Below are 144,179 nucleotides of genomic sequence, written 5' to 3'. Positions count from 1 at the left end.
AGACATGTACCTATCACAATGCTAACTATTTTTATGTACGTTGTATCGTGATCCTTTTGTTAGTTTTTCTCCTTAGGTCTTTTTAGACTTCAGGCTCTTTGGGGCAGAAGCTGCCCTGTGGCATGTTCATAGAACACCTAATATAATGCATAGCGGGATTTGGGGTGAGGTCTGGAAAGAAACCATGGGTGGAGTGTAGATCACATGTGAAAAAAGCTTGAGAGCCACTGCACTAGAGTATGGTAGCTACAGGGAAAGTAGCTATGGCGGTATCTACTCCCACCAATACCACGTATGCAAGCTAATTGAACTGAATGAAGATTTAGACATTTGAGTCTATTGAAAGTTGTGGCACAGTGCAAGGCACGTTAGAGACCTGCCAGCATACATTAATATTCAGATATACAGCGGTGTTTACAAACACTTTCACCTGGCACACCGATTAAAGCCAAATTGTCATCCAAAAACTCAAAGGGGCATTCCTCCAGGAGAGCTTTGTTGGGGGGAAAAAAGGTTTCAAGATTTTTTTTTTTGTCTATAATGGTAATTACTTATCACTCTCCTTGTTCTCAAGCAGCTGAACTATTTGTTATACAAACTTTAAAAAAAAATCCTTGTAGGCAAATGCCAAATCTAGGAAACTTCTCCCTGATAAGTGAACATTTCGGAAAACCGAGAGAAACTCAAAAAGGGATTAAGAATAATGGAAACACTCATGCAACCTTAACTATGAGAGTCATTAACACGCCCCTTATTTCTGTTATTTAATATCAAAGATTGTATACAAATGAGAGGAGTGTTCTGAAACTAGGATCTGTAATTGCAAGATGGACTTATTTTCCAGAGGGAGAGAGGACAAATCTTGCAGACAGCCTCTTCAGGTCCTGATGCTCTGCAGAATTCAGTCTTCAGGGATAATCTTCTAGGGCTCCATCGGCAGCCAGAAGATCTTGTATACTAATAAAGACTCCTTTCAATGCAGCACAGTCTCCATCATAAATAGGCTTGGCAGAATCCAATGTTTATGTTTTTATCATTTTGACGGGTAATATCAATGTTTATTTTTAAGCTATTTTATTTTTATCTATTTAAATGGCCAGTTGTAGAAAATCATGCGAGGGATCAGACAATAATTATGTAATGACAGTAGCCTTTGAGATTCAAAAAGTTAAAGCTTGATAACCATTAAAATACAAATTGTCAGCATCGCATATCAAAATATACAAAGTAAATATCCTTCAGTGAAACTCTACTAAGTTCTCAAGCAGCATTTTTCTTACTTTGTCTCCCTGAAATTTTTGATTATCATAGATGGAAATATTTTTTTGTTGGGGGTGGTGTGTATTTGGTGAAATTGACATTTACTGACAAAAATCTAATCTTTCCAAGCCTAATAATAAAGACAAGCTGTGGGAGGACGGGAGAGAACACTGGAATCCTTCTCGGCACAATCTGTTGCCAACCTGTGTTTTAAGATGGCTGGCCCAAGCTCTATGACATATTGGTAATCCCTTATTGAACGGAAGGGATAGTTTCATAGTTAAATCATCAGGTCAAGTGGAATAATGCCACAGTAATTAGTAGCCAGAAGTGCCAATATACAAGCACTGAAAAAGCAATTCAATATGCTCTGTTTCAGCTAATTGCATGAGTTCTAAGTGTCAGTGGATGAAACAAACAGCAATAGGCAGCTGTGTTGCATTTCTGTGCAAAAGAAATGTATTTTACAGTTATTTTATTTAGCATGTGCATCATCATCTAGCCAAGCAATGGCATCTTCAGTGGCGTGATGCAGTTCTTCTAGGCCACCGGTGAACGTAGTCAGCAGCTGCACAAAGGGAGGTCACAAAGGCCTCAGAGATACCGGTTGGCTGCACAGAGACCGTATCCGGTCCGGAACCTGTTCAACAGGGACCATTGGCGACGGGGCAGGTCAAAACTAGGCGGGCAGATTGTGGGGTCGGCGACGAGGGACTGGTTGGGGATTATAATGGATTCCATTCCTCTCGCCAGAGGGTTTCCACCCTAACATCCTCGCGTGGTGGATGAGACCATAATGGGTGACAGCAAACGTGCAGCTGGTGGTTTTAAAAGGTCATTGTGCAGCGGCAGGCTTGAGTTGGCGCGTACTTTCTCCAGTAACTCGCCAGTGACAACCTCTCATCTGATATGAGGAGGAGCAATATTGGTCAGACCTGGGAGCCATGGGAGTAGAGTCGGATGCAGGGTGCCAGAGATGATGTGCATGGCAGCATGTAACTGCGTATGCACCAGTTTGCTGTGTGACGATTGGCTCCATGTTTTACAGTGCACAGTTTGAAATCAAATTGTCTGGAATAAAACCTTTCATTATGGGCTTATTTGACCTTTCCTGTAAATATTTTAAAAGTACGGTAGGTGGTTTAATTTGATTATACAGAGGAGATTTAAACACCTTTCTTGTAACTTCAATGCTTTCTGTTTCTTAAAATTCATATTTAATGAGTAATGCCATTTTCAGGTTACTATAGCAGCAAGTTCCATTGCCTAGGTGACAGAGCACTTATGATGTCAACTCTATCCCATCCCCGACAGTATGCACATTATTTAATTTAAATTTCATAATTGATTGTCTTCAGAAGCAGATGTGTAGTTACAGATCATGGACAATCTCAATCAAAAGTGAACTTTCCTGATATCACGCAGTTTAATATGTTTAGAAAGGATATTTTTAGTACAGTACCTATTAAAAGTCTGGACATTTTGGATATCTTTAGCCAATTTGGTACTAATCACAGCAGCAATTAGTAGAAAATTCAAATAGCAATGAGGCAAAGATCCCAATGACTAAAGAGAATGCTTTAAAGGGTGGAGATGTGTCTCAAGATATCTTATCTGGTTGTGGCACCTTCGGCTTCTTGTTATGCATCCCAAATCTGTTCCAAACACTGCAGACCTTCCTTTGGGAAAAGGCTTGGTTAGAGACTGAAGTCCCATGATCTCTCTCCAAACGGTACAATTTACAAAAGCTGCAGACTTTTCAGCATGCAGCTCCCATGGTCAACATGATAAACTTTTAAGTTACTATAGTGTGTCCCTGTGATATGGATTGTTGTACGGCGTGAACTAGTCCTAACCAAACCTTTGACTTTTACTAGCAGTATTTTCAGGGTTCTCAGTGACATATACTGTGCAGTTTATTATATAAGCTGTACCACTACTTTCACGTTTGTGTATCAGAATAAAGATGCCCATGCTGACCTATAAATCCTTTTACAATCTTGATCCAGGCAGCTCACCCTCTGATTTGGTTGTTTTTAATGCTCACCTACAAGAGCCAGTCAAGATCTGGTGCAGCTTGTTTAACATTTGCCAAAGGGAGAATCTTTTTGGTAATCTTCTCCTCCAACAATCTCACAGGAGTTGCCACTTACATGCTTTTAAAGTGCCCTGTAAATTAAAATTTAAAAATGTATTTGTACTCTTTCCTTTATTAAACGTGTTTACGGAAAGTTTTGGTTTTCTGAAGTTTTATTAAAATTAGAAATTCAGGCCTATTCTGCTTTCCCTGGAAGATTCTGTGGATGATCAAAGAACCTATAGTCTGATAACTGACAGGCCATCTAAATGAAACCTAAGTGATTTTAATAATGGTTTTAGCCAGACTCAGTATTTTAGTCAGACTAATATTTTTTGGACAGACTGTTTACAAATTTTTGTAATTTTTGCTAATGCCTATATAACTCAAATGTCTGAAAAGCACTTGGGAGAAAAGGTGTCTTTGTAAAAAAATATAACATCCCACCTCTTAGATTAAAGGCTTATGTCTGAGATTCCCAACGAAGTCCTTCACCAAAAGCAAGGAAAACAGTAATGACTTTCCTGATATTTTCCATTGATTTGGGGTTGGGAGGCTTTTTGTTGTTTTTAAGGGCAGAAAAAAACATTTTGGTTAATGAAAAATATTCCAGCTGCTCTTTTATGCCATAAAGAAGCTAAAAAGAGCACAAATCCATTCCTCCTCATTAAAATAAAAAGCAATGGCTCATTTATTTTCCATTTTGCTTTAAACACCTAGCCAGCATTGCAGTTTTCACTCTTATTCTACCTCTTCTGTGCCGCACCTGATGAGGAGACATAGGAGCTGAAATTTCTCTGTTAAATGTTTCCTTTACCCTTTCAATACAGCCCTCTTATTCAGACTCAGGAGAGCACTCTGACCTTTAAACACCACTTCTTCCTCTTGCCATGCATGCATACTTGAAGTCCTGGTCTCTCCTTGATTATTCTCTTCTAAATGGTAAGGGATTTTTGACTTATATTATCTAGGCAGAAATGCAAAAATGCCTAGGTTCTCTTTGAGCAAATTCTCTACTCTTTGACTGTACACCCAGGTTACAGACTGGTCAAGATCCGGAGCCAGTGTAAATTGTCTTAGCTTCATTGACATCAATGGCTGTCTCTCCCATTTGCAAACGAAAGTGGTGTTTATTGCCAAGTCTTTGTTCTGAGATTTCCCACAAAGAGAAATAAATATATATATGACAGGTTTCAGAGTAGCAGCCATGTTAGTCTGTATCTGTAAAAAGAAAAGGAGTACTTGTGGCACATTGGAGACTAACAAATTTATTAGAGCATAAGCTTTCGTGAGCTACAGCTCACTTCATCGGATGCATACAGTGGCTGTATACTGTAGCTCACGAAAGCTTATGCTCTAATAAATTTGTTAGTCTCTAAGGTGCCACAAGTCCTCCTTTTCTTTTTACAAATATATATATATATATTTCCCTTTGTGGGAAATATACACACACACAGCATAGCTTTGTCTATATATAGATCAATATATGGCAAATGGTCATTTTGAATTTTTCCAGTGGATTGAACCAAAGAGAACAGGATGAGTGTGTCTCTGTAACTAATAGGCCAAGGAACCCTCTGCATTTTGCGTGAAAGAATGTCTGTAATCAGTAACTGTAACATTCCTCTTAAGCCAGAAGATTTCATACCCAAGATCAGCATGTTCTTCTAGGGAACAGACTGACTTTAATTAATTTAACTGAATTTTAAACCACAAGTGTAATTAAAATGTGTAACTTTGTTAGGTGAAACATTCAGAACTTGTGAGGCTAAGCAATGCTGCACTCAGTGCAAAGATAAACAAGATAACTCTTTGCACTTGGATCGCCCCCTGGATTAAAATTATTTTAATTCTCTGCTAGTTTTATTAAATATTTAGAAGTCAATCGAAACCTTGATTTACAGTTCATCTTAACCAGAAATTCAAGAACCTGTAAAAGCTGTAGCAATACAAATCTAGACATTTTGTTTTATTGGTATCATGTCTGGGGCCTTAACCCTTAGGTGCTACTGAAATATGATAGGAATATTCAACAGCAACAAAAATACTACCAGCCAAGTTCTCAGCAAGTATTCCCGGAGGAACACTGCTGGACAAAACAGGCTCCCTCTATCCTATATCTAAGCTCTGTGGAAGCTTTAAAATTGAATTTGCAACAGAGGGCAGCATTTCAGAAACAAAATTGCATTAATTCCATTTGGTTTGTCTTCGATATGGCCCCTGCCTAACGACTCAATCTGCAAGGTACTGAGTGCTTTCAACGCCTGAACTATGGGAGTTGAGACTACTCAGCCCTTCACAGGATTGCACCCTAATCAAGTACATGTTGTTTCAACTTTCATTCTTATCCTCCTCCACAGTAAGATTGGACAGCAGCTCATCTACTGAAAACTAAATGAATTGGAAGTATACCTTTAAGACAGAGTAAGCCAAGAAGAATCTATTTGTAGTCTGAAAGGTCAAGGTCCAGTCATGATAAAGTCCAATAGACAGGGATAGAACCTTCATATTTCATGGAATGACAAACAAGAGGAGGAATTTTATTCAGCTGCTATTTTGGTGCTGAAGAGTTGTAGCACAAAAAACTCCACAGAACATAACATAATTCCTCAAATACAGCATCAAAGGTGACCCATAAAGGAAGAGAAACAAAAACTTGGACTTGTGCCATTTTTGCTTCTTTGTGATTTATACAGCGGGCACAAAAGGTTTTTCTTTCCAAAAAGTCTCTTTCCCCCCATCTTCTTGTCTTTCATCTTCGAAATGCAAACAATGTCTACAACGGAAAACTCTAGCTAAGGCAAGAGTGTCAAACACACAGCAAAAGCTGAGATTGAGAATGTGTGCCACCACTCTGTATAGATCAAGGCTGCTGCGTGTCGTTGTAGCAAATTGTATATTGTACTCGCAGGGCTGTCAATTTAAAATATTAGTACATTGGGACATTTTAATCCACAAAACACTGGGGAGCGGGTTATTGAAGACAAATGTGGCAAAAATGTAACATCTTTAGAGTAATGTGCTCTAATAAAAGAAATGATGCCCTCCAGAAATTCATATTCATCCTTTGGCAAAGGCTTGCAACCCTCTGGGTTTGGGATAAAGCTACAAATAAATAAAAATCTCCTTTCCATTGCCTCTTACAATGGCATTACACTAATTTACACTGGCTGATAGTCTGATCCATAGTCAGACATTCATTGTGGTCTGGCTTGTGAATAATACTTCCAGGCCTGCCTAGTGGAAATGGTCCGTCTCTCTCTCTCTCTCTCTCTCTCTCTCTCTCTCTCAAGGAAATAAAGAATTATTTTCTTATCCATTAGTAGCTCCTAGACTATTGGAGGAAACAAATTGCCAGAGTGGGAGGACTGTTTACAGACAATCCAAAGTTAACATCATGGAAAAAATATCAAATATGTATGAAGCAAAATAAAGTAGAAACAGCAATAAGGTTTTCATGTGTATATTTATCTGCTGAAAACACTGCACCTGTAAAGTTTCTTTGAATACTAATAGGTATGACAGGTTTTTTAATGCGCTAATGTGGGTTAAGTCAGACTTGTCTGAGTTTTCAGTGGAAGATCTAGAAGCATGGAGCTCTAGGTTGCATAGGGAATTGCATCCTGTAATTATTGTTAGCCTGAAATATACCTGTAACTGGAGACTGTGCACTGAGTTATATGTTTCCCTAAATGAAAATGACAAGTTTACGTTTGTAGGGCCAGATCCTCAGCTGCAAAACTGCTGTAAAAGTCAATGAAACAACACTGATATACCCCATCTTCCACAGCAGCTGAGGGGATTGGGTCACAAGGGCCCAGCATGGGGCCCTGGGAAGAGCATTGTGTTAAAAACAGCTGTTGTACATGAAAGACTGATGTTTACATCATGGGCCTCTCTGCTCTTTCTGCACCTGCCAGCACTCTGAAATGGTGTCAGGACTGGCTGGTTCCCCTTTGCAGAGAGTGGAGAGGGAAGGAAGAGAGAGAAAGGAAACTCCTTGTCCCTGAGAGAGGGCTTGTTTCCTCATTCCAAATGCTGGAGCAGACCACAGGATAGTCTGGCCTGAGAGGGTATGTCTACACTGCAATTAGACACCCATGACTGGCCTATGCCAGCTGACTCGGGCTCACAGAGTGCAGGCAAGGGGCTGTTTAATTGCGGCGTAGACAGCTAAATTTCTGAATTGTTTTTACTTTTTCACTGCAAAAAAATAGCTATGTTAAAGGACTGTTAAAGTTGCACAAGCAAAACACTCAAAAGTTAGGAAATGCCAGAATCAAGGTTCCCTGTGCAACTTTAGCACCCACCCACACATCTATGCATGATGATGACAGATTTCACCCAGCATAACATAGGAAGCCTGTGGCAGAGCCAGGAATAGAACTGTGCTTCCCTGGGAGCCCAGGCAGTGCCTTAACATACGAGAACATCCTTTCTCTTCATGTATTGCTCTCCCTCACTGGCTGCCTGCGCTAGCCAGTCTGTGGAATGATGCAATGGAGGAAAAGCTAGGGGGACAGAAGGGAGGAACAGACTAAAAGAATAGTGGCTCAATGGAAGACTAATTGGGATGAGGAAAGAAGGGTGGACACTTATCTGTTGCCTTTTTATCCCCATTCTTTTCCCCCTTGATATCCTTTTCCTCCACGGAGATTGACAGGTCACAGGCCAGTTTCAATTTGATCAGACCGGTGGGAAAACTTAACACAGACTACACCCCCAAACATACTGCCATGGCTCTTGCCTCCAAGTGTTTTCCTCAGATTGTTAGGTGAGTCTCCCTGAGTAAATTTTTCTTTCTTAGTTTAATGAGATATTCAGTCTCAATTAATAATTACTTTTAGGCACTTTGGGCAAAACTTAGCTAGGAAGATACAAACAAGAAATTCACAGACATAACTAAAGGACATACTTTCTGAGTATTTAAATTAATATAACCTAGTTGTCACTGTGACAGGATGGAAATACACATATAAGAGAGCTCTTGTTACTTTACAATGAAAGCTGATGTCGAGGTGGATGCTTTCAATTCTTTTTAACAATTTGCAATGACTTCCCTACCCTAGTCTAGATAGAAAAAAAAAGGTGTTTTTTAAAATCAAGTTAATTAGCAGGACATGAAACATTGCTTTGCATCTAATCCATCTTAATACACTTTAAAATGAAATTAAGCAAAATCACAAAACAGATGAGAAGTGGGGCAGTCCTCAGAGCTTCAGTTATTATTCGTGGCTGCTTGTTGGGTCTCCCACCCCACCCCCCAACACTGTTGGGTAAAGCCCAATCCTTACTCACCCAAGCCACACTCACAAATTGTTTGACCTGGTAGTGGTCAAGTGGGTGCAGATGAGGCCTCTCAGCTCGACTGCTGTTGACAGTTCTGATGTGTTTCTGCCAAATCTGTTCTGGCCTGCCAATTACTGTTGCGGACTGCTCTGTCCACTGATGTTAGCTGTATCTGATCTGTTACTATCTGACTAGGTCTTCCCTGGCCCACAGTGGAAGCTTATACAGGGTAAACTCAAATTCTTCACCCTCTATAACACTGATAGAGAGATATGCACAGCTGTGTGCCCACCCTGCCCCCCGGTATTAATACATACTCTGGGTTAATTAATAAGTAAAAAGTGATTTTATTAAACACAGAAATTAGGATTTAAGTGGTTCCAAGTAGTAACAGAACAAAGCGAATTACCAAGCAAAATAAAATGAAACACACAAGTTTAAGTCTAGTACAGTAAGAAAACTGAATACAGATAAAATCTCACCTTCAGATGTTTCAATAAGCTTCCTTTTAGAGACTAGTCTCCTTCTAGTCTGGGTCCAGCAATCACTCACACCCCATGTAATTATTGTCCTTTGTTCCAGTTTCTTTCAGGTATACATGGGGGTGAAGAGGCTCTCTCTTGAGCCAGCTGATGACAAAATGGAAGGGTCTCCCAGGGGTTTAAATAGACTTTCTCTTGTGGGTGGAGAACCCCTCCTCTCTCCTATGCAAAGTCCAGCTCCAAGATGGAGTTTTGGAGTCACATGGGCAAGTCACATGTTCATGCATGACTCAGTTTTTATAGGCAGCAGCCATTGTCCACATGCTACCTTGAATGTCCTCATGTAGACTTCTTATGTGGATTGGAGCTTTCCAATATCCATTGTGCATTGATTGCTTCTTGATTGGGCACTTAACTTGCAAATTCCATTCTAAAGAAGCTGATCAAATGCCTTACTAAGGTTATTTAAAAGCAAGCAACTATACAGCCAATATTCATAACTTTGAATACAACAATGACACATGCATACAAATAGGATGAATATATTCAGTAGATCATAACCTTTACATAGATGTGTTACATGGCATATGTAGCATCAAACATATTCCAGTTATGTCACATATACATTCATAAGCATATTTCCATAAAGCCTTATGGGGTGCACCGTCACAACCCCATTCTCCCCAACCTAAATGTGAGCCCTGTACTCCCCCTGCCTCAACACTTCCCACCTTATTGAGTCATACCCCCCACCTGCAGAAAACACTGAAGTGGAGGCTGTTGGGTTGGCTTCAAGGGGCTCTTGACCCTCTTCTGCTCCTTCCCAGGCACAGGAAGAGTGGAAAGGAGCGAAACTGCTCCCTCTCCACTTATGAGAAGAGCACCCCTGAGCAGCTAGGCTCATTAGCTCCCTCTGAGCCCCACCCTCTAATTGACAGAAGGGGGTCAGAGAGCTGGAGGAGCATGACCTGGGGCAGGGAACTCCATCCATCCCTTCGGGGGATGCCTGGGCCTGGGGCCAGGATAGCCCTGTGCAGAGGTGTGAGGGCGGAGCTGACCCTGGCCACCACATCTCTTCCTGCACGGAACCAGGCCATCCCCTGCTGTCCCAGCATAGCCACCCACCCCACCTCTTCCTTCAGGACTAGGCCATCCCATGCTAGCCCAGCCCGCCTCTACTTTCAAGGGCCGGGCCATCACCCATTGTGCCCCAACACTGAGCCCATCCTGCATCTTCCTTCAGGGCCATGCCATTCCCTGCTGTGCCCCACTGCTTCCTTAATTGCAGTCCTTGATTCGTCTGGACAATGATGATGATGATGGATTCTGGAGATTGTCCTTTGCTGGCTGTCCTTGGGGGTCAAGCGTTACAGCTGTTGTAACTGTGCCCTGAAAAATCAAAAAGCTAAGTGCTGTAGCCAAGGATAAAAGGTATCAAGTGTAGTTAGGGTATAGAGGTAAAATATAAGAATTAATGTTTTAACACAGGGCCTACAGGGCTCAGGCTTGTAAAATATTTACCATAGCCAAATTAGCATTTCCGATAAATTAGCTTTATTGCAAAGATAAATTAACATAAGTAAGTTAATAATTAAACCTGCTGAGCTGGTGTCTATGTCCGTGATATGCTGATGTTTTGAAAATATCAGCTAAGTTTGGATAATAATGTCTATTAGAGATCAGTAGACACCACAACATGACTAGCTGGGGTGAACTGTCAGAGACTTTCTTATCTGTTACTGTGGTGATAAGGTGACATAATCGTTAATGAGTAGAAGAGAAATAACAAGTTAGCCTATGAAAAATGGGGCACCCAAAAAGGAGTGAGGTGTGGAGGTTCAAATAAGGAAAAGAAATTAAAACTTCATAAATATGGATGAGCCCCAGCTAGTGTCAGTGTAACACATTATAAAAGCTGTATCCTGGCCTGCATGCCTTGGTGGGGGAGACACCATGATGATGACCACTGGCGGTGCTGACCATGGTGAGGATAATGATGAACACATCAGGTTTTTCCACAAGGCATGCAGTAAATAATGCAAACACAGGGGAACTCGGTTTATCTCATGCAACTGGGACCGGGGCCAGATTGGATAATCAAAAATTCAGATAATCAGCAGAATGGGCAGAGAGGTTATTTTAAGTTGTGGAGTTGCTTTGAAACTAGCTGACCCTCCCAGGCAGCAGGGCTCGGGCTGCAGCTTGTAACTTCGCTTCACGGCTCCCTGTGGCTTGGGGTCCTGGGCAATTGCAACAAAAAGGATGAGAAACACTGTTCCTGTTTGTGCACTGGTGGTTCGGTTACTACAGAGAGCCGAATAACGGAGGCTCGGATAAGCGGGGTTCTACTGTACTAAAATAAAAGGGATAACTGGTGCAAACACACAGGTGGGGCTACAATTACACATCACAGATGAAATCATAATTACACTTTCACCTCAAATTTCAAGTAAGGGCATGGAAAAGGGGTCTTTTCCCTTCTCCTCTCCAAATATACATTATGGGCTAAATTTTGTCTTGGCCTCCATCAATAAAGAGAAGAAAGTTGCTCCAGAATTAGCACATCTCCAGAAACATGGGCCAGTGGAGACTCGTTTCTATTTACAATAGTATAGGACACAGCTGAAGCCCATCTGCACCTGTTCTTCACCAGTGCTGAGCAGCAGAGAGAGAAAGGGAAAGCCCTGGCAAAAATATATATATTACCCCTACCAGGCTCCTTCAGCACAAACCCTGCACGACTTAATCCATCTAGAAGGTCGAATATGTCAGTCCAGAAAACCAAAGCTGCTTCTTTTCCTCTCCATCCTCCCTGCCAACTTGTAAGATCCTGGCTAATTTGGAGCAGTTTATTGGACTAAGCATCCCATCGTACCGATAGGGGCTGATCCAGCTCTTCTTGAAGTCAATGGAAAGACCTGGATCTTACCTTCAAATTGTGTTACAAGAATGTGAAGCACTTCCAGGAATTAACATTATACCTTAAAACTTAATGGTATTTCTGCTGTATTTGTATGAGAGAGGATTTTCAAATGTTCACTGGTCTGTCACCGCAGTACTATTTTTCTTAAAATGTACCAGAACAGATACTGCACGTTAAGTACTAGTCACATGCCAAATTCCATGTTTCAAGATTCAGTTGTTTTGAGAAAAGGAGGACTTGTGGCACCTTAGAGACTAACCCATTTATCTGAGCATGAGCTTTCGTGAGCTACAGCTCACTTCATCGGATGCATTCAGTTGTTTGGAGTGATTCCAAACATATACAAGTCACAATAATGAACAGGAAATGTATTTTCTCCTTTTCATAACTAAAAGGTCAAAATGTCTTTTTGCTCAAACTTTCCAAAATATTCACCTCTGTACAAAGATCAAATATCGAAAATGTATGCCCCAAAGGTAAATATTTTAGTAAGTTATGGCCTTTGAAAATGCTGTGTTAGCAAGGAAATGATTTGCAACCTTAACTATGACATTTACTTGCTTTTGTTTTTTAAAAAGTAATATGCACCCCAGTTCTTAGGAACACTCATACCTGTATCTGTTTAGGGATGGGCCTGGGCCACAAAGTTTAGATCTGGATCTGAACTTGTTTGGGTTGTTCCAATTCAGGATTTTGGGTCAGTATCCATCTCTAATTTCAGTATGTGAATGAGTCTGTTCTCTTTCAGGAAGTGATGCCATTTTGATGATACTGCAAAGAAAGGATTCTATGTAACTGAAAGTAAAGTAGGATTGAGATACCACAGCGCCATTAGAAAGTAATTTAAATCAATTCTAAATCATTTGTTTAAGTTAGCATTTGATTTAATCATTATCAAATCATCCATTTTCCCTTCCATTATAGATCTTCACTTATAACTCTGAAGCTTCCTAATGTCCAGTGTCTTCACAGTTTTCTTTACATTTGTATATTTATACTGTTTGCAAGGTAGCATGACAAGCATCAGACAGGACATAACATTTTCAAAAGTTGAAGCCAATTCTTTCAATTCAACTGTGTAGGAAACAGACACCTTCCAAACTGATTGGTAATGATTCATTTTTATTTTATTTGGACACCTTTAAAAGCATTTTTCATGATTTACTCTTCTCTGTAGTTAGACACAGAAATTAGGAACCTGTTTCTGCTGCTATTGCCTTCAATGGGAGCAGGATGTGGATCCTAGAATATTTTTGATATTACACTAGAGATTTCATTTATTCTGAAATTGTTAGTTATCATGGAGGTAACTTCCTTTCTTTCTGCTTTACTATTACTAGTTAGGTATTTTAACATTCTTACAAAAGGACTCATCCCTTGCAAACTGGTGGAAACAGTAAGACTCAGGTAACCTGAGAAAGCTCTTAATAGGAAATCTGAGAAGGTGCATAGCCACAGTTCATCAGGAAGTTGCCACCACACTGAGTGGTCCATCTCACCTTTATGATCCTAAAAACAAATCAAAGCAACATGCAATTACAAGGAATGCTTACCAAATACAATGCAGTCTCTAGTGGACAGCTAATTCCTGTCCATGCCAAACAGTAAAATAAATAAATCAGATTCAGGTAAGAACATTTTTTTTTGTTTGTTTCACTGGCAGGCAAATTGAGAAGAGACTTTAATGCAAGGGGACAGTCTATTTCTCCTCTTCTATTTCTAATATGAGAAATCAGAATCAGGTATTTCTTAATTTTAACCACCTAGATTTTGGGTTAGTTAGCCACAAGATCTGGGGCTTAGCCTGCTGGTCAGAAGGAATGATGATCTAGCATTCTGATCAGCCACACCCTTACTAGTCGGCCTCACTTTATCCAGTCCAACTCTCAGAATAACAATAACAATAATAATAATTCCAGATCTGAAATATTTTGATTCTACTGAGCTCTCCAAGATGGAAGCACAGCCCTGAACACACTGAAGCCACTTTTGGGACACATGAAGAAAGTGACCAACTACCCCTAATTTTTTTAAGTGCTTCCTATGGTTTGCAGACATAAGACTAGATTGTCCTCTACACTGGAAAAGTACAGGAGACAGGAAAACTCACAGAATGAAATCTTATGACATTTGCACAGCTTTGCCCTGTATGGGAAGAAATTTGGCTCCACACACCTACAAATCCCCTGCACAACAATGCTTTCTGGTATCACAGCCTTATGAATGACACAGTGCCCGAAGAACAAGTTTTTCCCTTAGAAATATGCTAGACTTCACTGTGTTACTTATATTTTATAAAGCTTCCTCAGAGTTGTCATTCAAGATATCCATAGATAGGCCTCATTCCCTGTTTCTTCCACAAATTTCTGTCTAAAGACTAATAAGAATAAGTTCTTTTGTGGGCATAATAGAGTGTTTTTTCATTACCTATCAACTTAATTTTTAAAATAATCTCATAAGAGCTCTCTGTGACGTTGTACTTCATATGATTTATGAAAATATGCTAATAAGTGTGAATATAATGTAACTGGAATATGCTTCATGCAAAAGGCCTCTTGTAAGGTATCATTACAAAGCTTATAATCTACTGAGTGTGTTCATCCTATTTGTATGAATGTATCATTCTTGTATCTGAAACTAGAAATATGAAATATAACTCTGAGGTCCTATTGTAATTATGCAAAGTGTGGGCTATTAATGGTGGTTTGGAATCTTGATGGCTCCGATTAACCAGGACAATTAACTGTAGATGGCTCTGTTTACTTGCAAGCCTTCTTGTGCGTCAGGCCAGGAAGAATGGAGGCTTGGGATCTCACAAGACATGTCACCTGGTACTGAAATCCATTTTAAACCTGGTGCTTTTCCATTTAGAAGGAGGGGTGGGGACCCAGAGAGACAAAGGATTCCTGCCTTGTGCCAAAGCTATAAAAGGGGGTGGAACAGAACAAAGGGGCTGCAGCCATAAGACTATCCTAGTTACCACCTGAGTTGGAACAAGGACTTTAACAGGGGAAAGGACTGGGCCCAGACTAGAAAGGAGTCTAGTCTGTGAAAGAAGTTTAGTGGAACATCTCTGAGGGTGAGATTTTATCTGTATTCAGTTTCTTAATGTATTAGGCTTACACTTATGTGTTTTTGTTTTATTTTGCTTGGTAACTTACTTTGTTCTGTCTGTTATTACTTGGAACCACTTAAATCCTACTTTTTATATTTAATAAAATCACTTTTGCTTATTATTGAACCCAGAGTTAGTGACTAATACCTGGGGGAGCAAACAGCTGTGCATCTCTCTCTACCAGTGTTATAGAGGGCGAACAATTTATGAGTTCGCCCTGTATAAGCTTTATACAAAGTAAAACAGATTTATATGGGATTTGGATCCCACTGGGAACTGGGTATTTGGGTGCTGGAGACAGGAATACCTGCTAAGTGGTTTTCAGTTAAAGCATTAAGTTTTGGGGGAAGTGGTTCAGACCTGAATCTGTGTTGGCAGCAGGCTAGCGTGTCTGGCTCAACAAGGCAGGGTTCTGGAGTCCCAAGCTGGCAGGGAAAACAGGCTCAGAGGTAGTCTCAGCATATCAGGTGACAGTCCCAAGGGGGTTTCTGTGACCCAACCCATCACACTCCCCAGGTCTCTCTCTTCATAGAAATTTTTCATAAAAATATAGATATGAAAGTATCGTTTTGCTATTCATATGGCAGATACATCAATAGAAAATTTTTTCAAATTAGAAAATAGAGATTCAAATGACCAGATTGAAGCACTACAAACTTTACTAAAAAAGTAAATAAAAACATAGAGCAATTATTGCCTTGATGAATTTGATTAAATATTTTGCGCTGACAAGATCCTTTATTTATAAAGACTGGATCTGTGGTCAGTATAAAAAGAGATTTCAAATTTCTGCAACACCAGCATATTTAATATGCAGCTAAGTAGCTGATGCAGTCACTTACCCAATTTACTGTTTCCTCAAAACCTTGTGTTGTTGGAGTCAAACTCTGAGTGAGAGAGAGATTATTCTGGAATGCCAGAGCTACATAAAAGTCTGTTTGTTTGGTAGTAGAGAGAAATATATGAGGAAAAAAATGAAGCAACATTTCCATTTGGCCAAACTATTAATAATCAGAATTACAGAAATTAGAGACGACGAAGAGCTGTTAATGTGTTTAGTTTACCTCTGGCCAGGGCAGGATTCTTCCCAATTGCCTTTAACGTAAAACAAACACACACAAGCAGCAGTAGCATACAGAAAAATGTATTTGGGGGTTCTAGGTATCAGTATCTTGTGATAGTGCCAGATTTGCAAAAGCTGGTCTCCCTTTTTATGATGGCAAATATGGGGGTACTGTGTTGCAGACCTAATTTGTACCATAATTGTGTGTGTGCGCGTGCGTGTAATTATTTGGGCACAATCATTGTCCCATGGATGGCTGGCTACCTGACCTGCAGGAGCAATTAGATATTTACACCTGCATTTACGTTAGCTGGATGTCTAAATAACTATGCCGACAATTTTACAGGTAAAAAAAAAAAAGAGAGGCTGGTAAAAGCCAGGAAGAAAATGCTGGTGCTTACTCTTTAAAACTAATTTAAATGCAGCACTAGAAAATAATAGCCCCATATTAGTAGGAGGATAGATTACATGGCTTTAACAGGTCTTTTCCATCTCTAATATATCAGACACTCCAGCTGCACAGCATCATTGTGGCAAATACTCATTCAAATTGTATTCTGTCTTGGTCAGGGGTGCAATTATTAGTTGAATTATATTCCTTTTTTTCTGTCACTACAGCTGCTAACAGACCAACTGAATTATACTTACTGTACATTTAAAAAAAAAAAATCAAACATTTGTCAGTCCAAAGGCCACACATGAGAAAGCCTTTAAAACTCTGAAATGTCAGACACCATCCTAAATACATTGTCAGTTCTTTTGGAAAATGAAAAATGCCAAATTTCTAATGCCACTGCTGGAACAGACACACATTTATCTTTGTACATGGAAGACAATATCGTCAGATAGAGATTCAGATGGACCATAATTTCAAGTACTCATTACAGGAGAATATTAAGAGTGCAAGTGTCCACTATATTTCCATTATAGACACAACTTATGTAAGCAGTTATGTAATCAACCAACATATAAATAGCAGTGTGTCCTAGCTCCTAGGGAGCACCTTAATTCAAGGCACTGATGCTCAATCGTGAGTTGCAAGACAGAGCTGTATTGATCACATCTACACTAATTGAGCATGCACATGACACTGAATACATTCCCAAACTCTTGTCCCATCATTCACTGGGCTCAATGTAACTCCTGGAATAGATTTTTCTGAGGGCAGACTCTTCTTTGGCTGGTCAGGAACTGGAAGGAGCTACCCCCAAGGCATTATGAGTAGACAAAACAGATTTGATTTATTCAGATGTTCTCATCTGGCTGAAAATCAAACTAAAATACTTCACTAAAACCAGTCCTTATAATCATCTGCACCAATTATTGCTGTTTGGTAAATAATGCTCACAGCAGAAAGAACAGTCACCAAAACATGCCATTTTCTCTGCTACTTTGGATGAGCACAGGAAACTCTTACTTTCAATTTTTCAATCAGAATCTGTGGAACCAGAAATATCCCCAGCATATTTCTGTTAAGTTTGCATGTAACTTACCCTTGTATAGTTTTATGGATCTCTTGACTGACCTATTTACATTTCACTGGCCTTCAATTGAGGTCCACAGAAAAACATTTTAATATTTATTCTAATGGTTTTTTTAAAGAAACATTTTAAAAGATGTTTATTAAAGCCACTGTCTTGGAATAGGTCTCTGAAGAGTGACCACTTATTTTTAAAGAAAGGTGACCTGTTTCTCCACAGCAAGACATTGATTTCTACCTTGAATTTCAAAAATTGTTTTGTTCATTTAGGATTGATCTTGTTAGATCTTACATGGTAGAGTCAGGGCTATCAATATTTATTGGAGGCCTCCAAGGAAAGCCAAAGTTGTTGCAGGACATGGTAATGGCAATTTAGAAAGTGTCATTCCCCTTCTAAATCAGGACTGTCCCAATGTCCAAGCACACTATAAAGAAGCATTGTGATGCTAGAAGTGATGTCTTGCAAATGAGATGCAAACCCACAGTCCTGACTATTTCTGGTCTTTAAAGAGTTTAGCATTTTCATGAGAGGGCCTACAATGAGAATCAAGGGCTCCCAGCACCTCTCTAAAGTTGTTTGGTACCTTCCAGAATCAGTCCTCACACTAGATTTTATCAGAGAAAATACCCATATTACATAAGACAAACGAAAACTGAGGAAGTAATGGGCTTAGAAATAACATTTGATTTTATTTTTAAGTTTGTTTTTATCTTTCTGTTCTTCCCTACTGTTGTCTGAATTTATATTATCTTCAGATTCTCTAATCTGTATTGTTATAGTTTATTGATACTTCAGGCTACTGTTTCTTTTTAACTCTCAGGTCAGCATCTGTTGATTATCACTCAATTTTAGTTCCCAGGACAGAGAAAGCACATGGAAAATGCAAAAAAGATAGGTAGGTAAATGGGAAGGAAGCTCAAGTGATTAATAGGAACATACTGAGTAAGTGAAAATAAAAATACACAAAAAAGTGTACATGATTCCTATTGCATATCCTAATAAAAATGCTATGGACTATTAATATGCTTAACACATGTGCGCACAGATTTTTACATACAAGCATTAGTGGTTTTCACAAAAGCTACTGATGTGGCTTGATAATTAGGTGGCTTCTGCTGAGCTTTTGCAGATGTGGTAGGTTTGGGGTGAGGATGTGCTTTCATCTGTCTGGAATTGATACAGCCGACAGAAAGAAGGAAGTTTTGATAATATTATGGAAGTTAGAGGTATAAATTAACTATTAGATCATCAAATCCACCATCTTACAGCTGATGCTACAGCTACAGGGCAAAATTCTCTGGTGGAACTCCCTGCGATAGATATGGCAATTTCCTGCAATATCCTTGAAAAACCTTATTGAATTAAGTTTAAGTATCTTTGGAGTCTATTGTATTAAATGCAAAGGTTATGTGTTAGTGTGGTACTGGATCAAAGGACTATACTGTACAATGTGGTATAAAAGATCTTTTGGGACAATACATGTAAAGTGGATTTCCCGGGAAAAATCTAGGAGGTGGTGAATGCAAATTCTCCACCCCAGGTTATGCAAAAACCCAGCCTTTTAAAGCTATGCTCTGAGGAGTGGGCCTTTGTCTGCTGATGACCTGTCACATGAGGTCAAGATCAAAGGCTCAAACTGCATAAAGAAAAGACTGATCTATTAATGTGTGTGTGTGCTTGTTCTCAGCTAAGACTGTATGAATGGGTAACCACAGAAAAAACCCCTATATGAGGTTTGAAGGACTGACTCCCACCAGAGCCTTTGTGATCTCTGGTAAGTTGTAGGTTCTTTATTGTTTCAACATTTTTGCTGTAATGCTTTCACCTTAAGAATAAATGTGCTTGCTTTTAACAAGCCGTGTGGTAACTCATAACCATTGGCAACTACATTGTTTGTAGCCTTCTGAAGAGAAAGCAAAGTGAAGACCTGGCCTGTTTAGGCAGTCTGACTTGCTGAGAATATCACAGTACAGGCAGGGATCTGTGCAGAAGGGAAAGAGACATTGGTCTCTGCCCAAGAGAGATGACAGCTGAGGAGCTGGGAACCTTGGGGGGAAAACAGTTGCAGTTGTCCTGAACTGTGACACTCCCTACCACCAGAAATGAGGATGAGCCCATGCCTCAATTCCCTTAGACCAGGGGTTCTGATACTTCATTGCACCGTGATCCCCTTCTGACAAAAATTACTACACAACCCCAGGAGTGAGGACCAAAGCCCGAGTCTGCCCGAGCCCCGCTGCCCTAGGTGGGGGGACCAAAACCCAAGCCGAAGAGCTTCGGCCCCGGGTGGGGGGCCTGTAACCTGAGCCCCATCAGTCACAGCTGAAGCCCTTGGGCTTTGGCCCTGGATAGTTGGACTTAGGTTCTGGATTTGGCTTCAGCCCCAGGCCTCAGCAAGTATAATGCCAGCCCTGGCCACCCCATTAAAACAGGGTTGCAACCCACTTTGCGACCCACAGTTTGAGAACCATTATGTTGGACCTTAATTAAGCAAGGTACTTAAACACATGCCTAATTTTAAGGAAACAAGTAGTCCTACTGAATTGAACCACACTGACTAAAGACCTTATATCACAATGCAAAGCACACCTCTTTACACAGACCATCCCCCATTAAAATAGCCTCAACGTGGCCAGAGAACTTTCTTCACCCAAAGATCCCTTCCCCTAAAGCATTCAAAAAGATGCAAACTAATGGAAGGAGCGGAGACAAATAATCAGCTATGCTTTCTCTCCCCAACTAGGTTCTCAGTTGTACCCATCCTCATAGTGTCTGAGTGCCTGACTAGAGAGTAACTGTCTCTAGTCTTTGCTGGTTAAAAATATCTAGGTGATAGGCACAGTAGAAATACATAGCTAGACAGCTACTAAAAATAGGATGTGGGGAAATGGCAAACAAATATGAGACCTTTGGATCCCAAACTTGTCAACTTACTCGTCTTTCACCTTAACTAAATGAGAGAGTTATTAATACATTGTACATTTTAGGATTAGGATTTGCTAGGAAAGGAAGACGCCAAATTTAAAGATCAGCCGCAAGAAATATATGTTAAGAATAGCACCACATGAAACCATATACTACAGCCAAAAACAACATAGAGGAACTAGGAGAAATACAGTGAAATGTTAGGTCTCAGAAAATCTGTAAGTTCCTTACAGAAAGGAACACTGCTGTAGTTCTTTATGAAACTGCTATTACTGAATCACTCTATGATGAGCTAAATAAGGCAAGATTGCAACTGATTGCATTTCTTGAGCATTCATCCTGTAATGACCCTGCAACATTTCTACTAGGGATATATTCAGAGTAAACACAGAGGTCTATTGAGAAATGGGCTGGGTGAGCAATTTTAGCATATCGCTAGCATATTTGCATTGTTAATGTGGGATGGATTTCTGGCACCATACCAGGTTATGTACTTATCTAAAGTGAAAGTCTAATTTGTGCGCTCATCATTAGGCTATGCACTCTGTGTCCAAAAGCAAACTTTATGCAGGTATCTACTGATAGGAACATGTCTATCATAATCAGCTTTCTTGCAGACCAAAAGCCAAGCAAGCAGAACAACAGGAAAGAAGTTTAACATGTAAATCCGGACATTATTATCTTAGTGAAGTCTTTCACTGAGTTATTGAGAAAACAAGAATTGATAGAAGGCTCGTGACTGGAGGAATGCTAATGTGCCAATATTTAAAAAGGGAAAATGAGCTGACCTGGGTTATAGGCCTGTCATTCTGACATCAATCTGGGCAAGATAATAGAACAGCTGATACAGGACTCGATAATTGATTAATGCCAATCAACATGGGTTGATGGAAACCAGATCCTGTCAAACTAACGATATCTTTTTTTTGATGGGAGTACAAGTTTGTGCGATAAAGGGAATTTTGTTGATGTAATATATTTAGACTTCTGTAAAGCATTTGACTTGGTACTGCATTACACTTTGATTAAAAAAAACTAGAAAGATATAAAATTAACATTGCACATTAACTGGATTAAAAGCTGGCTAACTGATAGGCCACAAACTGTAATTGTAAACAAGGACTCCTCATCTATCAGATTTGTTTCCAATGGGGTCCTGCAAGGATCAGTTCTTGACCCTAACATTTTTATTAATGATCTGGAAGAAACCATAAAAAAAATTATGGCTAAAGGTTGCAGATGACTCAATAACTGGGGAAGTGATAAATCATGAAAGGGACAGGTCACCTATAAAAGTGATCTGGAATGCTTGGTACGCTGAGTGCAAACAAACAAACAATATGCATTTTAATAGGGCTAAATGTAAACGTATACATCTAGGAAGAAAGAACATAGGCCATACTTACAGGATGGGGGACTCTATTCTGGGAAGCAAGATCTCTGAAAAAGATTTGGAGGTGTGGTAGATAATCAGCTGAGCATGAGCTCCCAGTACGATTCTGTGGCCAAAAGGGCTAATGTGACCTTTGGATGCATTAGCAGGCGAACCTTGAATAGGAGAGAGGTTATTTTACCTCTGTACTTGGCACTGGTGCAACAACCGCTGGAATACTATGTCTAGTTCTGGTGTCCACAATTCAAGAAGGATATTGATAAATTGGAAAGGATTCAGAGAACACCACCACAAAGACTAAATGATTAGAAAACATGCCTTATAGTGACAAACTCAGGGAGCTCAATCTATTTAGCTTAATAAAGAGAAGGTTAGGGAGTTAACTTCATTACAGTTTATAAGTACCTACACGGGGAACAAACGTTTAATAACGGGCTATTCAATCTAGCAGAGAAACATGTAACAGTCAAATGGCTGGCCATTGAAGCTAGACAAATTCAGATTGGAAATAAGGTGTACATTTTTAAAAGAGAGAGTAATTAACTATTAGAACAATTTACCAGGGGTAGTGATGGATTCTCCATCACTGACCATTTTTAGATAAAGATCGGATATTTTTTTGAAAAGATCTGCTTTAGGAATTATCGTGGGTAAGTTCTATCGCCTATATTGTACAGGCGATCAGACTAGATGATCACAATAGTCCCTCTTCTGGCCTTGCGATATATGAACCTAAGAAAGAGCAGGAAGCAGCTGGAAGAAGTTGGGGGAGAGGAGCACTGTCTTGCTGACCAGAAGGGGGGGGTATTAATACCCCATCCAGCCCCAAAAAACCCTCTCTTACCTTGACTGGGCTTGCACCTGTCAAATATAAAGGGAAGGGTAACAACCTTCCTGTACACAGTACTATAAAATCCCTCCTGGCCAGAGGCACAATATCCTTTTACCTGTAAAGGGTTAAGAAGCTCAGGTAACCTGGCTGGCACCTGACCAAAAGGACCAATAAGGGGACAAGATACTTTCAAATCTAGTGGGGGGGCCGAGAAAGGGTTTTGTCTGTCTGTTCTGTGTTCTTGCCGGAGAGAGATCAAGAAAGCAAGCAATCCAACTCCATTAGAATTATTAAGTACTAGCAAGGAAATGCATTAGTTTACTTTTGTTTCGGCTTGTGATTTTCTCTGTGCTGAGAGGAAGGTGTATTCCAGGTTTTCTTTTTGTAACTTTAAAGTTTTTGCCCAGAGGGAAATCCTCTGTGTTTTAAATCTGATTGCCCTGTGAGATTAGCTTCCCTTTCTTTTACCATTTTTCTTTCTAAAAAAGTTCTGTTTCTTTTAAGAGCCTGACTGATTTCTCTATTGTCCTAAGACCCAGGGGTTTGGGACTGTGATTGCTTTGTAACCAATTGGTTAGGATATTATTCTCAAGCCTCCCCAGGAAAGGGGGTGTAAGGGCTTGGGGGGATATTTTGGGGGAATAGGAACTCCAAGCAGTCCTTTCCCTAATTCTTTGTTAAATCACTTGGTGATGGCAGCGTACCCTCCAAGGGCAAAGAGTTTGTGCCTTGGGGAAGTTTTACCCTAGGCTGGCAGAAATAAGTTTAGGGGGTCTTTCATGCAGGTCCCCACATCTGTACCCTAGAGTTCAGAATGGGGAGGGAACTCTGTTAGCACTCATGAAATTTTCAAAAGGACCAGTTTTCCTCATGACCCACTGTGGGCATTACCCTAGTCACCCTTTTTTCCTGAGGGTCCAGTAAGGATATTTTCCCCCTACAGTCAGATTGGTGGAGGCCAGTGTGGATAGGAAGGTTCACTTTCCCCACAGAACATCTGGGACTCAGGAGTTAGGTTCTAACATTGTAACTTAGTATTTAAAACCCATGGCAGATGTCCAGTACAGGTACTCCTTACGGAAGGGATTCAGTTATCAGAGAAAATGGATCAAAAGAAGATTTGAATGAAAGCATCTTTTACGGGAGCTGAGGGAGGTTGAGGGCCCTACATCTGGTACAGTGGAAAGCTGACTGCCTCCTTTTAGAGCCCCCTTTTAGCTCAGACAAAGGAAGGGCAGCGGAGCACCAGCATTGGGATGGCTGGGACCAGGTTGCAGATTATGTAGAAATGATTAAGGAATGATGATGCCCTGCACTGTTAAATTCATTGCCAGGTTCTTCCAGATATTTTAAGAGAATAAACTTGCAGCCTAATTAAACCACATCCATCGCCTACTCTCTTTCTTCCAGAGTGGTCAGACAAGGCTCTAGTTTTTCTTCTTTGTTCATTTGTGCTCGTCTCAGTGATGCACAGGGATAAAATCCTTGTGCTGAGTGATCTCGCTGAAATAGGGATAAGAATAATAATTTTGTTATGTGAAATCTACAAACCAAAAAGCATAAACAAATCATAGCTCATTCATGATAGGGCCTTTAGCAAGATAATATGGTATATACCAATGCAGGTGTCTCCAAGAAGATGGACGAGGTGCGGAAGGGGGGAGAATGAATGCATAGATGACACACAAGGTAGTAAATAAGTTATCCATATTTTTAATTGCCTCCAAAATTTTCTTCTAAGGTAAAACTCCCCACATCTAGTGTGGGGCCATGGAAAGCCCTGTGTGAGTGATCCCAAAAGAAAAAATAAGCAGTTGGGTTCTACATATGGTCATGGATATATCAAAACTGCTCAAAATATCCAGAATCTGCAAGCCCCCTGCATACCATGGAGCCAAGCTCCGTGGTGGCTCACCCTATAGACATGTAGAGGGTAAATTATTGTAGGGCAATTGGGTAAGTGGTAGGGGTCAGTGGATCCATTAACTCTGCAGACCCACTGACCACAAATCCTGCACAGTGCGTGTGTAGAAAGCTATGTCTGCTACTAGACCACAGGATATAGTAATGGACACAGGCTGGCTAGGCAAGTGCTTCAAGTCCAGCCTCTGGGTGGGAGAAAGGAGGATTCCATCTTTCTCAGTCCCAATATTTGTCCACCCTGTGCAAAGCCTGTTTACCTGGGCTTTGGGGAGAGTCGTGGTGGGTACCAGAATTTCAGCCCTATTGACTATTATCCATCTAACACATCACTTTTCTCACAAGGAAGAGGAGAAGATGACAAAGAAAAAGGAAATGGCAGGGGAGCTCATTAAATCCCCATAATAGCAGCCCATTTCTCCTTTTATTAAAGTCACACTTTTCATCTCTGTTTTTAATTAAAATATACAAAATTCGAAATAGATTTGATCCCTTAGAATAGTTACATAGGCTATTTCAGAAGAAAGTTCAGATTCTGGAGTCTAGCTAAACTTCGCCTCCCATTCCACTATCAAAAGTTACATGCTATACATGCATCAAACTGATAGTACATATTTTCATGATATTTAAAATATTTATTTACTTGGCATATCGTAGATCTATCTTCCCTGTAGAATCTGCAGTACCTTTAGTCTGAGAGATACAGTCATTTTCTTTATTGGTTATTGATTCATACCTGAAGCTGAATATTTTGAGATATCTAGACCATCTTCTTGCCCACATCAGCTGAGATTGGTCTTTGTACACAGTGTGATCTAGATCAGGCAAACAAAAATTGTTGGAATAGTATATTTCTTTATTTCCACTTACCCGTACTCAGAGGCTAATAATATGTGTTTTAATACTATGGACTGACAAATGTAGTGCACAGGTTTGTCGTTACAGCACCCGGTAAATGGAAGACAAACATGTAACCGAAATCATACCAATGATGTTTTATTAAACTTTTTAGACATTTATTTAAATATATAATGTACTATATATTTGGAGACAATAGACATTCGATGAGCTGCAGAGCCATATCAAAGAACATTGAACCATGGTGATAGCCCTGTGATAACTGTTATGAACCAATTAAAAAGTTTGCAAAGCCTATTACATATATACAAGGAAGATTCTAAAACATTCTTTCAGTTAGCTTCTCTGGGTTTAGAAATTTTGTAGTGGCTTTTAAAAAGAACTGTACACAGATTCCTCCCACTAAAGTATTATTAGAGAATATCTGAATTCTGTCATGTGTGGAATCATCCCTTTCATTATCAGACATTTACATTGCAAATTATTAGTCAGATAACTTCCAACAACAACACTTTCCTTTGGGTAATTTGGCAAATGAAGGCAGACAGCTTGATTCCGATGTTCACACCTCCTGTGTGTGCACGTAAACTCAGATAACAGCCTTATTTCAAGAGGAGACTATTATTTCTCATTACATTACTGTAGAGCAAATTAACACATATACATGGAATTATACTACAAGTGTTTATTGAATCTTTATTCCTTCAATGTTAGTATAAATTATTACTGCTTGTCCCTGTTAATGAACTGGGGAAAAATACAGAGAGCCACACTATATAAATAGATTTGTTTTAAAGCATCAATATTCATTTAGAAGTCAATTAGGAAATTGAAACACACATATTAAAATGCAGATTTTAATAAAGCATTTGATATACTCTCTCATGAGAGGTTATACACAAAGTTCATTCAAATTTGGGATTAGAGAACAGTTACATGGAATGAAAAGAGACTGAAGGAACAAAAACAAAGGGTAAAGATAAACACCAAACTATTGAATGGAGGAATGCATCAAGTGGGATACAGCAGGGATGCAGTACTTTGTCCTGTCATATTTAAAATGTTCTCTGATGATCCAGAAAGGGGAGTAAACTGACATTAGTAAAATTTGTAGGTAAGATTACATTTGGAGACATTGGCAACATCAGTTAGGACAGAGGAATAATACCTAGTTCTCATGAAGGTTTAAAATGTGCCAAAAAATAATAATAAATAAATACAAAAAGATTCAACTTAGAAGGATTCGTATCATTTTACCCAGTATATTAATTTGTAACGTATGTTGAATGGGAGAGAGCAATATCAAAGAAAGTAATGCGCAGTAATATAGGATTTAGAATTTTTTTGTTTTAAGTCTTGTGACAAGATGGCCTATGCACGTATGGTGGGTGCTGAGCTTTTCTTGGGGGGGGGGGGAGAAGGGGAGAGGGAGGTAAGACATCACCCCTTACCCCTGCTCTTGAGTGCCAAGAGCCCCGCTAGTGGCCCGGGAAGGTGGTGGAGGGAAATGGGGAGGGGGTCTAGGTTTGCTCCTTGCTCTGAATCCCAGTCCCTCTCAACCCTTGCGGGTTTCTTACCCTCGGTCCTTAAACGCTGGGGGAGGGAGTCTCCATGCCCTGCCGGGGCAGGATCTCTGTTACTTCGGTTCTCTGGTCTTTCAAATCTCACAACACACCTCCAAGCTCCAGTCCTCTCTCCCTCCTCCTACCCTGACTGCCTGAAGCAGGGGGATTTATTAGGTTCCTGACAGGGCTTTAATTGACTACAGATGCTCCAATTAACCTGTAGCAACCCTCCCTAGTCTACAGGGAACCATGCCTTAATTATGCTAGGGCTTATATATTTCCCCTCTATCGCTGCTCCCTTACCCTCCTGTATCACAGTCTGCAATATGACATGGCAGCACAAAAAGATCAAGGCAATTTTGAGCTGCCTACACAGAGGCAGAGTATGAAAACAGAACCAACTCTCTCTCAGTATTATTCTGGCAAGACCACACCTGGAGCACACACTTGGTATCACGATACCAGAAAGATATAGAATTCAAAGACTGCATGGCAGGAAATTCAGAAAAGATTAACCAGAATTAATAGGGGCCAGGAGGTGCTGATTTATAAGTAAGGCTGGATTTTAAACGTCACTATCAACCAAACAATCCTTTATAAGGTACTAGACATATTTTCATTGCACACTTGAAGAGACAAAGAACTTCTACTCACAATATTAGCTTGTAGGAACTTTACTTTGAACTATTTCAAAAGGCTACGTATAATTTGTGAATAACTTGCTCTTATTAAAATTGGTTGTATTTTGGAACCAGTTAAATGTTCTGGAATGGCTTCTTCAGGGAAGTTTTTGTTCACTTGGAAGTTCATTCAGTTCTAGCAATCTTCATAGACACAAATTGCCTGGTTTTACATTCCTGCAGTTATCATTTAGCAATACAGAACAACATGAGAAGAATATTCTTGCACTATGGACTACCTATGCATAGACACACTTATATGCAATACATTTCCAATCTGGACAATATTGAGCAAGAACCTGAGAAAATAATGTTTCTCTTTTCACTGAGTCCAGCTGAGCCATTTCTTGAATTTCTTGCATATAGATTCTAAGGTATGCTTTCCACTGGACACTGTCCTGAAAGGTTGACATACTAGAAAAGATCTGATCCTCCAACTCTAAGTATATGCAGCCTGGGCAGGGTTAAAATCTCACTGCTTCAAATAACTTTGCAGTTGGCAGATAAAAACAACCATTCTGCTCCTGACCAAAGCTTCTGGGCACAAATTACAAGGGTATTTTCTGGCTCTCTACTTAGAATCCTTCCCTGCGATGGTTAGTAAAGCAGCAAAACTCAGTATCCTGTCATTCACAAGCTGAGCTTTACCTTGGTTTTCCTCATACTTCAGATGTACACTGTGCTAACTTATTAATGATGTTTGATGTTTTATGAAAGGAACAATGTCACGTTGTTAGATGCAGGTCTCTTGGCAAGAGATGTAGTCAACATTGGGGGTACGGAGAAACGTTCGGAGGGGTGCAGTGGGGCCCAAGCCAGCCCCCACTGGGGCAGGAAGCACCGGCCAGCCTGACTCTTCCCCCAGCCACAGTGCCGGCCCCAGATCCCAGCCCCAGCTGTGCTCCCTCTTCCCGCTGCAGCTCTGCTCTCAGCCCAGGCTCCGGCCCCGGCTCCTGACCACGTCTCCGCTCCCAGCTGCCGACCCTGGCTCCTAGGGGGGCATGAACAGATTCCATTAAGGGAAAGGAGAGACCAGACTGCAGCTGGAAGCTGAGCCATGGCTGGGAGCAGAGCCGGGCCCGGAAGCAGAGCCGGGGCAGAGCTGGGAGCATAGCAGGACTGGGTGATGCTCCTTCTCTGCCACCTGTGGGGGCTGCCCTGGGCCCTGTCACGCCCTCCCCCCACCCCCCGGATGTTCCTCTGCACTCCCTGTGGGGGGCGCACCCCCAGTTTGGGTTCCACTCATCTACAATAAAAGGACAACTCAGAGAAAACAGAATGTGGCCTTGGCTGTGAGTCAGAATAGCAGCAGGAGAAAGTCCAGATGAATCTCCATGCTGGAGCTCTTTCACAGGCTGCGATTCAGAACAAATGTACATAATGAAAAGGCTTTGGTCACTGAGGCAGTGGGAGTCGGTGGCACATACTGACCACTGAGGGAGAGAAGACTTGCCATTTGGCTACCACTACTACTGCTATAGAACTTTAATAAAAATAATGAACAGCTAAGGACCGGAAAGCAGGAGACTAGAACAAAAATCCTGAGTCTAACTAGGCCTTCGTTGAAAGGGCCTTTGTTCCCCAATGAAGTAGTAAATACTGAAGTTTGGCTGAGGCTATGTATGACAAATGCACAAAACCACAATGTATCCAAAAGCTTGGGTGACATCCATAATAGAAAGTTTCTTACCTATGAAAGAATCAGAAACAAGCTTCACATTTGTGATGTGTTCCATGCAAATTTTATTCTGATTCTTAGCAATTCCAATCCATAAGGCAATTCATTCAGTAAAAATCTGTGGAGAACACACATTTTAAAGTTAATACAAAAACCTCAATCTCCCGTCCTCTCCCACCCCCCCTTAGCTATCTCATCCAAATACTTACATGGAAATTTTCATCCAGGCACCTAAGAGGACACCTGTCCATTTTTAAATGTCATTCCTTTAATTTGTGATCTTAGTCTATAAAGTATTATAATATACTGCATTTTAAGGGAAAAGATCTATCCTAAAATTGAACCAATATAACCTAAAAGGATCAAGTGTGTGTAGATTATTGATCGAGAGTTATAACATGTTGAATAATTCTTTTAATGTGACATGAATATGCTGCACATGGAAAAAAAACAATGTAAAAATAGATTTTCCAATAATTAAAGAGAATAGCTATATATATCTGCATCAAAAACCCTGCAGTTTTTATTTGTATTGCATTGATTCAGTAGACTGGCAAGTCAGCCTCCTCTAGCTGGTAGTGGTAGGCATGAAAAATGGACATAATCAAAGGCAAAAAATGTTTAAGTATAGAGACTACAAAAACCAAAGAACCAACTAAGAATAAGAAGTGATGAGGTCAGTGGAAATAAACCCTAAATTGTCACAAGGCAATCCCCAAATATGTCGTATAATTGTTAACTCAATGCTGAAAGAAACACTAAAGGCCTGGTTCAAAGCCTGAGACCCCCATTGACTTCAGTGGGCTTTAGATCAGGCCCTAAAATTGAAACAAACAAACAAAGTAACAGAGAAACCAGGCCACCATTTGCTAATGCGAAGCAGTTATTGTGTTTTTTGTGCAGCACTCCTTTGCACCTTTCTCAAGAGTGGCTTTGAAAGTGCCATTTAGGATCATTCTTTTATAAGAACGGATCATAAAAACGGCCATATTGGGTCAGACCAATGGTCTAACTAGCCCAGTATCTTGTCTTTAGACAGTGCAAACTGCCAGATGCTTCAAAGGGATTGCGCAAAACAGGGCAATTTTCAAGTGATCCATCCTCTCTCTCTCTGTCCAGCCCCAGCATCTGGCAATCAGAGGCTCAGGGGCACCCAGATCATGGGGTTACCTCCCTGACCATCTTAGGTAACAGCCTTTGATGGACCTATCCTCCATGAACTTAACTTGGATTCAAAAGGATTAGAGACAGTTTTAGCCTTCACAACATCCCCTGGTAACGAGTTCAACTCGTTGTCTGTGCATTTTGTGAAGTATACTTCCTGCTGTTTGTTTTAAGTTTATTAAATTCATTGGGTGATGCCTGGTTCTTGTGCTATGAGAAGGAGTAAATAACACTTCCTTATTCACTTTTTCCACACCAGTCATGATTTTGTAGACCTCTGTCATATCCTCCCTTAGTTGTCTCTTTTCCAAGCTGAATTGTACCAGTCTTTTTAATCTCTCCTCATATGGAAGCTGTTCCATACCCCCTTCTCTGTACCTTTTACATTTCATATATATATATTTTGAGATGGGGTAACCAACATGGCAGACAGTAATCAAGGTGTGGGCGTACCATAGCTTTATATTGTGACATTAGATATCTTCTGTCTTATTATCTCTTTCCTAATGGTTCATAACATTTTGTTAGCTTTTTTGACTGACACTGCACACAGAGAGCACATTTTCAGAGAACTATCCACAATGACTCCAAAATCTTTCTTGAGTGGTAATAGCTAATTTAGACCCCCTCATTTTGTATGTATAGTTGAGATGATGTTTTTCAATGTGCATTACTTTGCATTTATCAACACTGAATTTCATCTGCCATTTTGTTGCCCAGTCATCTAGTTTTTTGAGATCTGTTTGCAACTCTTCACAGTCTGCTTTGGATTTAACTACCTTCAGTAATTCTATTTCATTTGCAAACTTATGATTCAGAAGTGATGCAGCATGTACTCCTTTAAGGCACTACAGAGGTGAGTATTCAGATCCACATGAAACTTGACATTTTCAAACACAATAAAGCACATAATGGATTTTCTTCAAAATTTTATTTCAATTTAAATTATGGGGCCAGCCAGATTTTCTGGTAAGAAATGCATTTTTTCCTCAGGAGAAATGAAATACTTTCATGGAAGTAGAATTACAACTGTATACATCAATATTTAAAAAAAACAACAACCTCACATTAAATAACTTTTAGTAATATCTTTAAGCCTTCACGCAGATGAGAAGAAATTACTTCCAGTACAGTAGAATTTAATATGAATAGCATGTCAAAATGATCTTAAATTTAAATACAACTTTTTCTTGAACGCCAACATTCAAATGCTTTCATATGTTAAAAAACTTATCATATCCACTGTTCCCCAGTCAGAGAGAGAAAAACCAATACCCCAATCCAAATTTCTTCACTTCTTTACATATATAAATTTTAGCATTTCTATATTTTTCTAAAGTGGAAGCCTTGTGTGTTATGGAGAATAATTTGGCAAATAATGTTTTCTTCCACTCAACTACGATAAACCAAAATATAAGACTGTTAGTGCTGAACTATACCACCATCTAATGGCCAATTTTGCCTGCCTACAGAAATGATTTTAAAAATAGAGATCTCTCATTTTCAGTAAGATTAATTTGCTATTTTCCAAGAGACAATATAAATCAGTTTTCTATGGACAGATTAAGAACCTTAAATAGATCAATGACAATGTTAAGAGCCATTTTATATTACGAGAGTGAAAACACCCAATTTTCTGGAGCTATTATCTGATTTCCCTCACAATGGCTTCAAAATTAGCTAAAATGTCAATCAGGGTTTTCATCTTGCTAATTGAAAATAATTGTAATTAGTAAGAGGAAAGGAAGCAATGAGAAGTTTTATGGCATTCTCAATCAGGTTCAGCCATGCAGAATTTGAACATTCAAACTCCAACTCATACGTTGGTTGTGATTTTAGCATAATTATAAGATGAATAGATATAATTTTAATAACATTGTTTAGATATATTTAGTAGATGTTTTTTGTTATGGTCACAGTAACGAAAGACAACATGGTGCAAAATCAGTTTGTTTGTTTTTTTATAAATACTGACAGTTTGCAGCATTAAAGAACAGGATTTGACAAAATTAAATCATTTTGTTACAAGTAGGCCACCTATGAAATTATTTTTCTTGAAGTCAAGGGGAAATTATTCACTTTCACAACTACTGTACTGAGATATCTACTCCAAGAAAGGAAAGGTGGTCTCTATAGACTCCCCAGAAGAAAAAGGAATCAATATTAGTTTATCATAATCTTGACCATTTGCAGAACACAGCGCTAATTTAAGTGAATAAGGCCAATATTAACCAGTAAGAATACAGATTAAAGGATTCCAGTTCTATATTTTAGCCTAACCTAATTGATGGCACCCCATTAGATAAGTGAATACAAATAAATTGTTTTTTTCCTTTTGATGCTGCAGTATTTAAGAAATGTTAAATCAGCATTCTCAGATGATCTGAAGTATTCAGCTACATATGAGCATTCATTTTGCAGAACTCAATATTAAGTAATAGTTACAGACTAATACAATAACATTCCTCTGCTGTACAAATTAAATCATATTTTTAAAGAAATGAGCAGCCTAGGAGTTATATACAAAAGAAACCAGCAAGCATTGTTGAAATGAAATGCGAAGTGTCACTGCTAGCTCTACTGTTTGAAATATCTTCAAAGTAAAATTAACAAAACCCTTAGAACATATTTCCAAGTTTACAACTCAATTCTCAGAAAATCATGTCAAAAAAAAAAATCTATAAAGCAGTGAAAGGCATATTATATACATTTTCCTTATGAACCTTAAGATTTCACTCTTTTAAAAGTTGCTAAGTTGAGTTTATTTGCAAGACAACTGTTTATCCCAATAAGCTCACATCTTAGATACATTTCCCCTTTGATTACAAGTAAAGCACTGCACTTTTTTTTTTTTTTTAATCAAGGCATACAATTTTATACTATGGTGCCATGTATGCACAGGTCACATTGTGCTCATATCTCAAACAAGGTAAGTGCAAACATACGATTTAATCAGATTTGCAAGCATGCAACCTGTTGCTTAACTACATTAATACCTTCTTTCCTAAACCAAACTATCATCTATGTTTGCTTTCATGAATCTAGTATCTCTTTCTCTAGGACTCCTAAACCAAGCAGTGTCTTTGAATTCTGAAATGACACAAATATCAAGAAAGTCCACATTGTGCAAGAAAGCAGCAGCTATGTTTTTCAACTTGGACTAAAAAAGGAGAGAAAAAACAAAAACCGTTCACTGAACAGCAGATTAGCAGTAATGTTCCTCATGAATTGATAAGAGTGCCTGATGCTGAATATCTAACCGCAAATGCTGAATTTGGGTTTAATATTTTAGGGGTTTGTTGGAGATTAAGCTTCTTGCTGTGCTGGTCTCTTCAAATCCCTGATCTGTTTAACTAAATAGGTCTTCTCATCATTAAATTGTTCATCCTCGGTCCTGTCATTCTGAAACTTGCTGAGGAACTCAATAAGTTTGGTCTGGTTCTTTAAGAGGATATCTAATATAGGCTGTGTCTTGTTAGGATTGGCTACAAACACCTGCAACAAAAGAAGAGGGATTTTAGCATAGGTACAGGAAACAGAAGGATCAGTTAAAATTACACTTAGCTAATAAAAAGTGAGATGATAATGGTTTAAAATAGGGCTGTCAAACGACTAAAAAACTAATTGCAATTAGTCACGAGATTAAAAAATAGTCACAATCACAGTTTTAATCTCACTGTTAAACAATAATAGAATACCAATTTAAATTTATTATAAATATTTTTGAATATTTTTCTACATTTTCAAATATATTGATTTCAATTACAACACAAAATACAAAGTGTACAGCACTCACTTTATATTATTTTTATTACAAATATTTGTACTGTAAAAAGATAAGGAGGACTTGTGGCACCTTAGAGACTAACCAATTTATTAGAGCATAAGCTTTCGTGAGCTACAGCTCACTTCTTCAGATGCATATCGTGCATCTGAAGAAGTGAGCTGTAGCTCACGAAAGCTTATGCTCTAATAAATTGGTTAGTCTCTAAGGTGCCACAAGTCCTCCTTTTCTTTTTGCGAATACAGACTAACACGGCTGTTACTCTGAAACCTGTAAAAAGATAGTTATTTTTGAATTTACCTCAGACAAGTACTGTAGTACAATCTTTATTGTGAAGGTGCAACTTACAAATGTAAAATTATTATTGTTTACATAATAATACATAATATAATTATATAATAATTAATATAATAATAATATAATATTATTGTTTACATAACTGCACTCAAAAACAAAACTATGTAAAACTTTAGACCCTACAAGTCAAAGCATGAAGGAGCGTGTGAATGTTTAGCATATCTGGAACATAAATGCCTTGTAATGCCAGCTACAACAATGCCATGCAAACGGCTGTTTTCACTTTCAGGTGACATTGTAAATAAGTAGGCAGCAGTATCTCCCATAAACAAACAAACTTGTTTGTCTTAGCGATTGGCTGAACAAGAAGTAGGACTGAGTGGACTTGTAGGCTGTAAAGCTTTATATAGTTTTATTTTTTAATGCAATTATGTAAAAAAAAGTCTACATTTTTAAGTTGCACCTTCATGATAAAACAATTGTACTACAGTACTTATACGAGTTGAACTGAAAAATACTAGACTTTGTTCACCTTTTTTACAGTGCAAATGTAATAAAAACAAAGGGAGCACAGTTCACTTTGTATTTGTGTTGTAATTGAAATCAATATGTTTAAAATGTAGAACATCCAAAAATATTTATAATAAATTTAAATTGTTATTCTATTATTGTTTAACAGTGCGATTAAAACTGATTGTGACTTTTTAAAATCTAGTTAATTTGTTTTGCACTAATCACTTGAGTTAACTGCAATTAATTGACAGCCCAAGTTTAAAATTATGAATGTTTTCTCTCCTAAATATCTGCACATGAAAAAACAAATGGAATATTTGAGAAGATTAATCTGAAATGAAAACCAGTTTTATATGTTACTGAGGTAGACTCTGAGGGCCCAATTCTGATGTCAATGGGAGCTGCCTGGACATCCTGCTGCAGGCACTCAGTACCTCATAGGATTGAGTTCTGTAGCAAGTGCATGATTTTATATATCTAGCATCATAGTTAGAGAGACTAGAGATGGTTTAAAACCTTTCTGCAGGGTTACTCCTGAATGGAGCTAACTCCTCAACCCATTACTAATCATTAGTTTATGTCTACTATTAATCAAAAAGGCAACTTGTTTTAACAGACAACCCGTGATTTAGATTTTTCAAAACTGATTAGTTGATTAGAAATACTACATGTACCCTCCATAGTATCATGTAGCAGGACACAGACCTGTTTAAAATCCTCAGAATGATTCTGAGTTATGCTCACAAATCATAGCATGCATTCATCCCCTTCATCATGCTCAATTCATACAGAATTTAAGAGGAAGGTTATGCTAACAATAACCATACAAAACCATTTAGCATTTCCTGAATAAGTACTTTTCAGCAAAAGAAACAATCGAGTAATTTTTCAGAGCAGACAGATCTGAGGTTTGCCATCATTATTGACTAACCTTACTACCTGTGTAAATGAGGCATACTACAGAAGCTATTCAATGAGTTTTATGATTTTTGATACCATACCTTAAAGACATGAAAGGCCTCAAACTGAATGTTGCGACTCTTGTCTCGTAGAAGATTCATCATTAGTTTCAGATTTTCAGGTTTACTGATGTATTTTGTCATAATTGTAAAGTTGTGTCTGTCCAATAGCAATTCACCAAGCAACTAAGGGTGGAAAAATGTGACAGAACAATGAAGTATTACTGAAATCTTATGAGTTCAAATACAATTTTTTCATAGGAGTTGTGAAGAACATTGAGTAATTGACGTCTGTCAAAAAAAGAGGTGTAACCAACTCTTGGGTCTCCTGATTCCCAGTCCAGTGTATTTTGATGTGGTGTTTTTTCCATTCTCTCTCTCTCAGCATGGCTGAAAAACTGCCTACTTTTCTGTCTCCCCTTAGCCTGTGACTACACTACCACTTTTGTCGGTAAAACCTTTGTAGGTCAGAGGAATGAAAAAACACACCCTCTGGCCGGCATAAATTTCACTGACAATTGCTGATGTGGACAGTGCTATGTCAGCAGAAGGGGCTCTCAGTACCCCTGTAACGAATGTCATTGCTAGGTGATAACTAGCTACTGTACCATATCTATGCTCAGCAGTCTGGTATCTGAAATGGATAATTCGATGTCATAAGTCAGCTATCCACAATCAAGGTGGCATCCTTCCTCCCAATTTTATAGATGAGGTAAAAGAGGATCTGAGAGGTTGCACAAGATCATTTCTACCAGAGCTGGTAATAAAAGCTCGGTCTCTACTATAACTATAGTTATAGTAACGATCTCTACTATAACAGCTATAAAGAAGAGTCATCCATGTAGCCATGCTGCTTTGCATAAAGATCAGGCCAAATCTGTGTTCCTGGCTCTGGCATCTGTAAAACAGGATTATCCTTACATGGCCATCTCTACAAAGCACTGACACAGACATAACAGTCTTTAATTATAAAATCTGATACAGTACAACACGGTTTTGTGGTTAAGGTACTGAGACTGGTATATAGGAGGAACCAGGCTCTATCCATGGCTCTACCATTCCTGCATGATGTTGGGTAGGTACTTTTCAGGTGGTGGTCACTAATGATTACAGTCTTTGCTTATTTTTGCATCATCTTAATTTAAAAAGTTACATTTTCTTTTTAAAAAAGCAAACTTTAACCTAAAATAAAAAGAAAATTAAACAATATAAACAGTAATTAGCACTATGACAATTATATTAGTTTGTGGTTAAATGGACCAACTCCGCTTTTTAGTCCTTTGTTGCACTTTTGAGGTTCCCAATGAATACTTAATCTTCGGAAATTGATCTTTTCTACTACATCTGTTTTTTTTACCACTCTGAAAAATGTTAAAAATTGTCTAGTAAATGATTACAAAATGAAAACACTGACTTGACCTTCTACACATGTTCCAAGTCTGAAATTACCACCCAACCATGCAAACATACATAACATTATTGTGGGGGAAAAGGAACCTGTCTCTTATAATCTACTAACACCATACACAGTTAAAAAATAACAAAAGAAAAGAAAATTCCAAAAGAGAAAAAATAAACAGTTATGGTTGCTTAACAGGAAACCACCCTAATCACAGTGGTACTGGAACACATAATAGTTGGGGTGCTGAAAGAAGTTTTTACTTTTTACCTCATGCCCCCACTTATCCCTGTCCATGACGCCCCACCCTCCAGAATTGAGGCTGGGAGCAGGGACGTGTCTCCAGGAACAGGGGACCTGGGCAGGACTAAAGGGCCAAGGCTGGGGCCACCAGGGAGCAGCCGGGACCCTGCGTCCGGGACCAGAAGCGGAGCCCTGGGCACGGGCGGGCAGCTGGGGCCCCAAGACCAGAGCCCAAGCCACAGGGCCGGGAGCAGGAGCCTGGGAGTGGAGCCACCAGATGGGGCCCCAGGAACAGAGACAGGGATTCCAGCCCCGGGTGCAGGGCCCCAGGAGGGTGGCCAGGGAGTAAAGTCCCGGGTGCAGGGCCAGCAGCTGGGGCCCCACATAAAACTTGCAGCACACCCGGCACTCCTAGTTCCTGTGCCTATGCTGACTCAAACACTTAGAAGCAAGCACGTGTGTCCAGTTAATGTGTCTTTCTTTAACATATCAATGCCCACACACTGCACTCGCCTATCTATAAATAAGTCCCATACACCTTCAACATGCACTGTAACTGATTCCTGACAACTGTGCAATACCTTCACTCCAACCTCATACTTCCCTATGGAAGATTAACATATCACACAGCTGACCAGCACGGATGTTCAATAGATATCTATGCTGATGTTGCTGTGGTTAGTGATTATATCTATTTAAGTGTATTTTTGCAGAAATAAGTCTAAAACTAATCAGTGCTTATGCTGGTAAATCTATTCTCTCACAGAAAAGGGGATAAACTGTACCAGTATAAGGAACGTTCACATCAGTGTAATGGCATCACATTGCTTTACTTGTACTACTTTATCTATATCTTATAAAATCACATCCCTGATGATATATATTATACCAGAGTAAAAACTGTGTACAGACCAGTCTAAATCATTCCTTGGACAGTTCCACCCAAAAGCCTGACTGTAAGCTCTTTGGTGAATGTGCTGTCTTCATGTGTGTTTGTACAGTGTTTTATCACAATGGGCCCTCATCTCATTTAGGCCTGTGGGAGTTTCTACAATATAAGAAGATTGAATAATAGCCAGGCTTCATAAAAAACAATGAAAGATCCTCAAACTGGAGAACTGTGGTTGAAGACACCTGGCTGACAGTCAACATCAAGTAGTCTCTAGCTACAAAATTTTCAGTCAAGAAATATCACTCACACAGATACATTCATCCCTATTTGTGGGGTAAGTACTGGGGGAGCCCTGCTGCTATCAAATCTGTGCCTCTGGGATAGGTAAGGGAGCCCCAACTGACACATCTGTGGGGAAATGGGGGCCCCTACCGCTGCTCCAGAGTCTTTGGTTCTGCCTGCTGTCCATGCTTCCCTTGGGCTCCACCCCTGCAGCCCTAACCCTGCCGCCATCACTCCAAGTGGAAGATAGGGCTATGCTGCAAGGATGTGGCCACAGGGGCCCCTGTGTTGTTGTGCACCTCAGATTGCTTTGATTCAACCATGCTAACAAGTGATGAAAATAAACTCTTTGGCAAGTCCACAAATAAAATCTTATTAAAACAGCTATTTAAATCAACTATTTTTACTCTTTTAAATTGGGATTCAAACCAGTTATTTAAGCCATTGTGATTTAAATCGATTCACCATGAAACTGAAGTAATTGTCCTGGGGAAAAAAAAGGGCACTCAAAGTAAAACTACCTTACCTTAAGTGACTGCCTTTTTGTCACATAATTTTCTGAATGAAGTAACTTCTCATACTCACTGAAGAACTAAATGGAGAGAAAAATCAGGAACTTTACAAGTGGCACAAGCTCTGCTTCTGAATGAATTTATTAAACTGGGGGGATCCCTAATAGGTATGTAAATAAAAACTTAGAATTCTACTGAAACCAGGTTTGCAATATTACATTACAGGTGTTTAAAATTCTAACAAGCTTTTTTGAAGCTTAATTTCTTTGCTATTTTGGGAACTTTAAACATTTGGACTACCATATAATGAAGGTATAATAAATTGCTTCTTTAAGCAATACAATTTTGTAGACTATGAAACGATTTAAGCTTTTATTAATATCAGAATTGGCCAGCAGATGGAGCAAAACTATCACATACCTTTGTGAAAAAAGCTTTCATACAGACAACAGAGAAAATGGGAAAGGGCTCCCTCTAGTGGAAAACACAGTTTCACAAAGCGAGATCTACTCAAAATCTGAGTTTAAGTTTTTGATGTTGAAATGCTGAGAATTTTAAAACAAATTTCTATTTTAAAAACACTATGGCACAAAAAAATGCAAACCGAATTTGATGAATGCAATATGTAAAAACTGTCATTGGTAATTCTTAACTAAGAACCCAAGCAATACGACACAAAAAATGAAAAAAAGTATCAACTTTTTCAGTCAAATTAAAATTATTCTGTATCAAACATCAAAAAGTTATGAGGAATTAAATATATGTACTCACCCTATCATAATGCTGTTCCAAAAATTCTGCACTCAGCAACTTGTGTCTCGTAAGTAAATCCTGAAAAAGTATGTTATGTTTAAGCAATATTTTTGGATTTTAAAAGAAATATTTATTCAAATAATAAATATTCATTCTGGATGCCTCTGAAGAGTTTGTCTAATTAATCCAATGAAGGATTTTGATATACTATGGAAATAAAGAAAAAAAGTTGGAATATAGGTGTAGATCCTTGGTTGGGTTGTGAAAACTCATAGCACAACTTAGAAAGGGGTCGGCTATATGCTGTTCTGGTTCTCATAGAGAAATCAGAGCAACTTGAAGGTCTTAACTTGTGCTGGCTTCCAACAGCTCCAAGGGCTGATACAGCTGCTTGGATCACTGGGGCACAGGGAAACCCAGGCCTACTCCTGCAACAGGGATGACACATAAGCCACTATACTACCAGAGGAGCTCTACAACACCAAAGGGTCCACTTATGCTATTCATTATTTGTATAGTGTTAGCACCTAGAGGTCCCAAATCATGCAAGGACCCTATACAATAAGACAGTCCCTCCCCGCCCTGAAGAGTTTACAACCTAAGTAAAATTATTAAATTTTAATTCTGGAATAAATGTTACCCTGAACATTGCACATGTATCTGAAGCAATATCTTATCGCCATGTGCTTAGAAGGAAGAAATGTTCAATTGATCCAGCCCCTTTACAGAGAATGTCACAAACTTTGTTCTCTCTCTCCATATGTGACTTATACCTGACATTTGGGATTATATATTTGAGATGCTGGAGAAATGTATGCTATTGTAACTATTTAGATATGGTATGCAAGTTACCTTGAACGTGGCGAACGCATCTGAAGCAATGTCAAACGTTGACATTTCCACATATCTGAAGAAATCATAGAATTGTTCTGACCACAAGATTATTTTAGCAAGTGGTTCATGTCTAATGCATTCTCTTAACATTATTCCACAATTTAGAGCAATTTCTGGAGATTCGTACCTGCAAAATGAGAAGTCTATATAAATACCTTTAAAATGTGGTATTGTAGTACTGCAACTTTATATATAATTAACAATATGCTATATGATGTTATCAAGTCAACTTAAACATTTCAATATTAAATTCCACTTTCAGATGTTCTACAAAACACTACCAAAATCAGATGATCAATCCATTGCTCGTATGAATCACTTGTATAAAATGGGACAGCATAACAAACATAACTTTATGTTCAGACTCAAAATCAACACCCTCGTCTCATAACTGCAGGTGGAACTTGACTCATAGCAGGCTTTTCTAAATGTGCAGTAGGTGCTCTGTAGGTTGGGACAGCAGAAGTTTGCCCTCTAGTGGTATGGACAATTCACAACTCCCAGTATACTGCCAAACTTCATTTTATATGGAATACCAAGTATGACTTTTTAAGAGGTGAACTTCATAAGTGAACAAACAGACCGTTCCACGTGGTCAAAAGAATAAGCATTTGCACTGCAAGTACAATCTGTCAAAATTTGAAAGTAAAGTCACCTGAAATCTATGGGTCTCTTGTACCTCCACATATTTAAATCAACAGGATTCTGGCAGATCATATACCTTTCACACTTTTCAAAGCCTAGTTCCTTCTGCTAATGGTTGGTTCACATTCATCATAATATCTTAAAATTATGTAAATGTGGCTATACCAGATGTATCATATGTAAGACTTACAAGAGATCAGTAAGTACCTCTATAAATCATAAACACCTGTTTCAAACATTTTTACTCATGCACACATAAAAATGTTTCATGGTTGCGGTTCTAGGTTATGCTGTCCTAAAAATCAGCAGTGTGGTCCACTGAACACGATTCTGGACTTGAAGTTAGGAGAAGATTCTGCAACTGAACAGTCTGACAGTTTGGGCAAGTCATTTCACCTCTCTGTGCCTCAGTTTCTATGCCTTCCTTTGTAAAGCACTTTGAGAAAGCATGTATAAGAATTTAATATAATTAATTTGTTCTTACTATTATACTACAGTTAATAATACTAATCTTGCCCTTTGATTCTTTAAGATATCTTGGGTTCTGTCAAAAGGAGACTGAAGCATAGGAAAAGTTAAAAGTTCACTGTGGAACACTGGATTTCTTTACAATTGCAAAGATACAAAAGCACACATTTTGTTGCTCCTCTAAACTGTTAGGGGGTTCTTAGTGTTCATAAGGAAGACAGGGATTAAAATGTGCAAAGTTCCTGCTCTCGTTGTAAAACAATGATTTTGTATGTATTTTGTACTCTGCTGGCTCAGACAAGTAGCACAGATAAAGAGAATGAAGAGACAATGTGACAAACATGACATCACACATTTCGTAGGTTTCAGACTTGGCAGCATCTCTAATTACTATGTAATGCAAAAACTTTAAGGAAAAACTAAAGAGCAGATTTTTTGTTTAAACATCCAGAAAACAAAACCTGTTATTTTAACATCTCATTGCTGTCAACATGATGTGGCAAACTACTATTCCAAGGGATTAACTATTTAATCTAATTCTTTATCTTTTCTATAGATTCTTATACCATGCCAATCACTGTAGTATTTGAGTACAGCTACAGTATACCCCCATTTACCCAAACCTCCATGTTATCCAAATCCCTTTCTTGTCCCCCGAGCATGCTGGGGGACAAGGAAGGGATCCAGATAACGTGGAGGTTTGTAAAATAGAGCAGTACTGTGAAGAGCAAGACAAGCCCCCAGTTGTGGAGGAGCTCCCAGTTGTAGGGGAGGGCACCCCACTGCTCAATGGCTGAATGGGTCCTGCTCTCCTGATTATCCGAACTCACAATTATCCAAATAAAATCAGTGTCCCTCAGTCTATCTGGATAATCAGGAGTATACTGTACATCATGATGTACGAGAGCTTACTTGAACAATATCCATCAGTATACATGCTACAGCTACCAATACAAAATTAGTGTTTGAAATGTTAACATTTTAAAAATGGTTTTATTTAAGTCATTAGTGAACTTTCCTACCCCAAAATGATAAAATGGGATTGCAACCTCTAATATTTTCTGTTATTCATGCCACAGAATAACAGAAATGTAAATAGTCCATTTTGAGGTGGGGGGGGATGTTTGTTCCCTAATTTAAGAAACAAGGCTTTTACTTAAATTTCTGTTTTCAAGAGCACCTCTATTTTGGTATGCAGCTGCAGACTTGCTAGAGCATAGCTGATGTGGCATGATTCTATGATGTAACAATGCAGGTAATACAAGAATAGAGGTGGAAACAGCAATCTGGCATATAGTAATCTAGACAAGTTGGAGCTGGTTGATATCTCTGTAGTTGTATTACCCAATAGCTATGAAGCAGGAGCCACACAGTAACTCAGAGGATGGGACAGCAAGTTCATTTAGCCAGAGGTTAGAACAATCATTCAAACAATTGGTAAATAACTAAGATCAGGAATAACAGCTTAAACTTTGGACAATGAAGTAATTTCAGTGAAGAGGAACAGATTTTATTGTTACATTACCCCAACAAGAATGTTTTTAGCGCAGTTTTAGTTCTCAATTCTCACCCTGCCACCCTTCACATTAAAGGATTCATATTTTGATATTCTATTGCTTAAATTAGCCATTTAACTTAAGTTACTTCAAGGGAAGTTACAGGCCCTGTGGCAAAATTATTTAAATAAATTGCAAAGGAAGAAGGGACATTTCACCACTCACTATCCTACTTTTACCTGAAAAAAACACTCCAATACTTCGTATAAAACTATTTACACCAAATACTGTACATACCCTTTTAATAACATGAACAATATATTTTGCTGAGTGCAGATGTATTCCACTGTGGGAGTTCTTGTACCAATTTGCCTTCTGAGAATGTTGTTGAAAATTTGAGCAACATCTTTTTTTCCCTGTCAAAAAAGTAACCAATTAAGCATATAACATTTAGTACAAGAATGTATCGCAAGAGTTAATACATACATTAATATACATAAACATAAACATGACCATTTAACAAAAAAGTTCCCCAAATTCTTCGTTTTTCTACACCTATTTCAAATGTGTCACAGCATTCAGTACATCATTGTATCAACTTACATTCGGATAGCTTGAATAACCTACTGATAATATTTAAAACAATAAAAACCCTTTTATATTTCATCTGATATTCCTTGAGTTTTTCTGGATTCATTTTGTACCAAAATTTTGTGAATACTATGGCCATTTTTAACAATGCCATAGCCCTGAGTAAGATGGAATTCTTCCATGTTCCACTCTGTCACCTCTGATTTTCAATGTGTATGTGTGCAGGTCCTTCTACTAGGGAAGACTGAGACACATCTTGGGCTGCAATACCAACAACATGCAGACTGCACTACAATGTACAATTTTTTATTGTGTGTTTTCATTTTATGATGGAAAACAATAGCAATTATAATTAAAGTCAAAGGTAAGCATAACATAAAGGCATATTCCTCATATCGTACGATCTAGGATATCACAGGGTTCCCCCACCCCCCACAGTTTTCTCAATACTTGATAAACGTTTGGATATGGGTAAGAGCAAAATGCTCAAATTCAACCTAGATTAGATTAAATGAAGCTGGTTGGTAGCAGCAAGCACTGGAAAGAATGACAGGAGCTCTGCATGCAACCTATATTGGATCCACATATCAACCATTTGCCAGTATTGTTTGTATCTTTGGAATCATATTCAGTTCATCGTTACTTTGGGCCAGTTAGCAGGAGTGCCTAACAGTGTGTGTAAACACTACTTCGAATTACCCTTGAAGAGGACTTGGAGTTATTTGTTTCTATATGCCGCTCAAGGAGCTGGTTACCATCTTGGGCAGAACAGGATCTAGCTACAGGTCCTGACCGGGCAGTAAAGATCTGTTAAGTAACTCTTAATCATGGTTACTTGAATTTTATAATCTGAGACCAGAAGCAAACCATTATTGATGATCTTTGTTTGCAGAATGAACTTATCCTGGCAACATCTGAATCAGTGTGTAGCAAGCTTTAAGCTAAAGAAACACACCTTACACTTTATGGAGGCTTCCAACAGATATGACAGAACTATAGCTTATTATTTTAGATTTGTTTTAATTATAGTATTGGACTCCTGATGCTGTGGCCATGGATGCTCCATGAGTAGAAAATAAATCCATTTTTTAGAAAAACCCAGGAAGATCACAGTCTTTAAAAAATGACATTTTTGTTTGTTAATTAGCATGGAGAGTTTGCTGCAGTATTGTTGTCAGGATATAAGTGTTAGTTTGTTTTGTAAATGCTTGTTTTCGGATTTATAATTCTATTGAAAGCCTGCCCAAAGCAGCATCAGAACCCTTTGTTCTGGTAATGAGTAGAGCAGTGTTTTGAGAAATATAGCCATCAAGTCTCATCCACTAACACTGACAATTTTGCCCAGAATCTCATTATTCCCCCTATTTACCACCAGCAACAGCTCCCCCTCTTTATTCATATAATTGAGCTGGTGACGGTACACAGTAAATCCAAATTGAGTTATTGTTAGAAGCATCTATTACGTCCAAGTGATGTAAGGGTCTATTTAACAAGGACACATACGAATTCTCATGCCAACAGTCATGATTCCCAGAGGTGAAGAGTAAAAGTGTGCCAGGACTGTTGGATTCTATCTCCCTGATGCCAACAGGTTTTGTTTTGTTTTTCTGTCTTTTTAAAAAAACTTTTCAAAGGATGCAATTACTCCCACCGACAGATACTTTAATACAAGTCAGCAGGAAACTGACTGACATATTATTGCTCTTTGAACAGTTTTGTTGATTGCCTTACGTGAAAAAACATTTCTACATATAGACATAATTCCAAACAAATGTTAATATTAGCATAAGGATTGGATGTTTCAGGGGAATTTCTTAATGAGGACCTAAAATAATTTTATTTACGTTATGGGTCCCACCACCGTGGTATTTAGAGTCAAATACAATGTAGACAGAGCGCAACAGTCAAAAAAAAATCCCTCTCTATCATCCCAATTTATAAAGGTAACTCCCCCAGGAACAAGCCACAGTCAAACAAATACTTAGTCAAAAATGTGCACTAATGCATGCACAAACGACTTCAGGTTCTGTCATACCACCAGAAGGAGCAAAGAAACATCAGCAAAAAATTTCTCATCTGTTTTCAGCTCTGGATATAGTTGTCTCAAAAAATAGTAAGGTCCAAGCCGCGCACAGCTTAAGAGACTAAAACCAAGATCTTGAATTGTGCTCAGTAATTGATGGAAAGTTAGTGCAGGTGGTGAAGCACAGGTGTGCTGACATCAGCCCACAACATTAGGTAAGCATATTGCCACATTCTGCATTAAAGAGCATTGCTATAGTCCAGGGATTCTCAAACTGGGGGTCAGGACCTCTCAGGGGGTCTAAAGGTTATTACATGGGGGGTTGTGAGCTGTCAGCCTCCACCCCAAACTCCACTTTGCCTCCTGCATTTATAATGGTGTTAAATATATTTTAAAGTGTTTTAATTGAAAGGGAGGTCACACTCAGGGGTTTGCTATGTGGAAGGGGTCACCAATACAAAAGTTTGAGAACCACAGCTGTAGTCCAACATGAGTGGCTCTTAACATGACCTGAAAAAGAGCTCTGGAAAGCTTGCGTCTCTCTCACCAACAAAAGTTGGTCCAATAAAAAAATATCACTTCACCCACCTTGTCTCTCTAATATTTATCTCAGCAAGGAAAAGCTACATCCTTCTCAAGTAACAGAACAGTTGGGAGTCCAAAAATAGGAGGCTATTACCAACAATCAGCAGCCCCCGCAGACTGAAACATATAGCTACCTCTAATACAGAACAATCCTACGCAATCCCATGCCATTACAGATCTAATAAAAACAATTTGTACACAACCATTGTCCATCACCAGAAGACTGCTTTCCGAATTACCAGAACGACCAAAAACTGGACTGGTAAAGATCTTAAAAGTCAGCAGAATCTAGATGGGATTTCTCAAGATCTTTCCCTCAATAACCAGGGACCACCTCAATTGCTTTCACTCTGAATTTCCTTGGGTTTTTGTTATCTAGAGACATGTATGGATGAATCTACTCTGGAATGTACTTTATAGGAAATTCAGCGTATGTCAGATTTAAAGGACCAAACGGTAACAGAATCAAACAATATTCTGGGGTTTGGGGAAGAAAGTAAACTTAATTCTGGAATGTAACACTACAACATCGCTTTAGACTGTTGTGTTTGCTTCCTGGCCAACTTTTTTTCTCAACAGTACAATTTTATAGCAATTTTAATGAGCAGGATAGCCTAGTCAAGACACTAGAGTTCTGGGCTCTGTTGCTAGCTCTGCCATAGACGTCTTAATCAACTTGTAGGAAAGTTACTATGAGCTTGTCTACATAGCAGAGGGGTGTCGGTGTGTCGCCAGAATGGTCTACACGGAGCAGTCAGAGCACAACAAATTAGTGCACTCTACAATTCAGATCTCATAGTCCACACTGCGCTACCACATAGACAAGCCCTAAATTGGACTGTGCCTCAGTTCCCCAGCCATAAAATGAGGATGATGATACTACTTCCACACCTCAGAGTGGTGTTGTGAAGGGACATTAATTATTGTGTATGAAGTGCTCAAATATATAGTGCTGAGCAACAAATAAAAACTTACAGAAAGATAAAATTAATGTTTATATTTTGGAGTGATCAATAAAATCTGACTTTCCTGTCTCAACAGAAAAATGATTAGGGAGAATGTAAAAAAATATGCTTTTGTTTCCTATAGGGAGAGGAGTATTAAAGATTTTAAAAATGGCTAATTAGTGACAGCATTAATGGAAACTTTTTAATGAAAGGATAAAGAAGAATAGTCATGTGACTCGGTATTATATTGTAAAAACTCAAAAGAGATTTAAATAAGACTATGGGCATTATGGCATTAATACTATCTAGGATTTTAATCTCTCTCTCACACAGCAATTAAATTACATTAAAGATTAAGAAACACCTCTATTAGAGTTTTGAGATAAAGATTTGAGCTATTCATCTACTTTTCATTTTTATGTGATCTATCCTTCCAAACTCATAGAAAGTTAATCTCATGCATCTGGTTAATTTACCAGATTAACATAGCAATGTTTCCTAATTAAATCTTAAAATACAATTGCGATCATTAACAGTATTGAAAAAATAAAATTGCGTAGATAGGAAGTGAACCTCTTACTCAAATTAAATAGGAATTCCGATGGTCAGAATGCAACTTACCATGTGTGTGGCTCATGAAGTTTTGTAACTATTTTCTTACCTCAAAATCAATGAGTTGTAAGTCAGCTACTAGGGTGCTAAGAAGACCACTGTTGTACAGTTCTTGAGCAAGCTGTGCCACAGCTTCTGTTTGTGGCTCTTTTTCATTTGTGCCATATAATATTTCCTTCATGGCAACCAGATTTTTCGAAACCTCTTCAGTGGCCTGAAGAAACAAAATAAAGAGTAGATACAGTGACTTTCAAAGCTAAAAGAATTCTGCTTGTCTTTGTAAACCTCACAGTGTTTTGTTCTGATCAACTGCAAACTTTCATTTAAAAGAAAAAAATCACAACATCACCTGTAAAAAATCCTGAGACTCTGGGGATTAAAACTATTATTTGGTACACATATAACTAATCTGACCTAGAGGCAAGATGCAAGAGACTCAGTTGACAATACAGTAAATTATGAAAACATCTTCCCTTTTCTCATCCTCTCAATCTTGCACTTACAGAAACCATTTCAGTAATAATAAAGAGAAGATAAAGAGCCGCCAAATTGTTCCCAATCTGTAAAATGGATTCGTGCATGTGATCAACCCAGAAAACATTACCTGGAAACACTCTCATCACTAACAAATTGCTCAGGTAAATATATTTCTACAAACTGTGTGCCTATCGAGTCTCTTTTATGCTGTTAGGCTTCCATATCAGTCAATATGAAAAGAACTTTTCCATTTCAGTTGATACAAGTCTGAAGAAGCAGAGTGTGCTTTCCTTCCAGTAGATTTCTTGCACTAGCAAATCTCATCACTAATATTCAGGTAACAGAGATGTCTTCAATTGCCGGGACATATGTCAGCTTGTGTCTTTGTAGTGCAACATGCCAGATTACATCTCCAAGGTCTACAGGGATGGTTTTGAATGGTTTACAAACCAAGCAAAAGTAGGATAGGCAGGTTACTGTCTGTTCTACAGTGGGTTATACAGTCACTCAAGTGGTGGACGGACCTGACCAAAATGCATCAGGTATTGTTCAAGAAGGGTTCTCGACCCCAATCCCTAGAAGTTGCTTTTCTCATCTCCTGGATGAAGGGTCTTTTGTATGTGTATCCACTGACACCATTACTGTTAAAGGTTCTCAACAAGATCAAACAAGAGTTGGACAGAGTACTATTGATTGCACCAACATGGCCAAGACGAGTTTGGTATCCCTATCTAATCAGATTCTCTTCTTGCCCTCTGTGGTGTCTTCTGATCAGTCCTCTTTTACTGATTCAAGATGCCAGTCGAACAGGTCACCCCAACCTACATATTCTAAGGCTCCAAGCGTGGTTCCTCAACAGTTGTCAGGACTATAGATATCTTGTTTGTCAGAGGTACAACACATTTTATGAAATAATAGAAAAGAATCTACAAGAAATATCTCCAGAAATGGAAACAATATTATCTTTGGTGTAGCAGTCATCAGATTTCGCTGACTCACTCTCCTCTTCCTATGGTATTGGATTACTTGTTGGAATTGAAAACATTGGGTCTTTCTACGAATTTCATTAGGGTTCACTTAGTGGCCATAACAGCTCTTCACACACCCATACGAGGTTTTTCCACTCTTCCCTCACACAACTATGGCAAGATTCCGAAGAGGTTTGTCAAATCGCTTCCCACAGATCAGAGATCCTACTCCTAGCTGGGACATGAACCTAGTCCTTAATTGCCTTATGATACTTCCTTTTGAGCCACTAGCTACATGGCCTTTAATAGATTTATCAGTGCAGACAGCCTTCTGGATAGGTATCACTTCTACCCAAAGGGTTTGAGAATTGGAGGCTAGAAGTGGAGAACTGGGGACTTTAATGTCAGACCCCTGCATTTGTAGTATTCACCACAGAGTAAGTGTGGCTGTGGGCCTATCCAAGATTTTTAGCTAAGGTGTCCTGAGAATTTCATGTAAATCAAACCATTCATCTCTTCTTTGCCACCCTCTCCAAAAAACCACAATGTACTAGTCAAGAAGCCATATTCCATTTCCTAGGTGTCAAGAGGGCATTAGCCTTTTGCCTAGATCGGAACAACCAATTTAGAAGCTCTCCTACACTATTTGTATCCATTGCAGACAGAAACAAGGGTTCAGTAATTTTGAAACAAAAATTAGAGGACATCTCCAGTTGTATTTAGATCTGTTACAACGGAACTCAGGGTTTGAGAGTAACAGCATTCTACAATAGCACTGTCTGCATCTATAACCTTACTTAAGGGTATATCAATAGCACACATCTGTAGAGTGCCAATTTGGTTCTCTGTTCATGCTTTTGCTAGTTATGTATTGGTAGCTGTGGCAAGATCAGATGCTGCTGCAAGTAATGCAGTTCTCTCTTCCATATTGAACGCTGCTCCGAATCTTCCGCCTCCTGAGGTGGGTACTTTTCAGGAGTCACCTAATGTGAAGCACCCACAGTGACACTACTCAAAGGAGTGGTTACTCACCTCTGCAGTAACTTGACTTCTTTGATATTCATGTCTTTGTAGGTGCTCCACTGCCTGCCCTCCTGCTGTGCTTCAATGTGTCCCTTATGGGACTTTGCAGTGGAGAAGGAGCTGAGGCCAGTTCACCTGCGCAGCCCTATATAGCCTTGGTGCAGTGCATAAAGATGTGTGGAGCACATGTGTGGGCCGAACAGACGCTGCTACCAAAAATCTCTGATCAAAGGTGCAGGCGCATCTGAAGTGGAGCATGCACAGGGGGACACATCTTGAACTCCAGTTACTGCACAAGGTAAGTTACCTCTTCATCAATGTACTACAGTCAACTGTAGTTCTCAGTGTTCGAAGGAGAGCCTTCTCTAGGTTACAGCATATTTAATGATGATCTTGAGTCAAACAGTCAGACCAACAAATTCCAGACCTTGCTGCTCACCAGTCAGAGGGAAAACACGATTGCATTTGCTTGCAGACTGGAGCTGTTTTAGGGAGTGAGGGAAAATTCGGGACAGTCTTACACACAGCTCTTGTATCACCAGAATTATATCTATAGAGAAATAGACATATTTAAAGCAGTACAACTCTCTAGTAAACTGATCTTTTCAGACACAGGAAATGCAGTAGATATAATCTACCTGGATTTCAATAAGGCATCTGATACAGATCCACATGGGAAATTATTAGTTAAATTGGAGAAGATGGGGATTAATATAAGAACTGAAAGGTGCATAAAAAAGTGGTTAGAAGGGTGTCATAAATATAAAGGGAAGGGTAAACCCCTTTAAAATCCCTCCTGGCCAGAGGAAAAATCCTCTCACCTGTAAAGGGTTAAGAAGCTAAAGGTAACCTCACTGGCACCTGACCAAAATGACCAATGAGGAGACAAGATACTTTCAAAAGCTGGGAGGAGGGAGAGAAACAAAGGGTCTGTGTCTGTCGGTATGCTGCTTTTGCCGGGGATAGACCAGGAATGGAGTCTTAGAACTTTTAGTAAGTAATCTAGCTAGGTATGTGTTAGATTATGATTTCTTTAAATGGCTGAGAAAGGAACTGTGCTGAATAGAATGACTATTCCTGTCTGTGTGTCTTTTTTGTAACTTAAGGTTCTGCCTAGAGGGATTCTCTACATTTTGAATCTAATTACCCTGTAAGGTATCTACCATCCTGATTTTACAGAGGGGATTTCTTTACTTCTATTTAAAAAGTCTTCTTGTAAGAAAACTGAATGCTTTTTCATTGTTCTCAGATCCAAGGGTTTGGGTCTGTGGTCACCTATGCAAATTGGTGAGGATTTTTACCAAACCTTTCGCAGGAAGTGAGGTGCAAGGGTTGGGAGGATTTTGGGGGGAAAGACGTGTCCAAACAACATTTCCCAGTAAACCCAGTTAGAGTTTGGTGGTGGCAGTGGAGATCCAGGGACAAAGGATAAAATTAATTTGTACCTTGGGGAAGTTTTAACGTAAGCTGGTGAAAGTAAGCTTAGGAGGTTTTCATGCACGTCCCCACATCTGTACCCTAAAGTTCAGAGTGGGGGAGGAACCTTGACAAGGGGAGACTACAACAGGTCATACTGAGAGGTGAACTGTAGGCTGCAGGGCGGTTACTAGTGGAGTTACTCAGGGATCAGTCTTGAGACCAATCTTATTTAACGTTTTTATTACTGAACTTGGCACAAAATTTGGGAGCATGCTAATAAAATTTGTGGAGGACACAAAGTTGGGAAGTATTCCCAATATGGAGGAGGACTAGAATATCATACAAGATGATCTGCAAGACCTTCTAAACTGGAGTAATAGAAATGGGATGAAATTTAGTAGTCTCTACCCTGCATGACCTTTCTATTTTCACTAATAAGAATTTCTGCTATAAGCTTGGGACTCGTCCGCTGGAAGTGACAGTGCACGTGAAAGACCTGGGTATATTGGTGTTCATCACAGGATGACTGAATTGCCATGTGATGTGGCTATGAAAAAGGCTAATGCAGTCCGAGGATGCATTAGGGGAGGTATTTCCAGTAGAGACAGAAAAGTGTTAGTACCATTATACAAGGCACTGGTGAGACCCCATCTAGAATACAGTGAGCAGTTCTGGTCTCCCACGTTTAAGAAAGATGAACTCAAACTGGAACAGGTGCAGAGAAGGGCTACTAGGAAAAACCTACCTTATGGGAGACGACTTCGAGCTTGTCTTGTTCTAACTAACTAAAGTTCTAACTAAAAGAAGGCTGAGGGAGATATGATTGACTCTATAAATACATCAGAGGGATAAATACCAGGGAGGGAGAGGAGTTATTTAAGTTAAGTGCCAATTTGGACACAAGAACAAATGATGGCCAGTTTATATCCAACAAGTTTTGGCTTGAAATTAGGTGAAGGTTTCTAACCATCAAATGAGTGAAGTTCTGGAACAGCTTTCCAAAGGGAACAGTGAGGGCAAAAAACCTAACTGGCTTCAAGACTGAGCTTGATAAATTTATGAAGGGGATGGTATGATGAGACTGCCTACAATGGCATGTAGTCAATCTGTGACTGCTAGCAGTATGTATCTCGAATGGCTGGTGATGGGACACTAGATGGGGAAGTCTCTAAGTTACTACAGAGAATTTTTGCATAGGTGTGTGGCTGGTGGGACTTGACCACATGCTCAGGGTCACTCTAACTGATCTCTATATTTGCGGTCAAGAAGGAATTTCCCCCGGATCAGATTGGCAGAGATCCTGGGTGTTTTTCACCTTCCTTTGCTGCATGGGGCACAAGTCACTTGTAGGTTTAAACTAGTGTAAATGGTGGATTCTCTGTAACTTGAAGCATTTAAACCGTGATTTGAGGACTTCAGTAACTCAGCCAGAGGTTAGGGGTCTATTACAGGAGTGGATAGGTGAAGTTCTGTGGCCTGCAATTTGCAGGTGGTCCGACTAGATCAGCGGTTCCCAAACTGTGGGTCAGGACCTCAGAGTGGGTCACGACTCTGTTGTAATAAGGTCGCCAGGGCTGGCATTAGACTTGCTGGGACCCGGGGCTAAAGCTGAAGCCCAAGCCCCACCACCTGGGGCTGAAGCCTAAGGACTTCAGCTCTGGGTTGTGTAGCTCAGGTTACAGGACCGGCCCACCCACCTGCTGCCTGGGGCTGAAGCCCTTGGGCTTCAGCTTTGGCCTCCTCGCCTAGGGCAGCAGGGCTTGGGCAAGCTCAGGCTTCGGTCCCCCCTCCTGGGGTTGTGTAATAATTTTTATTGTCAGAAGAGGGTCACACAGTGCAATGATGTTTGAGAGCCCCTAGACTAGATGATCATGATGGTCCCTTCTGACCTTAAAGTCTATTTAGACTAATGTGGATGCAGTTATGCTGGTATAAAGGTGATTATATTGATATACCTTATTTTGCTAAGGGTAATTAACGTTTCTAAACTAGAGCTGCTAGTATGGTTGTACCAAAACTGTGCAGTGTAGACAAGCCCTTAAAAGTTGATGTCTTTACTCTGTCTATGGGATGTCTAAAAGTTGTAGTGGAGTCAAATAGACTTTTCAAGATTGATATGAAGGCCCAGGTTGTGAAACAGACCACACACCACCATTACTGACATCAACACTTCCTGATACGATCTACCCCAATCAACCAATTATACAGATATGGGAAACTGATTATATCCAAAAGACCTAGGAGGGCAGCAACTACCGCCAGAATCGATGAGAATACCCTCGGGCAGAATGATAGTGTTCATCGTTCATTAGAAAACTAAGAAACCTCTTGAGTGAAGGGTGAATAGTGACATAAAAATATGCATCTTGTAGCTTGAGGGTCACACACCAACCTCCTAATTCTAAAGAGGAAATTATCGCTGCATGGGTCACCATCCTGAATTTCCTCTATTTTACATATCTGTTTAGTGACTTGAGGTCCAAAATTGTCCTCCACCCTCTATTCTTTCTGAGGGAGAATGGGCAGAAGGGACAGATTTGAAATAGACAGCATAACCAGATGTTATGCCTTCCCAAACCTATTTGTCCAATGTTATGTTCTTCCATGCAGCCTAAAAATAAGAGAGGTGGCATCCAAAAGGTGGAAGGGAGGTAAGGTAAGGTGTTGCAGCTGTAAAATCTTATTGACTGGATGATTGAGACTCTTTACCAAGCCATCAAAACTGTGGCTTGGAGGACACAGATGGCTGAGAAGATGTAGATGTAGCTGAAGGGTTTTTTTGTTTTGAGTATTTTGTGCCATTTGTGTTAGGGCTCCTATGTTAATCTATCTGCCTGCTGCAGACACAAACCTTTAGCATAGTCTATCATAAGCCCAAGACATAGCAACTCAAGTTTGATACAGCTTGCTCAGGATCATATCAGTATGCACTATTGGTGTTTGTGACAAATTAGCAAAACAGAAACTGAAGACTGGGACTGACTAAAGTCTGGATAAAGGATACTAAAGGATCCCTGAATAGAAGCTGTCACGCTGTCTGGAGTGGCTCACTACTATGATGAGTGCCTATCTCAGGGCTGACTGTCAGAAAAAAAAAGAATAGACACCATAAACTGATGGTATGTTCTGTAATTAAATTTCACCAAGCCAGTAACCAATGTGAACTCCTAAATCACTATACCACTCAAAGTCACAGACAGTCCTCCAGTCCCTTTTGCCACCCAGACAAACTGAACTTTGTGATAAAAGGTTATTAAAACAAAAAAAGCACACCACATCAGATTTCTCCCAGTCCCAAGGGATTAGTCATTTATCCCAGATCTTACACCAAAGACAATGCTGGCAACCAAATCTATAATAGACTAATTTAAAATTTATTAGCAAAGAAAAGAGAGTTAACGAGAGGTTAAAGCAGCTAAAATATAACAGATAAATCACAGTTTGTAACTCCATATGATGGCGCAGATGTAAAACTGCCACCCAGAATAATTCTGGGAATCTCCATCTTCTCGTTCCGTTATTCGGCCCTGTTAGAATCCAAACAGTCCAGATACAAAGGATCTTTCTTTGAATCCATATTTACAGTATCTTCACACAGAAAGCAAACTGACAGTGTCTCTACCCACATGGGCTTTTCTTTGATGAGTGTGGAATGCACTTTGAGTCTTTGACCTCAGGTCCCCACCACAATGCCCACTTATTCTGAAATTTGCACCTTTTCTGATAAAGTCCTTCATTAGCGTTCCCCAATGCTTCTTTGATGTCTATTGATGACTTATTTAGTTACAGGGGTATTTACAATATAAATGTTTGCTATTACATTATGACAAGAACAGATAAGTGAAAACAATGCAAAGAATGTTCCAATAGTTTTCATTAAGTTTAAACACCCAAACTTTTTGCACTGGCGACCCACTTCACACAGCAAGCCTCTGAGTTCAATCACCCTCCCGACCCTCAGTTTGAAAACCCCTGCCCAATACACTCTTATAATCTAACCATTACTTTGATCTACACAAGTGAATTGACCTGAATATACTTTAGCATGACCTGGTCAGCCAGCGTCACAGAAGCTACAACCAACAACACTGTGTCAATCAGAATCATTAGATAGCTCCTTTGCTGACTGTGAACAGAAAATAATTAGCTGGAATGTTCTAGTACCCGAGGCTGGCACATGCTTAATAAGACAGTCTTTGAATCAAGGTACAAATGCCACAAAAATCACTACACTCAGAGACACAATGGACACTCCTGCTTTCCAGGCGACCTCTGAAGATGGCAGTTGCAGAGTGGATTTGTTTTCATTCATCATTATCTTTTCAGGATATGCTTGCTCTCCAGAGTATTATGCTGGTAATAGCTCATCTTAAGTGATCACTCTCCTTACAATGTATATTTTTTCATGGTCTGTGTGTATATATAAAATCTCCTCACTGTACTTTCCACTTCATGCATCCGATGAAGTGAGCTGTAGCTCACAAAAGCGTATGCTCAAATAAATTGGTTAGTCTCTAAGGTGCCACAAGTCCTCCTTTTCTTTTTGCGAATACAGACTAACATGGCTGCTACTCTGAAACTTGACTACTAAGAGACTCTTACCTCTCCATAAGTTCCTCTTGATCTAACTCTATAGACAATAGAACCAGAAGGCAAGCTCATTCTAGAATCCAGCTCTGTCCCCCTACATATCATATGCTAGAGGAATTGATCATTCACGATTATCAGTGCCACTTTTAGATGGATTATGGTCAGAGTGAAACCTAGGCAAAACACTATCTGGAGAAAAAAAAAAAGACATAAGCAACTTTCAGCCTAAAGCGACTACGTTCCCACACATAGTAAGTACAATTTTGCTTCACCTTTACTAGAAAGCAGTAAGATCGTCTTAACCTTAACTATACTCGCGCTACTATCTAACTAATTTTTGCAGGTAATTTGTGTGGTCATTGAAGATCAGTTTCATTGTATTTAAAGCCAATACTAAGTAAGACTGATTCAACTACAGGGATCAAGGAAGAGCTCTATTATAGTATTGTCGAATTTCTCTTAATAGACATTAAGACAGGTTTATAGTGTAAGCTAAATATCTACACTAGGGTGCTAAGTGAAAATAAAATTAACTAAGATATTAGTACAAAGAAAAGGAATTGCCACCTACAGAAGTACTGACAAGATTTTCCTATGTAACAGAAAGGGCTATACAAATGTTCAACATTCATGGCTCCATCCTTTGGGTAAGGAGTCCCTAGTGTAAATTGAAAGATACAAAGCAACTGATCTGAAAATTGAAGAAAGTCAAGTGAGAGGTAAGGTTAACATTCAGCCATCAGAAAATTTGTCATTTTTCTCAGAATAAGCCAGGTAAACTTTTCTAACTAAATGCTGGCAAAGAGTGAGCACAGAGCATTGTTTGACAAAAAAAAAGTTGGGAAAAACTGACCAAATTTGGGAATCAGTGGAGTAAATGTCCGAAACTAAAATATAAATAAAGGAAAAGAGGTTTAAGAAACAAACAACATGTTCACTTCAGTAAACTAGGGCATCAATTAAAATACAAGGTATGAAATCATTTATTATACCAGAACAGGTTGTATGTCTTTCAATATCCACAAACATCCCTATGGTTTACTCTCAAAATAGCAGTGGAGACACATGAGCCTATTTTACATAGACACATGCAGCCCTTCAGGTTTCCCCCACAGTTAAGCCATGCAAATCCCAAATATTTTGTTTAGAGGGTTCATATAGCTACAGTTCTTGAACTGCAAAATCTTTCATGAAGAAAGAGGGCTTAGAAGCACCATCTTAATAGAAATGATAGAAAAAAGTTAAGGGTGAAAATTCATATGTTAAATATCTAAGCTAAGGACAGAATACATTGTCTTTGCACTTTTATGCTATAAAATCATCACAAATGCTAACGAGCTATAGCTCTGCATCTGCATTTACTATATGTTATCTCAAAAGAGAGAATTCTACAGAGCAGCAACTGGTGGAAAATACTGAGGTTACTGAATATTTTATTTTAGGTTCTTATTATAGTATTATAAACGTGTGTTTTGGAAATACCACTAAAATGTATGCATTTCTGCACAATCTCTCATTACGACCACCAATTTGGATCAGCATTATTAATCTATACTTTAAGATAAAAATTACACCAATTTTTCAGTAGAGACCCATTTGTAAAGGCAACATTAAAGAACCGGATTCCTTAGTGTAGGTGCATACTCTCTAACTTATTACTTCTGACAACTTGTATAACTGACTTCTCCCTCTGATCAACAGCTCCATGAAACATACAAGGCAGAGAACCAGTTAAGATGTTAATCTTTAACTTTTCCTTCAGCTGTGAACAGACTTTATATATCTGCATTTCACAGTGACTCAGTGTAAAGTAAGACGTTAGCTCACTGAATGAAACTAGGATAAAAGCTTTATTTATGACTTGTAGTCAATATGACATTATATTTCACTTTGAAAATTAGGATCCGATACAACAGCATCCTGTATTGTACATATATACAGTACTGGCCATTTTAAGGAGTCATTACCTAAAGAAGAAGGGAAGGTTTTGATTTCAAGGTCTTAGATAGGAAGTTACAGAAGAGGGAGGGGGAATGTGATATGGACTACATATGCAGTGTTGTAGCGGTGTTGGTTCCAGGATATTGGAGACAGAAGGTGGGTGAGGTAATACCTTTTATTGGACCAACTTTGGTTGGTGGGGGAAACAAGCTTTCGAACTCTGAATCAGAAGAGCTCTGTGTAAGACGGAAAGCTTGTCTCTCTCACCAACAGAAGTTGGTAAAATAAAATATATTACCTCACCTATCTTGATCAACAATCTAGACAAACAGTTCCCAAATGACGAGTCAAGGTAAGGGGGCGGGCCAAGACTGGAGCCATAGAGTAGATTGATACAAAGTCAGAAAGTAGGGAAGAGCAAGTCTAACAAGTTTATTACATGAATAAATATTTACCTTCACAACAGCAATCACGTGCGTCACAAACCAAATAAATTGGCAGTATAAAAATAAATGCTGAGGCAAACCAAAGAGGGGGAAAAGATGAAAATAAAATACATATTAATGTTCTAGTTCAGAGCTAAGTCCAATTTATATTAAAGGAAATGTTTGAACACGGAACCAAACATATGGAAAAAGTTCTCTCCTCATCCAAACGGTAACAAAAGTAAAATCCTCTGTCACTGTTCTGAACATACATGGTCAAGGGGAAACTATTAATAGCACATTGAGATGTACAAGGATTAGTCTAAAGTTTATAGTCAGGAGTTAACAATTTTCTATCTTCTGAAGAGACTCTTCCTCCCTGCTCTTTTCACCCCCTCCAATAACTATCTACGTCAGCAGGCTGCTCCCTCTGACTGAAAGAAGTGAATGGATTGCATTTCAGCAAAGTGGCACAAGCATATGTAATCAGAGTAGATGAAAACCAAAGAGTGTCAAGAGAGGTAGTGTCAGCTTCCTTTTCAAAAGATTTAGTGTCTAATTAGCCAATTTTGAGTCTTCTAGTATGTACTGCAAATCTATAAAACATTCAGAAATAAATTGTGGAGAATAAATTGTTACCCTAAAAAAAAAATCCGTGAACTCTGAGCTATAATGAAACACATTTTGTTCAGATACTAGGAAGACTACTCTTGTATTGAAAAAGATGTGACACTATCTCTAATGTCTCATGTATTTGTATCTCTCACAATTTCTTCCATGCTGATCATGTAGCACATGCTTTGTGTGAACGTGTGCATACACTGTCCAGCATCTTATAATCGGCCTCTTTCTATCTTCTGAGAATGAAAGAAAGGCAAAATGTGTAATAAAGATAAATCATCCTCCTAATGGAATGTCAGGGTTATCATTTAAAGTTGAAAAAACTTCTATTCAAATTTTCTCTTTACAATCCTACATTCCAAGAGCATCAATTTATAAAATGGTGTATCAGAATAGTAACAGGACTATATGATGTCATAGTAACAGTAATATTTCCTGCTACTGCTCCATGGGAAATATTATAAGCTACATATTAAATACAAAAACTATGCTAACGCAGTGCAATAGCAGAAATATTCAAACTTTGTGTTTGGAGTCTCAGCCATAAGAGCTGAAGAGAATAAGTACATTTACAGTGGAATTCTTTTGTACTGCAAAAACTTTTCTTGCACAGAATTTCCCTATAAACATAGGTTCGTTTTAACCACAAGTGAAATTTTCATATTGCAATCCATTAAAAAGGCAGGGCTTCCCTTTGTCTTCACTATAAACCAGTTCTATTGTACTGCATTGTGTAATCTTTAGATCACATATTTTAAATTTCACATGGCCAAGTATAGGGAAAATATGAAATTGCATGTATTTGTTTACCTGTCTTAAAATTAAGTGAAGAAAAAGTAAGTATTAAAAAAAAACAAAAATTCACTTATCCTAGAGGGATAAGGATATCCTTTACACCACAGGTAATCAACACTAATACAATGGACATACACCTGTGTTCATTATGGCTATTTGGCAGGTCCCTGAAAGGAGCAAGAAGAGTGAAAAGTGGAGCAGAAGAAGAGATAAAGACAGAGAAAGAGGGTAAAAGTAGTACTAGCTTGGAAATCTGGGAGAGAGATGTGATTTTGCTACCCCTTTGGTAGCACAGAATTATGAGCTATGATATGGTGAACTACCTTCCAGAAATAACTAAGGGGGGAAAAATAAGCCTTTTTTTCCTCTTGATAGGCCAATCTTCCATGATACATGTTGAGATAACCAGCTTCCATTCATCTTGAGGTAAGGGTGTTGATCTTTTAAAAGAGTAACTGGAAGATTATATTGCAGAGAGGATGAAAACTGCAGTCTAGGCCTTAAAAATGAAGATGAATAAGTATTAAGATGTAGATGTGCACAAACATTTTTTTCAATATGGGCTGACTTAGGCCAACACAAAAAATAAGCATATTGTCCATATGTAGGGCTGGGTCAAAAGTTTTCCATCAAAACTGGTGGTCTATGGAAAACAGGGGTTTTCCACCAAACGATTTTTTTTCTACAAAAAGTAACTGCTTTCTCAAAAAAAATTCAATTTTTCATTGAAAACCAAAATATTTCCATTTGGAAATGCTGCTGTGGTGCCTCATGTCCCCAGTTCTCAATAAGCACGATTCCCTAGCCAGATTACATCTCTTATGATGCATCATTGGAGTCCTTGGCCATGGTACACTCCAGGAGGACAGAGGAAACAGCTCTACAACTGTTTCCTATTTGGGGATACAATTATTTGGGTAGTATAATCTAACAAAACACAAATCCACAGGGATCTGACTCTTCAGATTTTCAAATGTCCTGTTTTCAAACCAAGCATGATTAGTCTCAGATTCAGAGGCAAGAGAGTGGACTTTCAAGATCATCAGCCTGTATGTTTGTCCCAGGTGGGCCCACAGGATAAAGCTAGCCTATTCTGAGAAGTCTCTTGGTGAATGCTCTTGTCCCAGACATTTCAGATAGTAAATGCACATTCATCAACTTTTTCCCACTGGGCAGCAGGCATAATGCTTGATTACATAGGCATCTACAAGAAATCAACCGAACAGTGATGTTTGGGTTGTGCAACAAAATACCGATATGTTTATATGACAGGAAAAAAAATCTGATAATTTGGAACTATCAGCTTGTGCAACAACTCACCTATGTAACTTTAAAATATGCCCTCTGCAGTTTCCTCCTATGTTTGTTACCTGCCTTGTCTTACCTCATTTCAAATTAGATAGGAAGGTCTTTGAGTTTCAGTTGTGATCCACAATGTTTCAGATCCATAAGCTAAACCATGATGATACTCAGGTAAACTACACAGTTACACTAAGCAGATTGCCAATAAAATATTTTTGTTAAAAATAGTAAAACTAAATCATTAAAAAATTAAGCTAAAACTACCAACAGGGAAAAGGAATAGTAATGAGAGAATAAGGAAAGGAATTAAGTGTGCTTGTGGCCTTGAGCCCTTTTATATCCTCACTTTGAGTATTTAGATGTGAGTGACCTCAAGAACTATAGCAATATGTTGCAGGAGATAAGTGTCTCTTGGTGTCACTGAGTCCAGAGAAGGAGTTTTGCAGAGGAAGGACAATTATCATTTTAGTATAGCGTGGATTTGAAAGTCAGTATTTTATATCCTGAAACACATACCAAGTTTAAAATAATCTGAGTGATGAATACCCCTTTGGTTTGTATCCGCAGATAACATGTACAGCTTATTTTTCAAACAATTTTTTCCCCTCCAAATTCAGTGCACTACACATTCTATGTTCAGGATACAGTATGTACGCATCAAGGCTTCGATTCTGTGAGCATTTAATGCAGCATATACATAATTTCAAACATAAATATCTTTACATAGTCTCATTGAAGAGGCCTCAAATTTAGAGTTTCACATCCAAACAATTTGTTGTTTCTACCTGAAAACGTTTACACTCTGGCTACAGAAAATTTAAATAAGCCCAGAGTACTAATCACTGAAGTAAATTGTAATCACTTTCTTTTCTTTAGGTTACCGTTGATCTATTTTCAGAAATTACCCTACATCCATTATACAAGTTTAAAGGCTCTCTATGAATCATTCTAATGAAAGATCAGTCACCATTTATCTCTACTATGTGCTTGAGGGACTTCCCCTACCCGGAATACTATTTGTACAGAGAACAAATTTACTTTTTTTTTATTATTATTATTTATTAAAAGATCTGGAGTTTGAAAGTATATTCTGAGATCTCCTAATCAAAAAAGAATATCCAATCACTACATCCTCTGTGTAAAAATTTCCAGATTTACTTCACACTTCCCATCAATAATGGGCAACAATATCCCATATTAGCCAAGATAACAGATGTTTATTTTGATGTACAGAGCAATAAAAATTGCATGCTGATTTACAACTTTGCTTGCAAGCTGGCTTGCAGAACATTTTAAATTTCATCTTTAGTTATGGCTTTGGGATTTGTGAGTTTTATTGTTTTTAAATACTGGTTCCCTTTGTAGAATCTTACCCACTCACTTACTGCCTCTTTCAAGTTAAGGTCTTTCCAGATGAACTTCTTGCACCAGCATTGTACAGGGAAGGCCAAATGGTTCTTGTACCTTACTTGAGAGTACTTCCTTAAGCAGTTATTTAGGTGGCTGATGGCTTGTTCGTATTTTCCTAGATAGCCTTGTCCTTTGGCAGTTGTTTTGGAAAAAAGAAAATTATCTAACAATGCAGGTTGAACACTAATTAGGAAAACACACTAATCCTTCTCTTACACGATAATGAAATTTTTAATTAACACTTAATTCCATCCACTATTGATCTGTATGTGCCTCCCATGCTATTCATCTCACCAGGAGACCTTCAGATACTTTTTACCGTTGTTTATTAACAACTTATTGGCACTGAAGTAGCACCCCAAAGGCTCCAAAAATAAGGGTTAGAAACCCACTGTGTTTGGTGTTGTACAAACACATGGTTCCTGTACCAAAATGTTCACAATATAATCTGAAACAAGATGTAATAGGTAATAAGAGAAACAGGGAAAGAGGACAAGAGTAATGATTAAGATCAGGTTGCTACATGGGTCAGAGTTAGTCCGTAACTTCATCAGTCATGACAGTTCCAAATCATAACAAACTTTATTTGAAACAAATAAAATACATTACTTCAGACACTGATACACAACATAACCATTACTTATTAGCTGATTTCTTGTAGGAGACAGGGGTCTTAGGGAGGACCTTCCACAGGTGTCATTTAATAAAGAAGATGCAGTGTGACTTGTCTTATGTCATCAGCTCAAACAACTGACAACAACTGGTTGCTTAACAAAGGCGATCTTCTTATACAATTGTAGAATTGTATTGCATATGTTGGGGGCTATTTTGGAACAGTTTCTTAACACAGAAGGTTGCCTAACAAAGATTCTCATGTAGAGGTATTGGTGTACTTTTAGACTAAACATTCACAACTTCAACTGAAGTTTTCTTTAATATCCAGGCCATTATTATTTGTATTCTGGTACCATATGTGTATTCCTCGCGTGGCTTCAGGGTAATGGTCGTTGCTCAATGTCAGCGGGCGTGAGGTCACTAATATGGAATTTTCCCCTTATGTGCAAGGGTTGCTATTGATAGTCAACAACTGTATATCTTTTTTCCATTAAAATTAGATCCATAGAGAATTAACTCCTTCTAAGTTGGTTGCTTAGAGAGAAGTTAATTCTAAACGTATCAGTGGCCAAAGACAGAAGGATCCAAGGTCAACAAAGATCGAAGTACCAGTTTAACAAAATACACAACTTTTCTTCATCTTTAGTGTGTGAAGGGAAATCAAAATATTTCTATTTAGTTCACATATGTTAATTTATAAATCTTGTAAATTCTGTTTTCCCTCCCCCAATTAAAGTTTAATATTTCACTAGCAAAAGATTAAACCCCATAAAAAGTACCAGAAATATACCTTTTCTGCCTTTTTGTCAGAGATATCTTGCTTTTCTAGAACTGCCATACTCTCCTTCAGATTCTTCACTATGTCTGCAGGAGACTTGTGGGACTTGCCAAAGGGGAATGGCATTATTGCAAACTGTACAGGTCTTCCTTCTGCAGCTCCTACTTCACCTGGAAACAGAAAACAAAAGGACTATCAAAGGTGGAAACAGTGGGTCAACAGTGATAGCATATATGAAGAGCCAGAAAGCATTATAAAGGCGTCAGTATAGTCTGCAGTGTAATTCGGTTAAACTAGAACACAAAACCATCACTAAATTGTACACTATTTGAGTTTCTAATTTTTTAGAAAATGGAACAAAGAATCCAAGAGATCAAACCAAAATTACTATCCAGTGTTTCAGACAGATATTAAGAATTATATTCAGGACCACGGGACTGTACAAATAGCACAGTTCAAAGTCACATGCTAGCAAGATAAAAATATACAGGTTATTCCAAATTATGCTGGCAAGAAAAATCAAATCACTAACAACAGGATTTGTCCTAGCTTATTATTGCTAGGTACTGAAACTTATTTTCAAGTGAATGCATAGGTGGCTGCTGGCAACAGAATTTTATTACCAGTACCAAGGATTAAACAAAGCATTTAGGGTCATACTCTGTCATACTGAAGATCACATTAACAGAGACAGTTCTTTCAAAGATGAGGAATGCCCTCTGCCCTAAGTTACCAGACTTTTCCAAGGGATAGTTAGCACTTGCATTAAATATATTCATACCTTTGTATAAATTAAATAGGAAGCAGAAAGATTTTCTAGTGCAAAAGTAAACAACTTTTCAGAGAATAAATGCTCCAATACCAGAGCTTTAGTTCCTAAACTTGTTTATCTTCATTCACACCACAATAGCTTCCCCTGAAATGATTTCACAAATTGTACTTCCAGAACTCTAGACGAGCTACAAGTGAACAGAAAATCCCACACTGAAAAATGCTGATGGGTTACTTCTATAGAAGACAAAAGACATTTGAAGCTGACAAAGCAGAGGTTACAATGTCATTACAAAAAAAGGATGTCACCCTGAACATCAGTTATTTTCTATCTCCACCTGCCAATGAGAACGATAACCAGCCAGCATGGATCAGTATAAAAAAACAACTAGCATCTAATTTACAACAAAGCTTCTCATCTAATATAATACAAACACTTGTTACATGTCACTTAAATAAAAGTTCCTCCCATAGGCCATAGAGCTAGAATACTGAAATTTGGTACATTCACTCATTACGGACTCCATATGTTTTAGTTTAATCTTTCCATCACAGGTCACTAAAAGCTTTTCAGTTGTAAGATTTTAACCATTCAAGTACCTTTACTTGTAAATTAGAAGTATAAATTTGCAAAAGTTTAGTTTTTTACATGAGCCAGTTATGTCAGGTATGAGGCCAACCATTTGAAGAACTGAATGTCATAGGATACCAGATCTATTTAAGTTTTTAGCCAAGAAAATTCCCATAAATATGTAAACTAGGTATGTGATTATAAAACTTACTATAACAGTTGCATGCTGCTGGGTAAGAAATACAGCTGCTCATGAGGAGATGCATTCCTGCAGTAAGTAGTATTTAAATCAGTCTACTCTTGAAGAGAAAGTAGCAAAACATCAGTATAATGGAAGTGATCAGATCTCACACACTTCCAAATACAGTATTTTCACTTTTTTAACTTATGCAAGCAATATGGCCAATATTTAGATGTGGTGAAATTACTCTTTCCACCATATCTCAAAACATCTTAATCAGCACCGATAAAAGGCTGAAAAATTGAGTATCTATGAATAGAGAATTGATAACATAAGAGATAATAGCATCCCCGTTATTGATGAAAAATTACTTTAAGACAATAAAATTAAATAATGTCTCAATATTTTGCCAAATGTGAGTGCAATACAGTACCATCTTCAGTGAAAACATGACTATCAACTATTATTTAATAAAAATGATGCTATTTTCAAACATTAGGGATTTACAGGTATTCCAGGATTTTTATTTGGCAAGAGAGGGGGCAGGATGACACTCCTTTTATAAACTGCATGCAGCATTTAAAGTATGCCCTTAAAGTATGATTTCACTCTGAAAACTGCTTATGTACAAGTGGCATCATAGCTTTCCATATCTGTCTCAATCACTTCCAGACAGATTCTGCTCAGTTTACCAGTTTAAAAGATTCCTCCCCCAAACACTAGCTCTGTCAACACAAACTGGGATCTAAAAGTCAAGCTGAATTTTTTATGGGTTGTGTATCACTATTGGTAATAAATACAAAAAAAGCCAAATTATCCACCAGTTACACCTGTATAACCCCTTTATCTTCAATTAAGGTTGGACAGGTGTAAATGAAGGTAGAATTTGATCCAAACTGTTTTGCTGAAGATGTGAGAGAAAGAGTTGAAATCAAGCTCCAGAACCAAGACAGCTATGGGAAATAAGTGTTACTAAACGTAGAATTTAAAAAAAAAATTATCATGAAATAAGCAGTTATGACAGAACACAATGTAGGAAGAAGCTCTATTGAATCAAAAGATAATATTGTTATATACTTATTTTTCTGCCCACAATTACACTGCTTTCAGAATAAAAACTCTCACAAAGAATTACACTAACTCATTTAACTATAGGCAAGCAGTCAGATAAATCCAATTTCTAGGTTTACAGAATGAGTGGGTTTTATAAACTTCCCTCTAGAGGATAGTGCCTTCACCTTTTTATTTAAAATGGTCTAGCCCCTACATTTGCAGGAAGGCCTGCAATTTGACTTACCTGTCATTGTTTTACGAGCTCCATATCAGTAATACGGTACATGGACATATACATGATTTTGGGGTATATTTGCAAGAATTTCAATTTGAAAATTTGAGGATAAAAAATTAGGACAATTCAATAAATTCCCCAAATGTAGCTTATTTGTATTTGAATATACTCTATCCATAAATAGAGAAGTTTCATTATGAGTTTTTGATAAGCAATTTATAAAAATAAGCCAACTGGCAATAGCAAGCAAATCCAAGCCCTCCGTCACAGCAGGTGCCGGGAGAGATCATTGCTGCAAGGTGTTTTATGTATTATATAAAACTAAGCAAATGAGTTATTTGTGCTATTTCTGTTGCAGGAATAGAGTGACACTAGTGGGAACCTCACTTGTGTCTCCTGAGAGTGGAAAAAGCCAGTGCTGCATCTTGCTAAAGAAGCCGGGGTATCCCTCTATATTCTAGAAACATAACAGATACAGTTGTGAAGTTGTGAAAAACATATGAACTGTGACAGACTGACAATATCCTAAAATACCCTGAACAAACCTTATGGAATTAAGATAAACTTCACTGAATAAGCTTAGTACCTTTGTGATAAACTGTATTAAAAATGAAATTGTGTATGTGTTGCTGTGGAATTATATGTACCTCCTCTAGCAGGGAGGGGATGCTCATGTATTCCTCTGTTATCAGCCTTTGAAGCCACACCTTTGGGGAGATATGCATATACTAGTTCAAACTTCATTCTCCAGAGACCAACAGACAAAGAAAAGACTTTTGGATAAAAGCTTGGGGTTTAAACTGACTCAGGGCCTTTTTCCTGATCCAGCAAATGGACAGGACCTCTGGTTCACGGAGGGTCCCAATCCTTAGAGAATTGGAAGTATTTGGCCTACTAAGGCTTCATAAGACTGTGTACCTGTTCTGAGCTGAAGCTCTCATGAACTTGTAACCACAAAGAACCCTTACGGTGGGCTGATGCCTAGTAAACTTATTAGCATGCATGCAGGTTCTTTTATTGTTTTTAATGTTTTCTCTGTAATGTTTTTTACCTTAAAAATAAAATAAGCTTGCTTAGAAAGAACAGTGTGGTAGCTTCCAATTATAGTAATCACTGTGTTATCAGTCTCTGAAGATTCAAATATTAAGGCCAGAAGGGACCATTACAATCATCTAGTCTGACCTTCTGAAAATTGCAGGCCACAAAACCTCACCTCAAGCTGGTATGTTTAAGCACTGTCTTCACTGGGAAATGCACAGTGAAGGCAAGAAACTGTTCAGCCTAGACGTACCCTGGTCAGAAGGAAGTGAGATGTGGGTCTCCACCCAAGAGAGGCAACAGCCAGGAAGCTGGAAGCCTGAAAGTGGGTGTCCTTGCTGGACCACGGAGGAGAAATACAAGTCCAGGTGCCTTCAACTGTAACATGAAGCACTTAGGATCTCTCTCTCTTGCTAACCTGGCGAAAGTTCTCTAAAAGGCAAGCTACAATATTCGACAACAGTGTGCGTGTGAGGCTGGGAAAAATTGCAACATACCACATCTGCCTAATAAAAAAAGGAAAAGTCCAAAGGAACTGCCATGTGATATTCATCCACAATCAGCCACTTGAACCATATCAAATTATAACAATTTTCCCAGTATCAGCATCTGGGTTGTGGTTTTTTTGTTTGTTTTTGCAGACTACTTAAACAGATTTGTTTGCCACTTTAAAAACTACCTTCAGACCTTTTCCAAAAAGTTAGTCTCCTAATAAGCACCTGGACAGCTTTATCTTTTGAATTAGCATGTTGCTTTGCTTCATCTCCCATTCTCAGTAATCCGGACATATTTATTCATTTGTGAATTGAGGCCACGAGTAACCTTCCACTGAGCACTTACCACAATATCATAAGCACACTTTACTGTCTGCACTCACCTAACAGGATCTGGTAGAAAGAGAAAAGTTTGACCCAGCCAAATGAAAAACAAGATGTTTAAAAGTATCGATATTGGGTTCAAATTTAGAAAATATAGAATGTAACCTTTTTTTGTGTAGTACAAGCAGATATCAAAAACAGGGCACAGTCAATTCTCCAAAAGCTAAACATCGCACTAAGAATGTGATATAGTATCTTTTCCCTCTAAGTCAGTGTTTCCCAAACTTGGGATGCCGCTTGTTCAGGGAAAGCCGCTGGCGGGCCGGGCCGGTTTGTTTACCTGCCGCGTCTGCAGGTTCGGCCAATTGCAGCTCCCACTGGCCACGGTTCGCCGCTCCAGGCCAATGGGGGCTGCGGGAAGCGGCAGCCGGTACATCCCTCGGCCCACACCGCTTTCCGCAGCCCCCATTGGCCTGGAGCGGCAAACTGCGGCCAGTGGGAGGCACAATCGGCCGAACCTGCGAACGCAGTAGGTAAACAAACCAGCCCGGCCCACCAGGGGCTTTCCCTGAACAAGTGGCGTCCCAAGTTTGGGAAACACTGCTCTAAGTCATTGGTTTGAAATTAACACACAAATAATGTCTATAAACAGTTGCCACAGAATGGCTACATACGAAATGCATTGGTGTTTTTGGCCCAGTTCCTACTGGACATGATAAAGCTGGATCCCCACCACCACCCGGGCTCGAATTCCCCCTCCCCTCCACTGGGAGACAACCCAGGCTCCCTTCCCCTTTCCTTCTCCTCCTACCCCTGCAGTCCCTCACCTGGAGGTTGCAGAGCTCTGGCGGTCAGTCCCCAGGATGGCAGCAGCAGTGCAAAAGTAAAGGCTGCAATGGGGCACTAAGTCTGCTTTGAAAAGTGATATTGATGAACATCAGTTTTCACATTGCCACCCTTACTTCTGTGCTGCTGCTCTACACTCTGTCTTTAGAGCTGAGTAGCAGGGTGCATAAACAACTAGAGACACAAAGAGGGGGGGCCTGATCAAATAAGTTTGAGAACCACTGCTTTAAATCATAAATAGTTTGTAACAGCTTTAGGGAATACACGTTAAATAGTAGCCAATTTTAAACTACTATGGTTAACATAAATTATATTCTGAAAGGTTTAAGATTGCCTTGCTGCTTTAAAAAAAAAATAGATGCTTGAAAAAGTCCATCTACAGGGACACTTGTCTCTCTTTCTGAAGAAAAACTAGAACAAATGCAAGAACACTGACATGCAGTTCTTTTCCTTGTTCTTTGGTATATTAAATTGATCACAAGACTTCTACTTTGGACTATATTCCCTAATTTTAAACATTTTTTCTTCTCATTTGAAATATCAGAAAATGCACTTTCCTACAGGCAAATTCAAATACGGGTTAGAAAGAGCTACACTGAAACAGTGTAATCACCCAATAAGGGAAGTTATTTAAGCAAGGAGTGACTAAATTAAAAATAAGTTGATTACATGACGATTACTAAGAAAAACATTCTGAGAACAAAGTACAAATAGTAGTACAGTACATCTTCACTTACTGGCATCTCTATTAAATTACTCCTTAGAAAGCTGGATTACAGACACTCAAACGTTACTAGTGTGGACCTCAACAACTCTCTTGACACTAGGATGAAGTTCAAGGAACATTGGAGAACAGAGGAAGGCAGAAAAAAATCGTCTTGCTGTGACAGACTGTACCCTTATGTTCACCATTGTTACAAAACTATGAAAAAATCTGTACAAAGTATCCATTTGTGAGGTATTTCAAAACTCATAATTCAGTGACCATTATTGTCCTTACAATGTTGCCATGCATACTTTACATGTAAAGTTACGAGATTCTACCGTACGATGTTACTAAAGCATATTCTAAATCTGGGGAAGTAGCCCAAACCAGTTCCTCAGAGACAAAAGGCTAGTCAGCACCTCAGCCAGGTTTCAGCATAATCAAATAGTCTATCACCTGATTAAGGGGACATTTTTGACAGGAAGAAAGGTATAAATGAGAAATGTACATGTTGGCAAATTGTACAAAATATTGGCATTTTGGGTTCCCACTCAAAACAGACTTGCTGCGACCTGAACTCAAGCTGGAGGGGATTCTCAAAGAAGAGAAATGGTATAAGATCCCTCATTTTTATTCACTGCATCAACAATGTTTGAAAGATAAACTGAGTGAATGGTCCTGATTGAAGGAGTTCAGCCAGTAAAAGCATGTGATGAGAAAAACCTTTGCTTTGAATTCAATTAGCTTGTTCAGTTAGGTATTAGTTTACATTTTACCTTTTATTTCTTTGTAGCCAATTCTGACTTTTATACCTCATTACTGGTAATCACTTAAAATCTATCTTTCTGTGGTCAATAAATTTGTTTTATTATTTTATCTAAACCAATGCATGTTTGGATTGAAGTATCTCTAGCCTCCATTTGAGATAACAGGGTTTGTGCATATCATTTTCTATTTATGAAATGACAGAGCTTGTACTTCACAGAAGGAAAGAATTGGGCAGTACAAGATGCACATTTCTGGAGACAAGACTGGAACTGGGAATTTGCTGGAAATTATATCTGCAATCCAATTTAGAAGTGGCTGGCTAGAAACACTCATATCATTTAGCTGTGAGTGATTTTGCATGTGATAGGCTGTGTGTGACTAGGCCATGTGTGAACAGGACAGGAGCGGCTGCTCTCACTGCTGAGCAGTGTGAAAGCTGGAGAATTGAAGGGACATAGCTGTTCAACTGTCCAGATTGTACTCTGGGGAATGTCACACTTGCATTTTTGGTTATGTGTCAGATCAGAAATCCCGGACTGCCATGCTCTAGGGGAAAAAAAGCTCTCTCAAACTTGTCAAGTTTCCCCATGACTTCTACAAGTCAATTACATTAAGTAAGATATAGTTGTACAAAATTCCTACTTTCACAAATTTGGAAAGTAATCAGCTACAGTAGTCTAAAATTCTAATGCCACCTACAACTTTATTCTTTCAATCGTAGGGCTTCTAATTTAACAATGTCTTTTGTCTGTCACTTTTTAAAAATGTACCATAGACCAAAACAGTGTCAAATACTCAAATAGATTTATGTTGATTCATTTAGAGGTGAAGAGGTTGAAGTGAAATGGTAATATTCCATTTAATATGTAATTACTGAGGGAAGCAGGCCAAGAAAAATAAGTTATCTCTTGGTAGCCATAATGAAAAAGCACCTTTTGATAACAATTGCACAGATACGTTAAGACCTAACGCCCAATGAGTAAGCACAGAAAACGTTCTGCTATTGTGTGAGCGGATAAGAGGTAGCAACTTGTTAAAAATTAAACAAAATCAGCATAATTTAAATAAGGCAGAACTACAAATATCAAGTCAATTATTTAGAAACAATGTTAAAAATATATAGATTACTTAAACACAAGAAAAGATGACAATGATGAGTCTAAAAGGATAAAATACACGTGCACAACAATTTTTGGACTTTTCAATAAGACGCTGTATCTGCTGCCAGTGATAGGCTGATAAATTCTCATACTAAAATCTGTACTATGGGATATTAAGAGAAGGGATATTAATTTATTACCAACATGGGATTGTAATGTAAATTAGTTTCTATCCTCTATAAAATTGATTTACCTAAAGTACCTATTACTTTATATATGTATATATTAATTTTGATTTATGGTTAAGCCAATATTAAAAACAGAAAAAAGATTTACAATCTTGCATCAGGCGCCAGTGTCAAGTATCACTTTTTTATCTATGTATCCACAGCCAACAAGAAGGTCAGAAATATTGGTCAGAACAGAATAGCATATGCACTATGAAATACAGTCAGCATGTTACAGCTACTACTACCCATACACATTTTTGCAGAAATACAGAAGGTTGGGGGGGCCTTTTCTTTTATCCCCAGAATCAATCTTTTATACAACAGGTTTTTTAATTTTTTTTCACAAAATAAGAATTCGTGTCCACAGCCTACTCCTGGGAGAATTCTGCACCAAAAAATTAAAAATTCTGTGTATTTTATTTGCCAAAATAACACTATCACACCAGTTTCAATTATTTTGGGAATTTATTTCAAAATACCTGTCAGCAAGTATGTCTGTAGCAATACAGACACACACAAAAACTTCCCTGGAAGAAGAGAGTTGAAGAAATCCCTACAATAAACCAGTTCCTATTTCTCTACCCCCTCTCCCCCAAAGCTCAGCTGCAGGGGCACCCCCCCAGTCCAGACACTCACTCCCCCAAGAGCCCAGTTATGGTCCCCTGCCAGCCCAGACACTCTCATCCTCTCCCCCACAGAGCCAAGGAATCCAGAGGGAGAAACAGCCTGATGTTTGTGAGGAGTTTCCTGCACACCATCTTCTTTCTTCAAGGCATGCTGGGAAATGGAACCCATCCATCTCCCTCCCCCCAGCAGTGTCTTCTGTTTGCAATCTGGGCTCTGCTGGGTCCAGCATCCCCTAGTGGCAACCAGCAGCCCATTTCTGGACGGGAAAAAGGAAATTCTGCACACAACACTAATTTCTGAACAAATTCTGCATTGTGCAGTGGCACAGAATTCCCCCAGGAGTAACAGATCTTATGGCCAGAAGGGACCATTAGATCATCTAGTCTGACCTGTGTAAGACGAGATGTGCATTTCACCCAATTACTCCTGTATGGAGCCCAATAACTTATGTTTGACTAAACCATATCTACCAGAAAGGCATCCAGCCTTGATATGAAGATATCAAGAGATGGAGGATCAACCACATCGTTTGGTACGTGATCTCAATAGTTAACCACCTACACTATTAAAAATTTGTGCTGGATGTTTAATTTGACTTTGGCTTTAACTTGTAGCCAGTGGTTCTTGATACATCTTTCTCCACTAGAGTAAAGAGCCCTTTGGTACGCAGTATTTTCTCCCCTGGAACATCTTATAAACAATATTCAAGTCACCTCTCAATCTTTAGACACGTCAAATTCATTTAACTCTTTTAAAGCTCTCACTGTAATACAACACGAGGATTTTGTCAGTATAGTTATATTTGTAAACTCCTATAGTGTGGAGTATAAGTACAGTTATATTGGTATAACTGCATCCACATTAGGGTTTTTATCAGCATTGCTATGTCAGTAACAAGAAAGTCACACACACACAACCCAAACAGATATTATCTACACCAGTGTAACTTGTGTGTTTAGACCAGGGGTGGGCAAACTTTTTGGCCTGAGGGCCACATTGGGTTTCCAAAATTGTATGGAGGGCCGGTGAGGGGAGGCTGTGTCTCCCCATACAGCCAGGCGTGGCCCAGTCCCCGCCTCCTATCCACCCCCCCGCTTCTTGCCCCGACGGCTCCCCCGGGACTCCTACCCCATCCACCACCCCCTGCTCCCTGTCCCCTGAACTCCCCCGAACCCCCCACCCCTAACTGCTCCATGCCGCCCCATCCAAACCCCCCTGACACCCTCTATCCAACTCCTCTGCCCTCTATCCAACCACCCTGCTCCCTGCCCCCTTACCGCACTGCCTAGAGCACTGGTGGCTGGCGGTGCTACAGCCGCGTTGCCCAGAGCACTGAGTCAGGCTGCAGCTCTGCAAATGCACTGCCAGGCTGCCCACAGTGTTGTGCTAGCAGTGTGCTGAGACTGCGAGGGAAGGGGGACAGAGCGGGAGGGGCCAGGGGTGAGCCTCCCGGGCCAGGAGCTCAGGGGCTGGGCAGGAGGGGCCTGCGGGCCATATAGTTTACCCACCTCTAGTCTAGACCATGCCAAGGGCATTTTTTCTAAACCTCAAATAATTTTTGTGGCTTTTCTCTGTACCCTCTCCAGTCTTTCAAGTCTTTAAATATTGTCACCAGACTATACACAGTATTTCAGAATGTGTCTTGCCAATGTCTTATGGAGATAAAATCACCTCCTTTCCCAGCCTTTATTGTCCCCATCTATACTTCCAAATACTGTATTGACCCTTTTTGCCACAGCATCACACTGGGCGTTCATGTTAAGTTACTATGACCCCATAAATCTTTTTCAGAATTACTGACCTTAAGAGCTCTGTGTAAGCTCAACAGCTTGTCTCTCACAAACAGAAGTTAACCAATAATACTACCTCACTCACCTTTTCTCTCTGCTATCCAGGATATAGTCTCCAATTCTGTAATTAAGGACTACGTTCTTTTTTCCCAGATGTACAACCTTGCATTTAGCTACATTAAAATGCATTTTTGAACAAGCCCAGTTAAGAAGCAATCCAGATCACTGTGTATGAAAGTGCCATATCCTTATCATTTGTATTATGCCAATCTTTGGCATCCAAAAATTTTATCAGCAGTGATTTTATATTTACTTCCAGATCACAGATAAAAATATTGAACAGCATCAGACATAGAGCCAATCCATGCAGAATAACACCAGAAACACTAGCATGTAAAAGTAAACAACATTAAAATCAGAAAATACTCAACTATAATGCTCGGCATGAATTAACTGCATACAGCTTATAAATGATACTTCTTATAAGTCACTAAAAATCTTTTAATCTATATCAGTCAAGAAAGGCATGTACAGTGGCTGTTAGGGCTGGAAGTGCCTACTTTCCTCATCAAGATTATTGTACTCCATCCAATGCATAATATTAGCATCCTGCTTGTAAAGTAGAAACACTAATATCAATTATTTATTGTGCAGTAGAACCCAAACGCCTCAATCAGGACTTTTTTTTTAAAACTGTTCCAAATACTATTGTTTACCACTTTGCTTCATGCAGCAATGAATTATTTGCAGTGTTACCAATTGAAAGGTGGTAAATTTTAAAAAAAATCCTCTTTTAATCAAAGAACAGAATTTTAAATGAAAAATGGTAAGTGACAGCTATTAAGGGTTTTTCTACACAACAAAATTAGGTTGACTTAATTTAGGTCGACCTACAGACACTACAGTAATTCCATCGGCTGTTGGTGTCCACACTATCCTCCTTCTGACAGTGCAGTGTGTCCTCACCAGGAGCGCTTGCAACAACTGAAGTGGGGCATTGACAGCTCAGTATGGGGCACTGATAGCCACGCAGGGCTCACAACTGGAGCCCCCCATCCGCCCCAGGGTGGCAGCCCCAGCTGTGAGCCCCACGAAGGCTTCACAGCACAGAGCCTACCAGCAGAGAAATTGACATTCTTTTCATTTTCACACTGCTATTGTCTCTGTTCAGGGGAGGTCAGTGGGAAGCTGGGGCTCTCAATGCCAGCAGCCAGGCTTGGAGAGGGGAGCCCAGGCAGCAGCCTGCTGGGAGCTGGGAGCCTGTGGGGCAGCAGGGTTCCCAGCAAGGAGAGGGCAGCCCAGGCAGCAGCCTTCTGGGAGCAGGTAGCCAAGAGCCTGAGGGCAGCTGGGCTCTTGCAGGAGCCTCCCACTCACCCCAGGGGCAACAGCGCTAGCTCTGAGCCAGACACAGGGTTCACAGTAGGAAACCTACCAGCCTTTCTTGTCAATTTCATGGCTCCACCAGGGAGTCGTGAAATTGACAAGAATTTTAGCCAATAGCCAATGTAAGTAAGGCAATGTCTATAGGGATACTGCATCACCCTAACTACACCAACATAAGCCCTATGCCCCTCATGGAGATGGAGTTATGATGTCAGTGTAGTACGGCACTTACATCAGCAGGAGCAAGATTATAGTGTAGACAGCTGCCCTACTTTGACCTAACTCTGTAGTGTAGACCAAGCCTAAGAAAGCCATTGTACTGGTCAGAACTTGAAGTGGAGCTGAAGAGATGGGTTCAAAGCGATCGTAATGTTTTAATAACTAAGTAGAGTGTCCAGGGTAACAGAAGACTTACAGGGAGGTAGGGGATACAAAGGCAAGTGATGGCTTTCAGGAATCTGCTACTATTAGATTGCAAACATAAACCCTGTTTGCGAACAGAATGTCAAATTAGTAACTGAGTTTTGATTTGACTGCTCAGACTTGTTTTATTATTTGCTGTTAACATATTATGACCTAAGTTTTGTTTGTAACAATGTTCACATCCAGCCAGTTTCTGGTCCACAGCAGAAATTTAATTAAGAGCCGGTGAAAGCTGATGTAGTTTATAAAGGTTAGCTCATCAACAAGGAAGCAGAAAGACCATTATGTAACTCAGGTGATAGTCAGTGTTAGTTCCACATATTGACTATTGCAATACTGAACAACCAACCAAATAATCCATACGAATAATCTGTTAACCTTCCATAGCTCAAATATGTTCTGAAAAATTATTGATTCCAACACAAGCTTTCATGATTTTCTTCAATTAGAAAGCATACTTTTTAGTTAAAAAAACAATGAAAGTTTTAGATTTTTAAATGAAACAATATATACAATATAATTCAGTTAATAAGTATATTAATTCCTCAAACACAAATGTGCATTGTCAAAATAATTAGCTTGCTGCGCTATATGTAAATCCCAAATACTTCAGTCACTCCAGTCTACTAATTACTTAGACCTATCATTTTTCATATTCTCTCAAATACCAATACACTTATCAACATTTATACTTTTATTTATTTATTTATAAACACCTACGCTAGAAAGATGTTTCAAACAAAACAATAAGAATGGGCTAAAACACTGATTCTGAGCTGGATGGACCAGAGTTCAGGTCTTTTAAAAATTAATTAAATTCTCAATTCAATTTTGCACCTTCCATGATTATTACTTGCACAATATTCTAGCAGTGAACCATTTTCTTAAAGTGCTCATCTTGTGCTACATTTAAGATAATGTAATTTTGTCAAATTTCAGTCTTTGCTTTTCAGCTGATTGAACAACAATCACAACTTATTTTTGCCAGTTTTGGGATAACAGGGATTGCTCCTGCATGAAATTCATGTTGAAGAGTATAATCACAAGTACATTTTGGTGCTAATCACAGGAAACGTCTCACAGGATCAAATTCACCAATGTTCTTCTATTCTACTTTTACAGTAAAAGTTTTGTTCAGTGGCATATTTGATCTCTCAGAACCAAATTAAATGTTTTCTGCACTTATTGAGATGGACACAAATCCTTTTTCTCATACTAACTTGCTTGATAAGTTTTACATTTCATTTTAGAACAATCTGTTTTCATTACTTTAATCTAGTCTATAGTTTCCTACCTCTTCCATCTGTTTTAGGCATGTTGAGCGAGATGAATTCATACTCAGATGTTTGACAACCACTAATCACGTACTTGCATTATTTACAAACATATTTCACATTTACTACAGTGAGTCTGAAAAAAAAAACTTAGTAAATTCAACACAAGACTGAAAAATCAGATTAGCAATGCAGCTCACAACCATACCTACACTTCCCACTAGCCACACTCCTCTCTCCAGTCACCAAAGACTAAGATTCTACTTGTTTGACAGATGAGGAACAAGATCACCTATACCATGACGCAGAAAATTCACAGATTTTTATTAGGCTTCATTAGCTCAGTGTCAGAGGTTCCCCTACCTAACAAATATAACCCACATTTTGCCCATGGCAACTGAATACACACACGAGCACATTTTCATAGACACTTAGATCAGTAAAAAGATAGATCACAACTTTTGAGGGATTTTATGGATGAATTTCATACTCGAATGCCACTATTATTCTTAATATTTAAAACCCAAATCCCAAATCTTTGTAAATATTCAAGGAAAATATCACAGATTTATGACTTAGCTTCTCTTCCTGATATGCAGTTTAAAGTCACTCCACCCATTCATTTGCCCAAAAACCTTTATGCTGTACTACATATGGTACACAGACAGGCACATAAAGTCCTCACCCATTCCCTTGTAAATATGAAAAGCAAACAGGCTATTCAAAAATCTTAACATGAAAGATGACCAACACCTACAATACATCGTGCAATTTGAAAAGTTTACTTCAAACCTTTAATACTGTAATGCAAGTCACAGTAAAAGAAACTGGAAATTAGCCTTTGCAGGCAATTTATAACTTTGAAGATCGTTTATTTAGAAAATGTATCTGATTGTATCAGGAGAAAGCTTTGAAAATCAAAGGTCCCAATCTAAGAAAAAGTATTAAGGCTAAAACCTTCCTCAAATGTGTTCTGTTTTTTATGATGTTTGGGAGCTTATAAACCAGGTAAGAGCAGCTTCTTTTGGCTACAGTAACCAAAGGCTAGTCCTAGAAGCCTTCACAATTCCCTTAAGATGGGAGTCACAAAATCAGTGACATTAGAAATGGAAAAAATGTATTAGACCACTTAGCCCATTCCATTGCCGCATACAGGTATCTACCTACAGTTAGGGGTTCCATTTTTTGCTATTCTTTTTCTGGAATTGTGTGTTTATTTTATGCACATTTTCAAGATGCGTATTATTGGTTAATTTTCTTTTTGAGAATTCCACAGCATTTCAATCAACATTTTCCTTCAGATATAATTTTAATTTCAAAGACTGCTCTTTCACCAATACAGGAAAAGCTACACGCAACAGAACATTTTCAGTTCCTGTCTTTAAGTGTATTTAATTTTACAACAAATATGGAGACATAATACCATAGCCAAAGTTGAAAAAAGGAAATTTCAAAATAGCTAAAATACTTATTTTAAAAAAATGTAACTGTGAAAACTGACTTTGTGGTTGTTTATTGATTAAATCCTAAACCCAGAAACTCTATACATAGTATTTTCTAGTGCTTTGTCCATTCTAGTTGTCCACCACTTCCTTCAGGGCAGGGGTTCTCAACGCACAGCCATATCAGCACACAGCTGCAGCCCATGTGACATCCTCATGGCCATACAGGTAGTATATATTGTGGGGATGCAACCCACAAAACAAACAGAGCTGCATATGCGGCCAACAATGGTAAATAGGTTGAGAACCAGTGCTTCAGGGAGACTATTTGACAGCCTGTAGCTCTCACAGTAAAGGAATTTTTCCCAATATTCAACCTAAATTTCCTTAAGTTCATTGCAATATAGTTCTCCGCACAGCTCATCTGAAAAATGACAGGATCATTACTAGTATTTGAGAGAAAGTAGGGTCATTTCAAGGGACAAACCAGATTAAGGCATGAGGCTGCATGAAGCCTGAAAACCAACACTCTGGAGTGCTTAGTCTTTGCAAGTTCGCAACTATAAAAACAGTCTAAAAGAAAAAATATTGCATAATAAGGGTGTCAAGGTTCCTTCCCCCCTCTGAACTCTAGGATACAGATGTGGGGACCTGCATGAAAACCTCCTAAGCTTACTTTTACCAGCTTAGGTTAAAACTTCCCCAAGGTACAAACTATTTTACCTTTTGCCCTTGGACTTTATCGCTGCCACCACCAAACGTCTAACAAGTATATAATTGGGAAAGAGCCTGTTTGGAAACGTCTTTCCGCCCAAAATCCTCCCAACCCTTACATCCCCTTTCCTGGGGAAGGTTTGATAAAAATCCTCACCAGTTTGCGTAGGTGAACACAGACCCCAAACCCTTGGATCTTAAGAACAATGGAAAAGCATTCAGATTCTTAAAAGAAGAGTTTTAATAGAAGAAAAAGTAAAAAGAATCACCTCTGTAAAATCAGGATGGTAAATACCTTACAGGGTAATCAGATTCAAAACATAGAGAATCCCTCTAGGCAAAACCTTAAGTTACAAAAAGACACAAAAACAGGAATCTACATTCCATTCAGCACAGCTTATTTTCTCAGCCATTTAAAGAAATCAGAATCTAACGCATATCTAGCTAGATTACCTACTAAGTTCTAAGACTCCATTCCTGTTCTGTCCCCAGCAAAAGCATCACACAGACAGAGAGAGAGGCTTTGTTTCTCCCTCCCCCCAGCTTTTGAAAGTATCTTGTCTCCTCATTGGTCATTTTGGTCAGGTGCCAGCGAGGTTATCCTAGCTTCTTAACCCTTTACAGGTGAAAGGGTTTTTCCTCTGGCCAGGAGGGATTTTAAAGGTGTTTACCCTTCCCTATCCTTCCCTTTATATTTATGACAGGGCTTTTCTACACTTACAACAGTGCAACTATGTCGCTGTAGCACTTAGTGAAGACGCTACCTACGCCAACAGGAGACCTTCTCCTGTCGGCTTAGGTACTCCACCTCCCTGAGAGGTAGTAGCTATGTCGATAGGAGAAGCCCTCCCATCAACACAGTGCTGTCTACACTGATGCTCAGAGGTGTGGGTTTTCCACACCCCTGAGCGACACAGTTATACCAACATAAGTTTGTAGTATAGACCAGGGCTTAGTGTCAACAATGTAAGTGAGACAACTCTGTGGCAAACCAGTCATGAAAAAACTTAACACTAGAGAGCTGAAGATGCTGCTACTACATGACTAACACTGAACTAAGACCAGCTGAGACAGCAGATATGTTACAGCTGATATGTTAAAGCATAGTTTAATGCCTCCTGTTCTGACTACTTTTCTGCTTTTGCAAGAAAACCTCGTCCCAAGGTATTGTCTATGCTACAGTGGCATAGACAGACATGTGAAAACAATGTAAAAATTAAAATAGCCATTCTGAAATTAACTTGTTCTCATCAACCCAAGATGTAGTTGACACTTGTAAAATGAAACTCACAAACTGATTGAACTAGGTACATAATTTAAGGATGACATATTTCCACATATTTCCTCTGAAAGAAACGTCTCATTGGAAGTTATATACTGATTAATGTAGGAAGCAAGAGACAGCAGTTAACGTACAAGTTTCTATTTTCAGACTTGGAGTCATGGCCCTGTTAATATCATGAAATCCTTCTATCTACTTTGTCGTGGCCCTTGCTCAGTGAAGAGAACAGAAATGGCAAATTGGTCAATTAAATTTTGGGGTTTTTTAAGCAGAGTTCCTTATCCAAAATTAGGAGCAGCTGTACAAGCATTACTTGTTGAATCTACCGTTGGCAACATATCTCAGGTAGCAGCTTTGCTTTTCTGCAAATCTTGTATTTTTGCCTCACGCCCTAGATCCAAAAACATAGTATCCCGCATATTCCATAAACTAGTTACTAGCGGATCCATTTTTATATTAAAAAATGGAGTTATCCATCTCGCTTGCCCTCCTCAAATAGAAATACCAATTCCTCAGCCAATCCTAGAGAAAGGATGCAAGAACGATGAAGGAGGCGGGAGGAAAATTTCCAACAGGTGAGAAGACATAAGATCAACTTTCTGCTCAGATCAGCAGAGCTCAGACACTGGTAAGGGGTAACTGTTCCTCTGCCCTGAGACTTCTTACAGATAAGGTCCTAAAAGATACAACTTTATGTCTCCCTATTCATCAGCATCTACACAAGCCCACTTAATGAGAGAGTATGTACTCACAAGAGCCACTGCCAACAATATGCCTATGACACTTGGTTCTGTATCTCATTTTCCAAAGATGTAACTAATGCCATTAAAGAGTTAATATACTTACAAGAAATCAGCTCCTGGATGAAAAGCAGCTGCTTCAAGTTGAATCCAAACAAGACTGAAGTGATACTGGTCAGATGGAAGAACACACACCAAACAACCAGCCAGGAGGCTACCCCACTTCTTCCATTAAAGCTCTGTGCCTGGCTTGCCTCATCACTGAGCCTAGACCCCAAGACAATTAGCAGGGTAAGAATTCAATTTTTTTTTTCTAATTCAGATTATTTTAATCTATTTTTATTTTTAAGATTTTATTTTTTTAACAATTTTGATGGGTAGGGTTTGGGTTAGGATGGATGCAGTGTTGACTGCGGGAGGCTCCCTGTACAGCTGAGGGACCCAAGACAACACGGAGGATGAACCCCTGATTGGGGGCATCCCACTGCTGAACAGTTCCTGCCCAGGGATGGCTCCCACACTTCTGGCTAATGATTGTGAGAGAGAGAGAGAGAGAGAGAGAGAGAGAGAGTGGGGCCATGACAGCAAAGCTCCAGAGGGCTACTTACATAGCTGCAGGGCCAATGATGCCCAATCCCTGCAGGTGAAACGTGAGAGAAGGTTGCAGACATCATGGGACAAAGCAGAGATCTCTGGCACCCCTCACTGGTGAGTGACAGAGTGGGGTCTGCGACAGTGGGGCTGGAAAGGGCTCTCTACAGATCCAGTGACACCTCATCCCTGCAGGAAGGACAACTATTACCAAATGATTTTTTTTCCTGGAGATTTCAGTGTGTCAGCTGAAATCTATGTTTACAGGCAGTTACTGATTAAACTCAAATCCTGCCAAGCCTACTTACCAGCTAGAGTGCCAATGACCAAAAACAATGCCTTCTTTCACCTCCATTTTGCTAAGAAACTTTGCTCTTTTTTCCCCTATTCGGACCTGGACCCCGTGATCCATATATTTGTCACCTGCAGACTAGATTACTGCAATTTTCTGTATCTAAAGGTGATATGAAAACAAAACAATGCAAAAACACCAACTTGTACAGAATGTACTCTATATTCTAGTCCCTCAGCTGGCCCCCAGTCTGCTTCCACTGTCAAATCCTTCTCTTGAAAGTCATTGCAACATGTTCCAATTGCCTCGGTCCGGGTATCCTGCCTCGGTCCGGGTACCCTGCCTTGGTTTCCTCTCTTCAATTCAAAAACTCACAAAAGGCTTTCAAGAGTTCAAAATAATTCAAGCAGCTGCTCCTAGGCCTCTCCTAGCTGGAATACTTCCATGGGCATCTGCCCATCTTGTCCAACTCTCTCTCTGACTGAGAGGTCAGTAAGAAAATCTCCTCTGCTGTTCCCCTGCTTTCTCAGGGTCCCTTGCAGGAGCTTTATACTAGTTTCCAACTGGTCTCAACACCCTTTTTCCCAACAAGGTCTTGTCTTTGCTCCAGCTCTCTGCCTGTCTCTCACTGGCCTTTTAAAGAAATCACCTAGCTTATCAGGATGGGGGGGAGGAGGTCAAAAGCTAATTCATCAAATGTGTGGCTGAATCCAATTACCCTTAAAAGGCCAGCCAAACTCTGACCGTCATAAATGGATTAAGTACCAGGTACATAAGAAACTACATTGCCAGCTCTAAACTGCCAAGACAATTGTGCTCCTCTGGGGCAATACAGGTCATATAGGCCAGATGAGACATGTTGGGGCAAGGGGATCCAGCTGTGGAACAAGCTTTCAGAAGATAATAGACTAATCTAGAATTAGACCACCTTTAAGGTCATTCTGCAAGATCTACCTTTTGTAGTAAATGTTCTGGTCATGGTAAAAAAAAAAAAAAAAAAAGCTTAATCAATCACCATCTGCCCCCCACAAATATCCTTCTCAAAGCAGAGCTTCCTGTAACCGGGGACAGGAAAAAAACTGAAGACTTCACAAAGCAAAGTCCACTATGGACCTTGTCACGCCAATCAATCTGGAAGTCACTCAGATTATTCACTGATGGGACCACTACAAAGACTTGAAATGGACTGATAGCTAACTTTTAGTGTAAATTTTCTGGAATGCCAGATATTCTACTAAAACCACAAAAGAAAAATTTCCTTTTCTTCTGACAAAATCTGCAGGAGACTGAATCTCTTCCTCAAAGAGTCTTTTACTGGAGAAAGCTCCCTCTCATATTCCTCTGAGCACTATAGCTCCAGTCCAGTTGAGAAATGGTTGTATTACAATTTAGTAGGCAGAGTTTGTTAAATTGCCATATTGAATGAAGTGTGGATCCACACCAACCACCTAGTCACCAACATGTCACTGCTCAGGAAAGATTACAGTTCCTCCACTGGGATTCAGAAGAGAGAGTTTCACAAGTTACATTATCTTACCTTCTAGAATAGTGAATAGCATCAAAGTCAGAACTGAAATGAATCTCACAAGTCTATGGTGGAAGGGGAGAGAAAATATTATTTGATTCTATTGTAAATTCTCAGGGTAAGTGAAATGGAAGCAGGAAGGGCATAGCAGAGGTAGAGAACACTATGGTGGGCTGTATACGCATCAGTAATTTTAACTCTGTTCTACCCTTACACCACTCTTTTCTCTTCTGAGACCAACAGACTTTCTTGCTATGAACCACCATCACTGTAACAGATGCTGCTTTGTCTCTGATGAAGACAGAAACAATCAGGAAAGACCAAAAGAGTGGATCTTAGAAGAAGTGTCACAAACCAAAAGTTGAGAACTCCAACTTCATGTCAGATCACCCGAGAGTTCCCAAAAAGTTCACCGTACCCAAGTATTTACTGCAAAATAACTGCACACCTTGTATCTTAAAGAACATTCCATTCTATGTAGAATGGTAGTTTGAAGGAAAGACTGACATCAACAGATAATGTAAAAAAATTGCCTTTCAACTGATTACTTATATATACACACATCAGGCATCATAAAGGACTTCAGCAACTCTGTCTTGCCAATCCCTTAGTTTTCTTAGGGCCACATTTCTTTCTTCAAATCCTTTAAGCAGAATTACCTGAGACACCAGCTTTTAAAACAATAATAATAATAATAAATTGTAAAGTTGTGGCATTTTAAAGTATTTACTTTTTTATATGCTGTACTACACTATTCTACAGCAATGCAATAGTAACATTTTCTACAACACCAGGAGGCAGATTGACTGGTACTAAAAATCAGATTTATACACATACTGTACTCTCAAAAAACCTGCCTTTGGTAAACTTTAAAATTGCTTATGAAGTCCAATTTATTTTTCTGTTGAACTGTATGTTGTTTCCAATGCTGAAAAAAGTACTTCTATATATGGAGGCAAGTCAGCAAAAAATCATAACTCTCTGCCAAGCATTTATTTAATTTTAGTTTGTATTTCCAACAATAATTATATGGCAGAAATTTTAAATTTAGAAGGACTTATAATAATTATATTTGGAGACAGTGGTAGAAGCCTACAGCCAAGGTCATAAAGTCGAAGTGTGCTTTTGGACATAATTAGTGTAAAAGAAACTATAAGATGTTCTATGTTTTCAACACTTCTGATATTGCCAAAATAGGTAGAGATGGTGATGGTTGTTTTTGCAAATTGAATACCTTTCTGCTAGATACCGAACTGAAACAATCCATTTCACACAATCCAGCTAGCTATTACATGTCAAAAACTTTTGTTAATGAATTACTACAGGATTAATTAAATTAATTAAAGGTGAAAGTCACTGTATTTTTATCAGCTCTCTCTTCACCCATCTATAACTTCCTAGCTAACCCCTGAATGTAACTTATTCCTTTTATTTTCAGGCTTCATATTAAGTAAAAAGTTCCTTCAAAGTTGTCTTCAGCTGAATTACATAGTATCTATTTCTACAGTTTGGATAAAAAGGCAGAATTTCTCAGCTTTATTAGGTCCTGTCTATATGGGAACATCGATGAAAATTAAAGTGACTTAAGTAAAGGTGTGAATTTGAAATAAGTTAGTTAAGCTGCATTAAACTCCTATGTGAACACCATCACTCAGAATTCAAGTATCCTTAATTCGACTTAGCGTAATTCAGTTCCAAAGTGAAACTACCAGAGTAAACAGACATGTCAAATAGTAGAAGCATTTTTTGTACATACTAATATTATTTAATCCTTGTAAATATTCTTGAAAGTAACAAATAACCCATATGACAATTAAAGATGCAACATTTCTCACCAAAAATCTTTCCCCATGTTCATTAAAGAGCTGGAGAATGAACTAATTCTGAAATGTAGACTTATATCTGAACTTGCAATCTTCTCCCAACCTCTTGCTCCATAAAAATAGACTACATCAGGGGTGGCCAAACTCACTGGCCCTCCGAGCCACATACAATGATCTTCAGAAGTTTGAGAGCCGAGCTGAAGCCCCTAGACCTCCCTCCTCACTGGGAAGAAGCCCCTACCCCACCACCCTACTGCAAGGCAGAGGTCCAGAGTTCCCCCCTCCAGTTTGGTGAAATGGGGGCAGCATAGGAGACTTGTGAGCTTCACTTTAATGGTAAAAGAGCCACATGTGGCTCATGAGCCACAGTTTGGCCACCCCTGGGCTAGATGATCCTTCCAATACCAAGCTACAGAGTTGGACTAGAATCATTCTAGAGAGGCTATGCCAAACAATTGACTGCAATAGCCTCCATTGTTTATTCAACTCACATCCCTTCCCCAACAGCAAGAGAAGACCAAACACACAAGACTCAGAAAAAATAATCCTCCTTTTGTTGGTTGACATACTATAAAATCCATGCTCGGAAGCCCACTATTAGATATTTTTATATCTTCCCAAATAAAGACTGAAATCTCACTAAACAGACAATTCATTTTTCTAACGGACATGATAAACACGTCTCTTATACAAGCAAGAGGTAAGTATTACTGAAGAATATATAATTACAACCAGAGAATTTGACATGTGCTGCCAAAATACTGATTTAGAAACAGAAACTTTAAGGCCAAATCCTGCCATCCAATACAAGTGTACATGTATGTTGACTTAACTGAAAAGAGAGGGGGGGCTGAACATGTATATCAAAAGGTAGAATTTAGCTTTTGAAAAGTAATTTTCTCAGTTATGATTCTTTAATTATCACCTTTTTAATGACAATGTATGCCTCAAAATATGATAAATGTAATAACTGCAGAATTGAATACAGAAATACAAATACAATATGAATGATGCTTGGTCACAGGTGGGAAGGAAGTGCCTATGTTTGTCTAACAATGAAGTCAAATTAATTTTTTTTAAAAGGAACTGTATTCCTAACTAGGTGTAATACACACATCTGAGCTCCCATCTTGCACATTATATCAATAAGGGAAGCACACAAAGGATGATCACAAAAGCAAGAGACACTGAATGAATTACATCCTACTTTAGGAATTAGAAATTATTCAGAATCCTGCCTACTAAATGTCCGTCCCCCCCAAACATTTAAATTGAGTTTGCACCCACAGGCTTCTCTGGGTAGGTATACTAAACATAATGGGGTGGAGGGGGGGAATCTTTTACCTTTGTGTTGAAGCTCTTAGGAAAATAGAATTTTTTCAATGTTACAACATTAAAAGAGAGTTAGCAGTTTTTACAAATAGCACTTGTAAAAGCACTACTAGAAGTAAAAGATTTAGAGAAAGCTTCTATTTTTTCAGTTTGTTACTTATGCATTTGATCAGTGTAGTGGGGTCGTTTGGTTGGTCAGTAGGCCTACAGGTCTGGGCCTTCAACTTCAGTCTTTCTATCAGGTCAGGGTGTCCCAGTCTTCTAGATGAGGTCCTGCTGGAATGTTCTCTTTGCCGATAACCCCTAGATCTACTCTCCTGGGCGTCAGGAGTCATAGTTCTGGGCCAGGTAAGGGGACCCTGATGATCTCTCTTTACCAGGTTCCAGCCCAGGGCCCTGAAAATGCAGCAGCTTGCTTGCTCTCCTTCCCCAGGCCACTTCCTACCAGACACTGCATCTCAGTTTGGGATGTGGTTGTAGCTGACAAAGTATTTACTTCAAAACTCCAAGTCTAGGGCAAATGCCTGCAGCCCTCTTGTGCCCCTTGCCTGTGGTTCTCCCTGCCTCTTGGAGAGCATCTTGGGATATGGGGAGGGGAATGGGACTCATAGCTGGATCCCCTTGGTAGAAGCTTCTTCACCTGTTGCTGCAGAATGGTGCTCCTCCAGGGAATGCCCTCTCTCCTTCTTCCATTGTCTGGAGCTGTTGAAGCACGCTTTACACGGATCTTCTCCACCGGTGCATAGTTGGCATTATCCAACAGGCAGTCTTTCCAAGCCCAGTACTGCTCCAGCCCTTCCCCTGCCTCAGCCTCAGCATGGGGGTTTGTAAATCCCATCAGTCAGTACTGTGTATTAAGAAAGTTTTCCCCATTTTGTATGGAGCTTTTACTCAGCTACACAGAAGAGAAAAATATTAAAGCAGGAAAATGATGTGAAACAACAAAAGTTGGGGGACTGGGACAGGTATAGAAAAACTATTAACTCATTTTTTAAAGCCTAATGGTCTCCCTCTAACGAGATGATTTATTTAACATCAACATTCAAAAAGGAAAAGAAGTAGAGAGTATTACATATGTGCAATGTAATTAGTTAACTTTTTTTGCATTAGCATTGGCTTTGTTTGGGGGAGTAAGGAGATTATATTGCTTTTACTGACACGAGAACTATCACCAGTGCCTTTTTAGAAAGCTTGTCAGTCCCCTGGAGCAAGGAGCTTTCTTGGAGCCACAGCCATGGATGCTTCAACAATACCACAATCTACAGTATGGTAAGAGGTGTTCAGCTTCCCTCTCTATGGCCAAGTCAGTACTATGCCACTAGTGGAGCGCTCTGCTGGTATAGCTACACCAGTAACTGCACTTTACCAGTATAATGGCAACTACTAAGAGCTTTTGCCGGCACAGCTATCTCAGTAACAAATCACATCTATCATGTGCCTGACTGACATAGGCATGCTGGCAAGTTCGCAGTGTAGATATGACCTGCATCAGAGACAAGAAGTTAGCAGTGGCAGATTAACAGACAGGGACCGTGGCCAATTTGGGGGCCCTTGCAGGAGTGCTGGAACTCTGTCCCCGAGGCCTGCCACCCTGGCTGCTCCTCTTCCCCCAGGGTCCTCCCACCCTGCTCCTGCGCTGCATGGGGCAGGGCTGGCCCAAGCCCCACCACTTGCCCTTCCAAGCCCCTTTTTGGCAAAACTGGCCTTTAGTCCTGTTAGCTCTTGCCAACTGATGATCCATTGGCAAGAGCAAATGGTATAAATTCCCGGTTTGCCAAAAAAGTTGGGACATCCAGGGAAGGGCTTAAAAACGGGACATATGGTCATCCTAGGCTGTTACAAGAGCTGCCCAGCGAGCCCAGGCCGCTGTCCAGAGCCCTGGACCCTCCAACTGCCCTGGGCAGGGGGCGTGGTGCTGGACAGCAGCCCTCAGTCCATGTTCCTGCCACTCCCAGGGCACCCTGCACTGGGCAGGTGGAGGCTCCAGGACTCCTCATAGCAGCCCGGGCTCCCTGGGCAGCTCTTACCACAACTCCACAATAGTGGATATTGATGTTTCAATGTAGTGCTTTTCTAAGAGATTATAAATCTGAATAATTTTTAGAGCAACAGCTGTTTACAAAGTTCTATCATATTTTTAAGAAGGTACTTCAAGTTTTAGGTCAGTAGGAGCGATAGATCAGTCCTGTGTTTGAAAGGTACAAATTTAGGATCTTGAGTCCAACAATCGCTATCATTCTTCACTCGCCACCATCTCTGTCCCTGAAGGCTTACCTCAGTTCTCTCAAGTCACTAAAAGAGCTTTCATCTGACAATTTGCACAGTATGCCTCAAAATACATTCTAGAAATCTCTTCTCAAAACCCATTTTTAAAGAATTTCACAAGCCTTATTCCATTCTTCTTACAGATTTCATGATGGAATTGTATCTATGCAAATACTTACGTAGTATGCAATTAATAGTTTATTCTTCCTACAGTTATAAAAAATTCCATATCTGACTGACAGTTTCCACTGTAATTTGAGGAAAAGGTAACTCATGAAAAGGAAGATAGTTAAATACAATGGTAGCCATTAGTTTTATTAAACATATCTTGTTTAGAATGGAACCTGCAGATAATTGTGTGATAGGTCAAGTTATTTAAATAGTTAGGACTAAATGTAAGACAGACACGTATTGCCTATACATTTAGAAAGGTGTCTACGCATTTAAAAATCATCAGGAAACAGAAGCATGGAGCTTTAATTTCAGTTTGGTCCATCAATTTCTTGTTTGACTGTAAATTTCATTCTGTTTCTGCCTCTAAAAATAAGCTTGGGTAAGAGCAGAGACAATATTGCACTAATGAGGATTTTGCATGACGCTCTTGCTAAGGCGAGGCAGCACGTGTGGAATGCCACATGAAAGTGCAAGTTTAGAGGAATCTTACACCTTATTTGAACGCTCGCAAAACTGAGGAGAATTGACAGAACCAGAAAGTTACATCCACTACCTAATCTATAAACCTTCAATCTAAAATATTAATCTCAGCCTTCATTTCCAGCAACCACCCTACCACAGAAAGGTATTTTGATCAGCTCCAACGTTCCAGACAGATCAACATGAAAAACTAGCAGCATTTTTGTTAGCTGCATCTCCAAACGTCTTCTGTTCTATCACGTCATTTGAAATCTGCTATTGCAATTATTGGATCGGCAATTTTCAACACTGGAAACCAAGTTTTATTACATTATAGTGAAGGTTAGCTGTAAGACTTTGTTTTCACTAGAGACTGTTTCAGGCTGAATAAGCACATGGGGGTTTGAATTAAGACTGTACAGGCAACACCACTTCTGCCATTTGCTAACTTCTGAGTGCTTGCCTTGGCATCCCTAATATTCTTTTAATGCATCTATGTGTGTCAAGAACGAAATGTGTTAGTCTTGATCATATCCCCTATGGATATTACCTATAGTTCCCCATAAACAATTCTGAATTATTACCAAGCTTTGCTCAAGAAAAGTTTAGGACTGGAATGGCAGGTGTTGCAGGTTCAGAGTGCAATTCATTCGTATGGTGTGTTGAAAAGCCTCTCAGTGCCAGTTTGTGTTGTACTCAGTTTAAGACAATGTTAATTCCTTACTTAAAAGCAGAGGCGATGCCTGTGGTGTGGGGGGAAATGCAGGGTCACGTGCTCCACCCCGCCCCAGATTCGCTGCTTGGCTTGTACTGAGCATGCTCAGTAACACTGCTGAAGCTGGCTGCCCTCACGCTGCCCTGCCCCACCCCCCACACACACTATCAAAAGACATGGGTCATCTCTGCTTGAGAGAGAAAGAAAATCATCCACATTTTAGAAACAAAACTGAATTATACTCTGTAAGTGAAGCATATTTTATTAAAGATGATATTCCATACGGCACAGATATTAAATACAGGTATATTTTATAAGCTATAACAGGTTATAAGCTTTTCCTTACTGTAGGCTTTGACACCTTCCTTTAAAAGGAAAGAACTAGTATGTGGAGGGGTGCATGTTGTTTTCATCGGATTATGTCATTGCATTTTAGTTCCTATATACAATTGCAGCATCAACTACATAGAAACTGCTTAGTCACATCTACAGTCAGAGATTCCATCGTAGCAGGATGTATTGAAGTATTGTCAGCACTCATATCTGCATACTAATCACTGTATGAAATCTTACTAATAGTTCCATTTCAGGGGGTTTTGGCGGGGGGATGGTGAGTGGGAGGGAGGGGATTTTTGTGTCTCCTCTGCACTTCCAAACACGAATACTAGAAAGAACCTATTAGCCGGAGGACCAAGGCTTGAAAAATCCATTCACCAATAGAAAGTAGCAAGCATTCTCAGGTGAGCTATTGGATCAAATTAGTAAAGAAAAAAGCTATACTGAAGATGACTGAAGACTCAGGAAAACAGAAAAGTATCCTTTTATATTTGAAAGGTTCTCCATAGTTATAAAGACTAAAATACTTTTTTCTTTTGAAAAGTGTAAACAAGTTCTGCAGAAATGTATTTTGTTAGATTTAAATTGATTGTGTAGGCCCCACTACTAGCCAGAGAAAGATTTCTACTCACCAACGGCAATTGGAGATTTCATGCTCTACATTTCCAGGAATATTTATCTTCATAATTATCACTTTTGATAATTTGCCTTAATATAGGTATCAATAGAGAATTACATTTCTGCTCATTAAACGAATCATAGAATATCAGGGTTGGAAGGGACCCCAGAAGGTCATCTAGTCCAACCCCCTGCTCAAAGCAGGACCAATTCCCAGTTAAATCATCCCAGCCAGGGCTTTGTCAAGCCTGACCTTAAAAACCTCTAAGGAAGGAGATTCTACCACCTCCCTAGGTAACGCATTCCAGTGTTTCACTACCCTCTTAGTGAAAAAGTTTTTCCTAATATCCAATCTAAACCTCCCCCACTGCAACTTGAGACCATTACTCCTCGTTCTGTCATCTGCTACCATTGAGAACAGTCTAGAGCCATCCTCTTTGGAACCCCCTTTCAGGTAGTTGAAAGCAGCTATCAAATCCCCCCTCATTCTTCTCTTCTGCAGGCTAAACAATCCCAGCTCCCTCAGCCTCTCCTCATAACTCATGTGTTCCAGTCCCCTAATCATTTTTGTTGCCCTTCGCTGGTCTCTCTCCAATTTATCCACATCCTTCTTGAAGTGTGGGGCCCAAAACTGGACACAGTACTCCAGATGAGGCCTCACCAATGTCGAATCTGTGAAGACGTGAAACTGGATGAACTTGTATGGAAATAAATGTATTATTCCCCCACAAATATTCATCCTCTCAACACACCGGAAAAGTAGACATTTTAAGCCCTTTACTGAGTCTCCGTTCTACTCTTTCCTAACTGCGCTCCTTTATTACGAGTTTGAAATCTGCTTTTCCATTAGTTAACTAACAAACTGCTAGTCACACTTCCTTTAATAACAAAATGAACTACTGTAGTATTTGTTAGCAATGCTGATAAAAAGTGATATACAACAGGGCGGTAACCAAAAGCACTAAAGTTACACTTTATTTCACATATGGAGTAATTTGTGTACAGAACACGTAAAAAAAATATGCACTCAAACACATTTTAAGATTTTAAGAATTCAAGAATTCAATCTAGCCAAAAAAGGTAGTTTTTTTACACTTAGAAAAATATCTTACTACTGTGTTCCCAGAGTTCCACTGCTCTCAACTGATATGTTTAAATATCTTTGCATCAATTAAAACTTTTCAGTTTTCCGAAACAGCTAAAAAATGCTAAATTAAACTTTTCAGCAGAGACTTTTATGGGGGGAAAAACAGCATAACACAATGTGCTTTTAAAAATAACTCACCATCAAAGCTGACATTTTATTGGAAGCATTATAACGTTACCATTACATGAACAGGTGAGCTAGTGTTAGCTATTTCCCCAAAAAAATTGTCATTCCCCTTTTTACAGGTTTTCAAGAGGGCACTAAGTTTGAATTATATCCAAAAAACACACACTTTTTTACATGTTTAAAATCTATAGCTCAGGACACTTTTATAATGCTCTGTGAACACATAGGGTACTAGCTAAAACACTCAAAACTATGGAGTCTGAATGAAGGTTAAAGTAGTTATTTAAAATAAGAAACTTACTTCCTGAATTGATGTTTCTTTAAAAAAAAAAAGTCACAATCATTTCTGAGGAATGAACATGGTTATTCCTGTACACACTGAATGTGAATCTGCTTCCTGTTTGGTTCATTCCTAAATTCATCTCTTTATAGAAGGTATTTGAATAAGTGATAAGTTAATACATTATTTCATTATGAGGTAATATAACGAGTGCAAATTTGTTTAGATACAAAGGGACCCAACTCAAATGACTCCAATTTAAGTTACTGGATTTTCAGTAACTTTTTAAATTTAGGCCATTTATTTAGGTATCTATATACAGATTTAGCAAGCTAACTTTACGCACCCATTTTTTAAACAATTGGCCAAGGTTGTTAAGGCAAGCCAATACTGCATCACCTTACTCACCTTTATTTTTGGTGTGTTTCTTATTATGCTCTCCTCCTTCCTATTAGAGTAGAACTTAGTTTCATTAACATACAGACAACTCTTACTATGCAATAGGTACAACGTAAGTGTTACTATGAGGTTTGAAGAGAGAGTGGGGGCAATTAAAACATGTAAAGAAAAAGTCATAATATTGTGCACAGAGAGTTAGGTGCCTAACCAAATAGGTAATTTGCAAAAATAATTCTCTTACTCAAATAGTGCATGCTCTGGAGCATCTAAGAAAAATATCAAGCTTTGCATGCATATATATGTTTTAGCCACAGCAATGTATGGTGGAAGATAATACAGCAGGGGAAAATTAGGGTTTTTTATGGATTCAAGTTAGATACAAAGGACACCCACACTAAAATCAAACCAAGCTTTCACTCCTGGATAGCAAATCCCGTAGTCAGGATTGCTATTATATCTGGTATTAAAATGTAAATTACTGAGAAGTGTGATTAAACATGACATCACATGGTCCATATTCATTTTGCAATTTCCTTATAGACATTTGCAAGATTTTTTTTAACTACTTTATATTTGAAAGTCAAGATGTGATTCTCCTTTGTACATATACCATGCAAAATAAAAGTTTTGGAATCTGAGCACAGCTGACAATGTTATTGGCTTCTCTACAACTATTACTATAAATGCTGTAGTGCAGACAATGATAAAACCTTATTTTTGTTTGTAGAAACAGCAGAGAAGTCTTGGAAAAGACCCTCAGAATAAATATGTTCAATCACATAATCACTCTTTTAACCTTAATCACATTAAAATGTCATTACCAGAATTCTACTTATGGCAGAAAATTCTCTAAATTTACCTACAATTTATGAAACCCAGAAGTGTACTACAGTGATTACTAAGTTTTAAAGAGAGGATCCTAAATAAAAGTTTAGCTCTCAATATGTTTAAAACATAAGTTATTCAGCTCTGCATCTAATTCTATTATACATAAATAGTCATCTCTTTCTCCTCCCCCACCCCCAAAAACTCTCATGATCCAGAATGAACTGTGGGGAGGGGTTACAGCCTAGTAATTCTAGCCTTCAAAAAGAACTTGAAGAACCAAACAGACAGCGCACAATACACAGCACCATAAAACTAAGGTCTAGTTTGACTAGCACCAGTTACCTAATGAGAAGCTACAGAATAACTTTGATGACAATGTGAAAGATCAGTGTCATTCCCCTCCTGAATAAACATTTTACAATAGCAATCACGGAATTCCAAGAGGTGGAGTTTTCTTGACATATTTACACCCCATTGGGAATACACCGTTGTCTGTGCCTAGTTTATAATGTTACCAGAAATTTAAGATAAAGTACAATCTCATCTTATGCTGGGGTACTTATCTTCTATGAGAGAAATCCTAAACTATCATAATGCAACCAACAAGATTACAGTATAATTCACAAAAAAATCTTAAAACAACTATGTGCTGGCTGACAGGCTCAATTACTTCTCATGTCACAAGACTATTGCTGAACTAAATGTAACAAACAATTCTCTTACAATAGCAAGTCAATGACAGACAATCTTACAAGCTCAAGTAGGGCTGTGGACATCTTTTTGTGATTTTTATTTTTAAAGATCAGATAAGTTTTGTACCATTACACAGGAAGACTGAATAAACTGTCAAATGGTACTTCTGATACAAATAACTATTTTGCTTATTCTAATTTACACAATATTATTTTGTTTAACCCCTTTAACTAGAAAAGCCATGCATAAATACGCATCACTATGTATTATAATGAAAATATACATTGTTTTGAACCCATCTGTTAAATGAGAAACTCTCTGTATTTAAAAGTGAACTCAAGAATATTTTTGGCTGTGAATAGCTCAGAATATTGCATTTCCTCTGTAACAGTTTAGGACCTCATAAACACCTAAACACTATACAGAGATGCATTTCCTGATGATACCCTAAACTGCTGTAAGGGAAACATAGGACCCTGCACTGGAGTTGACGACAAGTAAAAATAATAATAATTTTCACATATTTTGTTGTAAACGGAATAGTTCCTTTTTAGATCCACATTTTACGTAATTATTTTTTAAAAGATATGTCTCTTGCCTTAAAGAAATTGAAAAGTGGCCAAGTCACAGTTTAATCTTTTCCCTTACACTGGCTGTGCTAATTAATTCATGTCATTTTCTTAAGGTAAAATACAGGTTTTAAATAAATTTGCAAGTAGGTTACCATTTTTTCACAGAAATAAAAATTAGTTAAAAAAGGCAAAAACGTACCCTTAGACAAAACTAGAGAAAAAAATTCCCTTTCACAAAAATGTTAGGTCACATTAGATTTTAGGGGAGCCCTTTGCAAAGTAAAGGCTCAGTCCTGCCGAGTTACTCTCATACCCAGAGTTATTCCTGCATAGAATCCTACTACAACTATGTAGGATCAGGACCTAGTGCTGGAAACTGTGTCACATCGGAATATTTTTATACATATACACATATACACACACACACACACACAAAAGTCAGTCTCCTGTAATATAAAGATATAAATAAAGTATGTAACTGAAGTAGAGATGAATACTGTGGTGTCCTAACCAAATTCTAACTTAGGTAATTAGTTTGCCTACCTAAAATTCTCCCTGGGGTTTCATTTGGAAACAGTATTCTTCTTCAGTTCCATCCTAAAATGTTGTGCAGTGTTGCTGTGCGTTGTTAAACAGTAGCCGTTTTACATCCCAGAAGTGGCTCCATTTCAGTGATGGATGAAGTGGTCCCTGTTACAGTTTGTATATCAATTTGTTAAGTTTGTAAAGCATTTGGGGAACCTTCAGGATGAAAGGCACTATACAAATTAAATATAAACAACATTAGTGCCCATTCATCCTCTTCAGAATAGGCCTAAAACCAATCCACACATACAAAGCAATTCAAGATTTACACAGAGCTATATCACCAGTAAAAGCTAAAAACCTCTCATTAATGACTGCTAAAAACTAAAACAAATTTGTAATGAAATGTCCTAGATTCAAATCCGTTAATTTGAAAGGGACTGAGCATTCTAAGCAAAGGTGATTATCAGGCTCAATCATGGATTCCACTTGAGGATGAACTCTTAAAAAAAAAAATTACCACACATTTCCCTAAATTTTACTGAATAATATCAGCTTTGCAAGCTAACCAAAACAGCAATTCTGCAGCATATAACAGTGATATACAACTACAAAGTGATAAAACAAGCAAGTAAGAATTAAATGTATTGACTGAAACTGTTAATGGAAATTTGCTGTCATTTCATGGCAGTTAATTTTTCATTTATTTTCTCAGTGTCCAAGAAGTCAACTAAGAGTTTCACAAGCAGGAAGGAGCAAACAGTTCTATCAGATCAGGGAAAAAATTTTACCAAATGTGTCAAGATGCAAGGGGGCTTTGCCCCTTCCTATCACCTGCCCTTGCAGCATTCCCAAGCTCAGCCTCACTATTTACTATTTCAGTACAAAGCAACTAAAAAAAAAAAAAAGGCACTGAGCTTGTTAGCTGTACATATTAGAACAGCCCAACTACTGAAAGGCCTCATTTATCTTTTGTATATTGGCATACTCTGGGCCTCCGTGTGGTGCACTTTTGCAAAGGTGAAAGTCACTTATACTATTCTTTTTCCTCATCATTACTGCGCTGGGAGATCAACTCACTAACAAGACCACTAATTTCTCTTCATTTCGACAAGAATTCATACTCCTAATTAATTCATACTCCGCAGCTAAAAACGTGAAGCATATCCTGGTCTCATTAAGACAGATCATTTTCTCACAAGACACTGACAAGCAGATTTTTGTCTCCACTGGTTTTGTAACAGGAAGTTTGTTCAAACCCCAGATCTGAAGAGGAAACAATGCGTGTCAACATCAAGCCAAGACAGCAGCAGCTAGTGAGGCATGGAGACCCTCCCCCCAGTTTTTGTCCTCAAACTGAAGACACGGAACTGGCTCACTGGGCCTGTCCCTATAGAGGAGAGGACCCACGCGGAGTTGGGGGAAGCGAGAGGAGAGCCCGTGCCCAAACCACCTGGCTCTGCCCACAGGGGAAGTTCCTCACTCAGATATTCAGGAAGGAAAAGACCACAGAGACCTTCACACCAGCCTCCCCCTCGCCCCACCACGGGGCCTAGGGCGGGGAGGAGCAGAGCTCGACAGGAGCCTCCCCCTTTCCCCAAACCCCCACGGGGCCTAAGCCGGGGAGGGCTCCGCACCAGCCTCCCCGCTCCGTGGGGCCTAAGGGGTGGGGGAGAGGCGCCAGACAGTCCTGCCCTCAGGGCCTCCAACAGCCCCAATCCGCCGCCTCTCCCGGGCCGGGCCCGCGCTCGGCGGCAGAGCCCAGCCGGGGCGGAGGAGCTAGAGGCGGTGGCGGCGTGTCGGTACCTTCGCTCGGCTGCGCGGACGGGGCCTGGCGGCAGCTGCCTCCCTCCTCTCGGGGTCGGGTCCGCGGCCGGGCGGCGGGTCTGTAGCGTCTCCGGCTCTGCCCGCTCCCACCCTGGCGGCTCTGGAGGAGGCGGACGACGCGAGGCGCTGCCTGACGGTCTCTCGCTCGCCCCGCGGTGCTGCGCTGCGCAGCGGCCCTTCCCCGCCCTGCAGCTGCGGCGGCGGCGGCCTGCGCCCAGCTCCCCGCCTCGGCCGCTCTGCTGCCCCCGGCGGCGCGGCGGGATGAGCGTCGCCACCGCCCGCTGGGCTCCTGCGGCCGCTCCCAGCTTCCCCGCCCCGCGGCTGCTCGGCTGCTCGCCCCGGCCCGCGGCTACCGGAACGGGCCCTGCCAGCCCAGCTGGGAGCGGCCCTGCCCGTCTCGTCTCGCCCAGAGCGACCCTTGGACCCGCGAATTTCCTTAGGCACAGGAGACTAACTACCCCCCAGCCCCGCCCCCACCACACACTAACCCCCCCCACCACCGGCCCCACCACACCACGCCCCCCAGCCCCGCCCCCACCACACACTAACCCCCCCACACCACGCCCCCCAGCACCGCCCCCCCGGCCCCACCACACACTAACCCCCCACAGCCCCGCCCCCACACACCCTCGCCCCCCCACACACTAACCGCCCCCCCAGCACCGCCCCCACACCCCCCGGCCCCACCGCACACTAACCCCCCCTGCAGCACCGCCCCCACGCCCCACCACACACTAACCCCCCCTCCAGCACCGCCCCCACGCCCCCCTGCCCCAACACACACTAACCCCCCCCACACTGCCCCCACATTACCTCGCCCCAACACACACTCACCCCCCCAGCACCGCCCCCACATTACCTCGCCCCAACACACACTCACCCCCCCAGCACCGCCCCCAGATACCCTCGCCCCAACGCACACTAACCCCCCCTGCACCGCCCCCACGCCCCCCCAGGCCCAACACACACTAACCGCCCCCATACCCCCCAGGCCCAACGCACACTAACCCCCCCACAGCACCGCCCCCATGCCCGTCCAGGCCCAACACACACTAACCCCCCCCACAGCACCACCCCCAGCCCCAACACACACTAACCCCCCCAGAGCACCGCCCCCACGCCCCTCCAGGCCGAACACACACTAACCCCCCCACAGCACCGCCCCCACGCCCCAACACACACTAGCCTCCCCACTGCACCCCCCCACGCCCCTCCAGGCCCAACACACACTAACCCCCCCCCACAGCACCGCCCCATACCCCCCAGCCACAACACACACTAACTCCCACAGCACCACCCCCATGCCCTCCAGCCCCAACACACACTAACCCCCCACCCCCACAGCACTGCCCCCATGCCTCCCCGGCCCCACCACATACTAACCCCCCCCCCAGCACCTCCCCCGGCCCCACCACACACTAACTCCCCCTCCAGCACCGCCCCTACACACCCCAGCCCCAACACACACTAAACCCCCTCCAGCACCGCCCCCACACACCCCAGCACCGCCCCCACGCCCCCCCAGGCCCAACACACACTAACCCCCAGCACCACCCCCAACACACACTAACCCCCCCCAGCACCGCCCCCCCGGCCCCAACACACACTAATGCCGCCCAGCACTGCCCCCATGCCCCCTGGCGCCAACCCCATACCCCCCAGCCACAACACACACTAACCCCCAAGCACCACCCCCAGCCACAGCACACACTAATCCCCCACAGCACCGCCCCATACCCCCCAGCCACAACTCACACTAACCCCCCCAGCAGCAACCCCATACCCGTCAGCCACAACACACACTAACCCCCACAGCACCACTCCCATGCCCCGCAGCCACAACGCACGCTAACCCAACTCTGTACCCATTTCCCCCATAGCCACAGCACCACCCCCATGCTCTCCCAAGCCACAGCACACAGCACCACCCCCATGCCACAGCCACAGCATACACTTCCTCCTCAGCCACAGCACTTCCTCTTACCCCCCACAGCCACAGCACCACCCCCATGTCTCCCAGAACACATTGCCCCCTCACACCCATGCCCCAGTACTCATTCCCCCCATGACCCCCTGCCCCCCACAGCACCACCCCCATGCCCCCATTTCCCTCCTCACTGCCACAGCACCATGCCCTCCACAGCATCACCCCCCTACCCCTGCCAGCCACAGCACACACCATCTCCCCCCCGCCCCACCCCCCAGTCTCCAATCCAAACAGCTACAGGTGCAACAGAGATAGCAAGGCTTCACAGAGGTTTGGGGGCGCTTAATGCAAAATCTGAAACAGAAGCCACCCACCCTTTTTTTTAAAAAAAGTGCAAAAACACAGAGGGGAGGGAGGCCCGGGGTGGGGTGGAGGGGTAGCAGCAGGAACAGGGGTTGGAGAGCCCAGGGCAAACTATCCCTTTTGCCCGCCTCCATCTTTTGGGGTGGTCCTGGTTAGTAGCAACATCAGCAAACTATTTTGTAGCATCCTCAGTATGTCCATAATATACTATCTGATCAGCAGTAATGTAACCCATTAAAGTAAAATTTGATTCCTGTCTTAGAAATGAACTGTGAACCACACCATTACCTTATAGTTTCTTGGTAACAAGCATATAAAAAACAAAACACAGGGCAAGATAGCATCCTGCTTTATGGATTTTTTTAAAAAGATCCCACAAACCTTTTGAATTTATTTGTCAGCCAGGACTTACCTTTAGATTGCTACAAAATGGAATTGGGGAGAAAACATTTGATTTATTTGAACCCATGTACTAATCCATGAATGCACAGTAAAAATAAACAACATACAAACCAAAATCTTCAGGCAAGAAAGGGGAGTAAAACAAAGATCTAACCTCAGTTGACTCTTATCATACATCAATAACCTGCTGTATCAACCCTTTTGGAGTACTCTCCAACCCCAGGATTCTCACTAAACTACTTTGAGATAAAGTGCATACTGCATATTGATAAGCTGGTCATATCACTTACATACAATAATTTTGATAGGAACTTACACCTGTTAGAGTACATGGGCCTCAGGTGAAGCCTGAAAACCCCCAAACCATGATATTTTTAAAAAAACGCCCTTGAACACTAAAATCTTATTGCAGAGATATAGAAATGGAATATGACCTAAATTATACATACCTGAGCCTCAAGATAAATGCATCAGGAAGATTCAGATTGAAGAAAAAGCTCTGTGAACCTTCTGTGCCATAAATAAACCATAGATTCCAAGGCCAGAAGATACCATTGTGATCATCTAGTCTGACCTGTATAACATAGGCCATAGAACTTCCGCAAAATAATTGCTAGAGCACATCTTTTACCAAAACATCCAATCTTGATTTGAAAATTGTCAGTGATAGAGATACCACTAGATAGATACAATCCTCCAATTAAACTACTGCTAAAGTTATTCAAGTTATCCCATTCCGCTACGTGGGAGGGAAGTCTGGTCCAAACATAAAAGCCAGTTTTAACATTTGGAATAAAATCTCACATCTGGAGTTCTGCAAACAAACACTCCATGTACCCAAAACTCCAGCAATAATGGAGGGGCAGAACTGTGGCATTTCCTCCTATTCAACCCATAGAAACTCCACTATCATCCCACTAAACTCCTGGGGCCATCTCACCCAATGCAGCTAACACACCCTCCACTGTAATGCATTAAGGGATCAAAAATTAAATCCAACTGAAAGCCTGATTCACTCCTATTTATCAGCACTCCTTGAATTCAGCAACACTAACCTTCTGACCCATGCAGCAAGTAATTTTCCTAAAGGGGTTCAGCTTTCAGAGGTTTTGAAAATGCTGCTCTAAGCTAATACCTAAAACACCCAATGTATGAATCGCTGGGATGAACAATTGAAAAACAACAACCTGGACGGCTACAGAACCCCATACAGAAGTATCACACTAACAGATTACTTCACTACCATGAAACGGTACAAAGCTAAGGCAGACTTTCACCCAATGTAGCATCAACAATGACCACAAACTGGAGGTGGAGACTAAAGACAGACCAAGTGGAGTTCAAGCCTTGAAAGAAGAATCTGGAAAAAAAAGAAAGAGACTTTCTATTTTAATGTCCAAACCACACAAGAAAACGTAACAAAGATATTTCCTTAGATTATCAGGAATGATAAGAGACTTTTCATCAAAAAGCAATGAATGCCTAACCCACACAAAATTGTATCTGTGAACTAAAGTTGATATCTGATTATATCCCAACTACCCCACTCGTATTTTTAGATTGTAAGCTCTTTGGGCTAGATAGAGACTGCCTTAGTTTACATTTGAACAGGATCAAGCATAAGGGGATCCTGACCATGATTGGAGCCACTTGGCATTTCTGTAATAAAAAGTAATAATCATAACGAGGAAAGGAGAGATGCCAGTGATGGCATCACACTACTTCGCAATCTGCTGTCTGATCAGGAAGGGATGTTGATGACAGTTGAACATGGCATAAGACCTAGGTCACAGGGTGAAGAATTGTCTTGTCCTTTTGATTACACTAGTACAGGTTGCCATATCAGTAAGTATAGAACCTAACTGATACACATCCCACAAACTGCATCACACATGCATACCATATACACAAAGTGCTTGGGTGTTCGGCTCGGGAGCTGGTTCAGGTTCATCTCTGCTTCTTAAATATGAGCTGTGTCTAAACTAGCTTTTTTTTTTCACTGAAATTTCCCACCTTGGGTACAAGTGCAGTTCCGCTGGCCATCAGCATTTTAATCACTGAAGTCACCTTATGCTGTTCAATGCAAGTCAGGATAACATAGTGGTTAAAATGTCACAACCCCAAGGGCCTTACCTACATTGGGATTATTACCACAGTTGGACCTGCACTGAGGGTGACAATACACTTTTCAGCCAACATATGCAAAGCTCTTATCAATCAATCAACATTTCCCCCTGGTTTTTGAATTCTTTGGTGAAAACATGCTCTTTCATAAACCACATTTCTCTGTAATATAAAGTATGCATTAAACATAGCCAGAACTCTTTCATAGTCACCTTTGTGACTGTCTTCAGTAAAGTCAAAGAATTTAAAGATATGTTCTGCTTGCTTTCCCCATACCATAAATTAAAGGAGGTCTCTGTATAATGTCAGTTTTCTTGGGGAGCTTAGAAGCAATGTGAAATCTTACAAAATATTATTCCAGTCTATCCACTGTGAAGCTTTGTCAAATCTGAAGTTCGCTGGGGCATTGAAGAGTGACATGTTGATGAGATCCTGCAGCCTTTGTTGCTTTGTTTCTTCTGTTTGCAACCTTTGTTGCTGTTTCCCTTCTATTTCTATTCTTTGTTTTCTCATGACACCATGTGCTTTTCCTGTACCAAATAGGGACTGGCTACAGAGCTTGCTTATACACAGCAGATCCTTTAATGCTCTGCCAGGTATGTCTGAGGTTTGTTCCAATAAAGTATTTTTCACACAGTGTCACCTAGTGGCTGAACACTATAATACAGTTTAACAGTCCACTACAGAGTCAAGCTGAGCTCTTGGGGAACCAAATGGAAAAGTTCTCAGGGAAACCCCAACAAAAGTTCATGAAAATTACATGTTAGCATGCTGACATAATCTCCACATCTGCTGTATTTGCATAGCCCCCTTGAGAATCAGGACACCATAGTCAGATCTCTGGTAGCTCTCCCCTCTTCTCTCCACCACATAAATCTTGGTGAAGGAAAGAATCTGGCCTTCAAAATCAGGGTCCACTTAAGATAATACCCCACAAACATTGGCAAGAATGGAAATGCAGAATTATAGCAATCTGAACAACCATAATTCTGCCCGTAGCACTGCTTGGTAAATAATCAAAAGTTCTGAGACAAATCTATCCATTCATTGAATGGGTTCAGTGGAGTTTTGCTGTCTGACACCAGCTGAGGGTCTGATGAGCCATTGTATTCTACTACATTCTACTCATGTTATATTTTCAGTTCTGTTTGCTATCACTTGTGTTCTAACTGTACCTCTATCTGTCTACCAACTCTATTATTTCACAGTCAGAGTTGTATCTTTTGAACCCTTAAATAGTTATTTATGCTCTGATCCCTTTATGTATTATTTGGATACAATCTTTTCTTTTGACCACCTACCTCTCTTCATTCCTCAAACCCTCATTCTCTTCATTGATTCCCAATGTTAAATTTCCCTGGGTTTTATTGGTATATGTTGAGAGAAATAAAAAAAGTATTCTTAACAATGGAAATTGACACCGAGGAAAACATTAATGTGGGTCAAGAAGTGGGAAAATAAAGATAAGTAACTATTTCAACCTCCCTTCGGCTTTCTCAACAGCAGCAATGGTGTTTCCTATTAACTGAGCTAATTAAGACAAGAGATTTCTGACACTGGTTTTGATGTTGAAAGATCTCATACAATATGTGTGAGGTGCTTGGCAAAGCAGTCTTTTCCAGGTGTTTCATCCTACTTGAGGATCAACCTGATTGAAGAGTCATGCATTCTGCCTCTGATTCAGGAAAACAGTTCAGATCATCCCTATTTAGGACAGCACTTTAGCACGTGCTTAATGTTTTAATCCCATTTACTTTAAAGTTAAGCACATGTCCTGGCTAGAGATGCTTTCCTGCACCATAGCCTGAGCTCCATTTCAAATGGAAGGGTCAGATCCTGTCAGGTGCTGGGTGCCACCTGTGAGGTTGTTCCCTCTCACTTCAGTAGGTGCTGAGTATACTGGGCACCTCTCAGGACTGGATCATCAGTGGTGAGTTTAGTATGAATGTCATAGTGGAAATAAAGCTGAAGCAAAGAGCAGACAAGCACGTAATTCACTTTGTTTTTTCCGCTTCCATACACAAGAGAATCCAACAAATGGGGTGATGAGAAGCAGAACAGTGACATTGTGGCCAGCACGGCTTCACTTTAGAGACAGTCTGCAAAGCTTTTCCAGCCCCATATGTCACAGAACTAAAGCTGTGGCTCCATGCTAGCAGTTTGTATGCCCTACTTGTGAGATGGAAGTAATTGCTTTCAAATCATAAGTGGAAAGGGCGTGTATGTTTGATTTAAACTTGCTAGCTTATAATTATGCTAAAACATTCAAGTTTAAACAGATAATATACATAGTACTAAGAAATAAGTATTAGAGACAGGCACAAGGCAGCACCACGGCCTTCATTTTACCCAGGTAATATTTATCTTTTGTTTCATTCTGCTCTTGCGAATTGTTTTATTTAGTTATAACATAGGGTATAAATGAGGACTAAGGAGCCAAAATTCTTTGATTCATCTCAGAATCATTCTGTGATTAAACACAGTGTTTTGATTCCATCCTGAACAGCTACAAACTTTGGGCCTGATTCAGATGTCCTTACTGAAGCAGAACTCCTGTTGAAATGATTATGGATGGATGGATTTCTCTCCCTGTCCTACACCCACATAAAGCCTAATTACTTTGGTTTTATGCAGGTGATATGAATATCACCACTTGGAACCTCTCAGCTTGGTGCCATCTCCCCTTACCACAATGCAAAATCAAATCCTAAATGAATTTGATCATCTGGCTCATTGGTTTATCTTGTTGTTCTATAGTCAGCCATGTGGTTTTGGAGAAACAAGGTGGGTGAGGTAATATCTTTTTTGGGGCCAACTTCTGTTGGTGAGAGAGACAATCTATCCAGCCACACAAAGCTCTTCTTCAGGTCTGGGAAAGGTACTCCCAGCATCACAGCAAAATACAAGGTGGAACAGATTGTTTAGCACAAGCAGTTAGCACATATCGTAAGGGACCATTGAAGGTAGGGTGGCCGGTTTAATGTATTTATTTCTGCCTGTGTGGCCCTATTCCTGTATTATTTTCATGCCTTGGTGTCAGGACTGGGACGAGGGTGGTCAGAGGACGAGTCAGGTACCAGAAGGTCAGAGGGCAAACCAAGAGTTAGGCATCAGGCAGGGTCAGACGCCAGATTCTGTGATTGCATACATACAAGGGCTGAAGCAGAGGCAGACAGTCTACACTGTTGCTCAGACAGCTCCCCATCATGGCTTCCTGGCTTAAATACTGGAGCCAGCCAATCAGTGGGCTTCAAGGAGCTGCCACTCAGCTCCTTGTGAGAGGTATTTCCTGCCAAGCCCAGCCTCACAATGTCCTTCCACAGAAACCCAACACAAGCCTCCTAGGGTGATGTAGAGATCAGCAGGTCCCCTGGTCCCAGGTTCTAGCACTGCAGGTTCCTACATTTGGGGCTCAGCTTTGTAAACTTTATTCATGTGAATAATCCCCATGACATTAATGAAACTATCTGCATGAGTAAATGTTCACCACCATGAGTGCAGTTTGTGTAATCAAGCTCCTTAGTAGGAATCTGTTGTACCAACCAGGCAAGGTACTAACAAGCTTCAAAAGGACTTTATTTTCAAAGTGGAAACCTCTTTACCAAGCTGCTGCTGCACCCTCTGTAGCTCTCTCCCAGCCTCTCAACTCCTCCCCCTCCTTCCTGTTTCCTGTCCTTTCAGACTCCCAGCAGCCAGTGTAATTCTAATAATTACAAGCAACATCTAAACACCACATTCCCTCCTCTCTTAAGAAACTCTCCCAATTAAAATAAACATTATTGTTCTAACCACAGGAACAAATATGAAACAAGACACTATACTGTTGGCAGAAATATTTCACTGAAAACACTGGAGATACTACATAACATAGTCTCTAGTCCAGACAGGTGGTCGTCTGGGTCTGACAGGCCGTCTCTCAAGCCCCGGTTCCAGAGCAATGTCTTGTTGTGTTGGTACTACGGTGAAGTCATCCAATGCAGACTGGGTGTTGGCATAATCTCCTTTTGGTGCATAGGCAGGTGCAAGATAAGAAGCATTCCATACCTGCCTATCAGAAAGTCGATAGGTGTAAGGTCCCTTCTCTATGATTTTAAGAGGAGCTGTGAATTTATGGTCCCCTTTGCGTAAAATTCCAGGTTTTTGTATTCTAACGAAGGAACCACACTCAAACTTTGGTTCCTTAGCACCCCATCGCTTGTCTGTGAAAGCCTTAGACTTTGCTTGGTTCTGTTCAACTCTTTTTCTCACATCATCCTAATCTGGGGCATCAGGTAGTGCCTTTAACAATCCAGCAATGTTCAGTTTAGTATTCATCTGTTTCCCATGCAGTAACTCTGCAGGTGATCTTTGCGTTGTGGCATGTCATGTAGCCCGGTATGCTTGCAAGAAATCAGTAGTGAAGGATATCCACAATCACCCTTCCAGTTTAGCCATTTGCAAACTCTTTCAAACTTCTGTTAAACAGTTCGATTTCCCCATTGGCTTGACGGTAATATAGGGATGACCTTCCGTGTAAAATGTTCCTCTGTGCTAGAAAAGTTTCAAACTCTAGGGAAGTAAATTGACTACCATTATCTGAAACCAGTTCTTTGGGGTTACCTTCCCTGCTAAAAACTGAAGAGAGGAACTTAATTACTGTACCAGAAGAGATTTGCAATGTAAACGCTACCTCAGGCCATTTACTGAAATAGTCTATTAAAGTGATGGCATAACGACAGTCAATTGGAGCAGTATCAAGGGGTCCTACAATGTCAATTGCCACTTTTTCCCATGCAGATTCAGGAAGAGAAACAGGCTGTAATGGAGGGGTACATGTCACTGCTGTCTTATCATGCATTTGGCAAGTGACACAGAATTTTATGAGTGCTTCAGTTTGAGAATCCATCCCTGGCCACCAATACAGATCCCGTAGTTGTTGTTTGGTTTGGACAATTCCTTGATGAGTATTGTGTGCCAGGTGTATGAGTTTTGACTGTAATTCTTCTGGTACAAGGTGCCGGTGTGTACCTCATAGCACACAGCCATCAAACAAAGAAAGTTAATCCCGAAGTCTAAAATAAGGCAGCAAAACTGGGTCAAGGTTTTTAGGGTGACTGGGCCATCTCTTGGTCAGAAAATCCCATAGTTTTTGTTGAATTGGACACACTGAACAAGCAGCTTGAAATTGTTCTCTTGTAACTGCAGTAAGAGTGCTTGTAATAAGTGCAACCATTACATCCTCATCCTCTGGTGGACCATCCGGTGAAGGCAAAGGCAGGCAGGAAAGGCAATCAGTGACCACATCTTGGTTTCCAAGCTTATATTCCAGTTCATAATTGAAAGAGTAGTCTTGCAGGCCATCGAGCCATACGGTATCCTGCTCTTCCCAGTCCTTTCATGGTGAGCAACGTCAAAGGGCTGTGGTTTGTGCGCAACTTGAACATGCGGCCGCACAGGTAAGTTCTCCATTTTTTCAGTAGCCCAGACACAAGCAAGTGCTGCTTTTTCGACTGTAGAATATTTTCTCTCAACATTACTTAGTGTCCTTGAAGCAAATGCAACAGTCCTCTCTGTGTTGTCCTCATGCAGTTTTGTGAGAACAGCCCCAAGTCCATAATCGGAAGCATCAGTAGTTACAATTGTGGGCAATGCAGGACTGAATAGTGCAAGTACTGGACTATGTACAATCAAGTCTTTCACCATTTCAAAACTAGCTTGTATATCTGTTGTCCACACTAAGGTTGAAATTCCCCATAGTAATTCCCGTAACGGTTCAATGACAGAAGCATAATTGGGAATGAATTTTGCATACTAGGAGGTAAGACCCATGAAGGAACGTAAGGTTTGCAAATCTGTTGGAGGAGGAGCATTTTAAATTGCCAGGATATGATCTGGATCAGGTTTTAGTCCAGCCTGTGAAATTGTATGCCCCAGAAAGGAGAGTTAAGTTTGCCTAAATTTGTATTTGGACCTATTGAGCTGGAGGCCTGCTGTGCTGATGCAGTTTAGTACAGACTGCAGGTTATTGTCATGCTCCTCAGAAGTATTTCCAAACACAATAATATCATCCAGATAGCACTGAACTCCATGTTGATTCTTCAGAATCAATGACATCATTTTTTGGAAGGCACTTGGGACTGATGCGAGACCTGTATGGAACATGTTTAAAATGAAATAGTCCCTCATATGTAATAAATGCTGTGAGGTCTCTGCTATCTTCATGCAACATAACCTGGTGGTATGCGCTCTGCAAATCAAGAGTAGAAAACATCTTTGCTCCACAGAGTTCTGCAAATGCTTCTTCTATGTGAGGTAGAGGATGGCTGTCAATCACAATAGCTTTATTTGGCTCCCTTAAGTCCACACAAAGGCGAATGCATCCACCCTTCTTCTGCGTCACTACTATAGGTGAAACCCATTCCGAGGGGTCAATCTCTTCAATAATGTCCTTTTGAACAAGTTTTCTAAGTTCCTCTGAAACAGCTTCCCTGACTGAAAATGGTAAGCACTGTAACTTCTGTAATAAGCACAGCCGAGTTTCTCCTCAACCTGGTTTTGGGTCCCAGCTGAAACTGGTGTGTGTACTGCAAGAGTGCTTTGCTGAGGAAGAGCAATTTGTCCATTAACTACCCTGATATTTAAAGTAGCCAATAAATCTCTGCCAAGGATAGGAGTGCCTTTGTGGACAATAAAAAGAAAAGGAGGACTTGTGGCACCTTAGAGACTAACAATGTAGAACTCTGCAGTTACACAGCAATCACCAAAAGTAACTATTACTGGCAGGCAGCCATGTAGTGGAATATGGTTTTTCAAATAGCACAGCAAGTGAAGCTTGGGTTCAGTAAGAGGCACATCTTTAAAGTACTGCAGATAGATGGAATCAGGTAGTATAGATACTGCTGAGCCAGTGTCCAACATCAGCTGAATAGAGTGTGGTTTGCCTGCGGGTATGTTGGAAACATTTACCGTGCACTTTATCTGTTCTGGAATATGTGCAGTTGTGATTTTGTCCATGCTCAGCATAGTAACATCTGTTAATTGAACTGGCTACTGCGACATACTTTAGCAAAATGTCCAATCTTTTTGCAATGATTGCACTGAGCTACTTTTGTCGGACATCCTGTGTAGCTTGCAAGGTGTTGTGGGGATCCACAGCGAAAGCATGTTTTTACTGTATTTTGAATTTGCTGATTTGGTGGTTTTTCATTAGTTTTCCTCTTGCGATTGTGTGTCTGCAGAGGTAGCGAACTTTTCTGCAAAGGAGTCACAGCCTGGACTGTGTCTCCTGTATCCACGCTCATTATTTTGGCTTCAGCTGTAGCTGACTCAATCTGAGTAGCAATGGTTATTGCTTTTTCTAGTGTAAATTGTGGTTCTAGAAGTAAGTGTTCTCTTACATGAAGCATTTGTGCTGGAAATGGCCCACCTTGATTATCATACACATTTTAAAGAGAGTGGTCACTTTGGATGGGCTATTACCAGCAGGAGAGTGAGTTTGTGGGGGGGAGGGGGGCGAGGGTGAGAAAACCTGGATTTGTGCTGGAAATGGCCCAACTTGATGATCACTTTAGATAAGCTATTACCAGCAGGAGAGTGGGATGGGAGGAGGTATTGTTTCATGGTCTCTGTGTATATAATGTCTTCTGCAGTTTCCACAGTATGCATCCGATGAAGTGAGCTGTAGCTCACGAAAGCTCATGCTCAAATAAATTGGTTAGTCTCTAAGGTGCCACAAGTAGAATATCATAAGATTCAATATTATAGTTTAATTCAAAAACGCATGAGCCCCAGCAAGCTTCAGTTACTGAAATCAATTTGGGTCAGTGACTGTCTTTTTATTCTGGGTTTGTTCAGTACCTAGCACTATGGTCCATAACTAAGAATCCTACGTGCTACAGTAATACAAATAAATAAATAAATATCACACAGAGACCAAAATTCACCCTGGTATTTCCTGATGGCTATACTAGGGGAAAACAATTTGGTGAAAAATTTTTGGACTATGAAATTCTTCACTGGTGCTGAAGATCCTCTGCTATCTGACCAGGAATAAAAAGAAGCTTGGAGTCTTTCTATTGTCTTCATTGGGCTTTGGATCAGGCCCTGACTGAAACAACTAAACAGAATTGCCAGGGCTCTGCAAGTGGTCATGAATCTGATTGATTCTTCCCTTTCGTACTCCAGGCTGCTGCTGAGGTTATTCTTATTTCTTTTCAATGTCAGCACCAGCCAGGGAATTTTTTCTTAAAGACACCTCTATTGTCACACTTCATGCTATCTTTCCATTCATTGGAAAGGGGAAAACAACTATTTACAGTATAACAACATAAATAAACATCATTGTTGCCAGTAAGAGGAAAACCTTGCTCCCTGGAATACTATAACTTATTCCATTCTACTTTAGATTTCAAATCAGAATTAAATAAAATTGAAATACTGTTGGAAGTACACGCAGCACATAAAACTGGCCAACAAAAGAAAAGTAACTGGTAACAGAATTATAGCTGAAATTCTGTTATAAATTAATTCACTGCAAAGCAACAAGAACAGTTTTTCATCCTAGTGGCACTTGCCATTTTAATGAACCTTATAATATTGTAGAAAATGGCTTTTAAAAAAAATTAGTGTAGAACCCATTTCCGTGAGAATCTATTATACTGAAAATTAGAAGAGTTCTCTATCAAATCCTTAGGCATGAAATAATGGAACTCTCTTTGAAAAATAACACTCTTTAAACCCTCTTATCAGAATACAGTTTCTGGGCAACAGAAGGCAAAATAATTAAGTGTTGCACCATTAATTCAATCAAATGGTCAAAGCATACATATCTCCAGATCCCAAAAGTGCAAAATATGCAGGGACGTAATGGAACCATTAATACTGATGAAAGAGTTAGAAAATATGTTCATTACATTGGAATCTGGCTTTTATTTTCATTGCTGTTTAAACATCTGCATAATATTTTGGCATTGTGTAGAAAGTTTTGTTTTGATCAAATCCCTCAGTATGAATATATACCCATTTATATCAATCAAGAGATGTCACAATGATCCTTTTCAGTTCTCCTGTGTACACATAGCCGATAAGATGAAGTAAAGTCAACATTACTGGCCATGAACCATATGACTGGATTTCCTGTGTGTAAGCAGAGCACATATTTGAGAAGCAGTTAGTTTCTGCTGATCATGCAACATGTCTGAGTGCTTGCAATCTCGGTAGGTCCATCATGGAATTCAAAGGTACATTTAAAAATGAACTGTACAAGAACTGAAATGTCAAATATGAACACAAGTTAATACACCAAAAGAAGAAACATTTTTTAATTACTTACAAGTTGGAACATGCAAGCGGAAAAGGAACTAAGTCTGATCAGAAAACTCATCACAAAATTCACCCAAGCACAGAGGGCCAAGCAAAAGGTCTATGCTAGAGCTGAATGAATAAGGAGTTTTTCACTTTGGAGACCAAACTGAAAAATGCCCCAAAAATCCAGTTTACTTTGAACCAAAATCAATTTTTTCCATTTTTTTTTTTGGTCAAATGGAAAAACTTGGGGTGAAAATCATTAACTGGCCAAATTTGAATTTGAAACACTTTTTCAGAATCAAAAAGTCAAAGTAAGATGTTTTAAATGAAACATTTTTACTTTTAAAAATCAATTTTTCTCATCATCAAATGCAACCTGAATTCACAAATAGTTTTGAAGCACCAAAAAAAAAAAATAAATAATTTTTCAACAAAAAAAATCTACTTGTCAAAAATTTTGCCCCTCTCTAGTCTGGGGCAAACTCTCAAAATAGGTCTTAAGTGGTGAACAGGCTTTGTGCTGGTCATGCTGAAGTTCTTTTACCATACTTTAGGAGAGAACACCTCATTTTTAATTTTTATTTTCAGTTACTTGTAATTTTTCCCCTTTATTCTCTCTCTTTATCATTTCTTCTTAACAATAAAAACTAAGAAGGGTTTTTCTTGCATAAGATATCAGTGAAACTTTAAATTTGAAAATCCAGGCAATGCAGAGTTAAGGCTGATTGGTCATGTTCTTGAAAGCTGACTGAAATGTATATTGCAAATGTGGCTTCGTCATACTGAAAAGATTGTAGAAAAGCTCATTAAAAAGCAGAAATGAGATGATGAGCCAATGTACCTTATCAGCTCTGAAAATGCACGTCAGTAGATCTTACGTTGCCATTGGCCATGGTAGGAGCGAAAGCATGATGAAAGAACATGTGAAGAAATATGCAAACGCCATGAGAGAGTCTGTGGAACTTCCATATCTTTGTAAAGACAGTGGAATGTCAGTGTGAACAAAACCTCACAACACCCGCAATTACTGGCTGATAGATGTTCCCTGCTGTTTGACAGAATGCAATTAAGTCTAATTTATTTATTCCTTTGGTTGATTTGTTAAGGGAACAAAATTTAGGCATGAGATTAAATGCCTTGTCTTTTGACCAAAGGCATAAAAGCTGAGCCCTGGCACCTTTAGGCTTCGCAGTTCATAGCCTCGGCAACACTGGATTTGCCACATCCGTTATGAAAGTAAAAAAATCGCTTGCACCTCGGCACCTCTTTCATTACAAATTAAGCACTGCCTGAAAGGTTTGCTGATTTGGTCAAATGCTCAAAAGAAATGGCTATTTGATCAAATGACTGAGGTCTTGATTCAACAAAGCACATATGCACATAGCTAACTTGATTTCAGGGGGAGCTAGGTGCCTAGGCACTTTTGAAAATCCTTCTAGAGGCCTGTCTGCATTTTCGGGCACCTAAACACTGTTTTCAAAATCTGCCCCTTCAGTTCTTTTGAAATTTTTGCCCTGGCCTCTACCCTACATAGAGTTTATAATCTAAATATCATATAGCACAATACGCATGATAGCAACCAAAAATGGGGTGGGAATGGGGCTCAAAGGAGGACAAGGGTACAAAGGGAATGTAATGTAGTTCCTTTGGTTTTATGTGCACATCTTGGTGGCATTAGCTAGACTGTTTGAATTCTGCTGTCAGTTACACTGGTGTAAAGGCCTTGTTTTGAGAAGCAGCCTCACGCTTTGCATTCACACATATTTTACAGGTGCAAATGAAGTTTATCAATGATTTCTGTTTGCACAAAAGTGCACCTACATTTATCTGAACCTGCAGAACTGAGGCTGCAAAATGGTTGAGGTTGAGGTTCCTGTCAAAAGTAGGCCCTAAATCAAGAGTGAGTCCATTTACTTCAGTGTCATTACACCAATATAATTGGACTAAATGAAAGAAGAATTAAACCCAGTATACGTAGTAGACAAGAGTTAATACAACTATAAGAACTCTAGTCTTTTTTATTTCCTGTCATCTGAGCTCTACGTTTACACTATAATGCAGATGTGGCATTAACTTTTTTTGTTCATTAAAAAATAAATAAGGAAAATAGGAACTGCTTGAGCTTTATAATTTTCCTATTTAAATCGTTCTAATTAAGCTTTGAAATCCACACCCATTTGATAACAATACTCTGTCTGCATGGCTGAGTTAAAAGGCCAGCAGCCCGCTAGTTGTAACTTTGGGACGACTGGGTCTTTGGAAGGGGGAAGAGGGGGAACCCAAAAGCTTTTCTTTGAAACATTTTCAAAATATTGGGGAATGCAGCAAAAAAATTGTAGGGATGACCTATTTTAAGGCCTCTTCACAATTTTTTTGCACCCCTGATTTTCTCTTGTTGCTATTGTTAAAGAAAACTACCAAGGAAAAAGAACAAATTGCACTTGGGCTCTTTTCTTTTTTTAAATGTATAAAGATCACCCCCTAACTTCAAATTTAGGCACATAAATAAACGGCCTGTTTTTGAAAAGTGTTGAACCTTCAGCTGCTCCCAGTGAATTCAGTTCAGTATGGTGTAACAACATATGTGTTACAACTGTAAACCATCACTTTAAATTTCAGGAGTTTTTTTCTCCCCTCAGTCCACTTGCAGGGTAGGGGGCTCCCTGGTAGACTGGCCATTCATCTGGTTTTAAGCCATTCATCCGGTTTTAAGCCATTCATCCGGTTTTAATATTTTTCTATGGTTTTGTCCCTTGTCTGGTACTGAGTCAAAACTGGACGTAGTATGAACAGGGAATGCCATTTTGAAGGGTGCACTGCTCCACCTCCACCAGTGTGACCTCGCATACACCATGCATGTGAGATCACAGCGGCAGAGGCAGGCCGACCCATTCCCAGAAGTACAGGAATGTGCGATATTCTGGGGATATGGCAGTGGCCACTCTATAAGGAAACATGCAAGCTGGGCCTAGCAAAAGTCAGGCTGCAGCCATGCAGCCTATAGTAAAGGGGAGTGAATTGTGCCTCTCTATATTAGGAAAGAGCAGCTTTATCTCTCTGTTTACTGTGTGTTATTGTTCAGGATTCTAAGAAATAAAGTAGCGTTACATTGCAACCTTCCAGCAAAAGTGTTTTTATTATTTTTGTCTAGCTTTTCTATGTGTACACCATCAACGTAACCCGCAGCACTTCTGGAAATCAGGCCACCTAATTATGAGACAATCTGATTTGAGAAGTCTAAATTTAGAAAATTTTGGACATGTACACATGTGAAAGCGTATGGGTTTGTGCATGTGCTTGGCCTTAGAAATGCAAAGAATGCCAATCTGATCTTGGCTAGTTTTGCTGGCAGTCTCTTTGGAGGGTTCAAACATGTGTTGGGAGCTCTCTCAGCTCTTAATGGAAGAGGCATCTTCCAATTATCCATAGAATCCGGCCAGACAGGATCAGAATTTCGAATTTTAAAAATAAGCTGGGGGAAAATCCTTTACATTAAGGGTTTTTAATAACTTTTTTATAATGAAGCTTTTATAAAAATAAATAAATAAACTCTCTAAATCTTTTTCCTTTTCAGACAGTCTTTGAAAAGGTTGTGCAAATTGTCCATTAGCCTGAGACCATCTCATCATCACTTTATGCCATCCTAAGAAGTTATGTGTAATTCCCTCAAGTCAGCATCATGATGCCCTGAAGGGTTGGGACTTCATTAAACTCTGCTCTGTAAGTATCAGCAGAGAATTTAGCAATTTTAATTCCCCCTCGCCCCCCTCCTCCATGCAACGTGATGACAAGTCTTGCAGCTAAATTTGGGAGAAGTGAGCAAATTTTAAAAATAAATAAACTGGAAGCATATTGGGAGGCATGAAGAGAGAGAAATAACTAAAAGCCAGACAGTATTTGTATAACACAACAAAAGCAGATGGGTATGAAGTTCCAGTATGTCAAACTTTGTGCTTTTACCTTTCTTCCATCCATAAAATATGGACATAAAACTACTATGAAGAGCAGAATGTGAACCTATTGTTGAGATCTTTTATGCACAATCCAATCTGTATCTGGATTTCAAAGGTCACCTTGTTTCTTTCCAGGAAAGACACTGGGCTAAATTAATTCCTGGTGTAATTCCACTGAAGTTAATTGTGAGAAAATGAGCTAAGGACTTCTATTTCTTTAGTTTTTCTGGGGCTCCACCATTCTAAGCTCTATAGAAGAGGAAAAACAAGGTTCTAATTTGCACTGCTTTTTAAACATATTGCACTGCTGGCCCCCTTCTATGCACAGCTGATGAATCCTCTGTAGAGAGGCTGAGGACAGGGCCTTCATCTGTATGCAGTTAGAGGCACTCCCCCACAAAACACAGAATTCATGATGACCAATGCATCGCGTATTTCATGCAGACAACGTATTCTGTTTCTGGGATCAGGCAGTGCACCAACACACACACACACATACATTTAAAAAAGGAAAACAGTACTGGCATGTGCCCAAGCCAGGATACATTTGTCTCACGTAATGTATAATCTGTACAGTGTCTTACTCACACACTTTAAAAGGCATCACTCATCCTCCGAAACTATTTTCCCAAGACCTTGAGAAACCAAGAATGAATTGGAAATTTAGCATGTGCCCAAGGCCTTGGGAATGTTGATTACATTCTCCTGGCTGCACTGATGAAGGTAGAGTCATAGGACAGGTGCATAGGACTCACTGGAAAAGTGAAGCTAAATGTATAAAACCATTAGTATTAGTTGCAGGATGTGTGAGGTACATTACTAGATGGCACCTGGCAATAGTGCACACATGGGATGCGTGAGAAGGTTTAGAGCTGCCAAGTTAGGATAAGTAAATGCTGTGTTACCATATGAAGAAACATCCAAGAAGTGCTTTAAATACTCCCCCTAAACCTCCAATATACAATATTCTCTTACTCTGTGTGCTTAGCACACAAGGGTCTCTTCAGTTCACTCAACCACTTCACATGGCCTTTCCCCCTACCTCCTGACTGGGAAAACACACCATGACTCCACTTACAAAGTGTTTACTTTAACTCAGTCACTAGACCCCCATGTTGCAACCACCATCTTTCTGGGTGAGGAGGATGGGATAGGACTTCCTCCAGGGCCTGTGAGCTCTGCCATACAACTGGCTAGACAGGTCACTGTTGAGCAATGTCAGCAAAGGCAGATGTTCCTCAATCCGAAGGGCTGAGGGTGGTAGGCGTGTGATTCTCTCTCTCTCGCTCGCTCTCTCTCTCTCACACACACACACACACACACACACACACACCCCCAAGTACTTCAGGATTTTTAAAAGCTGAAAATTATACTACAAATGCATAGGTATTACAATTATTTTTAACCGGAGTCCATTCCTGAAATTGGTGTAACCAACTGCTGCTAAGTGGCTTTGGATCCTGAGAACTGAAGAAATTGAAGGATCTGCTAAAACAGCAGCTACTTTCCATCAAACAGTGCAATATAGGTGTGCTGAGCTATTAGTCTGTCTAGCCTCATCTTCAGGGAATTGCATTTCCAGGAGTACCATAGTAGAAGACTTTCTGATGCTTCTCCTTCTTAATGTTGAAAGTACTGCTCCTTTGAATGGTGTGAGGTTCCCTTTCTTTAGTAGCCAGAGCCCCCAGTTATGAATTATGAGACTCTTACTCGATTTAGTTGCACCTTTTCCCACAAATGCCTCACTAATTTCAAGGGGACTATGCATGGAGTACAGTACTGTTCAGTGCAAATGAAGCTATCACAGTCTGGCCCCAGGTTAGGTTATACATTCTAAAATTGCACTTTGTTCTACCGGAGTATGAACAGCTGTCCCAAAACATACACTGGGCCACATCCTCAGATGCCATAAATCAGCACAGCTACAATTATACTGATTTACACCAGCTGAAAATCTGGCCCATGGTCGCTATACAGAATTCCTCTGCTTTTGGACACACACTGCCAAGCGCCTCTGTGTGGAGGGATCTTTAGAGCTTATTGAACATTATTGGTTATCGCTTGTGAACATACAATAGCTTCAGAAACTCACCAAACACCACTCTGCAGGGCTTCTGGGAGTTAGCAACATAGACACAATCCGTGAGTGTTTGTGAATTCCCCCATACCCAGTTCTGAGCACTATTTCATGAGCTGTTCAACCCTTTCTCTGTTCCCAAAACTGTCACAATTGTGCTTCTCTCTGAAGATGCAGTGATGTACAATTCCAAGTCCGCGTCTCTTCTAATTTGTGACAAGTTTTAGTGCCTTGCTTGGTGCAGGTGGTACCTTTACCTTTTCATTTGTATAGACAATGTTAGACTAGGGTATGACAGAGATGGCATTTTCCTGGACAAACCTTATTGACTGTATGTACCATTGGGGGCCATGGATTGTATGTAATTCCATGGGGGAGAGGGATCACAGCCTTCCAGGAACTAAGAGCAGTGTGTGGCGGAGGGGGAGGGTAGGCAAATTCAATCAGGTTGTAACACCCCCAGAGAGCTACCCACCCCTGGAGAAAGGCTCATATATGTACTGAGTCAATCTGGATTCTCCAAGGACTAACAGACAAAGAAAGGATGCTGTTTAAACAGTCTGCGTTAAATCTGACTTAGAGCCTTCTTTCTGATCCAGCAGACAGACAGGTCCTTCTGTCTAAGGAAAGGGGTGGAAGGACATGGCCCAGTCTGTGTTCTGGTTCTGAGCAAAAGAAGTTATGAAAAACCTTTGCGTGGGGCTTGAAGGACTGTTCACTGGCTCGAACCCCCATTGGAGTCAAGGGGACAATCTCTAGCAAGCTTGTTAGAATTTGCATAGGTTCTTTGATTGTTTTTAATCTCTGTTCTCTGTAACGCTTTTTACCTTAAGAATAAATGTGCTTGCTTAGAAAGAGCTGTGTGGTAGCTTTACTGTGACAATTACACCGTTATCCATCTCTGAGGATGTAGGTAGGAAGCTGTGCAGCCTGGAAAAAACCCAGTCAGGAGGGAAAGAATGTTGGAGTCACCACCCAAGCAAGATGACAGCTAAGGAACCAGAAGCCCAGAGGTGGTACACTTGGTCCATCATGGAGCGGGAACTACAGGTGCTGCAGCCCTGAACTGTGACAAAGGGAAGCCACATTTTTAAACTTGGATGCTAATAAGACACCCGGTTCCGCATTTGGATGCTCTGATCAGCACATGGGCACCTGACAGGGTATTTGGATACGTAAGTGACCATTTAAACACCCAACTGCAGATATGGGTGTCCTAAATTAGGCCCACACTTTTGAAAACTAGGACCTCAGTACCTGCCTCCTATACTGACATATCTACAGATGTGGAATACTAGCAAAATACTGTACGTGCACCTCTCTATTTTGGAAAAAAAACTATTTAAGAATAAAGTTACAAAATGCCATTTTGCAATTAACAAATACAGTGGCATAGGTAGCAAGTGACTCACCCTCTGTGTAAACCACTGGGCTACCTGGTTTCCTGTGTAATACCACACATTTTAGAAGTGGAACACGCTCTACAGCTCTTTTTAAGATACAGATCTTCTACTGTAGGCATCAATTATTTTAATTGTAACAGGTGAAGCTCTCTCCTGCCCTCTCCCTTCCTCAGTCTTTCCAATTACATAGTTCCTTCAAAAACACCCAAAGGATTTAAATAAAACAAATGAAAATTGTGGTCCTAGCAGGACGTTTGCAAACCATCACTCTGCTAATATGTTCTCTTTCTCCTACCCTTTGTTTGTCTTGTCTATAAGTTATCAGGGGTAGGGTGAGACTGTCTTTTATTCTGTGTTTTTACAGTGGCCAGCACAATGGGGCCCCATTCTCAAGCTGGCTGCAGGTACCACCATAATAAACATTATTAATCATAATGTTTTTGTTAATACCAACAGACTACAAATCTAATTATTTTCACCAAGTATACTTAGACCATTCCTGGCAGGTGATTATCGAGCCTATTCTTAAAAAGATCCAGTGACAGGGATTCCACAACCTCCCTTAGAAGCAAGTAGCACAGCTAATAGCTAGGAAGTTTTTCCTAATATCTAACCTAAATCTCCCTTGCTGTAGATTAAGCCCATTACTTCTTGTCCTACCTTTACTGGACATGAGGAACAACTGATCACCATCCTCTTTATAACAGCCCTTAACATATTTGAAAGCTTATCAGGTCCCTCCTCAGTCTTCTTTTTTCAAGACTAAACAGGCCCAGGTTTTTTTAACCTTTCCTCATAGGTCAGGTTTGCTAAAGCTTTCATCATTTTTGTTGCTGTCTATGAACCCTCCAATTTGTCCACATCTTTCTTAAAGTGTGGCGCCCAGAACTGGACACAGTACTCCAGCTGAGGCTTCACCAGTGCCATGTAGAGCAGGAAAATTACCTCCTGTGTTTTACATAGCACACTCCTGTTGATATACCCCAGAATGATATTAGCCTTTTTACCAACTGCTTCCCATTGTTGACTCGCGTTCAATTTATGATCTACCATAACCCCCAGATCCTCTTCAGCAGTACTACTGTCTGGCCAATTATTCCCCATTTTGTATTTGTCCATTTGATTTGTTTATTCTTACGTGTAGTCTTTATTGAATTTCATCTTGTTGATTTCAGACCAATTTTCCAATTTGTCAAGATTGGTTTGAATTCCAGTCCTGTCCTCCTAAGTCCTTGCAACTCCTCCTAGTTTGGTGTCACCCACAAACTTTATAAGCATACTCTCCATGCCATTATCTAAGTCATTAATTAAAATATTTACTAGTACTGGACCGAGGACAGACCCCTGCAAGACAACACTAGATACATCCTCCTTGCCCCTCCCAACCCAGTAGGGCTGCGTCAAAAGCCTTACTAAAATAAAGTTCTATCACATCTACTACTTACCCCCATCCACTAGGTCAGTAATCCTGTCAAAGAAGGAAATTATATTGGTTTGGCATGCTTTGTTCTTGACAAATTCATGTTGGCTATTCCTTATACCCCTATTAATCTCTAGGTGCTTACAAATTGATTAATAATTTGCTCCAGTATGTTTCCAGGTATGAAAGTTAGGCTGACTGGTCTATAATTCCTTGGGTCCTCTTTATTTCCTTTTTAAAAGATAGGTGATATGTTTGCCTTTCTCCAGTCCACTGTGACCAGACCCGTCTTCCAGAGTTCTCAAAGATAAACAGGGGCAGTTCAGAGATTGTTTCAACTAGTTCCTAGGTACTAGGGTGCCTTTCATTGGGACCTGCCACCTGAAGACATCTAACTTAATCTATCTAATTATCCTTTAACTTGTTCTTTCCCTATTTTGGCTTGTGTTTCTTTCCCGTGTTATTAATTATGTTCAGTATGTGGTCACAATATTAATTATGTTCAGTATGTGGTCACAATTTACCTTTTTAGGGAAAACTGAAGCAAAATACGCATTGAACACCTCAGCCTTCTTCATGTCAACTTTTATTAACTCCCCTCCCTGCTAAGGAGAGGATCTACACTTTCCTTCATCTTTCTCTTGCTCCTAACATAGTTATAGAAGCTCTTCTTATAGCCTTTTATGCCCCTTGCTAGGTGTTAGTCATTTCATGCCTTAGCCTTCCTGATTTTGTCCCTGCGTGTTTGTGATATTCTTTTGTACTCATCCTTAGCAATTTGTCCATTTTTCTATTTTTGTAGGATTTATTTTTGATTTTCAAATCATGAAAGAGCTCCTGATGGTGCCATATTGGCCTCTTACTACTCTTCCTACCTTTCCTTCTGTGACGTTTTGGGAAACACTCTGACCAGAAAGAGGTTCCGCCACTGCCTGCCTTGTAACTTTGGGTACTTTAATGCTGTGCTGCTATGGGTTAGAACTCTGAAACTAGTAGCCAGCCTACAAGTATAAAGGTCTCACCCTGGCATCCACCCACTTAGTTACTCCTTGCAGGGTGACCCCAGTATCTCCTCTGCCCCCAGGTCGCCCCAATCCAATGCCCTAATTCTCAACTACCAGACACACAGACTTTTCCCTTCTGGTTCGCCACCCCCACAGGAGTGAAACCTGCCCCCAGTTACCTGTTCACTTGGGGTCACACACTCCATCCAGTTTGCACAAAAAAGACCTGCTAAGGGTAAAAGTAAGAAGTTTATTTGAAAGAAAAATCACAGATTCAGAGGTGAAATAGTAAGAAAAAACAAGTTACACAGAAAATAAATATAAAGAGGCAACCTCTGGCTCTACACTTCTATATTAGCTAAATTCCCTTTTCTAATACAAGTTAACTATTGGCTCTGAACAGTTTCCCAGTATGCCTCCTGTCATAGAAGAGATCCAGTGCTGCAGGGACAGCACCCCGCTTAGATGCTGGCTTTCCATTTCTGGATAGCTTTCACTTCAAACCCATGCCCTTTTAACAGGCTTTGCAGTAGGTTTTTTTTCTCTCTCTCCAGGCTGGTCTACACTGAAACGTTACATTGGCATAGCTAGGTTTCTCAGGGGTGTGAAAAATCCACATGCTTGAGAGCCATAGTTAAGCCAACCTGTAGATAGCAGTAGGTCAACAGAAGAATTCTTCTGTCAACCTAGCTACCACCTCTTGGGGAGCTGGAGTACCTACGCCAATGGGAGAAGCCTCCCGTTACTGCAGTAAGTGTCTACATTGAAGAGCTCCAGTGGTGCAGCTGTAGGAGTGCCCCTGTAGCGTTTTGAGTGGCCATCTCACCACCACAAAATTAGATCTGCCCAACTTATGTTAGCACACAGCCAGTGCAGTTATTAAATTGCTTGTGTGCATGCACGTTTGGCTCCTTGTGTTGGCAGTGCACATGTTCGCAAGGAGCTCGTGTTGATTGTACTGTCAGCGTGTGGCACTGTGGGACAGCTCCTGAAAGCCAGTAAGAGTCGATGTAAGCAATGCAGTGTCTACACTGACACTGTATCAACCTAATTACATCGACCTTGGCTCGACACCGCCCGGGGAAGTGGTGTTATTAAATCGGTGTAGAGAGGTACTTACATCAGCGAGAGCAAAATTTAAGTGAAGACACTTCCGCAGGTAGGTCAACACAAGGCAGCTTACATCGCCCTAACCACGTAGTATAGACCAGGCCTTAGACTATGATAATTCATGATTACAAAAAGTGGGGAAATGCCCTTCTCCCTTAGCTTTCCAATACCTGGGTTTTCTTTTCAATTTCAATGTCTTTCCATTAACTGTATTTAATTGTCCACCATTGTCTTTCCCTGGACATAGTGAAGCCGACCTAACCCACAGTGTAGACAGCGGTCGGTCAACAGAAGAATTCTTCTGTCAGCCTAGCTACCACCTTTTGGGGAGGAAGAAGCTTACAAGAAGTGGAAGGTTGGACATATGACCAGGGAAGAGTATAAAAATATTGCTCGGGCATGTAGGAATGATATCAGGAGGGCCAAATCGCACCTGGAGCTGCAGCTAGCCAGAGATGTTAAGAGTAACAAGAAAGGTTTCTTCAGGTATGTTGGCAACAAGAAGAAAGCCAAGGAAAGTGTGGGCCCCTTACTGAATGAGGGAGGCAACCTAGTGACAGAGGATGTGGAAAAAGCTAATGTACTCAATGCTTTTTTTGCCTCTGTTTTCACTAACAAGGTCAGCTCCCAGACTGCTGCGCTGGGCATCACAAAATGGGGAAGAGATGGCCAGCCCTCTGTGGAGATAGAGGTGGTTAGGGACTATTTAGAAAAGCTGAACGTGCACAAGTCCATGGGGCCGGACGAGTTGCATCCGAGAGTGCTGAAGGAATTGGCGGCTGTGATTGCAGAGCCATTGGCCATTATCTTTGAAAACTCGTGGCGAACGGGGGAAGTCCCGGATGACTGGAAAAAGGCTAATGTAGTGCCAATCTTTAAAAAAGGGAAGAAGGAGGATCCAGGGAACTACAGGCCAGTCAGCCTCACCTCAGTCCCTGGAAAAATCATGGAGCAGGTCCTCAAAGAATCAATCCTGAAGCACTTGCATGAAAGGAAAGTGATCAGGAACAGCCAGCATGGATTCACCAAGGGAAGGTCATGCCTGACTAATCTAATCGCCTTTTATGATGAGATTACTGGTTCTGTGGATGAAGGGAAAGCAGTGGATGTATTGTTTCTTGACTTTAGCAAAGCTTTTGACACGGTCTCCCACAGTATTCTTGTCAGCAAGTTAAGGAAGTATGGGCTGGATGAATGCACTATAAGGTGGGTAGAAAGCTGGCTAGATTGTCGGGCTCAACGGGTAGTGATCAATGGCTCCATGTCTAGTTGGCAGCCGGTATCAAGTGGAGTGCCCCAAGGGTCGGTCCTGGGGCTGGTTTTGTTCAATATCTTCATAAATGATCGGGAGGATGGTGTGGATTGCACTCTCAGCAAATTTGCGGATGATACTAAACTGGGAGGAGTGGTAGATACGCTGGAGGGGAGGGATAGGATACAGAAGGACCTAGACAAATTGGAGGATTGGGCCAAAAGAAATCTGATGAGGTTCAATAAGGATAAGTGCAGGGTCCTGCACTTAGGACGGAAGAACCCAATGCACAGCTACAGACTAGGGACCGAATGGCTAGGCAGCAGTTCTGTGGAAAAGGACCTAGGGGTGACAGTGGACGAGAAGCTGGATATGAGTCATCAGTGTGCCCTTGTTGCCAAGAAGGCCAATGGCATTTTGGGATGTATAAGTAGGGGCATAGCGAGCAGATCGAGGGACGTGATCGTTCCCCTCTATTCGACATTGGTGAGGCCTCATCTGGAGTACTGTGTCCAGTTTTGGGCCCCACACTACAAGAAGTATGTGGATAAATTGGAGAGAGTCCAGCGAAGGGCAACAAAAATGATTAGGGGTCTGGAACACATGACTTATGAGGAGAGGCTGAGGGAGCTGGGATTGTTTAGCCTGCAGAAGAGAAGAATGAGGGGGGATTTGATAGCTGCTTTCAACTACCTGAAAGGGGTTCCAAAGAGGATGGCTCTAGACTGTTCTCAATGGTAGCAGATGACAGAACGAGGAGTAATGGTCTCAAGTTGCAGTGGGGGAGGTTTAGATTGGATATTAGGAAAAACTTTTTCACTAAGAGGGTGGTGAAACACTGGAATGCGTTACCTAGGGAGGTGGTAGAATCTCCTTCCTTAGAGGTTTTTAAGGTCAGGCTTGACAAAGCCCTGGCTGGGATGATTTAACTGGGAATTGGTCCTGCTTCGAGCAGGGGGTTGGACTAGATGACCTTCTGGGGTCCCTTCCAACCCTGATATTCTATGATTCTAAGAGTACCTACACCAATGGGAGATGCTAGGTGTTTGGAGTTAGTTTCATGTGAACAACTGTCTTGCGAGGTGCCCCTCCCTGTCTGATTGTTTCCCTACGCTGTTGGTAGGTGATGCTGTAGTTACACCCTAGTTACAATTACAATGTTCTACACATATACACAAGCATGCATTGGTAACCATAACCTATACACATATCTCCTAATGACCATCAAGTTCAGAACGTTACATGCTTTCATAAAAGATCACATATTGAAATTCAGTGGATTCAACTGCTTATTTGGGGTTCAGATGACTTATTCTCCCCTGGAGATGTCTGCACCCTGATTGTCACACCTTCGTATCAGGACAGTTTGCTGTTGCACTTGTAATACTGTCTCTCTGAGAAAGTGCCAGCACTCCTGAAACCCTAGCTATAATAGTCATAACCTGCAATTCTATATCTGTTTTCTTTAATGATAATGTGAATGATAACAGCCTAGTATGGAGAACATAGTCTATCGTATGCAAGGGATACAGTTTACAAATAGGCAGCCCAGTGTCATTTTACAAGGCAATTTCCTCCACTAGAAGAAATCAGCAGAGACGATCATAGCATTCCTCTACAGATATGTAGTATCAATGTAAGCCCACAAGAGGGCAGGCTCTGCATATGTCAAGTATTGGGAGTAAGATTTCCCTCCAGTGTAACTCTGGAATGAATTACTCACATAGAAAAGGAGTACTTGTGGCACCTTAGAGACTAACCAATTTATTTGAGCATAAGCTTTCATGAGCTACAGCTCACTTCATCGGATGCATACTGTGGAAACTGCAGAAGACATTATATAATGGTATTATATAATGGTATATAATGTCTTATGCAGTTTCCACAGTATGCATCCGATGAAGTGAGCTGTAGCTCATGAAAGCTCATGCTCAAATAAATTGGTTAGTCTCTAAGGTGCCACAAGTACTCCTTTTCTTTTTGCGAATACAGACTAACACGGCTGTTACTCTGAAACCTGTCATTACTCACATAGGTTTGTGAGGCCTAGAAGAGAAGCAAATCACAGGGAGTGGCCCAAATGCATCAGAACAAAGGCTGGATGAAATACAAATACAAAAAACCCAGAAGGGTTTGCTTTGGTCCTTTTTTCTTAGGCTGTTTGTGGCTGAATTTCCTGCTCATGGAAATGAGGGACAGCATGGTGCCCTTTCCCATCCTGTACCGCCAATCTCAGGCTCTGTCCCTTTCCTGAGGCTCTATCGCTTAGAAACTGGCAGCTGTGCTGAACTCTAGCACACTGCCTCCTATTTTCAGAATCTGGACAAACTGTGAATGGGATAAAGCCACCCAGCTCATTTGAATGTGAGATGCCTGATCCAACACCCACTGAAGTCAGAGGATCTGTGGAGCTTGGGGGCTTCACACACTGCTCTGTCTGGAGGGTACAGAAGAGGGCCAAACCCCAACACTCAGCAGAGGAGGTTGGAGGAAACTCCATGAGGAAAACCTTCCAGGGTCCCTGCCCACAGATACGATCATGGAAGGGTATGATTTGACCCATACATTTTCCCTACAGCCAAAGATACACATGTAGTATCTTTTTGGTTCACCCTAATTTCACAGTGATAAATAATCCAGTTCATCTTTATGGACCATACTATTTATATACATTCACTTCTTTGAGTGGTCTACAAGCATGTGGACAAGAGTGATCCAGTGGATATACTTGGATTTTCAGAAAGCCTTTGACAAGGTCCCACACTCAAGACTCTTATGCAAAGTAAGCGGTCATGGGATAAGAGGGAAGGTCCTCTCACAAATCAGTAACTGACTGAAAAAATAGGGGGGAAAGGTAGGTATCGATGGCCAGTTTACACAATGGGGAGAGGTGAATAGCAGGGTCCCCCAAAGATCTGTCCTAGGACCAATGCTGCTCAACACATTCAAAAATGATCTGAAAAAGAGGGTGAACAGTATAGTGACAAAATGTGCAGATGATACAAAGTTATTCAAGATAGTTAAGTCCAAAGCAGACTGCAAAGAGGGATTTTGCAAAACTGGGTGACTGGGCAACAAAATGGCCAATAAAATTCAACATTGATAAGTGCAAAGTAATGCACATTGGAAAAAATAACTTCAACTATATATATATATAACGATTGGGTCTAATTTAGCTGTTACCACTCAAGAAAGTGATTTTGGAGTCACCATGGATAGTTCTATGAAAATTTCTGCTCAATGCACAGCAGCGGTAAAAAATATCATCATAAGAGGAGAAACTAAAAAGATTAGAGCTGTCTAGCTTAGAAAAGATGGCTAGAGGGGGATATAATAGAGGTCTATAAAATCATGAATGGTGTAGTAAAAGTGAATAGAGAAGTGTTATTTGCCCTTTTCCACGGTACAAAAACCAGTTGTCACCCAGTGAAATTAGGAGCAGCAGATTCAATACAAACAAAAGGAAGTACTTTTTGACATAACGCACAACTAATCTGTGGAACTCCTTGCCAGAAGATGTTATGAAGGTCAAAACTATAACTGGGTTCAAAAAGATAAGTTCATGGAGGACTGGTCCATCAGTGGCTATTAGACAAGATGATCAGGGATGCAACCTTATGCTCGGGGCTACTCTAAACCTCTTACTACCAGAAGCTGGGAGTAGAAGATGGGCTCGTGGAGTAGAAGATGGGCTCGTGGACACTTCCATAATTGTCCTGTTTTATTACCTCCCCCTGAAACTTTGGAACAGGCCACAGACAGGGCTAGACGGACCATGGTCTGACCAATATGGCAGCTCTTATGTTCTCTCTAAGATAAACATTTTTAATAATTTTGTCAGCACTCACATATTATATACATAACAGGTCAGAGTTTGTTCGAAGAGCGATACATCTCCGAACAGTATTTTAGGTCTTGTCTACACAGGGAGGTTAGTGTGTGAATGTAACTACTCCGCCCTAACTCCCTGTTTGGACACTTACCGTGCACTGAGAGCGCTCTAAGTCAGTTTAGCGAAATATACTTCCAAAGTGCATTAAGCTAATTCATACAAAGGCACTTTCAGTACCCAGTAGGAGTGTCCACACAGGGAGTTAGTGCAGAGGAGCGAGTGCATACCAGCTACTGCTGGCTTTTTCCACAAGCCTCTAGTGAGTATTGTGAATCGCAAGTAGATTCATAAACAAACCTGTGGGGCAGACCCTTGAGTGCACCGAAGCAGCGCTCAGAACTGGGGTGCGGGGCAAAGGAGGCTTTACGCCATCTTTTGCCCCTAGACTCAATTAAGTGAAACTCAGAGCGGCCTCAAGGTTGTCCTGGAATGGTCTGGAGCTTATGCCCTCCCTCACCCAGGGGCAAACAGAAAGGGGTGGATTATTTTTGGCCGGGGATGGCGGGGGGTTTCAGCCCCATCTATCAAAATTCTAATCTGTTGCAGAACCCCAGGTGAGCAAAGAGTGAATCTGGCTGTTGACATATCTCCCCTCTCAGTGCACTTGGCAAAATGAAACACACACACACACACCCCAAAACTGTGGGAAAAGGACAGGAGAGGGCAAGGGCAGCATCACTTTCCCAATGCCCACATGCAGACAATGGCGTGTTCCGACAGGGAGTTTGCACACAGGCAGTGGCACAAGGACACATTCTGATGAAGACAATGAGGAGTCTGAGGGCACCTTAAAGACAAACAGATTTATTTGGGAATAAGCTTTCGTGGGTAAAAAACTTCTTCAGAAGTGGGTTCTTTACCCACGAAAGCTTATGCCCAAATAAATCTGTTCATCTTTAAGGTGCCACAGGACTCCTCATTGTTTTTGTGGATAAAGACTAACACGGCTACCCCTGTGATACTTGATGGGCATGTTCTGACAAAACACTGGCTTTACATCACTCTGGGCTTCCTCTACATAAGGGGAATTCTCAGCTGTCTACTTAAGGCGCCTTTGTGCAGCTGGAATGGGCACTGTGTTCTGAGCGTGTGTCCAAAGCTGGGGTAAAATACCAAGTATTTTTTGCAGGGAATTTTCTTCCCATTTTCATCTAAATTTCCCACCTTTTTTTCATATTTTCAACAACAAAAATCCAAACCCAAAACATTCTCAGGTATTTGGTAAAAGAGTAATAACAACAACAACAACATTTGGGTTCTGTGGTTTGTTTTTGTTTGTTTGTTAACAGAAAGTAGAAAAGGTTTATTATTAAAAATTAGTTTTCCATTGAAAGTCATTAAAATTATTTGTTCTGTGAATTTTTTGTTTCCCCTAAAAAGCTATTTTTACTTAACCAACTTACTTATTCATTTTTAAACTAGAAAATTTGGACCAGCTCTAATTTACAGTGTACGTTTTTATGATTTCTTTGACAGTCTCTCTTATTGAGTAGTATCTAACTTGTAGATACTAACCCCGCCCGCAGCAGGAGGAACAAGCAGTCTCCTCTTGGTTCCTGAGCTGTGCCCAGCACCAGTGCATGAATAAATCCTTCAGTTATGGCCTTGTCTTCATTAGGCTTTTACCATGTGTTGGTTAGCATGTGTTAGCTACCACAAGGTCAAAGCACACCCTTTTTTCCTCCAGTGGGGAGACACCCTGACAAGAAGAAGTAGGAAGAAGTCTTCAAACTTCCAGTTGCTCACACCAAACTTTCCCTCCTCTCTAAAGGCTCATAGCTTAGGAAAGATCCTCTTATTACTTCTCTTCTCACATGATTTTGCTTTGAGGGGGCCTAGTGTTCTTGTTTGTCCAGATATTATCATACCTCCTATAGCTCAGATCTTCCTGCTCTGCCTGCTTGATCACCCTTTAAATCTGCTTAGTGCTGCACAGAAGCCCTTTCACTTTGTGCAAACACATCCCCTGAGGATCCACTTGGAAGTACCGTGCTAGGGCTCTGTTAAGAATTTTGATTTACGGGTGTGTTTACTACCCTGACAGATTTCATGCATTCAAACAGAATAAGCCTTGTGCAAAGACAGCCTGCCACCTGCCTCAGCCCTCATCAGCTTCCCAGGGTTTAACCCTTCACTGCTTTGTAGCAAGGCATGGCAGTTCAAGCTAGCTTATGGATGCACATTGGAACAGTGAGATACCTGCTAAAACAGCCTAGTTTTGAACCTCTCTTGTCTCCTCCCAAAAGGGTTAAATTAAATGTAACACACCATGACACCAGTCCCAGTTCAGTCTGTTAGTATGTTTGGGCAACTAATCAGTTAAGCATGATGATACTAAGATTGTAAGATCTATTCCTATGGAAGAAGTCTGTACTAAATGAAACTTCTCAGTAATCAATCCCTGCTCTAATTAATACAACATAATTTATCAATGTTATCTATGCAAATCCCTCTTTGAATACAGTAGTTGCTACACTGAGATGGGCACACGTGTAACTTCAGATACAGAAAGAGAAAAGGAGTGCACAGAAAAAGTAATTGAGTCTAACTGTAAGCCCTTAATAGCTGGATATGTTTGAGAATTTCATTCATGCTCAGAAATAAGAGGGAACTGGATCAAGTACTTTTGAAATAGATGTACATTGGTATGTTTTAATAATACTTAGCACTTAAACATGATCCCTTATATCTTTCCTGTTAATTATCCTCATTTTACAGATGGGAATACAGAGACTGCGAAATTAAGGCCGATGTTTTCAAACTTGTCTAAAGTTAGTCTCCTAAATTCATATTTAAATACCAAAATAAGCAGCCCGATTTTTTAAGCAAGTGGTAAACATCTAGTACCTGTGGAAATAAGGCCTCTTTGCTTCGGTACCTTGCTTCGGAACTGGAGACTGAAAACGTTGGCCTATGTGATTTGTCCAAGGCCATAGTGAGAGTCTTGTATCAGAGCCAGAATTAGAACTCACACCTTCCTGTTTCCAACTGGGGTGCTCAGATCTCTGGATCATGTCCCTCTGCGATTGTCAAATGCAAAGAAACTCCATTCCTATCACTTTATAAATGCTATAACGAGATCACTGGGTCTCATACTGTTTGACAACTGTTTCCCTCCCCCCGCCACCCGCTGCCAAATGTCACCAGCAGATCTTTGGGGGAAAATTACCAGCCTGCGCCCAGTCCCTGCCTTCAGACTTCCACTGATATTACTTTGCTCAGGTATCAAGAAGTAGTCCTTGCCAGGTGCCAGGAGCATCCCATACACCACAGAACTGATTCCAGCTGAAACACCCTGAGACTCTGCAGACAGATTCTGGAGAACATAGGAGGAGTGGTTGAATGTGTGGTGACATGGATCAGACATGTACCGAATTGTATAGTGTCTGTGATTAGTCTGACAAGCAAAGCGTCATGTCTGTATGAGACATCAGATGTGGAATAGTGTTGCTATCGAGCAGCAGAAATACAGCACTCTGTGACTACACACTCCCATGCTGCAGTCTTGCACAGTCTTTCCTTAAAATAAACATTGCCACTGGGGTGCACTATGCTCCAGAGATTACAGCAAAGGGCTGTGAATGAGAAGGGTTCGAATCCACACCAAACCAACCACTCACCATATTGCCTTGGGTAAGTCATACAACCCAGCTAAGTAGAGAAAAGCGCACCTAAGCAGCTGATACAACATTCAAATAGAACTATTCTGGAGAAATAAAAGTTCTTCATCACCAATAGCTTCATCTCGAACACCACACTATGAAAAGCAAGCCCTCCACAGTGACCACTTTTGAATGAGCTGTTGTTCTAATAGGAAATTAAGACTATTACTTAAGTATAACCACCAGGCTTCTCCATCTGGACACTGACATCATTGATTATCGCACATCCAATGACCTATGGAAGCAACAAGAATGCTTGGATTTCCTCATGGCTTGGACTCCTCCAGCCCACCCTGCAATCTGATAGGTGGGTGGCCCAGGCAGCCTATTGGACACAGTGATCACAAGGTATTTAATTTACACTTACAGCCTCTGACATATCAGTGTACCATAAAGGGAAACACGCTCTTTCCTGAGACCTGTCCCTGCTCATGTCTGTGTATCTACAGTTCTAATCGCAAACTAAACCCACTCTGTGAAATGTCTTCTAGAAGACAACTTCTTGCTCAGCACCAAGTTCTCAATAGCTGGTGATAACTCAGAACATGGACCAGCAGAGAGTCATATATGGCAGCTGAATGATACCGGAAATGGAAGAGAAAGAAAGAACACCTTACTGAGCCATGATTCTCTCATTTGGCTACACATTACAACATCTCACATCGTGCAAGGGAGCTGTCGCTGGAATTCATTTCTCAGTTAGCACCTGATCCATAGCCCATAGAAGTCAGTGGGAGTCTTTCCACTGATTTCAACGAGCTTTGGATCAGGCCCTTGTTTTATCCCAGGAAAGCAGAAAGGGTTAAAAACCTTCCCCTTGTGCCATTATAGACTTGCTGTCCATTTCTCTGCTGCTTATTAGATTGTTCATGGCTATTAGGTTTGTTTGAATAAGCTCTTTTGTTCTATAGAGCTTTCCCACGTCCCTTCATTCGCTAGGCAGTCGCGTGTCCTAAGTCAAAGAGGGGCTGTGGCCATGAATTCTTAAAGAAACTTTTTTCAGAGCAAGACATCTGCCTTGGAGGGAACCTGCCAACATCTGCCACACTTTTTTCCATTTTCAAGACCCTTTCTTTCTGTCTTAAAAAATGCGGGAACAGATGTTAAAAGTTGTTTTCTTGTGAAAGAGTGTGAAATTTAGACAAATAGCAAAAAAAGAGCAGTCAAAGCTGAGCTGCCCCTTGCTTTTCGGGAAAGCGAGGTGGAAAGACAGGCTTTGCCTAGTCTGGAGAATCTACCTTTTCAGTCAGATCTGGCAGCGTGCAATGTAAAAGTAAAAAAGAAAATTGCAAAATACTTCCTTTAATACTATAGCAACATTTGCATTTGCCTGCATATTTCCCAGACAATCCCAGGCACAGATGTCCCTGAATGAAGGGTTACTTTTTAGCCATCACAGCTCTTTGATTCTAAAATAAAGACCTGAACCCTGAATGAGAAATGCCAAAGAACTGCTTACAGCTAAAGCTGCCCTTATTGACATTTTGAATGCCGTCTTACAAACCAATTTTGAAATGCTCCTACCAAAAACATAAGTCATTTGCAAAGGCTGTGGTATATGAGATTAAAATATTAGATCTTACTCGTCAGAGCACACTGCACAAAACAATGGGTCAAACTCACTCCAACAGAAAAACATATACATCATAGGAGTTACAAGAGGAACAGATATGGCCCCAAATGGTCAGATAACATTTAGGGTGACATTTTCCTTGGGCCTCATTTACTGCATCTGCAGTATGTGTGGGCTAATCCATTTCCATATTCAAAACCCATCATTTGGATCTAAAAGCAGCCTGGTAAAACTCACATGGACTTCAACAGGAGCAGAGTCAGGCCAATGCTAAGTTTTGTTGAAAATCCCACATTAGTCTCTGACCCAAACTTGGGTACGAGCACATGATTAAGCATGTTTTACCTTTGGATAGCACCACTGATTACATGTGTTGCCTATCATAGTCTAACTGTCCTTTTATAAGCATCTCTTTCCTGCTTGCAAGGAAGCAGTATATCAGTTTTCAAGACTTTGCCTTCCTGACTGGTACCACTGTTGGAAAGATTTTCAAATTGAAGGAAGAGATATACTGAAATATAGCTAGTGATGATAGCAATATACAGAAACATGTAGGTAAGAAGTTACAGCTGAGTGTGCAAATATTCATATTCTCATGCCCCGTTGTGGCTGCAGCTGCAAAAATTATGGCCACCATTAAAGGTTAAGAGATTATATTTTTCTGGGACAGTCCCAGTTTTTCATAAGATGTCCCATATCCAAGGAACTTTCTTAAGGATGCCTGAAATGCCTCCCCCACCCCATTTTCCTCCTATTTCATTAATAAAAATGTTTAGGGTTTTTGTGTAACTATAAAATGGTTGTTCCAGACTTATTGCTATAACGAACAGTAAACACTTCTTGCATCCATTTCACTCCCATCACGTAAAACGTGTGCATTTCACATCAGCCATTATTCGAGGTCAAAATTTGGCATAATATGTCAGGCAATGACATTGTACAAGGAGTCTGATGAGTCCATAATGCACCTAGTCAACACAACTCCATGCTCTGACCCCTCAGGAATGGGAGGGAAAATACAGGGAGCTGATGGGGCACAGGAGACTGTGGGGAGGTTGTAAGGGGCACAGGAACTTGTGCAGGACAGGCAGTGGGATGAGACAGTGCTAAGAGGGAGGGGGATGGAGCTGGATACAATGGCAGCTCCCCAGGGGACAGGAGAGGGTGAGGGAATCCCCTCCAAGCAGCCAGCAGGGAGGCCTGCATTTCTGTGTGTGCATTTGAGATCTAGCTCTGCACCTGAAATGATCCCACGTAGATCAGGAGGGGGAGACTTCCCCCTAAAGGCTCCAATATCAAGAGGCAGGTGAAAAACAAGGAGACAGATCATTGTTAGGCCAATTCTGGGATTTTGTGGAGTCCGACCCCAGAGGTTTGAATGCCAGGGGTTGATAGTATTGGGTATGATGACCCATGCCATGGAGAAGAGGGCAGCAAAGGGCAGGGGTGCGAAGGGAGAAGAGGCAGAATTCCACCTCTTTCAGATCTGTTTTGTCACTGTCCGTGAGCACTCTGCAACCCTGCTGTGACAGCATCAGGTTTTGATTTTGAAAATAAATGGCCCCTTTAATCACTTCCTTGGGAGGTTGGTCCTGGGGATGTAATTAAAGGCCACAGAAACGAGTAGATTCAGAGTGACAGCACTGAAAGCACAGGTGCAATCACAGTGGGTGTGGGACACTGGAGGGGAACAGGGGACAGACATGTCCTACAGCTTTTCACTCTCCTGTTAATGTTCCACATGAGGCAACCCTAACCCTCACTCCTGATCCTCCTCACTGAGCCTGGATTCCCACAGGAAATCTCTGGGGAGATCCTCTTCTAGCTTCCCTCTTGTTGTGCCATAGGGCCCCTCCTCAAACCTGACAGATCGCAGGAGATGCATGGGAGGCCAGGGCTATTTATACAAGAGCCCTGTGCTTCTGCACTGGCAATGGCATGAAAGTGATGGGGGAAGGATGAGGGAATTGTTGATGCACTGTCAGCAACTGGAAGTGTGTTTATGATTAGAAAGGCACTCAAGTTGCAAGAGCCAGAAACAGGTCTGGACTGGAAACACCCCTGAGTTCTGGGGGTTTGGATCCAGCACAGGAGGACAACACTGGGAAAGGGATGGAGCAAGGAACGAGTCTGATGGTCAGACAGGGAAAAGACTTACAGGGACCACAAGGCCAAAGATCAATGGAGCTCATTTAAATCACCAGATAAAGAGCTCATCCAGGGAAAGATGACAAGAGACCCACTGGATTGCAGAGAACCCCTCCAAAGGCAGTCAGGTTGAGGACAGGGGAGAGGCAGCAGCCCTCTCTCATCCTCCCAATCTGATGCAGTTGGTTATATCTTTAATAAAAATATCAGGAGAGTCCAGCCCCTTCTGCTCTCCCTGCTGGAATCAGGTAAGGCAGTACAGGGTGAGGTCAATGTTAACTCCCACTCCCTGTATGGGTGAGGGGGTTGGAATAGGAGCTGAGCAGCCTGATGTCCTTCAACTTCATTTACACGAATTCCCCACCTCCACACCCTGAGCAGCTCTGCAATGCTTCCCCATCCAGCACAGGAGTAGGACGGGAGGGGAGGCGGGGCAGGGCAGATCACTTCCCTTCCCCAGACACTGGGCCAGGCTTTCCTAGGAGACATACACTCTGTTGCAGGAGGGTACATGACCTTCTGGGACTTAATCATATTAAAAAACTGTAACTGATGGTCAAGAATGAACCTTATAGCGGCTATCCATCCACCAGACTCCAGTGCTGCCAGCTCTTATGGTTTCATTGTAAGTAGGGTGACCAAACAGCAAGTGTGAAAAATCAGGATGGGCGATAATAGGAGCCTATATAAGAAAAAGACCCAAAAATCAGGGCTGTCCCTATAAAATTGGGACATCTGGTCACCCTAATTGCAAGTCTCATGACATATGTTGTTCTTCTTAAAGCCCCAGCTCCTGGAGTTATGTAGTTATGTCAGAATCTCAGCTCTTTTTTTTTTTTTTTTGGTTAGGTAAGTTTTTAGTTCTCCTGACCGTGGAGAAAAGCTTGAAAATGTGAGCCCTGAAAGCCCTCAAATCAGAAAGACATGCTCGTGGTTTGGGGGACCTGGCTCATGATTTTGAATACTTGGGGATGGCAGTACTGAGGACCTAACAGGAGTATCTCATCAGGGGGCAGTGTAACACCCTTTCATTTTCTATGGATAGGGATTACCTGGTATAATCCACCTTTCACTGCTACCCTTGCAGAGTTAGGTGGTCACCCTTATTTGGTATTAAAAAATGCATCCTGGTGCCCATCTTAACACACACCCTCTCTTGTATATCAGAGAAAATGCATAACAATGTCCCACTTTCCCACAGAGTGATGTCACCACAGTCCTTTATGAAGCAGGGCACTCCTTTCATCAAGAAATACTCTGAGAGCCTCGCTGTATTTTGATAAACTGAGAGCCGCCACGGGTAGCATAACACTTATGTAGACACAGCACCAATACAAGCACATGCACAACGAGCAGAGCTGTAAACAGAGTATCTAGATAGACGGTACAGTATGTATATGTACATCTATAAATTCATACACCCATGTATTGTTTAGGAGAGAGAGAAGCAGCGTGTATTTTGTTCTCACGGGTCTGTGACCCCCCACCCACCCTTGGGGGAGCCTGGCGCTCAGTGTCATCATTTTGTAGATGTGTGGTTGGGGAGGTATGGGAAGACCTTACAGTGGAAGGGGGAGAGGCTTTTAGTTCTTCTGAAGCTACCCAAGACTTTCCTGTCTGCTAAAATAAAGTGATACATTCAACACCTCTTTAAAAGAGATAATCTATCAGACTCGACAGGATACTAGCAAATCCTGCTTATTAGCAAAACAATCAGAAAAGAAGAGCTTGTTCATGAAAACCCCCTGAGATTTTCCTTTAAAAAAAGTATAAAGGTAAAATATAAACACATAGTAAGGAGATATGTCTAAGTGTTCCTTAAACAGAAATATGCTTTTGCATTAGTATTTCAGAAGATGAAATAACACTTTCAATAGTGTAGTCAATAAAGTTACCCTTATGGAAAAATCCTGTGGAATTTAATAGGCATGAAACCCAAACTGTTCTGTAGAAAAGCAACAAAGGTCTATAGATAGTTGAAATATTAAATTCTAGGATGATTAAAAAATAGAAAGGGTTATTTTCTGTTTTATAAACTTTTTAGAGTACTTTTATACAGCTGGATTACACTTCTATTGAATGCTATTGGTTTCACCCATATTACATAATGCAGGACTATTCCATGAGGGATTTTCATATATGTAAATGCATAGTTTCCATAAAGGCAATTGTCTATTGACTTTAAGGTAATGATGCCTTGTTAGGAGATTGTTTTGTGTTTCAAAGCCTCCGTTTGGATATACAGTAGGAGGGGTTCATATCTTGCAAGTAAAAAGTGCAATCAATTCAATATGATGATAAAATAGATTAAAAAGCCCAGAAATTTAGAAGAAATTCTCCCAGGTGTAACAATAGGCTGTAACCAGTTGAGTTGCTCCCTGGGAATCTGTGTCAATTGAGCAAGGAGCCATGTGATCTGCTCAGTGCTCCCATTTTGAGTCTCTTCTTCTTAACAAAAGCTTTCTGCAAAGCAAAGCTTTTGTAGGCAGGACATCTGTCGCTGTTTGTGGGGGCAAGTTGGCCATTGAAAAGAAGCAGTGACCTGTCAGCCTTGATTGATGGCCACAAGCCTCTGGTCTCGACCCCTCATGTGGGAAAAGAAGTCCAGCCAAGGAATGCCCTTATTCACATGTTAATTCTGGGCTATAAATACAGGCAGCCTTACAGAGGAGAGGCAAGAGAAGCAAAGAACCCTTCTGAAAAAGGAACAGCCGGCTACCCAAGTGCTTTCTTTCCCCCTTGCTTCCCAGCATTTAGGGCCAGACAAGCTGGATTATAATGACTGCCACGGCTATGGCCAGCAATGTGCAGAAACTTTCCAACACCAAAGAGGAAAGGAAGGTAGGTCATTTTATATACAGATTTACACCTACCCTGACATGTGTGGTGTATGGATACTGCACATAAGCATGTGGACTATTATTTAGACAACACTCACTGTAGATGGTGCTTCACAACTGCAAAAATGATAGACCAAAAATAATTCCTTTCATTATAAAGATGTTTACAGGGTGTTTTTAACACTCTGGGCTGCATTTTCTTCTCACTTTACACTGATTTTACATTGGTATATCTCTGCTGACTTCAGTTGAATTACTTCTAATGTACACCAATTTAAGGAGAGCAGACTCAAGCTTAATATGCATAAGAAAGCGTTAAACTGGCAGAGTGGTAATGAGATTATAGAGCATACAATGTCTCTCCTACTTCGTACCACATCACCCTTGGATCCTCTGATGCCACATGTAGAATGTGGCTCTTAAGGATTAAAAATGAGGGGCCCAATCTGTCCCCGACACTGTCCCCAATGGGAGTTCTGCCAGTGAGTGCAGTGGGAGCAGATTTTATTGTGATAAAACCTTGACATTTCACCTCATAAATCCTATTTTCTTTTTTAATATCTTCCTTTCAGTTAAGGAAGCCTCTGATTGAGCGAAAGCGAAGGGAAAGGATTAACAACTGCTTGGAGCAACTGAAGGAAGCAGTCGTTGGTGCATTTTGTTTGGACGTAAGTGTTGAGTTTGTCATGTCTTCCCCCCCACCCCCCTTTATTTTCTAAAAAAACAAGCCCAGCATCATACAAAACAGTTCTTCTTTACTGACCTACTTTTTTTTTAAATAGCAATCTAAACTTGAAAAAGCAGATATCCTTGAAATGACAGTAAAGCATCTCCAGAATATCCAAAACAACAAGATCATGGGTGAGTTTCTTGTTTTTGCATTTTTCTTTTATTCACTGCATCTTTCAGATGTGGAATTTATTTCCAACCCTGGGCGGGGGCTGCATTTTTAATCACGTAATGTTTTTTGCAAAAACCTCTTTCAAACCTGATGACACCTATGTCTATTACTGGCATATCTTCTAGTTTCTACTCTTTGCCACTAGAGGGGAATCTAAAGCCAATGCCTTTCAGTAGATGGGTTAAGTTTGTTTTTTTTCCATCAGTGATATTCTCTTTCGTTTTAGCCTTGTGCCACAATTTATAACAGCAATGAAATCAGAATTGTGGTACCCTGCTTTTTGGAATGAAGTTGTGACCAACTTTTTACTGCTTGATTTTATTTTTCCAACCACAATGATCCTTATGGAAAAGCCCTAAAGAACTGATTAGGGGTTAAATCAATAGGGGCTTTATAGCAATTTAATTTAAAACCTATAGAATTCAAGAGAGAGTTATATTCTTTCTGTAGAATTTTTAAACTATCCTATAGAATCCAGACTAGAATGCTAACCCTGTTATGGAATCACACAGGATGGTTTCAAGCCCATAGCTGTTATATAGTAACCAAGGCTATCATTCTCAGTTAAGTTCTATAGGAGTTTTCCAGAAGAGGCAATATATTAAGAACTTGTTGAATGCTTGTTTAGTCAAACGTAATGTACTGCTAGCCCTGTGCACTTAAATGACTTGAATTGTCTCCTGTTCTAATGCAGCAGATTCCAAAGTGAGTCTCGAAGCTCAGCAGAGGTACAGCACTGGATATATTCAGTGTATGCATGAGGTTCACAACCTCCTCCTGACCTGTGAATGGATGGACAAGACTCTTGGGGCACGATTATTAAATCATCTCCTGAAATCCTTACCCAGATCCAGCGAGGAGACCTGCAAAGCAGCCTTAAGGTCCTCGCCTCCAGCTCACCAGGCCCACACAGTGCAGAAATCCCCTATCTGCAATAAGGGGAATACCTCAGGGTCAAGTCCATCTCAGGACCAGTTCTATCCTGTGGAGGAAAAACAAGCTTTGAAAAATTCATTTCAACCACAACCACTATCTCTCTTTAGTCAGCCTGATGTGTCACCTTCCAGCCAGATCCTACGGCCAAATTTTTCTCATAATAACCCTAGTATGGGATCATTAGATATGTGGAGACCATGGTAAAATGTATTTTATATTTTCCCTTCTAATCTTAGACACTTCTATATGTATCTTATAGATATGCCTCTTTAAAACACCTGTGGAGCAAATCTGTTCCAGTAGGTGTACTAAAGACCAGGGTACTTCAAGCCGAAGTAAACCTAAACGTAGCCTGCATTATAGAAGGCTGCTATTATTTTGTATTTATTTAATACATATAAGTTATTGTATAGAACCTCTTTTGGGCTTTTAGTGTACATTAATTATATAACTTTCTTATTTTCTTATGTTATTAAAATAATTAACATCTAATTAATAAAACAGAACTAAGGAAATACTGTCTTTTGCATTTTGGTTTCTGCCCACATTTCTTTCAGATCTCACTTAAACTACTGAGATCATGTCCTTGAAGGAAAGAGGACAGGCTACACCCATTACTTCAGTGCAGTGGAAGTAACAAAAAGGAGAATTTAGCGCTAGCCTTCTGGAAATGCAACATTCATTCTAAAAGCTTGGTCTTCAAATTTTTAATATTAATATACATTTAATCAGCGTTCTCTGTATTACCTGTTAAAACTAGGCTATAACATGTTCACTTGAAGAGACAGTGTTTTATAAAGAGCCAAGTAGATAGTGGCTTCTGTTTATTAACAAAAATATATTGTCTGGTGCTTTGTATCTACATTTTTTAAAAAAAAGTATAAATAAGTATTTGAAAGTTCAACACTGAAGTTTCCCTGTCTACTTTTCTTCTCTCCATTGGGCATGCACAATGATCTGTTCTTGTAAGGTTGTTCCTAGGTGCTTGGCTGTTAGTTTTTGTTGTTCAGAAAAAGCAGCTCGCTGCACACATGTGCAAATCTGAAGAATTAAATGAATCTTGTTAACATATGAGATTGTAAAAAGGTCAGATGTTGAGCCCATCAACCTTGACAAATTCTTTAGGTTATACTAGTGAGCAAATTCCAGACAGGATATAAAGACCAGAAGGTAAGATTCCCTGCAAATCCTACCAATAAGTCTGGGAGGAATCTGCTCAACTTGTAGACAACATTTGGTCACAGTTTTTCAAGTCAAAGGCAGTTAAAACTTCTTTACAGTTAAAAGAGCAAGGGATCTCTTAAACAAACACTCTGCATACTAATTAATGACACCCCCTCCCCAACAGGGGACTAATTATGCAGACTGATCTGTTTGATGATGTGTTGAAAGAGTGAAAGTCATCACCTTGGGTTTTAGCATCTCTGTGAAGCTCTCCCCTTTTATCCAGCCCTCTTGAAAAGCCATTAGAAATGGTAGCACAGGGATGGCAGGAGTAACAACTGGCTTACATGAAAAGAGGGTCCATTATAGAATGCAGGCACAATGCTGAAACTGTGGTTTCTGAAGCAACTCCTTTGGAAACATTGAATTGTACAAATCTATCAGTGGCCTAAATTTCTTCCTAAATTGATCACTTGTCATTGCTTCTCCATTCTGGAACAAGCCTTCCAGATGAAAGGTAACCTCACCAATGGCTCGGAATATAGATAACATGGCCCAGCCCAGCTCCTACTGAAGTCAATGGAAAGACTCCGACTGAGTAGAATGGAAATTAGAGCAGATCCATTCATCCAGTGGAGACAATATCAATATAAAATAAACATAGGCAATGAAAATTCCTTACTATTATTACTAATACCACCCCAAGTTATTAGAAGTGAAAGAATATTAAGCATCTGTACAGCTTATTGTTTATATTTGTACACTTCAGAGAGTTTGGAATAAGGCCCCAATCCTGCATCAAGCTCCACTACTGCAGTCCCTTGGTGTCAAGTCCCAGGGGCTCCATGTGGTGTAGGCATCCAGGGTAGCAGATGCATATACAGGATCAGGGTCAAAGCTGGTCAGTTTCCCTTTTGTTTCTAGTCAGTTTCACTTTCTGATGTAGTAGTTTGGGTTCACAACATCACAGGGGGATATTTAACTAAAAATATTATTTAAACTGAATATTCTAATGTCATGAAAATATTGATAATAGGTTTTGATACCATCAATTTAAAAAAAAAAACTTTTATCTGAAAAGTGTATATCCACTACTGTTATGAGTAACACCTAAAGTTATTGTAACTGAAAAAGATTAGCAACAGAAGAGAGAAACTTTTTTTTTTTTTAAATAGGAAGTAGGAGTGGAAAACTTGGCATACTGAAACCCAATGAGAACTGGAGATAGAAGAATCTCTTGCAGGATACTCATTTGAAATA

General features: G+C 40.3%; 2 protein-coding genes across 5 annotated transcripts; one reads left to right on the top strand and one right to left on the bottom strand.

Moving 5' to 3' along the window:
• Positions 1-31,619: 31,619 nt before the first annotated feature.
• CAB39 (calcium binding protein 39) lies at positions 31,620-99,882 on the bottom strand. 4 transcript variants are annotated; one of them, XM_073360032.2, is made up of 11 exons: positions 99,463-99,882; positions 97,675-97,821; positions 89,160-89,414; positions 64,977-65,134; positions 48,650-48,814; positions 44,140-44,258; positions 41,192-41,360; positions 40,358-40,417; positions 39,601-39,666; positions 36,301-36,444; positions 31,620-34,200 (listed from the first exon to the last, which is right to left on the bottom strand). In XM_073360032.2, exons 4-11 carry the CDS (start codon positions 65,088-65,090, stop codon positions 34,012-34,014), a joined length of 1,026 nt encoding a protein of 341 aa, XP_073216133.1. In that variant the 5' UTR covers positions 65,091-65,134; positions 89,160-89,414; positions 97,675-97,821; positions 99,463-99,882; the 3' UTR covers positions 31,620-34,011. The 4 variants fall into 4 exon arrangements, with proteins under 4 accessions (XP_073216133.1, XP_073216132.1, XP_073216130.1 ...); XM_073360031.2 differs by lacking the exon at positions 89,160-89,414; XM_073360029.1 differs by lacking the exons at positions 89,160-89,414; positions 97,675-97,821; positions 99,463-99,882 and adding exons at positions 83,063-83,223; positions 83,565-83,736.
• Positions 99,883-139,856: 39,974 nt separating this feature from the next.
• LOC140916899 (transcription factor HES-1) lies at positions 139,857-142,175 on the top strand. Its single transcript, XM_073358794.1, has 4 exons — positions 139,857-139,919; positions 140,491-140,586; positions 140,701-140,779; positions 141,514-142,175. The coding sequence occupies exons 1-4, from the start codon at positions 139,857-139,859 to the stop codon at positions 141,957-141,959; spliced, it is 684 nt and encodes a 227-aa protein (XP_073214895.1). The 3' UTR covers positions 141,960-142,175.
• The last annotated feature ends 2,004 nt before the right edge of the window (positions 142,176-144,179 follow it).

Source organism: Lepidochelys kempii, chromosome 9 (genome assembly GCF_965140285.1).
Source record: "Lepidochelys kempii isolate rLepKem1 chromosome 9, rLepKem1.hap1, whole genome shotgun sequence".
Classification (NCBI taxonomy): Eukaryota; Metazoa; Chordata; order Testudines; family Cheloniidae; genus Lepidochelys; species Lepidochelys kempii.
This window is presented reverse-complemented; position numbering and strand designations above follow the sequence as displayed.

Bases quoted from the DNA above. Each gene is read 5' to 3' on its own strand.
- CAB39 (XM_073360029.1), bottom strand. The intron at 48,815-64,976 runs GTATATTTCTGG...TTGTTTCTTCAG, and splicing joins CTGACAAAAAGGCAGAAAAG to GCCACTGAAGAGGTTTCGAA. The intron at 40,418-41,191 runs GTAACTTGCATA...ATACTTTTTCAG, and splicing joins ATGCGTTCGCCACGTTCAAG to GATTTACTTACGAGACACAA.
- LOC140916899 (XM_073358794.1), top strand. From the start codon at position 139,857: ATGACTGCCACGGCTATGGCCAGCAATGTGCAGAAACTTTCCAACACC. The intron at 139,920-140,490 runs GTAGGTCATTTT...TCTTCCTTTCAG, and splicing joins ACACCAAAGAGGAAAGGAAG to TTAAGGAAGCCTCTGATTGA. The intron at 140,780-141,513 runs GTGAGTTTCTTG...GTTCTAATGCAG, and splicing joins CCAAAACAACAAGATCATGG to CAGATTCCAAAGTGAGTCTC.